This window comes from Eleutherodactylus coqui, chromosome 2 (genome assembly GCF_035609145.1).
Source record: "Eleutherodactylus coqui strain aEleCoq1 chromosome 2, aEleCoq1.hap1, whole genome shotgun sequence".
NCBI lineage: Eukaryota > Metazoa > Chordata > Amphibia > Anura > Eleutherodactylidae > Eleutherodactylus > Eleutherodactylus coqui.
In genome coordinates this window covers 301,095,529-301,239,707 of record NC_089838.1, presented here as the reverse complement: position 1 = coordinate 301,239,707, position 144,179 = coordinate 301,095,529, and the positions used below count along the sequence as shown (strand labels likewise).

Below are 144,179 nucleotides of genomic sequence, written 5' to 3'. Positions count from 1 at the left end.
ACTATAGTGTTACTACTGAAATGTTACTCGGCTCTGCCTAGACTGCTGCTACTGAAATGTTACTGGGGTCTGTCTATACTGCTGCAAGTGAAATGTTACTGGGGTCAGCCTATACTGCTGTTACAGTAATGTTAAAGGGGTCTGTCTATACTGTTACTGCTACTGAAATATTACTGGGGTCTGACTGCACGGCTGCTACTGAAATGTTACTGGGGCCTCTCACTACTCTTAGTACTGAAATGTTACTGGGGTCTGTCCCTACTAATACTACTGAAATCTTACTGGGGTCTGTCTGCACTGCTAGAACTGAAATGTTACTAGGGGCTGTCCCTACTTCTGCCAATGAAATGTTCCTGGGGTCTCTCCTTACTGTTAGTACTATAATGTTATTGGGGTCTGTCTAAACTGTTGCTATTGAAATGTTACTGGGCTCTGTCCCTACTGATACTAAAGAAAAGTTACTGGGGTCTGTATTACTGCTGCAAATGAAATGTTACTGGGGTCTGTCCCTACTGCTGCCAATGAAATGTTACTGGGGTCTGTCTCTACTGTTACTACTGAACTGTTACTGGGGTCTGTCTATACTTATACTACTGAAATGTTACTGGGGTCTGTCCCTACTAATACTACTGAAATCTTACTGGGGTCTGTCTGCACTGATGGAACTGAAATGCTACTGGGGTCTGTCCCTATTGATACTACTGAAATGTTAATGGGGTCTGTCCCTACTGTTGCCAATGAAATGTTACTGGGGTTTCTCCATACTGTTACTACTGAACTGTTACTGGGGTCTGTCTATACTGTTGCTACTGAAATGTTACTGGGGTCTGTCCCTACTGATACTACTGCAATGCTACAGGCGTCTGTCTATACTGCTGCCAATGAAATGTTACTGGGGTTGGTCCCTAGTGTTAAAACTGTCTCTACTGTTACTACTGAACTGTTACTGGGGTCTGTCTATACTTATACTACTGAAATGTTACTGGGGTCTGTCCCTACTGATACTCCTGAAATGTTAATGGGGTCTGTCCCTACTGATGCCAATGAAAAGTTACTGGGGTCTGTCAATACTGCTGCAAATGAAATGTTACTGGAGTCTGTCTATACTGCTGCAATGGAAATGTTAAAGGGGTCTGTTTATACTGTTACTACTACTGAAATGCTACTGGAGTCTGTCTATACTGCTGCAAATGAAATGTTACTGGCGTCTGACTATAGTGTTACTACTGAAATGTTACTCGGCTCTGCCTAGACTGCTGCTACTGAAATGTTACTGGGGTCTGTCTATACTGCTGCAAGTGAAATGTTACTGGGGTCAGCCTATACTGCTGTTACAGTAATGTTAAAGGGGTCTGTCTATACTGTTACTGCTACTGAAATATTACTGGGGTCTGACTGCACGGCTGCTACTGAAATGTTACTGGGGCCTCTCACTACTCTTAGTACTGAAATGTTACTGGGGTCTGTCCCTACTAATACTACTGAAATCTTACTGGGGTCTGTCTGCACTGCTAGAACTGAAATGTTACTAGGGGCTGTCCCTACTTCTGCCAATGAAATGTTCCTGGGGTCTCTCCTTACTGTTAGTACTATAATGTTATTGGGGTCTGTCTAAACTGTTGCTATTGAAATGTTACTGGGCTCTGTCCCTACTGATACTAAAGAAAAGTTACTGGGGTCTGTATTACTGCTGCAAATGAAATGTTACTGGGGTCTGTCCCTACTGCTGCCAATGAAATGTTACTGGGGTCTGTCTCTACTGTTACTACTGAACTGTTACTGGGGTCTGTCTATACTTATACTACTGAAATGTTACTGGGGTCTGTCCCTACTAATACTACTGAAATCTTACTGGGGTCTGTCTGCACTGATGGAACTGAAATGCTACTGGGGTCTGTCCCTATTGATACTACTGAAATGTTAATGGGGTCTGTCCCTACTGTTGCCAATGAAATGTTACTGGGGTTTCTCCATACTGTTACTACTGAACTGTTACTGGGGTCTGTCTATACTGTTGCTACTGAAATGTTACTGGGGTCTGTCCCTACTGATACTACTGCAATGCTACAGGCGTCTGTCTATACTGCTGCCAATGAAATGTTACTGGGGTTGGTCCCTAGTGTTAAAACTGTCTCTACTGTTACTACTGAACTGTTACTGGGGTCTGTCTATACTTATACTACTGAAATGTTACTGGGGTCTGTCCCTACTAATACTACTGAAATCTTACTGGGGTCTGTCTGCACTGATGGAACTTAAATGCTACTGGGGTCTGTCCCTACTGATACCACTGAACTGTTAGTGGGGTCTGTTCCTACTGTTAGTACTGAAATGTTACTGGGGTCTGTCCCTACTAATACTACTGAAATCTTTCTAGGGGCTGTCTGTACTGCTGGAACTGAAATGTTACTAGGGCCTGTCCCTACTGATACTACTGAAATGTTAATGGGGTCTGTCCCTACTGATGCCAATGAAAAGTTACTGGGGTCTGTCAATACTGCTGCAAATGAAATGTTACTGGGGTCTGTCTATACTGCTGCAATGGAAATGTTAAAGGGGTCTGTTTATACTGTTACTACTACTGAAATGTTACTGGGGTCTGTCAATACTGCTGCAAATGAAATGTTACTGGGGTCTGTCTATACTGCTGCAAATGAAATGTTACTCGGCTCTGCCTAGACTGCTGCTACAGTAATGTAAAGGGGTCTGTCTATACTGTTACTGCTACTGAAATATTACTGGGGTCTGACTGCACGGCTGCTACTGAAATGTTACTGGGGTCTCTCACTACTCTTAGTACTGAAATGTTACTGGGGTCTGTCCCTACTAATACTACTGAAATCTTACTGGGGTCTGTCTGCACTGCTAGAACTGAAATGTTACTGGGGCCTGTCCCTATTGATACTACTGAAATGTTAATGGGGTCTGTCCCTACTGTTGCCAATGAAATGTTACTGGGGTTTCTCCCTACTGTTACTACTGAACTGTTACTGGGGTATGTCTATACTGTTGCTACTGAAATGTTACTGGGGTCTGTCCCTACTGATACTACTGAAATGTTACAGGGGTCTGTATATACTGCTGCTTCTGAAATGTTACTGGGGTCTGTCCCTACTGATACTACTGCAATGTTACAGGTGTCTGTCTATAGTGCTGCCAATGAAATGTTACTGGGGTTGGTCCCTAGTGTTAAAACTGAAATGTTACTCGGGTCTGTCTATATTTAGACTACTGAAATGTTACTGGGGTCTATCTATACTGCAGCAAATGATATGTTACTGGGGTCTGTCCCTACTGCTGCCAATGAAATCTTACTGGGGTCAGTTCCTACTGTTATAACTGAACTGTTACTGGGGTCTTTCTATACTTATACAATTGAATTGTTACAGGGGTCTGTCTGCACTGCTGCAACTGAAATGTTACTAGGGGCTGTCCCTACTTCTGCCAATGAAATGTTACTGGGGTCTCTCCTTACTGTTAGTACTATAATGTTACTGGGGTCTGTCTAAACTGTTGCTATTGAAATGTTACTGGGCTCTGTCCCTACTGATACTAATGAAATGTTACTGGGGTCTGTATTACTGCCGCAAATGAAATGTTACTGGGGTCTGTTCCTACTGCTGCCAATGAAATTTTAACGGGGATTTGTCTCTACTGTTACTACTGAACTGTTACTGGGGTCTGTCTATACTTATACTACTGAAATGTTATTGGGGTCTGTACATACTAATACTACTGAAATCTTACTGGGGTCTGTCTGCACTGATGGAACTTAAATGCTACTGGGGTCTGTCCCTACTGATACCACTGAACGGTTAGTGCGGTCTGTCCCTACTGTTAGTACTGAAATGTTACTGGGGTCTGTCCCTACTAATACTACTGAAATCTTACTAGGGGCTGTCTGTACTGCTGGAACTGAAATGTTACTGGGGCCTGTACCTACTGATACTACTGAAATGTTAATGGGGTCTGTCCCTACTGATGCCAATGTAAAGTTACTGGGGTCTGTCAATACTGCTGCAAATGAAATGTTACTGGGGTCTGTCTATACTGCTGCAATGGAAATGTTAAAGGGGTCTGTTTATACTGTTACTACTACTGAAATGCTACTGGAGTCTGTCTATACTGCTGCAAATGAAATGTTACTGGCGTCTGTCTATACTGTTACTACTGAAATGTTACTCGGCTCTGCCTAGACTGCTGCTACTGAAATGTTACTGGGGTCTGTCTATACTGCTGCAAATGAAATGTTACTGGGGTCAGCCTATACTGCTGTTACAGTAATGTTAAAGGGGTCTGTCTATACTGTTACGGCTACTGAAATATTACTGGGGTCTGACTGCACGGCTGCTACTGAAATGTTACTGGGGTCTCTCCCTACTAATACTACTGAAATCTTACTGGGATCTGTCTGCACTGCTAGAACTGAAATGTTACTGGGGCCTGTCCCTATTGATACTACAGAAATGTTAATGGGGTCTGTCCCTACTGTTGCCAATGAAATGTTACTGGGGTTTCTCCCTACTGTTACTACTGAACTGTTACTGGGGTCTGTCTAAACTGTTGCTACTGAAATGTTACTGGGGTTTGTCCCTACTGATACTACTGAAATGTTATTGGGGTCTGTGTATACTGCTGCTTCTGAAATGTTACTGGGCTCTGTCCCTACTGATACTAATGAAAAGTTACTGGGGTCTGTATTACTGCTGCAAATGAAATGTTACTGGGGTCTGTCCCTACTGCTGCCAATGAAATGTTACTGGGGTCTGTCTCTACTGTTACTACTGAACTGTTACTGGGGTCTGTCTATACTTATACTACTGAAATGTTACTGGGGTCTGTCCCTACTAATACTACTGAAATCTTACTGGGGTCTGTCTACACTGATGGAACTGAAATGCTACTGGGGTCTGTCCCTATTGATACTACTGAAATGTTAATGGGGTCTGTCCCTACTGCTGCCAATGAAATGTTACTGGGGTTTCTCCCTATTGTTACTACTGAACTGTTACTGGGGTCTGTCTATATTGTTGCTACTGAAATGTTACTGGGGTCTGTCACTACTGATACTACTGAAATGCTACAGGGGTATGTGTATACTGCTGCCAATGAAATGTTACTGGGGTTGGTCCCTACTGTTACAACTGAAATGATACTCGGGTCTGTCTATATCTATACTACTGAAATGTTACAGGGGTCTATCTATACTGCAGCAAATGATATGTTACTGGGGTCTGTTCCTACTACTGCCAATGAAATCTTACTGGGGTCAGTTCCTACTGTTATAACTGAACTGTTACTGGGGTCTTTCTATACTTATACTATTGAAATGTTACAGGGGTCTGTCTGCACTGCTGCAACTGAAATGTTACTAGGGGCTGTCCCTACTTCTGCCAATGAAATGTTACTGGGGTCTCTCCTTACTGTTAGTACTATAATGTTACTGGGGTCTGTCTAAACTGTTGCTATTGAAATGTTACTGGGCTCTGTCCCTACTGATACTAATGAAATGTTACTGGGGTCTGTATTACTGCTGCAAATGAAATGTTACTGGGGTCTGTCCCTACTGCTGCCAATGAAATGTTACTGGGGTCTGTCTCTACTGTTACTACTGAAATGTTACTGGGGTCTGTCCCTACTGATACTACTGAAATCTTACTGGGGTCTGTCAGCACTGATAGAACTTAAATGCTACTGGGGTCTGTCCATACTGATACCACTGAACTGTTAGTGGGGTCTGTCCCTACTGTTACTACTGAAATGTTACTGGGGTCTGTCCCTACTAATACTACTGAAATCTTACTAGGGGCTGTCTGTACTGCTGGAACTGAAATGTTACTGGGGCCTGTCCCTACTAATACTACTGAAATGTTAATGGGGTCTGTCCCTACTGATGCCAATGAAAAGTTACTGGGGTCTGTCAATACTACTGCAAATGAAATGTTACTGGGGTCTGTCTATACTGCTGCAATGGAAATGTTAAAGGGGTCTGTTTATACTGTTACTACTACTGAAATGTTACTGGGGTCTGTCAATACTGCTGCAAATGAAATGTTACTGGGGTCTGTCCATACTGTTACTACTGAAATGTTACTGGGCTCTGGCTAGACAGCTGCTACTGAAATGCTACTGGAGTCTGTCTATACTGCTGCAAATGAAATGTTACTGGCGTCTGTCTATACTGTTACTACTGAAATGTTACTCGGCTCTGCCTAGGCTGCTGCTACTGAAATGTTACTGGGGTCTGTCTATACTGCTGCAAATGAAATGTTACTGGGGTTAGCCTGCACTGCTGCTACAGTAATGTTAAAGGGGTCTGTCTATACTGTTACTACTACTGAAATATTACTGGGGTCTGACTACACTGCTGCTACTGAAATGTTACTGGGGTCTTTCACTACTCTTAGTACTGAAATGTTACTGGGGTCTGTCCCTACTGATACTACTGAAATGTTAATGGGGTCTGTTTCTACTGTTGCCAATGAATTGTTACTGGGGTCTCTCCCTACTGTTACTACTGAACTGTTACTAGGGTCTGTCTATACTGTTGCTACTGAAATATTACTGGGGTCTGTCCCTAGTGATACTACTGAATTGTTACTAGGGTCTGTGTATACTGCTGCTTCTGAAATGTTACTGGGGTCTGTCCCTACTGATACGACTGCAATGTTACAGGGGTCTATCTATACTGCAGCAAATGATATGTTACTGGGGTCTGTACCTACTGCTGCCAATGAAATCTTACTGGGGTCAGTTCCTACAGTTATAACTGAACTGTTACTGGGGTCTTTCTATACTTATACTATTGAAATGTTACAGGGGTCTGTCTGCACTGCTGCAACTGAAATGTTACTAGGGGCTGTCCCTACTTCTGCCAATGGAATGTTACTGGGGTCTCTCCTTACTGTTAGTACTGGAAAGTTACTGGGGTCTGTCTAAACTGTAGCTATTGAAATGTTACTGGGGTCTGTCCCTACTGATACTAATGAAATGTTACTGGGGTCTGTATAAACTGCTGCAAATGAAATGTCACTGGAGTCTGTCCCTACTACTGCCAATGAAATGTTACTGGGGTCTGTCTCTACTGTTACTACTGAACTGTTACTGGGGTCTGTCTATACTGATACTACTGAAATGTTACTGGGGTCTGTACCTACTAATACTACTGAAATCTTACTGGGGTCTGTCTGCACTGATGGAACTGAAATGCTACTGGGGTCTGTCCCCACTGATACTACTGAACTATTAGTGGGGTCTGTCCCTACTGATACTACTGAAATGTTAATGGGGTCTGTTTCTACTGTTGCCAATGAAATGTTACTGGGGTCTCTCCCTACTGTTACTACTGAACTGTTACTGGGGTCTGTCTATACTGTTGCTACTGAAATGTTACTGGGGTCTGTACCTACTGATACTACTGAAATGTTACAGGGGTCTGTGTATATTTATACTACTGAAATGTTACAGGGGTCTATCTATACTGCAGCAAATGATATGTTACTGGGGTCAGTCCCTACTGCTGCCAATGAAATCTTACAGGGGTCAGTTCCTACTGTTATAACTGAACTGTTACTTGGGTCTTTATATACTTATACTATTGAAATGTTACAGGGGTCTGTCTGCACTGCTGCAACTGCAATATATCTGGGGTCTGACTGCACTGCTACTACTGAAATGTTACTGGGGTCTCTCACTACTCTTAGTACTGAAATGTTACTGGGGTCTGTCCCTACTAATACTACGGAAATGTTACTGGGGTCTGTCTGCACTGCTAGAACTGAAATGTTCATGGGGCCTGTGCCTACTGATACTACTGAAATGTTAATGGGGTCTGTCCCTACTATTGCCAATGAAATGTTACTGGGGTCTCTCCCTACTGTTACTACTGAACTGTTACTGGGGTCTGTCTATACTGTTGCTACTGAAATGTTACTGGGGTCTGTCCCTACTGATACTACTGAAATGTTAATGGGGTCTGTTTCTACTGCTGCAAATGAAATATTACTGGGGTCTGTATATACTGCTGCAAAGGAAATGTTACTGGGGTCTGTCTATACTGTTGCTACTGAACTGTTACTGGGGTCTGTCTATACTTATACTATTGAAATCTTACTGGGGTCTGTCCCTGCTAATACTACGGAAATCTTACTGGGGTCTGTCTGCACTGATGGAACTGAAATGCTACTGGGGTCTGTCCCTACTGATACTACTGAACTGTTACTGGGGTCTGTTTCCACTGCTGCAACTGAAATGTTACTGGGGTCTTTCCCGACTGACACTAATGGAAAGTTACTGTGGTCTGTCCCTTCTGCTGCAACTGAAATGTTACTGGGGTCTCTTCTTACTGTTAGTACTGAAATGTTACTGGGGTCTGTCTTTACTGTATCTACTGAAATGTTACTGGGGTCTGTCCCTACTGATACTACTGAAATGTTACAGGGGTCTGTACATACTGCTGCAAATGAAATGTTACTGGGGTCTTTCCCTACTGTTACTACTGAAATGTTACAGGGTCTGTATTTACTGCTGCACATGAAATGTTACTGAGGTCTGTCCCTAATGCTGCCAGTGAAATGTTACTGTCTCTACTGTTACTACTAAACTGTTACTGGGGTCTGTCTATACTTATACTACTGAAATGTTACTGGGGTCTGTCCCTACTGATACTACTGAAATCTTACTAGGGGCTTTCTGTACTGCTGGAACTGAAATGTTACTGGGGCCTGACCCTACTGATACTACTGAAATGTTAATGGGGTCTGTCCCTACTGATGCCAATGAAAAGTTACTGGGGTCTGTCAATACTGCTGCACATGAAATGTTACTGGTGTCTGCCAATACTGCTGCAAATGAAATGTTACTGGGGTCTTTTTATACTGCTGCAAATGAAATGTTACTGGGGTCAGCCTACACTGCTGATATGGAAATCTTAAAGGGGTCTGTCCATACTGTTACTACTACTGAAATGTTACTGGGGTCTGACTGCACTGCTGCTACTGAAATGTTACTGGGGTCTCTCACTACTCTTAGTACTGAAATGTTACTGGGATCTGTCCCTACTAATACTACTGAAATCTTACTAGGGGCTTTCTGTACTGCTGGAACTGAAATGTTACTGGGGCCTGACCCTACTGATACTACTGAAATGTTAATGGGGTCTGTCCCTACTGATGCCAATGAAAAGTTACTGGGGTCTGTCAATACTGCTGCAAATGAAATGTTACTGGGGTCTGCCAATACTGCTGCAAATGAAATGTTAAAGGGGTCTGTCTATACTGTTACTACTACTGAAATGTTACTGGGGTCTGTCAATACTGCTGTAAATGAAATGTTACTGGGGTCTGTCTATACTGCTGCTACTATAATGTTACAGGGGTCTGTGTATACAGCTGCAAATGAAATGTTACTGGGGTCAGCCTACACTGCTGCTACGGAAATGTTAAAGGGGTCTGTCTATACTGTTACTACTACTGAAATGTTACTGGGGTCTGTCAATACTGCTGTAAATGAAATGTTACTGGGGTCTGTCTATACTGCTGCTACTATAATGTTACAGGGGTCTGTGTATACAGCTGCAAATGAAATGTTACTGGGGTCAGCCTACACTGCTGCTACGGAAATGTTAAAGGGGTCTGTCTATACTGTTACAACTACTGAAATGTTACTGGGGTCTGTCAATAATGCTGCAAATGAAATGTTACTGGGGTCTGTCTATACTGTTACTACTGAAATGTTACTGGGCTCTGCCTAGACAGCTGCTATTGAAATGCTACTGGAGTCTGTCTATACTGCTGCAAATGAAATGTTACTGGGGTCAGCGTACACTGCTGCTACGGAAATGTTAAAGGGGTCTGTCTATACTGTTACTACTACTGAAATGTTACTGGGGTCTGACTGCACTGCTGCTACTGAAATGTTACTGGGGTCTCTCACTACTCTTAATACTGAAATGTTACTGGGGTCTGTCCCTACTAATACTACGGAAATCTTACTGGTGTTTCTCTGCACTGCTGGAACTGAAATGTTACTGGGGCCTGTCCCTACTAATACTGCTGAAATGTTAATGGGGTCTGTCCCTACTGTTGCCAATTAAATGTTACTGGGGTCTCTCCCTACTGTCACTACTCAACTGTTACTGGGGTCTATCTATACTGTTGCTACTGAAATGTTACTGGGGTCTGTCTCTACTGATACTACCGAAATGTTACAGGCGTCTGTCTATACTGCTGCCAATGAAATGTTACAGGGGTCGGTTCCTACTGTTATAACTGAAGTGTTACTGTGGTCTGTCTATATTTATACTACTGAAATGTTACAGGGGTCTATCTATACTGCAGCAAATGAAATATTCCTGGGGTCAGTCCCTACTGTTACAACTGAAATATTACTGGGGTCTGTCTATACTTATACTACTGAAATGTTACAGGGGTCTGTCTGCACTGCTGCAACTGAAATGTTACTGGGGTCTGTCCCTATTTCTTCCAATGAAATATTACTGGGGTCTCTTCTTACTGTTAGTACTAAAATGTTACTGGGGTCTGTCTAATCTGTTGCTGTTGAAATGTTACTGGGGTCTGTCCCTACTGATACTAATGAAATGTTACAGGGGTCTGTATATACTGCTGCCAATGAAATGTTACTGGCGTCTGTCCCTACTGCTGCCAATGAAATGTTACAGGGGTCTCTCTCTACTGTTACTACTGAGCTGTTACTGGGGTCTGTCTTTACTTATACTACTGAAATGTTACTGGGGTTTGTCCCTACTAATACTACTGAAATCTTACTGGGGTCTGTCTGCACTCATAGAGCTGAAATGCTACTGGGGTCTGTCTCTACTGATTCTACTGAACTGTTACTGGGGTCTGTCCCTACTGCTGCAACTGAAATGTTACTGGGGTCTTTCCTGACTGATAGTACTGGAAAGGTACTGTGGTCTGTCGCTACTGCTGCAGCTGAAATGTTACTGGGGTCTCTTCCTTCTGTTAGTACTGAAATGTTACTGGGGTCTGTCTATACTGTTGCTACTGAAATGTTACTGGGGTCTGTCCCTACTGATACTACTGAACTGTTACTGGGGTCTGTCCCTACTGCTGCAACTGAAATGTTACTGGGGTCTTTCCCGACTGATACTAATGGAAATTTACTGTGGTCTGTCCCTTCTGCTGCAACTGAAATGTTACTGGGGTCTCTTCTTACTGTTAGTACTGAAATGTTACTGGGGTCTGTCTATACTGTATCTACTGAAATGTTACTGGGGTCTGTCCCTACTGATACTACTGAAATGTTACAGGGGTCTGTACATACTGCTGCAAATGAAATGTTACTGGGGTCTGACCCTACTGATACTACTGAAATGTTACAGGGTCTGTATTTACTGCTGCAAATGAAATGTTACTGAGGTCTGTCCCTACTGCTGCCAGTGAAATGTTACTGTCTCTACTGTTACTACTAAACTGTTACTGGGGTCTGTCTATACTTATACTACTGAAATGTTACTGGGGTCTGTCCCTACTAATACTACTGAAATCTTACTGGGGTCTGTCTGCACTGATGGAACTGAAATGCTACTGGAGTCTGTCCCTACTGATACTACTGAACTGTTAGTGGGGTCTGTACCTACTGTTAGTACTGAAATGTTACTGGGGTCTGTCTATACTGATTCTACTGAACTGTTACTGGGGTCTGTCCCTACTGCTGCAACTGAAATGTTACTGGGGTCTTTACTGACTGATAATACTGGAAAGTTACTGTGGTCTGTTGCTACTGCTGCAGCTGAAATGTTACTGGGGTCTCTTCCTTCTGTTTGTACTGAAATGTTACAGGGGTCTGTATATACTGCTGCAAATGAAATGTTACTGGGGTCTGTCCCTACTGCTACTGCTGCCAATGAAATGTTACTGGGGTCTCTGCCTACTGTTAGTACTGAAATGGTACTGGGGTCTGTCCCTACTGATACTACTGAAATGTTACCGGGGTCTGTCTGCACTGCTGCAACTGAAATGTTACTGGGGTCTGTCGCTTCTGCTGCCAATGAAATGTTACTGGAGTCTCTCCCTACTGTTAGTACTGGAAAGTTACTGTGGTCTGTCGCTACTGCTGCAGCTGAAATGTTACTGGGGTCTCTTCCTTCTGTTAGTACTGAAATGTTACTGGGGTCTGTCTATACTGTTGCTACTGAAATGTTACTGGGGTCTGTCCCTACTGATACTACTGAACTGTTACTGGTGTCTGTCCCTACTGCTGCAACTGAAATGTTACTGGGGTCTTTCCCGACTGATACTAATGGAAATTTACTGTGGTCTGTCTCTTCTGCTGCAACTGAAATGTTACTGGGGTCTCTTCTTACTGTTAGTACTGAAATGTTACTGGGGTCTGTCTATACTGTATCTACTGAAATGTTACTGGGGTCTGTCCCTACTGATACTACTGAAATGTTACAGGGGTCTGTACATACTGCTGCAAATGAAATGTTACTGGGGTCTGACCCTACTGATACTACTGAAATGTTACAGGGTCTGTATTTACTGCTGCAAATGAAATGTTACTGAGGTCTGTCCCTACTGCTGCCAGTGAAATGTTACTGTCTCTACTGTTACTACTAAACTGTTACTGGGGTCTGTCTATACTTATACTACTGAAATGTTACTGGGGTCTGTCCCTACTAATACTACTGAAATCTTACTGGGGTCTGTCTGCACTGATGGAACTGAAATGCTACTGGGGTCTGTCCCTACTGATACTACTGAACTGTTAGTGGGGTCTGTACCTGCTGATAGTACTGAAATGTTACTGGGGTCTGTCTATACTGATTCTACTGAACTGTTACTGGGGTCTGTCCCTACTGCTGCAACTGAAATGTTACTGGGGTCTTTACTGACTGATAATACTGGAAAGTTACTGTGGTCTGTCGCTACTGCTGCAGCTGAAATGTTACTGGGGTCTCTTCCTTCTGTTTGTACTGAAATGTTACTGGGGTCTGTCTATACTTTTGCTACTGAAATGTTACTGGGGTCTGTCCCTACTGATACTACTGAAATGTTACAGGGGTCTGTATATACTGCTGCAAATGAAATGTTACTGGGGTCTGTCCCTACTGCTACTGCTGCCAATGAAATGTTACTGGGGTCTCTGCCTACTGTTAGTACTGAAATGGTACTGGGGTCTGTCCCTACTGATACTACTGAAATGTTACCGGGGTCTGTCTGCACTGCTGCAACTGAAATGTTACTGGGGTCTGTCGCTTCTGCTGCCAATGAAATGTTACTGGAGTCTCTCCCTACTGTTAGTACTGGAAAGTTACTGTGGTCTGTCGCTACTGCTGCAGCTGAAATGTTACTGGGGTCTCTTCCTTCTGTTAGTACTGAAATGTTACTGGGGTCTGTCTATACTGTTGCTACTGAAATGTTACTGGGGTCTGTCCCTACTGATACTACTGAACTGTTACTGGTGTCTGTCCCTACTGCTGCAACTGAAATGTTACTGGGGTCTTTCCCGACTGATACTAATGGAAATTTACTGTGGTCTGTCCCTTCTGCTGCAACTGAAATGTTACTGGGGTCTCTTCTTACTGTTAGTACTGAAATGTTACTGGGGTCTGTCTATACTGTATCTACTGAAATGTTACTGGGGTCTGTCCCTACTGATACTACTGAAATGTTACAGGGGTCTGTACATACTGCTGCAAATGAAATGTTACTGGGGTCTGACCCTACTGATACTACTGAAATGTTACAGGGTCTGTATTTACTGCTGCAAATGAAATGTTACTGAGGTCTGTCCCTACTGCTGCCAGTGAAATGTTACTGTCTCTACTGTTACTACTAAACTGTTACTGGGGTCTGTCTATACTTATACTACTGAAATGTTACTGGGGTCTGTCCCTACTAATACTACTGAAATCTTACTGGGGTCTGTCTGCACTGATGGAACTGAAATGCTACTGGGGTCTGTCCCTACTGATACTACTGAACTGTTAGTGGGGTCTGTACCTACTGATAGTACTGAAATGTTACTGGGGTCTGTCTATACTGATTCTACTGAACTGTTACTGGGGTCTGTCCCTACTGCTGCAACTGAAATGTTACTGGGGTCTTTACTGACTGATAATACTGGAAAGTTACTGTGGTCTGTCGCTACTGCTGCAGCTGAAATGTTACTGGGGTCTCTTCCTTCTGTTTGTACTGAAATGTTACTGGGGTCTGTCTATACTTTTGCTACTGAAATGTTACTGGGGTCTGTCCCTACTGATACTACTGAAATGTTACAGGGGTCTGTATATACTGCTGCAAATGAAATGTTACTGGGGTCTGTCCCTACTGCTACTGCTGCCAATGAAATGTTACTGGGGTCTCTGCCTACTGTTAGTACTGAAATGGTACTGGGGTCTGTCCCTACTGATACTACTGAAATGTTACCGGGGTCTGTCTGCACTGCTGCAACTGAAATGTTACTGGGGTCTGTCGCTTCTGCTGCCAATGAAATGTTACTGGAGTCTCTCCCTACTGTTAGTACTGGAAAGTTACTGTGGTCTGTCGCTACTGCTGCAGCTGAAATGTTACTGGGGTCTCTTCCTTCTGTTAGTACTGAAATGTTACTGGGGTCTGTCTATACTGTTGCTACTGAAATGTTACTGGGGTCTGTCCCTACTGATACTACTGAACTGTTACTGGTGTCTGTCCCTACTGCTGCAACTGAAATGTTACTGGGGTCTTTCCCGACTGATACTAATGGAAATTTACTGTGGTCTGTCCCTTCTGCTGCAACTGAAATGTTACTGGGGTCTCTTCTTACTGTTAGTACTGAAATGTTACTGGGGTCTGTCTATACTGTATCTACTGAAATGTTACTGGGGTCTGTCCCTACTGATACTACTGAAATGTTACAGGGGTCTGTACATACTGCTGCAAATGAAATGTTACTGGGGTCTGACCCTACTGATACTACTGAAATGTTACAGGGTCTGTATTTACTGCTGCAAATGAAATGTTACTGAGGTCTGTCCCTACTGCTGCCAGTGAAATGTTACTGTCTCTACTGTTACTACTAAACTGTTACTGGGGTCTGTCTATACTTATACTACTGAAATGTTACTGGGGTCTGTCCCTACTAATACTACTGAAATCTTACTGGGGTCTGTCTGCACTGATGGAACTGAAATGCTACTGGGGTCTGTCCCTACTGATACTACTGAACTGTTAGTGGGATCTGTACCTACTGTTAGTACTGAAATGTTACTGGGGTCTGTCTATACTGATTCTACTGAACTGTTACTGGGGTCTGTCCTTACTGCTGCAACTGAAATGTTACTGGGGTCTTTACTGACTGATAATACTGGAAAGTTACTGTGGTCTGTCGCTACTGCTGCAGCTGAAATGTTACTGGGGTCTCTTCCTTCTGTTTGTACTGAAATGTTACTGGGGTCTGTCTATACTTTTGCTACTGAAATGTTATTGGGGTCTGTCCCTACTGATACTACTGAAATGTTACAGGGGTCTGTATATACTGCTGCAAATGAAATGTTACTGGGGTCTGTCCCTACGGCTACTGCTGCCAATGAAATGTTACTGGGGTCTCTGCCTACTGTTAGTACTGAAATGGTACTGGGGTCTGTCCCTACTGATACTACTGAAATGTTACCGGGGTCTGTCTGCACTGCTGCAACTGAAATGTTACTGGGGTCTGTCGCTTCTGCTGCCAATAAAATGTTACTGGAGTCTCTCCCTACTGTTAGTACTGGAATGTTACTGGGGTCTGTCTATACTGTTGCTACTGAAATGTTACTGGGGTCTGTCCCTACTGCTGCAACTGAAATGTTGCTGGGGTCATTCCCCACTGATACCACTGGAAAGTTTCTGGGCTCTGTCTGCACTGCAGGAACCGAAATGTTACTGGGGTCTGTCCCTACTGCTGCCAGTGAAATGTTACTGGAGTCTCTCCCTACTGTTAGTACTGAAATGTTACTGGGGTCTGTCCCTACTGATACTGCTGAAATGTTACTGGGGTCTGTCTGTACTGTTACAACTGAAGTGTTACTGGGGTCTGTCTATACTTAACTACTGAAATGTTACAGGGGTCTGTCTGCACTGCTGCAACTGAAATGTTACTGGGGTCTGTCCCTATTTCTTCCAATGAAATATTACTGCGGTCTCTTCTTACTGTTAGTACTAAAATGTTACTGGGCTCTGTCTAATCTGTTGCTGTTGAAATGTTACTGGGGTCTGTTCCTACTGATACTAATGAAATGTTACAGGGGTCTGTATATACTGCTGCCAATGAAATGTTACTGGGGTCTGTACCTACTGCTGCCAATGAAATGTTACAGGGGTCTCTCTCTACTGTTACTACTGAACTGTTACTGGGGTCTGTCTATACTTATACTACTGAAATGTTACTGGGGTTTGTCCCTACTAATACTACTGAAATCTTACTGGGGTCTGTCTGCACTGATAGAGCTGAAATGCTACTGGGGTCTGTCTCTACTGATTCTACAGAACTGTTACTGGGGTCTGTCCCTACTGCTGCAACTGAAATGTTACTGGGGTCTTTCCTGACTGATAGTACTGGAAAGTTACTGTGGTCTGTCTCTACTGCTGCAGCTGAAATGTTACTGGGGTCTCTTCCTTCTGTTAGTACTGAAATGTTACTGCGGTCTGTCTATACTGTTGCTACTGAAATGTTACTGGGGTCTGTCCCTACTGATACTACTGAAATGTTACAGGGGTCTGTATATACTGCTGCAAATGAAATGTTACTGGGGTCTGTCCCTACTGCTATTGCTGCCAATGAAATGTTACTGGGGTCTCTGCCTACTGTTAGTACTGAAATGTTACTGGGGTCTGTCCCTACTGATACTACTGAAATGTTACCGGGGTCTGTCTGCACTGCTGCAACTGAAATGTTACTGGGGTCTGTCCCTACTGTTGCCAATGAAATGTTACTGGGGTCTCTCCCTACTGTTAGTTCTGGAATGTTACTGGGGTCTGTCTATACTGTTGCTACTGAAATGTTACTGGGGTCTGTTCCTACTGATACTACTGAAATGTTTCAGGGGTCAGTCTGCACTGCTGCAACTGAAATGTTACTGGGGTCTGTCACTACTGCTGCCAATGAAATGTTACTGGGGTCTCTCCCTACTGTTATTACTGGAAAGTTACTGGTGTCTGTCTATACTGTTGCTACTTAAATGTTACTGGGGTCTGTCCCTACTGATACTACTGAAATGTTACAGGGGTCTGTCTATACTGCTGTAAATGAAATGTTTCTGGGGTCTGTTTCTACTGTTAGTACTGAAATGTTACTGAGGTCTGTCCCTACTAATACTACTGAAATGTTACAGGGGTCTGTCTGCACTGCTGCAACTGAAATGTTAATGGGGTCTGTCCCTATTGCTGCCTATGAAATGTTACTGGGGTCTCTCCCTACTGTTAGTACTGAAATGTTACTGGGGTCTGCCTATACTGTTGCTACTGAAATGTTACTGGGGTCTGTCCCTACTGATACTACTGAAATGTTACAGGGGTCTGTCTTTACTGCTTCCAATGAAATGTTACAGGGGTCTGTCCATACTGCTGCCAATGAAAAATTACTGGGGTCTGTCCCTACTGTTACTACTGAAATGTTACTGGGGTCAGTCTCTACTGATACTACTGAAATGTCTGCACTGCTGGAACTGAAATGTTACTGGGATCTTTCCTGACTGATACTACTGGAAAGTTAATGTGGTCTGTCCCTACTGCTGCAACTGAAATGTTACTGGGGTCTATCCCTACAGTTTCTGCTGAAATGCTACTGGGGTCTGTCTCTACTGATAGTACTGAAATGTTTCTGGGGCCTGCCTATACTGCTACTACTGAAATGTTACTAATACTGGGCTCTCCCTATACAGCTGCTACAAAAATGGTACTGGGGTCTGTCCATACTCTTAGCACTGAAATGTTACTAATTCTGGGCACTGCCTATATTGCTGCTACTGCTATGTTACAGGGTTGTGGAAACGGAGGTTTCCCAAAGACATAATGGCGGTGAGGCCGCGCTATTAGGTTCCCAGTCGCGACAATTTTTCACCAACGCGGTTACTGGGAAGGTGCACATAACCACGGACATGTGGACAGGACACGTACTGCCTCAAAAACATCCCCCTCCTCCTCCTCTAACAATGAAAACGTTCTTGGCAAATATTTTCGCAGTGGTCCGTCTGGCGGCAGTCCAAGAATTTCCCCTAAAACGACACAATAAGAAAGCCCCCCCCCCCCACCACCACGGCCCACTTAATCCTGGCCACATTTGGAAAACCAACTAAATAAAACCGCGCTACAAGGTCCACACTCCACAACTTAATCCTGGCCACATTCCGAAAACTAACTAAATAAAACCGCGCTACTAGGTCCCCAGGCGCGACAATTTTTCACCAACGCGGTCACTGGGAAGGTGCATATAACCACGGACACGTGGACAGGACACGTACAGCCTCAAAAACATCCCCCTCCTCCAACAATGAAAACATTCTCGGCAAATCCTTTCGCAGTGGTCTGTCTGGCGGCAGTCCAAGAATTTCACCTAAAATGACACAATAAGAAATCCCCCCCCCCACGTCCCACTTAATCCTGGCCACATTCCGAAAATCAACTAAATAAAACCGTGGTACTAGTCCGTTATACCTAGCTGAAGCTTTCAGACGACTGGTAGAGCAATGGTGGCTTCCAACTTGTTGGTACTGCTAAGTCCAAAGATAACCGTACAGCTGAGGTCGGAATACAGGTGACTATAGAACACAGCATCCCTGTAGGGCAAGGGACAGAGTAGCAGCAGGCACCGATCCTTGGTGGAAGCAGGCCAGCTGAGAACCACATACTCCCTGAATGATTTTGGACTGACTGATGAGGCCTTTACTTGTGATCATCTTTGGTAATTCCTAAGAAAGATGCGTGGTAGTAGCCGGAAACTTGGATTGCTATTTGCTAACACTTTGAAATGGACAACAGAAAACATTAATGAAGCCTTTCCATATTTCAGCTTGAGGTGAGAAGGAATGCAGATTTTCAGTACCTTGAATATCCTTTTCATTGCAATCAAATGCCCCTCTCTTGTCTCAGAAAATACTAGCTTTTCCACATAGGTGTTGTCTATCTGTCTATACTGTTACTACTGAAATCCCACTAATACTGGGCTCTGCCTATACTGCTCTTACGGAAATGTTACAGGGGTCTGTCGATACAGTATGGGCTGGAGCAAGGGGAGCCCTGGCCCCTTTAAGAGGAAGCCCGGCATGACGCGTGGGGGCAGACAGCCGTAGTCAGGAAGGGGTGAATATTATGTGGAGGTGTGGGTAGAAATTGCTGGAAGGTAGGTGAAAAGTGTCAGGATAGGTGGAAAGTTTAGTGGGAGGGGGGTTATATAAAGTGGGGGGCTTCGTGGGTGGTCACCTTTGAGAGGAGCTAGCAGAGAGTAGAGAGTGTAGAACAAACCTGTGAAGAAATGGAGAACGTGGAGAAGATGCTGGAGGAGCTCAGGACAGCGGCAAGCCGGTATGGTCCTGACTGGTTGCAGGGTCAGGTGGCAGGAGTGCTGGGGAGCGGAGCAGAGGCAGCAGCAGCAGCGGCAGCAGCAGCGGAGGCACCGGGACCAATGAGTCGGAGCGGAGGTCACGTTGGGCAAGACCGCCTGAGAGACTGATAGAGGAGGACAGCGCTCCCAGGGCTCGCCGGCGGCTCCGGAGTCCCTCAGGGGACCCTCGCAGTTCAGTTTCCCTCCCCAAGCCTCGGAGCAGGGAGGCACGGCTGCGGAGGAGTCCGATACAGCGGCCGGTGAGCACGGCGGGCAGGACCACTCGTTCCCGCCGGGGGGCGGGGCCTGCGGCGTCGGACATCGTGCAGCAGGGTTCCAGGACGGATGTCTCCCCTGGTGATGTACCGGCCGGGGGAGCATCTTGCAGCACATCGGAGAGAGCAGGGACGGCTGTGAGAGCTGGAGGCAGAGGCAGGGAGAGGAGGAGAGTCAGCACGGTGGCCCCTGTTGGTGAAGTGCCGGCCAGGGGGCGGACCGGGTCTAACAACGGACAACAGCCTTGTGCATCGGATGGCCGACGACAGATCCAGGAGGGATCCACTGGGACCGGCAGGCTGCGGTCAGTCGTGGTCGTTCCGCAGCGGGATGAAAGACAACAGGAACAGGACGATTCGGATGGGACCATTAGCGACGCGGATGTCCAGGACCTCGCAGGGCCGGCTGGTGGGGACACAGCCTCCATGCAGCCAGGTGAGCATGGCTCATTGTCTTGTTTGTCTAATAATGCAATTGTGGGTCGGTTAAGGGGAGCAAGTGTTAATGTGGGGGAAGATAGTGTTTTAAGGGGGGTATTTGGGGGTGAATTAAGGGAATTAATGGGTAATGTACGGGAATTGTTACAGCGGTGCGAAGGGGGTATGGGGGTGGGGGTTGGGGCCCCGTCTCCGGTTGCGTCGTGGGTTCCGCAGGTCGTTAGAAATGAAGTGGGGGTCGGTGGTAGCTCTGGGGTTGGAGAGGGCTCAGGTAGTGTGCGGAATACAGGGGTGACTGTAGCGGTTCAGATTGAAAAGGATGGCGAGGCTATTCGGCTCGACGATAAGGCTCGGGGAGAGGTGTATGTTTGTTTTGAAGGTCCTTTGGGGGCGCACCTGAAAAAAGAGGTGAGGGAAAAAATTTGGAGAGACGAGTATGTGGAGATTTTTTCCTTGTTGCCTCTGGAGAAGTTTAATTTGGAGAAGGGGAAGCGGACTGAGACTAAGAAAGATGAGGAGGAGAAGAAGCGTTGGCGGCTTATTCCTCAGACATTTGCAAACTGGCTACAAGCCTTTGCAATATTAGCAGGGGTGATTGGGGAGAAGGCGCCGGAAAATTGTTCCACGCTTTTTTGTTATTTGGACTCCATCGGGGAGGCGCATACGACTTATGGTGGTCAGGCATGGTTGAGATATGACGAGCAGTTTCGTCAGCGTAAAGTGGTGCGTCCCAGTATCCGTTGGGATCATAAAGATATTGGGTTATAGCTGAAGGTTATGGCGCCAACGCGTTTCGGGCAGTCCTTTCCCGGGGCCGCCGGATCATCCGGCTCAGCGAGTGGAGGAAGTTCGTCAGGAAGCACAGGGACGCTGGGGCAAAGGAAGGCAGGTTTCTGCTGGCAATATAATGAAGGCCAGTGCAAGTTTGGGGCGAGTTGCCGCTTCAAACACAATTGCTTCATTTGCAGTGGGTCGTCCCATGGGGCGTCCAAGTGTTTTCGACGAGGTAAGGGAAAGGTTGGGGGTGCTGAAGGAAAAAGGGAGGACGCCGGTGAAAGTTCTCGAGATGGCCCCCTTTCTAAGTAGATATCCAGACACGGAAAAGGGGCATTTGTTATTTCTGGGGTTTTCGGAAGGTTTTCGGATACCGGAGCCAGAGCATCGGGTCCCCCCTTCCGTTAGGAATCTGCGTTCAGCTAGGAAATTCCCATCAGTGGTAAGGGAGAAGTTGTGGAAAGAGGTTTCTTTGGGGCGCATGGCAGGGCCGTTTGCTACTCCGCTGGTCCCTAATTTAGTGGTTTCCCTGCTGGGAGTAATCCCAAAAAGGGAACCGGGTAAGTTTAGGTTGATTCACCATCTTTCGTACCCGAAAGGTCGCCAGAGTTGTGTTCAGTAGTTTACACGTCGTTTGACGCGGCTGTCAGGTGGGTTCAGAGATGTGGACAGGGGGCGTTGTTGGCCAAGACGGACGTGGAATCGGCGTTCTGATTATTACCGGTTCACCCGGATAGCATTCACCTGTTGGGATGCATTTGGGAAGGTGAATATTTTGTTGACCAATGTTTGCCTATGGGCTGTTCGATTTCATGCGCTTATTTTGAAGCGTTTAGTTCCTTTTTGGAGTGGGTGGTTAGGGACGTGTCCGGAGTGCAATCTATTTTGCATTATCTGGACGATTTTTTGTGTGTGGGTCCGGCGGGTTCCAGAGTTTGTACGTTACTGTTGTCCACGGTGCAATGGATCGCCAACAAGTTTGGGGTGCCATTGGCATCGGAGAAGACTGAAGGTCCGGTGACCTGTCTGAGTTTCTTAGGAATTGTTATTGATACGGTCAGAATGGAATGCCGGTTGCCCGAGGACAAGTTGCTTGCGTTGCGGCATGATTTGGGGAAGGCGAGTCAGGCAAAAAAGATTACCCTGCGCGACTTACAGTCGTTATTGGGAAAGTTGAATTTTGCCTGCAGGATCATGCCAATGGGTCGGGTTTTTTGTCGAAAAATGGCGGGAGCCACTGCGGGGGTAAAAGCAGGTCATCACTTTATACGTATTACCGCGGAGATTCGGGCAGACTTAGCAGTTTGGGTTTCCTTTTTGGATCAGTACAACGGTCGGTCTTTGTTTATAGACCAGGAGGTCGATAATTTCGATTGGGAACTGTTTACAGACGCAGCAGGGGCGACAAGTTTTGGAGCTTATTTTAAGGGACAATGGTGCGCTGCCCCTTGGCCCGATGAATGGCGGCAGAGTGGAGCAGTAAAAAATCTGGTTTTGTTAGAGTTGTTCCCTATTGTGGTCGCAGTCTCCATATGGGGAGAAAGTTTCAGGAACAGGAAGGTGTGCTTCCATTGTGACAACATGGGAGTTGTACAAGCGAATAATGGGGTAACAGCTCGATCTCTGCCTGTGGTGAATTTGCTGCGGTATCTGGTGTTGTCATGTTTGTCGTTGAACGCGTGGATTGTGGCTGTTCACGTCCCCGGGACGGATAATGGTTTAGCTGATGCACTTTCTCGTTTCCAATGGGAGCGGTTTCGGGCGTGGGCACCGGAGGCAGAGGAGGAGGGCCTGATTTGTCCTTCGGAATTATGGAACGTGGCAGACGTGCTGCACAATGTCTGATTCAGAGGTCGCTGGCACAGGGTACGTGGAAGGCGTATGAGTTGGCCTGGGGACAATGGTGGCAGTGGGTAATCGCACTGGGAAGAAGGGATTCGGAGAGTGTCAATGTGGTAGCTTTGTTATCTTTTTTAGGGAACGCAATGGAAATGGGTTGGTCTGTGGCAAAGGTGGACCGTTTTATCGCTGGTTTGGTTTTTGGGTTGAAGCTTCGGGGGTTAAAAGACATTACCAAGAGTTTTTTGGTGCGGCAAGCCCTCCGAGGCTTTCGCAAGGATTATTCGGTAAAGGATACGAGGCGTCCAGTTACATTTTCAATTTTGGAGAGTATGGGGGTAGTTTTGAGGGAAATTTGTAGAGATGGCTTCGAAGAGGCTTTGTTTCGTTGCATTTTTGCACTAGCCTTTTATGGAGCTTTTAGGTTGGGGGAAATGGTGTCACCCAGCAGGGCGGTAAGAGGGGGTTTGGAGTTTGGGGATGTGTCTTCGGGCGAGGGGGCTCTGTAAATAGTGCTCAGGAAGTCGAAGACGGATCAGTTTGGGAGAGGGAAAAGAGTCCTTGTGGGTCGAGTGCCGGGGGCCAGGCTATGTCCAGTACAGTGTTTCGAGGTGTATGGAAAGTTGAGGTCGGATAAGCCTGGCCCGTTGTTTATTCATGCGGATGGGTCCTTTTTGTCAAAATTTCAGTTAAACGGCATTTTTAAGAAGGTCATGTTGAAATTGGGCTTAGAGGGCAGGTATTCTTCCCATTCGTTCAGGATTGGAGCTGCAACGGAGGCGGCTAGTAGGGGTTTGGGGTCTGACATGGTAAAAAAGACAGGTAGATGGAAATCAAGACGGTTCGAGCTTTACGTTCGGCCAGAGTTAGTTGAGTGATTAATTTATATTAAAAAAAATTTTTGTTATATAATTAAGACAAAGTGGGGGCGGGGGTTTGTAATGGGGAATGATACGTGGTTTTTCTATCCTTTACAGGTCAGGAGCTACCGGCTCTGGTTTGGTTGCTTGGACACTCATATGTGTACTGGGCAGCGGAGCGTGCCAAGGTCCGACCAAACGGAAGGCAGTTGGGCTTTAGGAGGGAGGTAGCAGTTATCCGTTGGTTGGGAATCAGGGGCATGAAGTGGTGCCAGGTGTTGAAGGAGGTGGAGAGGTTTGGGCGCGTTGACAGGAGTCCGGATATCCTGGTATTACACGTGGGGGGCAATGATCTGGGGAGTCACCCTGCTCGGGAATTAAGGCGGGAAATTCAGTATGATTTCCTGCGACTTCGAAAATTGTACCCAAACATGATTATCGTTTGGTCTGAAATTATCCCGTGTAAGCAGTGGTGATTTGCCAGATCATTGATAGGCATCAACAGGGCCAGGGTAAAACTAAATAGGCACATCTCAGCTTTTGTAGCACGGAACGGGGGGGTCTGCGTTAGACACATGGAGTTAGAAAAGGGGGCTGGAGAGTATTGGGCAGACGACGGTGTACACTTGAATGATGTGGGCATTGATATTTGGGCAGTAGGGGCACAAGAGGGGATCGAAAGGGCCTTGAGTTTGTTGGGGGCGGCGCAGGCTGAGGTTTAAGCCGTGCTGGCTGTGTCGGGTGGGGGGTCCTTGGAGTCGGTGGAAATTGTGTAGGGGGGAGTTGGGTGGGCACGGTCACACCCGTTAAGACTCCCTCCTCTGTAATCAGTTTAGTATCTGGTGCGGGGACTTGGCTGGTGGTGGGGGGCAGTAGACCCTCCTCCGGCTGTAAGTCCCAATTGTGGTAGCCACCTAAGGGCGGCTTGTAGTGCCCCTGAGCTTGTCTCCGGCTGTGGGGCAGTGTTTATCAGTTGGATTGTGGTAGCACCAGAGTTTGTGACTCCAAGGACTCCCCCCTCGTTATTTTTGGTAATTATTGTAGAGTTTTGTTAATAAAGGCTGCTGTGGCCAACATTATCCAAAATAAAAGGTGTTTGTCTTTCTTGGGAATTGGGGTATGGGTGCAGAAAGGGGCATTCTGGCCTCCAGGCGTCATGTTACTACTGAAATGCAACTGATACTGGGCTCTGCCTATACTGCAGCTACTGAAATGTTACTGGGGTCCGTCTATACTGTTACTACAGAAGTGTTAATAGGGTCTCCCTAGACTTCTGCAACATAACTGTTAGTGGGGTCAGCTTATACCTTTGCTACAGGAGTATTACAGGGGTCTGCGCATACTATGGGTGCACTAAGTGTTCCCATCGCGGTGTTCAACGTACATGGCCCCCCAAAAAATAACCCAGACTGACTAGGGCATGCAGTGTGGGCCGAAGCCTACCTGCATTTTATCTCACGTTACCTTAGCTATTCGGGGCACTGCAATGCTATGAATAATTCACAGAAAAAGCCAAAAATCCAAAACCCCTTACTCTTCAAAGCAGACACGGTCGCCATATGCAGTATCGCCACAAGGCAGGCACAATCGCCATCAGCAAAATCGCAGTAGGACAGGCGCATCCGCCATAAGCACTACAAATATGCCGGTAGCCAGACAATGCTGTGGAGGACAAACTTGTCCATGGCAGGCTAATATGCTGTCACTCACTCAACCCACCCCATCGGTGGGTTCCAGGGAGCCACCCATACTGTGGGTACACACAGTCTTCCCATAGTGGAGTTATACGTACCTGTGACAATGTAAATTACCCTTACTGGCTGGAGCATGCAGTGTGGGCCAAAGCCAACCTGCATTTCTTCTCACGTTACCTCAGCTTTAAGGGAGGTACTGCAATGGGATATTTTTATGTACCTTCAGTGGCTTCCTGAGACCCACCCCTGCTGTGGGTGCACACAGACTTCCCATAGCAGAGTTGTACTGACCTGACTATGTAAATTACCCAGGCTGACTGGGGCATGCAGTGTGGGCCGAAGCCAACCTGCATTTCATCTCACGTTACCTCAGCTATGAGGGTCACTGCAATGGGATTTATTTATGTACGGTCTGTGACTTCCTGGGACCCACCCATGCTGTGGGTGCACACAGACTTCCCATAGGGGAGTTCTACCTACCTGTGACTATGAAAACAACCCTGCCTGACTAGGGCTTGCAGTGTGGGCCGAAGCCAACCTGCATTTCTTCTCACGTTGCCTCAGCTTTAAGGGAGGCATTGCAATGGGATTTATTTATGTGCCGCCGGTGGGTTCCAGGGAGCCACCCATGCAGTGGGTGCACACGGAATTCCCATAGCGGAGTTGTACCTGCCTGTGACTATTCATTAAACAACCCCAGTCTGACTCGGGCATGCAGTGGGGGCCGAAGCCCACCAGTATTTTATCTGACGTTAGCTCAGCTTTCTGGGGCACTGCGATGAGATTTATTAATGTACCGTTGGTGGCTTCCTGGGACCCACCCATACTGTGGGTCCACTCCACACAGACTTCCCATAGGGGAGTTGTACATGCCTGTGTCTATTTATAAAAAAACAAACAGTCTGACTGGGGAATGCAGTGTTGGCCGAAGCCCACCTGTACTTTATCTGACGTTACCTCAGCTATCCGGGGGACTGCAATGGGATTTATTTATGTACAGTCGGTGGCTTCCTGGGACCCACCCATGCTGTGGGTCCACTCCACACAGACTTCCCATGGGGGAGTTGTACCTGCCTGTGACTATTAATTAAAAAAATCCCAGTCTGACTCGGGCATGCAGTGTGGGCTGAAGCCCACCTGTATTTTATCTGACGTTAGCTCAGCTATCCGGGGCACTGCGATGGGATTTATTAATGTACCATTGGTGACTTCCTGGGACCCACCCATGCTGTGGGTCCACTCCACACAGACTTCCCATAGGGGAGTTGTACCTGCCTGTGTCTATTTATAAAAAAAAACCCAGTCTGACTGGGGAATGCAGTGTTGGCCGAAGCCCACCTGTACTTTATCTGACGTTACCTCAGCTATCCGGGGGACTGCAATGGGATTCATGTATGTACCGTCGGTGGCTTCCTGGGACCCACCCATGCTGTGGGTCCACTCCACACAGACTTCCCATAGGGGAGTTGTACCTGCCTGTGACTATTAATTAAAAAACTCCCAGTCTGACTCGGGCATGCAGTGTGGGCTGAAGCCCACCTGTATTTTATCTGACGTTAGCTCAGCTATCCGGGGCACTGCGATGGGATTTATTTATGTACCGCCGGTGAGTTCCAGGCAGCCATCCATCCTGTGGGTGCACACAGAATTTCCATAGCGGAGTTGTACCAGCCTGTGACTATTAATTTAAAAAAAAACAATTCTGACTAGGGCATACAGTGTTGGCCGAAGCCCACCTGTACTTTATCTGACGTTACCTCAGCTATCCGGGGGACTGCAATGGGATTTATTTATGTACCGCCGGTGGGTTCCAGGGAGCCACCCGTGCTGTGGGTGCGCACAGAATTCCCATAGCGGAGTTGTACCTGCCTGTGACTATTAATTAGAAAACCCCAGTCTGACTCGGACACGCAGTGTGGGCCGAAGCCCACCTGTACTTTATGTCACGTTAGCTCAGCCATCCGGGGTACTGCAATGGGATTTATTTATGTAGCGTTGGTGGCTTCCTGGGACCCACCCATGCTGTGGGTGCACACAGACTTCCCAGAGCGGAGTTGTACCTGCCTGTGACTATGAAAAAAGGCCAGACTGACTAGGGCATGGAGTGTGGGCCGAAGCCAACCTGTACTTTATCTCACGTTAGCTCAGCTATCCGGGGCACTGCATTGGGACAAACTAGAGGAGCAATACAGCGCTAATGAGACGTTCACAGCAACGCTAGCATTGGAGTCTGCAGTAGGCCCGCGATGGCTGAGGGTTTGTGCAGAGGCCTCTGTCCTGGGTGCAGTGAAAGTCGGCTTCCTGCCTACGATTGCTGAAGCTGTGGGCCAAGGCCTATGTCGTCGGCGCGGTGCAAGTCTGCCATGTTTGGCCGCTCTGATTTATTTATTGTTCATGTCTTGGGTTGCCTAGGACCCACCTATGCTGTGGGTGACCACTTACTTCCCATTACGGTGACTTACCTGTCTGGCACAAAGACACTGGGCAGAGTGCAGATGGCTTTCCCCTTGCAGTGTCGATTGAGCTATGCGACACCTAGACAAAATGAATACTGTGTGGGCACATGGATTCCCCATTGCTATGTAACTCATGCCCACGTTTGCAGCACCTGACGGAGGTGGCCCAGGATTGGAATGAAGATCGAACGTCAATTTCTCATTGATTCTCTACAGCATTGTGGGCTATCGCCCCGCCCCTTTTAAAGAGGGTCGCTGCCTGGCCCTGCCAACCTTCTGCAGTGTGTGCCTCCGGTTCCTCCTCATGGCAGACGCACTTCTAAATGGACATAAGGGTGGTGTGGCTATGCAGCCAGCATGTGGCATGAGGGCAGCTGGAGGCTATGCAGGGACACTTTGGTGTGCACTGTGGACGCAGTGTCGTGCGGGGGGGTTGGGCAGCATGTAACCCAGGAGAAGAGGCAGCGGTGTGTCCCACAGGCAGTGATTGTGCTTGGTTGGAGGTAGTGTGGTGCTTAGCTAAGGTGTGCCTTGCTAATGAGGGTTTGTCCGAAGTAAAAATTGTTGGGGGGGGGGGGCACTCTTGCCGTTATTGTGGCTTAATAGTGGGACCTGGGAACCTGAGATGCAGCCCAGCATGTTGCCCCTCGCCTGCCCTATCCGTTTCTGTGTCGTTTCCATCACTTTCTTGGGTTTTGAAGATTTGCACAAATGAAAACCTTAGCGAGCATCGGCGATATACAAAAATGCTTTTGGTGCTCGCTCATCTCTAGTCAAAAGACAAACAGAAGGGATTCGGCACCTAGTAACCATACAGCAGAGCCCCCAGTGGATTTAACCAGCGGTGTCTCTCATTTCTTCCTCCCCCTCCCCCCCTACCATTCCCTCCTCACTCTCCACTACCCCCCAGTATGTTAAGTTGTTTAAATTTTACATATCCGAAGGGAGAACCACCCATCACCATTCCAACAGGGACCGTAACAAGACCCTTTAAAGTGAACCCCAAGGGTAGACGAGGTGGGGGGAACGCGAAGGAAGGAGTTATCACTAGAGCTAAAAGTTTCACCAAGCTCCACCAGAATCTACACGCTCCTCCTCCTGAACCCCCCTCTCCCCTCCTTTCTCCCCTTCCTTCCATTCAGATGTTTTTGAAGTTCTTAAATGATGTTTTCATGATTAATGCAGAAACTATACAATGTCTGACCTATATTTAATAAAACTTATTTGAACCAAAAAACGTTTGTCAATAAAAATACTTAATAAAAAAAATACAACTTGTTCCCAAAAAAACAAGCTCACATACAATTATATCAACAAATTATGGCTCTTGCACAGGACGAGAATAATCGCTTGGTCCTTAAAGGGGTTGTCCCGCGCAAGCAAGTGGGGTTAAGCACTTCTGTATGGCCATATTAATGCACTTTGTAATATACATCGTGCATTAAATATTGGCCATACAGAAGTTATACACTTACCCCCTCCGGTGTTGGCGTCCCCGTCTCCATGGCGCTGACCGAAGCCTTCTTCTGCCTCAATTAGACGCGCTTGCGCAGTCTTCTCTTCTGTTCTGTTGAATGGGGCCGCTCCGGCGAGCTCGCGCCGCACAGCTGGTCTGCGCATTCTTTTGCCTCCCAAGAAATGCAATAAAAGTGATAAAAAACCGCATATTCCCCAAAATGGCACTAATAAAAACTACAACTCACCTCGCAAAAAATAAGCCCTCATAGAGCTCCGTACATAAAAATTTTTTAAAGTTACAGGACTTTAACGATATAGCAAAAAAATGTCCAAAAAAAGGGTTTTTAAGAATTTTGGTATTGCTGTAACTGTACCGACCCGCATAAAAAAGGTATTGTGTAATTTATGCTGCATGATTAACTCTGTAAAAAAAAAAAATCTATGGCAGAATTGATGCGTTTTCTCTCCCTGTTGTCATAAAAAAAATAATAAAAGTATTACAATATAGTCTATGTACCCAAAAATGGCACCATCAAAAACTACAGTTTGCCACGCAAAAAAACAAGCCCTTATACGGCCGCGTCGGCGGAAAAATAAAAAAGTTATGGCTTTTGAAAAATGGAGATGAAAATCCGCCAAAAATCGTTGTCCTTAAGCCCAAAATAGTACTGAGTGAGGACAACAACTTGTGATGCTTTGATCGCTCCTGCAGTATGATGAAATGCCATAGCATTACGTCATACTGTGATCCGTCAGGCAGTGATCTCCCTTCACACATAATCCGACATTGCAGGACGTAACTGTATGCCCTGTAGCGTTAAAGCGAAAAATTGTCTCCTCACAAAGGGATTATACAGTGCATTAGATTACCTAAAAGCGGTGCATTAAAAAAATACAGCTCCTCCTTGAAAAAAATAAGCCCTCATATGACTACACAAAAGGTGAAAAATAGGTCAGTCACTTAAAGGGGTTGTCTCGCGAAATCAAGTGGGGTTATACACTTCTGTATGGCCATATTAATGCACTTTGTAATATACATCGTGCATTAAATATGAGCCATACAGAAGTTATTCACTTACCTGCTCCGTTGCTAGCGTCCTCGTCGCCATGGTTACGTCTAATTTCAGGGTCTTCTTGCTTTTTTAGACGCGCTTGCGCTGTGCGGTCTTCTCCCTTCGGCTCTGCTCGGCAGCATCGGCGTTTTGGCTCCGCCCCCTTGTACGCATCATCGCGTAGCTCCGCCCCGTCACGTGCCGATTTCAGCCAATCAGGAGGCTGGAACCGGCACACGTCATGGGGCGGAGCTACGCGATGACGCGTGCAAGGGAGCGGAGCCAAAACGCCGATGCTGCCGAGCAGAGCCGAAGGGAGAAAACCCATCTGCGCAAGCGCGTCTAAAAAAGCAAGAAGACCCCGAAATTAGACGGAACCATGGCGACGAGGACGCTAGCAACGGAGCAGGTAAGTGAATAACTTCTGTATGGCTCATATTTAATGCACGATGTATTTTACAAAGTGCATTAATATGGCCATACAGAAGTGTATAACCCCACTTGATTTCGCGAGACAACCCCTTTAAGGTTTAATTCAAAACCTAAAAACGATATATTACTGAGCTCAGACTCTCCCCTTCTATACTATTCTGTCGCTAGTTAGAAGACTTCAAATACTTTACTGCTATATTAGAGGAGATACCCGTGCGTTGCATGGTGCTATTAGGATTTTAGTTATGAGTAGCAGTCCTAGAATATACAAAGGCGGCCACAAAAATGAACCAAACACCACACCACTAAAAGTTGTCCAGAAGAAAAGCTGTGTTGCCCATAGCGACCAATCACAGCGCAGCTTTCATTTTACCTCAGCAGTGTAAGAAATAGCGACCAATCACAGAACAGCTTTAATTTCACCTCAGTAGTATAAGAAATGAAAGTTGAGCTGCGATTGGTTGCTCTTTGCAACAAAAATTACAAGGAAAGTCAATGAGTTTTCGATTTTTAATTTTGCCAGTATTCATCACCTGATGCTGAGGAACGCTCATGCAAAATTTCACTCAAATCGGACCCAAGCAAGCAGATTTTGCATTTTATATCTGATTATTAGAATTATTATTACATAGTGTATAATCATAATGAAATATTGTCATGTAAGTGAACTGAGTATTTTTAGAGATTTTAGCTTTCCACGGGGGACATAATCACCTGAAGAATTCGCCATTAGGGAGTTATGTCTTATATATGGCATCTGTTATCAGTGTCTCATAAATATCAGCCGTCTCTGAGAACAGCAGCCACTCTGTTCCCACATGTATACTTATAATGGGATCCATTGAACGTAACGATCCTGACCCCCTGGCACCACTGCATTAATGAAGAGAAAACTAATAAGGGCATGACAAGTATGAAACTACTTCTGACGAAGAGATAAAGATGGGCAAGAGCTGAGTTTCTAATCAGGAACAACTCATGATGATATGACTATGTGCTTTCCTATATGACTGCAGTGAAGTGGCAGGTTAGTGTAATGTAGGTCTTTGTGGCTCCATATTCTGGGCCACCTTTTCTTTATCAGTCATCACATTCTAATAATGTATTATCAGTTGTTTTATACAGGACTGCAGGTAAGCTTATTGAACTAGTCTATGCTTGTCTTCATTGCGCACAAAAGCAGTAGGCATAGGGTTATTCCCAGCTTGTAAATGGATGGCTTATCTGTAGGATATGTTATTACTTTATGATTATGAAGTTCCATCCATTGAAACCCTTACCAACTCTAAAAAGGGACACAGTGCTGGTGTAGCGTTGCATGCCCTTGCAAGTTATCCCTGTGCAATGTCATTTCTGGCCACCTAACTGTCCAGTAAAAAGCCAAAATGGTTGAACAATTTGGGTATAAGGTGTGACTTATAGATGTATTTAATCACTTGGAATGAATATTTGCCAAACTTCTTTATAAAACCAGCATATATTTGTTTTCTTCTCAAATACACCATCATAGTTCAGATGTGTGTTCCGAGCAAGTACTGAGGAAGAGGTCTGCTGACCTCACACTGGACTCTGACCTATCCTTTGCCCCCCATATCCAATCTCTGGCCCAAACATGCCACATGCACCTCAAAAATATTGCTAAAATACGTCCGTTCCTAACCACGGACACGCTAAAGACGCTCGTGGTTGCGCTCATCCACACCCGGCTTGACTACTGCAACTCGCTACTCATTGGCCTCCCCCGCACTAGACTCGCTCCACTGCAATCCATACTAAATGCAGCAGCTAGACTCATTTTTCTATTCAGTCGTTATTCAGACGCCTCTGCATTATGCCAGTCGCTGCATTGGCTGCCCATCCACTCCAGAACTAAATTTAAACTCCTCTACCTCACTCACAAAACTCTGCATGGCGCTGCACCACCATACATCGCCTCCCTACTGTCAGTATACCACCCAGCGCGCTCACTCCGATCGGATAACACCCTCAGACTAAACACCCCTGTAATACGAACCTCTCATGCTCGCCTACAGGACTTCACCAGAGCAGCACCCATCCTCTGGAACGCTCTACCCCAAGGCATTCGGACAATTCCCGATGCACGAAATTTCAGACGTGCCTTAAAAACGCACCTCTTCAGGGAAGCATACCAAATCTCCTGACCTAGTCCCTCGCCCCTCCCTATGGTGCCTCACCCTGTTTGCCTTCTGATAAATGATCTGTACATAAAATTTCCTATTGCCTGTGTTCCCCAACCCCTGCACCTCCTGTACCACCCTCAACCCATTTGTGTCTAACCCAATGTACCTCACATTGTAATTGTTGCAATTGTTGTATTGTTTTGCATTTATCCATGCCTGAAAGCGCTGCGGAATAAGTTGGTGCTATACAAATAAAGATTATTATTACCTCGAAATGTGCTGGTTTTATTAATCAGAGAAGTTTGGCGAACATCCATCTCAAGTGATGATATACATCTGTAGGTTGTTCTGTGTACAGAAATTTTTCAACCATTTTGGATTTTGTTGTTTAATTGTTCACCTTCAGTTAGACATTGAAAAAAATAGAGTAAATCCAAATATCGGCTACTAAAATGGTGGGAGAAGATCTCTAGAGCAAAACCTAAGGGCCAGTCCACACTGACACTTTCACATTTTACTTATGCGAGAAATGTACATTAAAAAACATGTAAAAATACATACATTTTAAGCTTAGAATTGTAGAGTTGGAAGGGACTTCCAGGGTCATCGGGTCCAACCCCCTGCTCAGTGCAGGATCACTAAATCATCCCAGACAGATATGTGCCCAGCCTTTGTTTGAAGACTTCCATTGAAGGAGAACTCCCTACCTCCCTTGGTAACCTGTTCCACTCATTGATCACCCTCACTGTTAAAAAATTTGTTGTCAATATCTAACTCGTGTCTCCTCCCTTTCAGTTTCATCCTATTGCTTCTAGTCTTCCATTTGTGCGGATAAGAATAGGGCTGCTTCCTCTGCACTGTGACAGCCCTTCAGATATTTGTCTCCTCTCAGCCATCTTTTTTGCAAGTTAAACGTTAAACTGTTCCCCATAGGACATGATTTGCAGACCGCTCACCATCTTGGTAACTCTTCTCTGAACTTGCTCCAGTTTGTCTATGTCTTTTTTAAAGTGGGGTGCTCAGAACTGGACACAGTATTCCAGATGAGGTCTGACCAAGGAAAAGTAGAGGGGGACAATTACCTTATGTGATCTAGACTCTATGCTTCTCTTAATACATCCCAGAATTGTGTTTGCCTTCTTGCTGCAGCATCACATTGTTGACTCATGCTTAGTCCGTGATCTACTAGCATACCCAACTCTTTCCACATGTGCTGCTGCTTAGCTCAATTCCTCCCATACTGTATGTGCCGTACATTTATGTTTTTAAAACAGTATTAGTGGCATACATTTTGATTCATTTTTATAAGCAAAATGTATATTTTTTCATTGTAAACTATCTTTCTCCCTCATCAGAAAAAATGTATACGTTAAGTGCATGGTTACATTCAGCCATATGTTTCTATGTTTTTCATTGACTGAAATGTAAATAAAAATATACATTTCTATACTTTTTTTTGTGAAACAGAAAAACGTAGTAGGCTACGCTCTTAGATCCCACAAAAAAAAAAAGAAAAATATGCTAGGCTAAATGTAGTCAAAGGTATGCACAAGTTACAGCCTATGGATCCATGAAAGGCTGCATTTTGCACTTTCATCTATTTCTTAGGATGGCCCCTAGTTTGTACAGCCTGGATGAAAGAAGGGAGAGGGGAGACACATTGGAAACCTTTATATATTTGACAGTTCGGAGAGGAGGACATGATGGGAACCTTTATATGTGTGACAGGAGGAGAGACGGGAGAGGGGGGGACATGATAGCAACTGTTATATATGTAACGGGGGAGAAAAGGGAGAGGGGGGACATGATGGAAACCTTTATATATGTTACTGAAGGAGAGAAGGGAGAGGAGGACATGATGGAAACCTTTATATATGTTACTGGAGGAGAGAAGGGAGAGGAGGACATGATGGAAACCTTTATATATGTTACTGGAGGAGAGAAGGGAGAGGAGGACATGATGGAAACCTTTATATATGTTACTGGAGGAGAGAAGGGAGAGGAGGACATGATGGAAACCTTTATATATGTTACAGGAGGAGAGAGGAGGACATGATGGAAACCTTTATATATGTTACAGGAGGAGAGAAGGGAGAGTGGGACATGATGGAAACCTTTATACATGTTACAGGAGGAGAGAAGGGAGAGGAGGACATGATGGAAACCTTTATATATGTTACAGGAGGAGAGAAGGGAGAGGAGGGACAGGGTGGAAACCTTTATATATGTTACAGGAGGGGAGATGGGAGGGAGGGGAAATGATGGAAACCTTTATATATGTTACAGGAGGGGCGATGGGAGGGGGGGGGAAATGATGGAAACCTTTATATATGTTACAGGAGGTGAGAAGGGAGAGGAGGACATGATGGAAACCTTTATATATGTTACATGATGAGAGAAGGGAGAGGAGGGACATGATGGAAACCTTTATATATGTTACAGGAGGGGCGATGGGAGAGGACGACATGATGGAGACTTTTATATACATTTAAAGTAAAAATAAGGACCAGAAGGGAAGTGTATTTATTAGGAAGCTCAGCACTAAAAGAAGAGGGCACAATCTGAGATTAGTGGGAGGGGATCACAGGCAATGTCAGGTAATATTATATTACTGAAAAATTAGTAGATGCTTGGAACAAACTCACAGCAGATGTGGTTGGAAAATCAACTATAAATGAAGTCAAACTGCCTGAGATAATCATAGATCTATCCTAAGAGAGATGCAGAATAGATGGGCCAGGAGGCTTTTTCTGCCAGTATGTTTCTACGTTTCTCTGAGGTATAGGCAGGTGGTGTCCATCTCTAGCTTTGCATTCCTGAAGACTGGTAGGACACAACAAACACTTTGGATATTTTGTAACTTAGTATGTCAAGTCTGGTTTCAAGTTACAGTGATCCAAGAAAGACCACCGAATGCTGAAAATATTGTATACTGAGGGCACTATAAGTTGAGGGATGACTGTAACAGTAAATTATAATTGCTTATTATATTAATTTCCGCAGGTGAAACGTCCCAGTAAAACCTTCTTTATTCCATCCATAATGGATTCGAGAAATTGCAGTAACAAGTTGGTAGAATTCTTCATTATTGGGTTTTCAGACTTTACAGCTATACAAACAACTCTGTTTTTGCATTTTCTTACTGTTTATATCTTGACCATATGTGGGAACCTGGTCCTTGTTTTGCTTATAATGTGGAGTCCATCGCTTTCTACCCCCATGTACTTTTTCTTATGTAACCTTTCGTCCCTTGACATTGTCTATACATCTGTCACTTGCCCAAAACTCATTTTTATCTTTGTCACCAACAATGGTAACATTTCTTATGCAGAATGTATCCTACAACTTTATTTCTTCATTGCTTTTGGTAGCACAGAATATTTTTTACTAACTGTTATGTCATATGACCGTTATATAGCAGTCTGTAAACCTCTGTATTACTCTGTTGTAATGAACCAACATGTTTGTATAGTTATAGCCATTGGTTCTTGGTTGGGTGGAATAGTGGCCTCGATTCCAATTGCATCTGTTACCTCCACTCTTGATTATTGCAGCTCAAACCTCATCAACCACTTCTTTTGTGACGTCAATGCACTCATACACCTAGCATGTAATGATACAACACTTCTCCATACTGTAATCCTCATACAGGGAGTTGTGCTGGTTATGACATCTTTCATATTTACTCTTATATCCTATATACAAATATTATCAAGTATCATGAGGATCCAAACATTGAGGGGCAAATCCAAGACCTTCTCTACATGTGGTTCCCACCTCACTGTTGTCAGTCTTTTCTATATTATGGTGTTTGTCTTGTACATGAGACCCTCATCATCAATGTCATTAAGCCAAGCCAAAATATTAACTGCATTATATGTCTATATCATTCCTCTGCTGAACCCAGTAGTGTATAGTTTTAGAAACCAAAGTGTGAAGGAGGCTTTAAGAAAAAAGTTCAAATCATTGTTAAAAGACAATGGCCGATAATCACTGAAAGTAGTTGTCTACTTTTCACAAGCCTCATTTATTAGAAAAGTCCTCTGAAATTAAGTTGGGCACAGGTTGTTTTGCTTTTAAGACCCCCAGCAATCAGCTGCAAATGTTGGGGAACCTGGCAACAATTGTTCTATTTCCCTGCAGCACCCCTAAAGGGGAAATGAGGCATTACAGAGTTCATATACTACAATGTATGTGTAATGCAAAGATGGTCTGAGTCCTCCAGAAAGAGAGATGTTCTCAGCAGTTGCTCTCGATTCCAGTCAGAATGTTAATTACATATATCTATGCTATTTTCTGATGAACCTAGTGGTATATAGTTCTAGAAACGAACGTGTGAAAGAGGCTTTAAGAAAAAAAATAAAATCATTGTTGATCACAGGTTGCTTCCCTTTTGGACCACAGTAATCAGCTGTAATCTGTTTGAGAACTTGGCAACACGTATTCCATTTCCCTGCAGCACCCCTACAGGGAAAATGAGGCATTACAGAATTAATTTACAGCATCTGTAATGCACAGATGAACTAAGTCCTCCAGAGAGAGTTCTCATCAGTTGCACTTCATTCCAGATTTTTGATTAAGGTTCACAAAAGAGAACTCCCTTCTATTCACTCATACTGTCTTATTAATGTAGCCAGGCCCATTAAGGGCCAAGCCTTTATTGGCCTTTTGGATCAGAAGACCTGTTTGGTTTTTGCTCCCCTGCATTCAGGTGGTTTGTAACATTTTGTATTGAGGCAGATGGATGCCCTGTACTTTCTAGGCTCACCATTTTGGAGTACATATTGCTTAGTGTATATTCAAGATAGTTTTCAGCAAAAGAACTGCAAGACAAATCATCATTCATGGTAACATCATGTACAGACTGTGCAACATAATCCAGATTATTTGCATTGAGGCCGGAGATATTCATCTGTCCACATTCTGGTAAATATATGTGTCGCTTTTTGGCCAGGATATCCACCTGACTCGCTGACAAGGAAAAAAAAGTACATGATTTAATTTCTGCAGCATCGACCACTTCTACAAGAGGATATTTCTATAATGGATTTATATGAAGTAATTGCTTCTAATTCTAATTCCTAACAAGGGATCCGATTTTACTCTTAAAAGCCCTGAATATACCCCCAAAAATCTAGATTTAAGGGGGTGCTTACTTAAGTCAACTTTTTAGAAAAAATATACTCCATGAGGGTGCTTTCAGATGAGCGTGTTTGTACATGGGTACGCACAAAACCACACACTCACATACGTGCACAAACACGTGTTAATCCAGGTCTGTGCCCATTGCCTTCAATGGGGCCACGGCTGCTGCCAGTGGCCCCATTGAAAGCAATTGGCTGCCGGCAACCCTTGCAGTGATTTTCGAGGAAGGATTTGAAATATAAGCCCTTCCCAGAAAATCATCCCTGGTTTGTGTAAAAAAAAATTAAAAAAAAATTATATATATATATATATATATACACACACACATACATACACTCACCTCTCCACCACTGCTGTATAAATATTCCCCACAGGGAGTCCCCTTGTCATTGAACACTGTGACAGCTGTGGCAGAGGATCAAGAAGCTCTCCCATTGTTTGCTTATAGGGAAGACAGGGTAGCTCAGTATGAGGAGACCTGGAGGCCCTGGATGGACTACATCTGAACAGAAAACGCTAGGCCCTAGAAAGATTCTATAGGTGATGAGAGCCTTAACGTACAAATTCTTTCCAACTTTGAGGTTTATTCTAACACTAGGTTGAAGACACGGATTTTCTCTGATAAGCTTTCTACTATAACAATTGTCATTATCAATGTTTTAACGTTTCAGATATCTTTATTGCGAAGAAATGTAAGCAGTTGAACATTTCTGTAACAACATGTCTTATTTGATGATGACTTGCCATGTTGAAGTACTTAACAATAAAAAAAACTATTAACAATAAAAGAATCTCCCATTGATTTCAGTAGGGCCACCACTGCCAGTGGCCCCCTTAGAAAGCAATAGGATGCCGGATGCAGGATGCCCCTGCAGTGATTTTTAGGGAAGGGCTTTATATATAAGCCCTTCCCTGAAAATCATTGCTATCTGGTCTAAAAAAATAAAAAAAATACTCACCTGTCCGCCACTGCTGGGGCTCAGGTGCATCTAGTAGCTTGAATTCAATGAATGGCGAAGCACTGTCTGTGATTGGCTGAGCACTGTGACCAATTTTAAATCCCCGCCTGCTGAAAGAGATTCAGAGCAGTGCTTTTCACACATTCTAGGGATGATTTTCAGGGAAGGGCTTATATTTAAAGCCCTTCACCGAAAATCCCTGTGGGGCTTGCCAACAGCCAATTACTTTTAGTGGGGCTGCAGAAGCACCAGTCCCATTGAAAGCAATGGGAGAACACTGCGATCTTCTGCCACAGTTGTGACAGCTGTGGCAGAGGATTCTTTACTCCCCTCAGGGAGTCCCTATGTCACTGAACACTGTGACAGTGCTGTTGCAGTGTTCAGTGACAAGGGAACTCCCTGCTCGGGAATATTGACATGGACCTATGGTGCGCGCATGTCTTATGTTTTGCACGTACATGCGTTTGCACGCCTGCAAAACACAGACATGTGAACACACCATAGGGAACCAATGGTTCTAATAGACACATGGTTTTGTGCGCACCTATGTACGCACACTCACACGCTCGTCTCAAAGCACCCTTACTAGGCAAAACCACTATTAAAATATACTTATCAAGTTTTGCCCTTTAGGGAGAGTTGGAGGCCCAGCATATGCACCATACAAAATTTTGGGTCATAGGCTATGATCCATTTCTAGGATACGCCGCTTTTTTCACCATCACATCCTCCATTTTCAATACGTTTTTTACTCCCCCACATTCTCCAAGATGGTCTTTCCCCTGCTATTTTCCATTTTTAAATACTTTTTTAATACATTTTTTGCCTCATATCATCATCAGCAACATGATTGGACAACCCACATGCCCCTTTTTTACCGAAGTACGGCTACAGCCCACTCACCTCAATAAGTTAAGTCCCCTCACTCACACACTACCTCTAGCTGCTAAGCTATTGGGGCTGACAGATATTTGCAGCTGAACTGCAGAGGCTACTTCTGGAGACTTGCCAACTCTTCTGGTCATCTAGGAGGTCTTTCTTCTATCCTGGAGCCTCATAGATGACCTGGGAGAGTTGCCAAGACATATGGAGCTGTCTGATAAACAGTAAGGGGGGAAGATAGGCCATCAATTTTAAAGAACCGGATAACCGCTTTACATAGAAGTCCTCACCCAAACTCCATCTAAAAATCTTTATAAGATTGAATACTCACCATACAGCTACTTACATGTTAACCCCAAAAAAGCAAACGGACCCGCCTGCTTGGTGATATGCTCCCATGATTTTAAGGACTCCAGAAGTCGCAGCTTCTCCCTAGTTTTCTCCCTAATAATCATGAGGCGTCTTACTACCATTTTCAGACTCGCCTTCCTGTGAAAGTGAAAAAAATACATTATGCACAATGTACATGCTTAATATTAAGTCACACACTACTTCAAAACATACATGTTAGCCTTTACAATACAAAACATTTCCAAAAAACTTCATATATTGGTACTTTTAGAGGTAAAAAGTTTTTTCTGCCCAAAAAGAGTAAAAAAAGATGAGAACGCCAAGAGGTTACAATAGGAGGTATTAGTGATTGCCATTCAGATACCGTGTGCATAGTCACATGAATAGAACTGAATTGATTCAAAAAAGGAGAGGGAAAGGCCAGCGTCACACGGGTGTATATGAGCACGCAATACGCAGAGATTAGAACCCATTGATTTCAATGGGGTCATTCACATACGCTTATTTTTCCTGCGCACCAGAAGTCCCCATGGAAGTCAATGGTAATGCACAAATCCATGCAAAATATGCTAGATGATGCGTGAAACATTATATAGTTGTGCAGGACACAGAACACATCTGGAACTCATTAGACTAATTAACCATTTCAATTGATGTGTATTTTTTGCAGCACGCAAAAAAGCAGTGTTCATTGTGCAAAAACACTACGCTCATGCGCATGCAGATATACATATGTGAATCCAGCTGAAAGACTAAGTATTGCACCGTGCCCCACTATCAAGCACATCATGCATAAAGCGACAGCAAACACAGCAGAAAAAAACGTAATACCACATCTCATCACAATTTATCCTGCCAGAATAAGGTCCTCAAAGGATTATATAAGCAGCGCATAAAGCGAGAGGAGTGGAACACCGGGGTAATACTACGAGTGAGACATGCTGTATTTATGCCATTGTTTGAATGTATATTGCTTAATATATGGGAATATTAGGGTGGGGATTGCACTGTAGATGTTGATATGTGCTTTGTGTGCTCTTATGGAATCTTTAAGTGTCTTAAGGGGTTAATATATATTTTGACGTAGTGTATAAATCCGTTTTTTGAGGTTAAATAATCTATATTGGAGTTGCTATTGTCGTAATTATTGGGGGTACGATGAAGTTTTTATCCGGGATGTACCTAGCCATTATATGTTGTCACATGTTGGTGAATCATAGGGGACTATGTCTTAAGTAAATAGCTAAACAACACTTGAGAAAAAGCAGCGTTCTGCAGATTCTCACATGATATTGCAGAGAAACCGCGAGCAAACAACTTACCATTCCATGTAAAATGATGGATTATTCAGCACCGTTGCCACGACCCGTGAACCTACACATGGCGGCGTTGACCATACTTCATGTGCAAGACTTTCGAGCTGGGAGCGGACGCTAATAAGAATGTCATTACTCCTCAAGACAATTAATAGATTCCCAATTCTTTCGCCTGCAGGTCAGGAAATAAGACACTGAACATTCTCCACAAGGATTAATGCTCTCATTAGAGTTCTTGTAAATAGTCCATCACTTTAATGAAATAAAATGCCAACATTGCAATTAGTGCGCGTGCCACTAGATGGCAGCATGTGAATGTGTGGTTGCAGAACTGTACATACTGTATATGAGAATAAACTAGACAAAACGTAAAATCATGGACGCACTATGTAATCCACACACACCATATAAACTATGCATTTAGTTATATTATTGTACACATATACCAAAAATCCTCTCTGCGCACCATGTAATCTGCACAAACAACATACAGTATAATCAATAAAAACATTATATCATCTATAAATTCGCAATATAATCTATATACTCGGCATATAATCTGTACATATTAAGGGCGGCTTCACACAGGCATATGTGCGATTGTGCATGCCTCGGTGCAACGTGATTGCACCAAAAATAACTATTTTTTGCACACATATCAGTGTATTTTACTGTCATTTTTCCACACACAAGGCATTTTTTTGGCGTGCAGGACACAAGCACGACTATTTAGCCTAATGAGTTCCATATATGTCCTTTTTCCTGCTGAATTGTACATCTCTTTGAGTATTGTGCGCGTGTTTGTGCACCGCCCATTGACTTTTATGGGGATTTTTGATGCACAAATGCACACAAACCTAGAGCATTCTGCTTTTTTTGCACGAAGGACGTGAGAACAAAGCCATTGAAATCTGAGTATTGCTCCTGCAAATGTTGCGCATGCAAATACGCCCATGTGAATGCGCCCTTAGTCTATGCTTACACTATGATGTACAATCTATGTACATTAACTCATCCATTGTTTCCTAAGCTTTTCAGCCTTGAGGCATTTCTGGGAAAACATTTTTTACCATGGGGCACCCCTACCCAAAAGGGGGCGTGGTAAGGGTGCATTGCTCATCACAACGTATTATTTTACCTCTGTTAGTCCAGTAGTCATAGCGGCTCTTCTGAGGGGCCCCAGTGGCAATAGTGCACCCCTTAGTGACCTCAGTAGTAATAGCACTCCCCTTAGTGGCCCCTTTAGTAATAGAGTGGCACAGATGCCCCTAAAGGACCCTGGTCGATGCCCCAATATTGCCTGCTACAGACGCCCATATCTTCTTTTTTAAGCTGCCTTAGATGCCCCTAACTATACCTACTTCATACATAATCATACTATATGGCCGCAGGACCTGAACTCAACTCCTCCGTAGGAAAAGCGTCATTACTCACGGAATGTGTCACATGTCATAAACGTCCATTACATATCCAGAGGTCGTCACGTTACAATACCCGCGTGTCATTATTGTATTTGAATCTCATGACCCAAAGCCTATGGTCTATGCGCCATTCCATAGACTGCGTCATAGACACATCAGCATACACTTACCATCATGTACATTACACTTAAGTATAACACTTTACTTAATGTTATATTACTCTGCAGCATAAACATGGTGCCAATAATACTTTGCACTAAAACACCACTGTCCCGTGAGTCCTCATCCCCCACCCTGGCCAGGGATAAACTCACGCGATACTGGGGACTGTAAGGGACTCATGCTAGTTCGGAACACATTTTGTTGCTCGCTCACCCTTCTTTCATCGGCAGCATTTTTTCTGTCGTGCAAACCTCCCAAAAAATCTGGTGCAGCTGTAATGTACAGAAGTTTATGTGTAGCAGCTTCTGGGTGTTTCTGGATGGTCTATGCAGTCTTGTGCTTAAGGGTATTGTCAATGTGTTCCATGTGAGTGAAGATATTACGTATGTAGATTAGTGTCTGGGTTATGTCTGGAAAAGTATCTTTTAGTTTGTCCTCGTTTTATATATGTGGATACAAGGTGCATGAGTGGGGGCATTCGTGTCAGTCAGCCAACCTGTCTGTCTTTGGTGGTCTTTCCTATCGGTCGTGCGGAGAGGAGCTGCTCTGCACACAGACATTATTAGTCTGTGTGTAGTGAATATGAAAGAGGCTGAGAGGATAGAAGACGTGCTGTGGACCCCCTTCTTCTTCTCTGCATGGAGAATTAGAAGCGTGAAAAGCCGCAAGAAGTGTGAGCTCCTGCTGTGCAGCATTGGGTGCAAGTCTACTACTCTGTGAGTGTGTGCCGGAAGAAAGTCAGTAAAGTGTTCATGAGAAAGTGTCCGGGACCAGGGATTCACAGATAACTTGGTCGGTGTAAGTCACCCGGGGGACTAGAGGAGCCAGGAGAAGATCAGTGAGGAAAAGATGCGGTAAGAAGACTGACTGGGGAGGAATAGGTAAGTATTGATTTTTTTTTCTAATGACAGAACCCCTTTAAGCATTTTTTTACTAAAAACGGCATGACAGCCTTGTCTGACCCTCCGCACTTACCTGATCTCACTCTGTATGACCTTTTTTTTACTAGTGCTTCGAGCAATGAAAAAGGAAACAAAATTTCCCAGCTGCACATTGTTCTTGTGAATCAGCCATCACAAAACAGGTGAAAGACTGAACAACTTGTTGAAAATCACCAGAGCCGAACGCAACCTTCCCCAACAATATCAGTTAGTATACTGCCTTAGAAGACCTTCACCGAGTAACAGAAGCCAGTACTAGTACCACCCCGCACACCAGAAGAAGATTCCTGATTCCTTTGGGTCCACCCTCATATAATCTATACATATACTATTTAAAATTGTACACCCTATATAATCTAAACACATATCCCATAATTTGTACATACACCAAATAATCTACAGAATTGTCATATAATCATTACACACTATACAATCTGCACACAACGTCTAATCTATAAACACGTCAAACACAAGGCACACGGCCTCATTGTACATGGCTCGCCGGCCATCCAGTATTTTACTCATCCAGCCTCAGGCTGAGTCCGGTAGCGGCAGAGGTTAGCGGTCACAGACTGTACTGCCACCGCCGGACTCAACCTTCAGGCTGGGTGAGTAAAATGCCTGTAGGGATACTTCCCAGCCTAAATAATCTTGTACTAGTCTACTAGAGGGTCACTTATTACTACTGAGGCCATTATGGGGATCATTTACTACTAATGGGGCCAATATATGGGTTACTATTGATTAGAGGCGTAACTTGAAGCTCCCGGGCCCCGATGCTAAATTTGTAACAGGGCCCCCAACTATAATGCTTTACTTATAGTACTGTGTTCCCTATATGGAGAAGAGAGGCCTTATGGGCTCCCTAAGGCTCCTGGGCCCGGGTGCAACTGCATCCCCTGCATCCTCTATAGTTACGCCCCTGCTATTGATACTACTGGAACCAATATACAAGACCCTATTACTACTGGAGCCGCTATGGGGGTCATTATTAGGGCTCATTCACACTGGTTTTAGCACATTTCGATCATGCAAATACACTGCATATTTGGCTGCTTTATGTGCTCAAATACACTGCATATTTGCACACGCATAAAAGAATACAGGCCCATTGAGATGGTGCACAAATACACAGGTTTCCTGAGTATTTAATGTGTATTTACGCCCACTCATTCACTCCAGTGGCCTATTGTGATATGTAATACGCAACAAAGTAGGTCATGTTGTGTATTTTTTCACGCAACCGCACATCGCATGAAAAACATATGTTCATGTCAACGAACCCATTGAAATCAATGTACTCTATTCCTTGTGTATTACACATGGAAATACTCTCATATGAATGAGCCCTTACTATACAAGTACAATAAGTCCTTTGGAGGCAACCATAAGGCTGATGTGGCCCTTGGTAAAGATGAGTTTAACAACCCTGCTCTACACCATATAAATGTTATACTCTATATACTCTGTACACATAACATAATCTGTACAGACCCATGTAGCCATCATGGGCCACATGACTGGCACACCGATATTCCCGCTTTGTAGTACATTCTAATTAAGTTATCATAACACATTACATGTCAAGTTAATGTTTGCTAGGTCTGTACATACATTGTATCATCTATGCACACTGTATACACACCGTATAATCCAAAACTTGCAGAAAATGATTGCGCGCAGAATAACTCAAAGTCTTCAGATACAAAGTAGCGCACAGGCCAAGCGTCTGTGTCAACATCTCCGGAGGCCAAGCCCTGATCTTTAAGGTGGAAAAATGGAAACATGCTCTTTCTCTGAAATAAATATAAAGAGGTTTGACCAAAATGCAGGAAAAAATGACTCCTGATCACCCAGGCCCGCGGTTCGGTGCAAGACAGGGCAGTGATACTTGGACTGTAACGAGCCGTGCACCTCTGAACAGAGTTTTATCCCCATTAAAGTCACCAACATATCAGCTTGGAGACACTGTAGGTATCATTACTAAGCAATCAGACTACTGTGGTTAACTATTTCAGTGCCATGATTTCCTTACCAGCTGAAGGAAAGCAATACTGTGGCTCTTCTCTTACCTTCATGACATCTGCTATCTGCTTCCAGTCACTGCTGCTGAGTTGGATTCCAGTTGGGTTGCAGGAAGTTGGTAAAACAACAATAGAAAAGTCAGGAGACTTCTATGAAAAAAGAAATGGGATCTTTTTATTTAAAAGGGTTTTCTGTTTAAAAAAACTTTAGCGCTATTAGAGCTTTCAGGATCTATCATTTAAAGAGGAGAGCAATCACAAAGAGTGCCTCTGGAGGACCCAACTCCTATGTGCATCCCATTAAATCTAATGGGAAATGTGTAATACTTCATTTCTTCTGTGATGGAGTTGTAGGGGAAATAAACTAAACATTTCATTCTGTGTAACCCCAAAGTTTACAATTAAAGCCTACCTGAGTTTTCAACAAGTCTTTGGAATATACCAGGTTCTCTTTACCTTCTGATTTGCTGATGTTTACACCATGTTTTATTCTGGTGGTCTTCCCCATTTTCTACTGCCTCGCTGTTTGCTATCCACTTTCAGGCAGGCATTGTGTTGTAAGCCTAGCATTCTGCTAGTAGTTCACTGTTCTATACTTCCTTACCCTCAGCTCCCATGCTGCATTGCTCTGACTCTAGCCTAATCAGTGAGAAGGCAGGATGATTGTAAAAGTAATGTCCCATTCAGATGGGATGACAGTCATCTAAATGACTGCACAGTCTCTGACGTCACCGCTAAGGTCATTAGCGCTTGTGCGGAGCTTCGCTGCTGGATCACGGGCTTCTTGTTCAGCACTTCACAATCTAAGCACCAACAACTTGTACATTTTATCTGCACTCTGGACCCTCTTCTTCATTCTGTGCAGCCGCTAATCTACCACTGTGTTTGCTTGCATCACTTCCGCAGAAACAGACTGTTACCTACAACTCCCAGCACGCCTATAGCTTATCTCCTGGCTGGCACTGTAGCTCACAGGTCCTACAACTTACCAGCACCAAACTCCTTCTCACTGAGAGGGACAGAGAAAGCAGCGGAAGCAGATAGACAGGAGCTTTCGACACATGAGTAATACATTGTAGCATTTCTGCTCCTGTCCTCCCATCATGCACTGTTCACAGGCTGTTGGACCCTATGGATGGGGGAGGAAGTGGTAAGTGCGGAGAAGATGTCAGAGGAAGATGAGATATTTCAGATGGAGGGGACGTTACGAAGATAGAAAATGAAGTAACTAGCCCGGGTACAGAGGACCTATTACACAATGACTTATTGTGATTATGTACATTAGATATTACAATGTTCTTCTGTGCCCCGAATATCCCTGAAGAGAGAGATGAAATTATAACTGAAAGCCCCAATGTGGATGTGGGCTGAGCCAAAGTACAAGATGTTAAACTAGAAAAGCTGCCCATTGGGCCAGTCTCACACGACCAAATTTGAAATGTGGATTCCACGATCGCGGCCCGTGTGGATGATAGGTGGTAATGCGTAGGCATTGAAAGGCATTGACTTAAAAATAAAATAAATTTTGTTATTTGTATAGTGCCAACTTATTCCGCTGCACTTTCAGGTAATTTAATTACCCCCCACCAAGCTGGGTACTCATTTTACCGACCTCAGAAGGTTGGAAGGCTAAGCCAACCTTCAGCCCGCCAACTGAACCAAGTGGGGATTGAACCTGCAACATTCAGGTCATGAATGAGAACTTAGGACTGCATTACCGCTTAACACACTGTGCCACATGAGGACTTTCACTGGTTTGCTTAGACACGCAAGTAGGAATTGCGGATTCCGCAAGCAGAATAGAAATCACAGCATGCTCTATGGAGCGCATATGGGTTCTATTGATCTCTGTGGATGCGCACTACGCAGTGCATGCACAATTAACATTGCATATGGGTGTGGATTCAGAATTTTGGGGTAAAGATAGAAAGAGAAGAAGAGAGGGGGGGTGGGAGGGGAGAGAGAATATATATCGCCTTGGCGGTCGACTGTGCAATGTTGAGCTACTGTGCGATGTCATTCCCTGCTTGCAAGCTTTCTTTACGTGCACCATACGCTGTCCATATATGAACAATACATCCGTGTAGAAAACCGCACACATACGGGATCATACGCAGTTCATTTCTGCAATTTTTCGCAGGTCTTCCGATGCGGATATCCGCACAAGGAATCTGAGCTGTTCCTGTGAGCCCGGCCTTATTTTGGAAGAGCCCTGACCAATATATCAGAGAAGTACAACCACAGATCAAACATATTTGAATATGGTGGGTCATGTTACCTCCAGGTCTTCTAACATTTCTGGTAATGCAAGGCCCATATTTTTGTTATCCCAAAACCGGTAAGGACAAATATTTGTTAATCCAGCAGCTTCAAATAAGCAGCGGTACCTGTCTAGAAAGACAAAAAAAAAAATGAGTCAAGGCTAAAATTCTTCGATAGGCTGGATTCAGTCTAGTATATCTTCCCTTCCTATTTGATCCATGTTTTGCGGACTGTAATACATAGATTTATATTAGCCCCGTGTCAATTCACATTGCCATATTTTTACAGTTGTCTTTTAAAATCACTCATGACCTATTTTCTTTGTTTTTGCTTCCATATTGCTATTCTTTTCTATTGGGCAAATACTGGTCACCTTGCTGGACCTGTGTTCATTCCAGGGACTTTCAATGCGGAACATCACCTGGATCTACTGCAGCTGACAGTGGATGACTTCTTGGATAATCAAATAGTGATGAAAATACTGATAACATATGGCTGTATGGTGATCTGAAATATGACCGTTATTCACATCTGTATTACGGACGTGTTTCCATGCCGGCTATCTACTGTATTTGAATGCAAAGCACTTATGTGCTAACTTTAGAATTCCCCTTTATGTACATGCTCAGGGCTCTGGTCATGTGCATAGCTATAGAGGGGTGCATAGGTAGTAGCTGCAACTGAACCCTGGGGCTTGAGGGAGGACCAAAGACCCCCCTGCCACATAAGAAGATGCCAGTATTATATATGACTAATGGAAGGTGGGAGGCAATAAGGATGTATTATGGATATTTAAGGCTGCTTTCACATCTGCTGCAGAGGTTCCATGTTCTCGCTCCATTGGGGAGCAGGAAAGGGGAATTCCCTGGCCAAACAACCCATCTTATGGCAGAATATCGCCAACCAGACCCCATTGACTATAATAGGATCTGCTTGGTTTTCGCTCATCTGCCTGGCGTTTTACCAGGAAGAAAAAGTACTGCATGCAGCATTATTTCTTCCGGTATTTGATGCTGGATCTTCGATGGAACCTCCGAATGAAGGTTCCAGCACACATGAAAACCCAGCCGAACCCCTATGTTCTCACACTTATACTTATTTAGCCAGATTTCATCGAGTCCAAGTTTCTAAATAGTCTGGTGAAGTAGAATGAGTTTAGTTAAGTCACTGTTGAGAAAAGTGACCCTCATTCTACCAATAGGTCGGAGTCCTGGAAGTTAAACTTACTTCAATTTATTATAGCATACACTTAGAATATGCCATAAATGTCTCAGATGGGAATACCCTTGTGGCTCTTAGAAGTGGTTCAGTATGGCAATGTGGTCCTCAGACCGGAAAATGTAGTGCACCCCTGCTTTAAACTAAAATCATGTAACCGAGGTGCCATCCTATACAATAACATTGCGTGTGATACTGCCAAGGAAAAGATCAAATGTCAGCATATTTATATCTAGTCTGAATACCATCGGCCTAGAGTCTCCAGTAATCTATACGCCGGTCAGCTCCTGTTTTTTCCTTTGTCTGCAGAGCCACCCTGTTCTTCCTGTCATCAAATTAGACAAGTTAAAAGGAAAGTAATGGAGAAAGGTCACTTTAACTACAAGAAGGAAATGAATAAAAATAGACAATTAGCGATTGATTGTGATTGTGGGCAATGGTCCCAGTAGGCGTTTGAAAAAATACAATTCAGCCAAGTGGAGGGAGTGTACTATATATATGACAATCAGTGATATTTGCATGCCAGGGATGATTTGCTTACAAATGCTAAGTTTAAAGACCTCATTTGGAGTTTTGGGAAAGCGGATGCGCCAGTTTCATCACTAAAGGGCCTTTGTTGTACATAAACCTTCCTGACTCAAAAATGTTATATTAGATAATTACTCAGCCAGGACTCGTAAAGAAACTAAGACCTTAGTCATATAGGTTATGCAACAGGACTATGGATTTAAAGCTATATACAATGGCAGCATTGTGAATATATTTACATTGTTACGTAAGTAAAAAAATGAGATGTCCTTAAAATTCAGCCGTTCTCGGATCAATTATGCACCATTCATTGCACCCCCAAAATAGTAAAAGTTGCTCAGACTGCTAAACATTCAGTGGGCAGAAGCTGGCCGGAGTAGCCGAAGTGGGTGCGCTAACGTTAACCTGGTCATGGCGGTTGCTACCCTGCTTAGAACGGTGACTTGTGCAGCAGATGAATTACACAAGGGTTGTTAGCTAGAACAATGGTGTAAATTCGGTGTGATGCAAGTGCCTTTGAGTATAATGGCGTTATGAAATAAAGAGGCCAGTCCAAATAGGCTGCAATAAAACCGAAGGCACACAGTTTACTGACTATCATGGATTCAGTACAAAAGTTCAGTTCAATAGTAAACTATTCTAACTTCTTCTCAACCACTTCCAATTATATGTAACGATTCCTGCAACCTTTCTAGTAATAAGACTGTCTGACTACATTAACTGGCTGCTTCTATGAGTGGTTATTTTGTGTAATGCAGGCTCTCCTGTGGATGCACTGATTTCTGACTAAGCAGGGATACAGTAAACTCATGGTTACAAGGCCTGATTTCCTTTCAGCTACGCGGGGTCTGACTTGACTCAGATGCCTTCTGGTAGGGTGGGAAAAGACTCTCCTGCGGCCAGCTCCACGACTTGAATTCCCCAGGCTTTACGTAACTTGATCCAGACTAGGTTAAGCTGGACTTGACATGCGCTTAGACTTGACTTGAGCTTAGGCTTAGCTTGATTACTGCGAGGCTTTGCTTGACCTCCTCATTGGCTCTTTTTAACACACATCTTGGACTCTCTCTCTCCTTACATCTTGGACTTTCTCTACCACTCCATCTTGGACTCGTTCTACCACTACATCTTGGACTCTCTCTACCACTACATCTTAGACTCTCCCTACCACTACCTCCTACACCCAAACAAAGACTACCATCCCAAGGGTCCAGTTGGAGTGTTGGCATTACCGTGACAAGGACTAGGCCTTCCGGCCATATGCACATTAAGTTTTTTTGAGGCTGTTACAGCGTCACCCGTGACAAACCCTATTCCTGTTTGTAACTTTATTGGGCATCCCACTACTAGTGACCTGTCTAGGCCAATACACACATGTAAACATCATTGACAATACATTTACACACATACATACATGAGGTAGCTAGATAAGTGCTGTGGGGCCCCAACTCTGGACCACTACAAGCACACATAAAAGAAGCAATCTCCTGCAGCTCGCTTTCCAATGGTGCCTGGTCCCACTCTGTACCCCACTTCCTACTGCAGGATCAATGACATCTACACACATGGAGATATGGAAGACCCAAAATTACTGAAGATAGAAACATGAAATTTGGATAGTAGTTTCTTTGTATAACTTAGAGAATCATTAAAAGGATTTTCTGAAATTCAACCCCTAAGGCGGAGATAAAGAAGGGTGAAAGTTTGTATTGGAAAACAATATCTAATGCACCTATAAACTTGAAAATTGGCAAAAATAATCTAAAATACAAATAATTAAACACGTATTTTACCAATTGTCAAAAACACTGACCTAAATATTTGCCCGGCTGCTACTAACTCACACAAACCACCATAAGTATTAGGTCGCGACATATCAGCAAAATAGTCAGCAGAACTGTTATAATTATTCCTATGACTATCATAAGATAAAATGTCAAAATCATCCCAATGATTCACTACATGCTCCAATATTTCCTCCTGTTAAATGTTGCATCTATTGATCCCTGTAATCAGCCATTTCAGAATGAGAAGCTGACTGTGCTCCAATATCTCCTCACACACCTCTCTGGCCCACATGTAATCTCCTATATACAACCTGTCCCCACCAGACAGCTCTGCCCTAATCTTCCACTACCTCCCCACATGTAATCTCCTATATACAAACTGTCCCCACCAGACAGCTCTGCCCTAATCTTCCACTACCTCCCCACATGTAATCTCCTATATACAACCTGTCCCCACCAGACAGCTCTGCCCTAATCTTCCACTACCTCCCCACATGTAATCTCCTATATACAAACTGTCCCCACCATACATCTCTGCCCTAATCTCCCAATACCTCCCCACATGTAATCTCCTATATACAACCTGTCCCCTCCATACATTTCTGACCTAATATCCTGATATATCCCCACATGTAGTCTCCTATATACAATCTGTCCCCTCCATACATTTCTGATCCAATATCCTGATATCTCTGCACATGTAATCTCCGGTTTTCCCAAAACCTATTTCTTTGCTCTGCTCCTCACAAAGTTTCCCTAGGATTTCACCCATGCCTCCCACAAACTCTGGAACCTGCTAGCCCAACACATCAGACTCTCTGCACCTTATTTTCTCCCCTACATCATATTTGCTTTTGCAGCTACAGCTTGACATTGAGTACTGCTGTCAATGTTACTTGTAACCAGTTTCCCCAAGTTCTATTATCTCCAGCTGTATTCCGTTACCAATAGTTTTACCACAAAAAAGTAAAGGACTTCTAAAATGAAGTACATTATTAAATCACAGTGAAGCTCCACTTTGGATCAATTTTTATGAGATATTGCCTAAATATTTATTTAGCAATGTAATGTCAATCCTGTATCCTATTAACTATGGAGCCAATATGCAGGACTGCAGCAGACCCTACTTTCATCATTGATGTTTGTTTGGTAATGTGTACAGTACAGTATGTACATATGGAAGAATTTTCTCATAGCAGTAGGATTTCCTATATTACATCCTAGGACAAGAATTGAAACAATGAGGAATAACTGCAATCCAGAGACAGGAGAAGAAATAGGTCCTTTGAGACAATCTCTTATTCATGTTGTGTTGTGAAGAAATGCTCAAGAATAGATACTGACTTTCCAAGTACGGTAATACTATCCTGTCACTCCTCACTACCGTCAAGAATATTTATGCCAAGAAAAACTCAAGATATAGTATCAATGGTGGGCGACCTTCCCCTTTAATTTAGTTTGCAATATTTACAAAAGGACTGCCAGACCGATAATTGGAGATGCCCAATTATGACCACAGATTGTTGGTAGAAGTGTATAATCAAGTGTATCAGATCTACTGCTTCTAGTTGTCAATGTCGCCCATAAATGATGAGATATTCAACTGTAAGTGTGGAGAAGAAGATATCTACCTATACACGATGCAGGCACATATCCCAGGTGCCCCATGTCCTGACAAAATAGCACATTAGTGTCGAGGACTGGTGTTGAGAAACTGAATCAGTGAAACCCTGTTGTGGGTAGTACCTTGCTAAAAGCTCGTTTCAGGTTCGTGCGAAACAGAACTTTTAGCAAAGTTCAACCGGAAACAGGGTTGCACTGGTTCAGTTCACAGGACACCATTCAGGATGTTTATGACAAGCAGCGCAAGGGAGTTTAAGGGGTTGTCCCATGAAATATAGTTATACCTCATCCACGACTGAAGATTGCCAAGCTCAAACACTTAGAAGTTCCATTGGATTGAATGCAGCAGTGGTGCGCATGTGTGACCATCAATCACTCCATTCATTTGTGGACCTTCAAACCCCCTTTCTTATGATCAGTGGGGATCCAAGCAGTGCCCACACATGGTAATAATGCCCTTTAGTGTCCCAAGGTTATACAGTAGTGTTCCCCACAAGGGAATTATTTCCCCTTAGTGTTCAACAGTTATAGGGGTCCGCAAACTAATACTGCCCCCTTTGTGGCCCACAAGTCACTTTATGACCACACAGTTATATTTTTTATGTAGTAATTCACTTCTTCCATGCAGCCTGTGGCATCTTCATGTGTACGGTATCTTGATGAATCTTCCTTCCCTGCTCTGTCTCCTCCCCTCTAATGTTCTGAGGCAGGCAGGAGGAATCATCAAGATACAAATGAAGATGCCAAAAGCCTCATAGAGGAAGTAAAGTAAAAAAACAAGTAGTGTGGCTGATAAGACATTGCCCCATCTGGGCCTTCCCTTCCTTCCCACCGAAATCCTGATGTCCAGTGCCTGGGAGACTACCTAACTCTTCCAGGAATACGAGGTCTCCTCTTTCTCAGGGAGCTTCTCAGACATTCAGAGAGAGTTGGCAAGTATCATTATTGTAAATGGGACAGGGTATAATATGATCATTATACTGCTTAACTACCGTGTTATCTCCAAAACACCGTTCCACTTTTTGCACATAATGGGACTCAATTGGTGATAGGGGCTGCATTTAATAGTTTGACTTCACGACCCTCCATAATTCTCATAGCAGCCATGAAATAATGAAGGTGCCTGGTTAATCTACAGATTTTTTATGTCATATATAGTATAAGTATGGAATTTACCATAAGCAAGTTGAGCAATACAGACTGAAGTTTTCTTATTGATATTATACCATCGATGGAGGAATTTTGCTCCTAATCTGAAAGCCCCGGTGGTTCCTGGGGTCTGTACACCACTCGCCTGACAAAGACAAGAAACAATGAATGTCTGTGCCCCAAAAATAATTAAACACTTTTGGCTCTGGCAATTGAGTAAGGTGGGTGCGACTAAATGAAGTCTTCCTTACCCTGTTTTGTAAGATAGCTTTACTGTTTTTCCCAAGAGCAAACTCTGTAACTCCTCGGATGTACTCTGGTGCTCCGGTTACTGGCAGATGCTCATAATTCCTTGTCGGGTCATTGACTATCTGGAGATATACCCTTTTTACTGGCAAAGGAACCCATGGCTGACCATCCTCAGATAGAAGAACTATAAAATAAAAAATAACGTCCACTTTTAGTTACAGAGCAAGGACAATTTTAGATAAGTGCATTTGTGCATCCATAATGAGTGTCCTGGCTTGATGCGGGTCTACTGATGTGAATTCACATTATCATAGATTGCTCTGTTGCTGGTAGTTCAACTCAGTAGACCCACAGTCATTCTAGCACACTTTGAAACTGGCCTATAAGAGAAATCACCAAGAGGGATTCCAAAAAGACTATCTAAGAAAGACTAGATGTCAGTGGACTCTCTGATTTGCCAATAGCTAAAATTAACTTGGACTCAGTCCATAGTTCATTCTTAGTTTCCATCAGAGGTATACAGTATGTCGAAAGGATTTCTTGATGAAAGCCCCAAATGGAAGGCTCTGATGTAAGCCACTGTATAGACATACAGTAACAAATGTTGCCCACAGAACCTTATACTAAAAGAAAGTATACTGGACGGTATATTTTTTTAAATTGCTCTATATGAAATAGCATGGTCTACTATGCTATCCCATACAGAGATGGAAAAGTATTTTTGGTTTCCTGTGAAGACAAAGTCTGAGTTTCTCTGTGCTGAAATAAAAAATGTAGTAGACATAGATGTTACTTTTGATTTAATGAAACATTTTGTCTTCATGGACCAAATAAAGATAGAATTCCATGGACACGTGGTGCATCCCTTTATAGGGAAAATATTAGCAATGCCTTACTAAGATATGGATCTCTCTAAGAAGGCAACCAAAGCAGAGAATTTGTCCAAAAACATGAAATGTAGAATTAATTAAATTAAATTATTCATTTTTGTTATTTTACCACATTAAAGGGGTATTCTGGCACAGACTAACATTGTAATATCTAATGTATATCATCACAATTACATCTGATACACTTCAGCTGGTATTTCCCTCCATTCATCCTGCAAACATCTGGCAAGTTCTCTCAAAGAGGATGTACTCTGTTTATATTTCCTGACCCGGCATTCCAGTTTGGGCTAAAGATGTTCAGTTTGGGACTCTTTGCAGACCAATCCAATCGTTATCTTTTTGAATGATCGCTGACCATTCCCAGAGCATTGCCGCATTATCAGTAACACATTATTGTCTAGAATGTCAAGGTATATCTCCATGTTCATGGTTCTTGTCACTGCAACCAATGAATCAAGTGGTATGATTCTTCATTACTTAGAACGTTCTTCCATTGCTCATTTGTCTAATAACGACACTGTTTGCACCAATTAAGATGGGCCGATGCATTTTCTTTGAGAGAACTCACCAGACATTTGCAGGATAGATGGAGGAAAATATCAGCTGAAGTGTATCAAACGTTAGTAGAAAGAATACGATAGAGAGTATCTAATGTTGTTGGGGCCAAAGGAATCGCACTAAGTATTAATACATGGAAATAAATACTACTTTTGATTCTTGCTCCGGTGTCCAATTACTTTGGTAGGATAGTGTATTTGGTAAATGGAGAGGTTTCTTAATATTTACAGAGAGCATACATGTATAACAAGGAAACTTCAGTCTCCTAAAGGTCAGAAAGATGCCATTTTCCCAATGATTATTAGATACTGTACGCTCTCATATGTGATCACAGATAACAGACCCACTTTAAAACTAAATATGAGACTCTTCCCTGTAGCCTTAGATAGGAAATTCTGGCGTACAAGATTTCAGCTTCATTGTCACTTTACCTCTTTGTCCGAGGAAAATTTTTCTTCTATTCCCATCTTTAAGATAAGCCTCTTCCTGCTGCTCAACTTTACCTTTTATAGACTTAGGAACATCAAGGAACACAGAGAGGGTTGTCATCTTGTCCTGACCATTTCTTCACCAAAAAGGACTGAAAAGCCAATTCTTCTGTTCAACAAAGACATTAGCTTAGGTAGATTTAGATCATTCTTACTGACATACATTTGGTGGGTAAGCAAGAAGTAGGAGAGAGAAGGAAAGGAATATGACTGCAGAATCAGACTACACTGAATTTGTAGTCTGTTACCATGGTAACATACACTGATTGGCTATTTTATTACAAAGCCCAACTCTTTCATGATTGGAGCTTCCCTATATGGAAATTATACCCGTGATGTAGGAGAGCTCCATAAAATCAAATGAGCAAGTTTTCAGTGGATCAGTATTCGTTTGAATTCATACTAGAATGGGAAAATTGAGCGATCTGAGCAATTTCCAGTGAAGCCTGGTCATCGATGCCAGACTAGCCGGGCCAGGATTTCGCTGCCAACTGTGTGGGATTTTCTTGTGTAAGGCTGTATTCACACAGGCTAAAGGGAGTTCCACCCAAGATCCTCAGACTCAAATTGTATTGCACAGCACACAGACACCCCTTCCGTGTGCTGCATGGGACACCAAATATTACATGTCCCATTATTAAGTAAGACTCGCATGAAGATAGGACATGCAGCGTTTTTTCAAACTCCAGCCAACAGTCCAAGTGAAAAATTGCTCATCTGAAAGAACCCATTCTCTTGTGTGAGAACATTACGTCCTAATGATGTCAAGAGTATGCCAAGACTGATGTGATCGAGAAAAACATCCATCAAAAAGGGATCTTGTGGAAGTAAAAAACTCATTGACAAAAGGAATTAGAAGAGAATGTCAAAAATCATTTAAAATTAAGTAAAAAAATGTACCAACGTAATTTGATGACCTAATTTTGGCAGATGAAACTTGTTGAACTTAGTTTAGCAGCCAAAATCTAAGATGGCGGGCTTGGCTGACTGTCGGATAGGCTTTTCCTGGGTGATGAAATTACAAACACGTTTGCTGCTCGTAGCGCCTGTGTTTTTATTATCGCTATGAATGCTGGGAAAATCACCTGACTATAGTCACCAATGACCGTGAGCGATACATTTCTTCTAGATTCAACCTTTGATCGCAGATCTAGTGAACTCGGTTTTGCAAATCTTAGATCAAAAAATGTTGTTGCAACACCTTTTCCCTAAACCAAGTTCAACAGTTGAACGCAGTTTAACTAATTCTGGATCAACAGCATGGTTGATACAACCAGTCCTATGAGAAACAGATAGACAAGGGGGCAAAAGAGCACAAATGGATCAGTGGAAAAAATTCTGATTAGATGAATCCAGATTTCTGCTGCAACATGCTGATGGGAGGTCAGAATTTGGGGCAGGCAGCATGAATTGATGGCACTAATTTGCAGCAACTGCAAGAAACTTCCTGTCCTCATGGGCCAATATCCCTACAGAACATTGCCAACACCCAGTGTTACCATATCTACACCGCAATGAATTGCTGCTATTCTGAAGGCCAAAGGAAGTCCATCTACACTATAAGATGGGGGGGGGGGGGGGGGGCTCTAATAAAGTGGCTGTCCCCTTACAGGAACTGTAGATATAAAATGCTACAAAAATTTTAATCATTATTATTTGCAAAATTGTTGAATTTTTCATTTTAGATGCATTGGACCAATAAAAAAAGCATAGCACAATAGTGAATTATTTTCTAGAGTAATGGTTTGGTGGATGATCCACAAGAAGTAGTATTATGTTATTATTTAATTTAATTAAATTATTACATTATTTCTGATGCGGAAATGCATCAAAATTAACTTAATGATGAGAGTTCTCTGCTGCCTTTTAGCTGCTTTCTCCTGGATTTGGACTGGAAAGCAGCTAAAATAAGGCTGGGATCTCTCAGAATAAGGTATTATCACATCACATTTGCATGCATACCGTGCGATGTCTTTAAGGTTCCCAAGGGAGCACCCAAAAATACAACGTGCTGCTATTTTTTTTCTTCGCAGCTCATGTGAACAAGTCAATTCAAAAGAATAGAATTCATATTCTTGCTAGTTTTGCGTGTCTCGCAACACACAAAAACGTGCCTGAGAGTCTGACCCGTGTGAAGGTAGCCTTATGTGCAGAGTAGATGCAAGGGGAAAGCAGAGAGAACATTGTTCTTTCTCTTTACAAGTCACTTGTACGGTCTACATGGAATATTGTGGACAGTTTTGGGCACCAGTACTCAACAAGGACATATCATAGCTTAAGCAGGTACACAGGCCGGCAACAAAAATAATAAGTGGAATGGGTGGACTACAATACCCAGAGTGTGAACAAAATTGGAGTTAGTTTAGAAAAAAGACAGCTGAGGGGTGACCTAATAACTATGTATAGATTTATCACAAGACAATACAGAGATCTCTCCGATCATCTATTTATACCCAGGAGTGTAACAAGGGGGCGCCCTCTACGTCTAGAGGAAAGAAAGTTTCTACATCAACATAGAAGGAGGTTCTTTACTGTAAGAGCAGTGAGACTATGGAACTCTCTGCCTGAGGACGTGGTGATGGCGAACTCACTAGAAGAGTAAAAGAGGGAGCTGGACGCCTCTCAAGCAATGCAATATTACATGTTATAGTCACTGATTACTTCAAAAGGCTCAGTGATCCGGGGATTATTCCAATTGCCAGATTGGAGTCTGAAAGGAATTTGTTTCCCCTAAAATTAGGAAAATTGGCTTCTATCTCATTGGTGGTTTTAGCCTGGATCAACTTTCTGATATAATAGGCTTAACTGGATGGACTGGAGTCTTTTTTCAGCACTTACACACTATGTTACTGTACTTTGAGAAAAAACTGTGTAACATATTCCGACACCTATAACTTCTTATTTTTCTATCGATGGGGCTGTATTAGAAGACATACATTTGAAAGTCCGCAGTGTCTTCATTCTGCCGGTCAGTGGAGGTTCCAGCCATCAGCGATGCCTACCAGCCACGAGTGATAGCATATTCTAGTGATATTCATATTCATCACTAGCAACAGTTGAAAACCCCATTTATCACTGTCCCTCTGAAAAAGAGGACAACATGACCGTGGCATTACTATGTATTTGATAGGGAACCTAGCTTTACACAGCTTTGTGGGATATGTCAACACTATAGGAGCAATGGTAAATGAAAGTCAATTTTAAATCCCTTACCTTTTCCACTATCAGGTTCTGTTCATGCAGACTTCTCATATATGAGTTCTTGCATTCTTAGGAATAGACATTAATGAGCTTGAGGCTCATTCCTCTGCACCTCCTTTGTGTACACAGCTTTAGCACGACACCTCCTATACACACAGCCTGCGGCCACTTGATACTTCCTTAGGTCAAAAGTCTACAGCGGTGAAGGTTTTTGTTCCTTCATGTCATTGGTAACGGATTGTGAATGACTATAGTCACCAAGGTAATTTGTCAACATAGCCACGAGGCTTATAAGGCAACTTCTAATTACAAGCTACTGATATAGGGAGTGCTATAACTATAGTGTGAGCTGTTAATGTGTATACACTTTATGTGCATTGCAATGCCAACAGCCCAGGGCTCCCTAGAAACTGATATAGATGCTTGGCATAGGGACTGATGAAGCAGTCAACAATTCTTGACCCAGATAAAGAATGTTTGAAGAGCCTTTCCCACCCTTACATTGGGTTTCCTTGAACTAGGAATAAAGGTGAAGGGTTCCCAGGAGTGGAAAAATGTTCAGGGGTTCCCGCATGGTACTACCATTGCATTACATTTCGGATGAAAGGGAACAGGACTTTAGCATTTCATTTGCTAAATGTGAGGGGGACCACTCACTGATAGCCAATGCACTAACAAACATGCCACTCCCTTCCCCCAGTTGGCATGGATCACACTCTTTTGTATCACAAAAGCATACCAACAGTTGGTAGCAAATGGTCTAAATAGTCCTTTATGATGCTGTAAAGTCATTAGTGTATGAGAAGCATACATAGTTCCAATGTCAGACGAGGGTCAACACACGTTCCTAACAGTATGCAGGACAGCGCTCCGATGTAGGATGCTGCTCTGCATATGTATCTTACTGTATACAGGTTAGCGTTCCAATGTCGGCGTCTGTTCTACATATGTATGCTACAGTATACAGGACAGCACTGTCCTGTATACTGTAACATACATATGCAGAACAGCCTCTGATATCAGTGTGCTGTCCTGCATAGCGTTACAAAAATGTGTCAGCCCTCGTCCGACATCAGAGCTATGCAGGGAAATCTTAATGTAGGGTGAGGACCGTCACTGGATTGGAAAGAGTTACTTTTCAAAAGATTGCTAATAAAATCATGGCAGTTCATTTTTATGTTCTTCTGTTGAGAAATCCCAAGGAATCCACAATGCGCTTTCCCACCCATAATAGATAAGAGCTAGGGAGTGTGCGGTCAGCAGGGAAATTGGATTGGAAAGGGTTAACAACGAAGTGCTTAGGAACTATGTCTAAACTTCAGCTCTGAGCTCCTTGCATATATGAATATATACACACATATTTACAAAGACTGGCATTTCATAAGCGCTCTAAGTACACTATGCATCCAGCTACAAGCAACAGATGCATAAGATAATGAATTGCCCATAGAACTCACCAGCCCTTGGCACAGTAAGTGAGGTTTAAGAAGGGGAGAAATGGCATCTCACAGGCATTGGTTACTAGGAAGAGTTGGAAGTCAGCATAGCGGACAGGAAGTGGGACCTTATAAGAAAATTGAGTTATGTCAAGTTTTCTAATTTGGTATCAAGGCCTACTCGGGTCATTAATGCTTTTACTGGTCCCTCAAATACAAGTTTCCAAGGTTCTATGTACACGATAAGTTCTCAATACCACAAGAAATAACTGCTGCTAGAATGTACAGGAGAAATTGCTAAAATGAGGCTGTGATATAGAGACTGGTGGGATGTCAGCCGGTTTGGCAGTGTGTGTCAGGCCTGGCTACACTGTCTTTCATTTTGTGAAGTTTCTCAGTTCACTCCCCAACCTTGCCTTTTGAATATTTGCATTTAGAAAGGCCACTGGTCTCCCCTTACCCTGGACCAGAACTGTGATATAAATAACCCCCTTTCTTTCTTCTTCCCCAATTGTCCCTGTAGCTTAGACTTAGCCTGAGGATACCAAATTGTGTGACCATTTACTTGTTAATGAAGTCTAAGGAAAATCATTCATCTAAGAGTTGGTTTCTCCCAGCCATTCCGGCTCCAAGATTCAAATTAGGGAAAAATGTTTTAATAAGAATGAGCGGTCATGTGAAGGTCCTAGCCAGATATGAATTATATTTTCTGAATCGGGTGGGTCACCTGAATAAAGAGCATCTAAACTCATTGAGGTGTACAACCCCAAGTAGCGTATCCGAGTACCTTGTTATAATTTACGTGTGATATCAGTGAATAAAGTTATGACCGGAAATATGCCAGGCAAATGCTCACACTTGGACGATCTTCTACGTAGAAATGGAATTATGTTTTTTCACAGGTTAGTACGCATTTATCCCACCCTTTTCTGAATAACCTCAGAGGGGGTGGGGAGAGGTGTGTTCTGGGGAAACTATAAAAACTGGGGGGGGTCAAAGAGACTGGGTGTCAGATCTTCAGCGATACGCCAGTAAGTAAGGGCTTTACCATTTGCTTTCAGTGACTCTGAATCAGGACCTGGAGCTGAACATCCCAAATCTGGTATCTTTATTTTAAGTACTGCTTGTTGTGTAAACCTTACCTTCACTGTGACATCTTTTTCTGTATTATTTTTATCAATATTTAGCACTGCTAGTCTTTTTTTAGAATAGATCTGCAGTAAATTACCTTACGAGTCAAACCTAGTCCATTTTAAAACAAATCATAACTCCGAAGATTGCGATAGTTCATAAGTGTGGGTTCCAGCCTACCTTAAAAACAAAAGCTGGTGGTAGCAGTGAGTGTGTGTGGGTATTGTAGAGTGTTGGAGGTGTTATGCCTGCATAAGCCTAGAAAAATTGGCCACAAAATCCGGCTGTATTCTAATGACTGCATGCTTGCAATCCCGCCAAATTAATCGATCAAGGCTCTGCTGTGACAAGTGCTTGCAGTGGTGAGTGCAGTTGAAATAGTCGATCTGGGACAATTTGTGATAGAGGCAGGATTGATCGGGGTCTCCCCATCTCTCCCATCCATGATAGAGCCCTCTTCTCTGACATCTCTGCAGCTATTGGTTGAAGTTTCATCTGCGAGACTTCCGGCTGTGCACGCCCCCCCCCCCCCCCCTCCTTATTCCCTTTGCCTCAAGATGCTCATAATACTGTGAATAGAGATCTCTGCTCCCTTTTAGCTTCTTTCTTCTGGCTTTCGATGAAAAAGTAGTTAAAATAAGGGTGCAGAGTGGATGCAGGGGCGAGCAAAATACGGTGTTTGTGAGGTGGAGCTTCAACCTATTGCTGCAGAGCAGAAAGTGAAGTCAGACAAAAGATTTTGACTACTTCTGTACAGCCATGTAATTTGCAGTCATTTTGTTGCTTCCGCTTATGTTCTAGGACCTATAGTATACAGAAAACCTTGAAAAAGTGAATTTGAGGGCCTAGCATGAAAGTATGAATGAGCCTATTAGTTTTTTTTTTCCTCCTCAACCCCTTAGTGACAGCCCAATAGTGTTTACGTCCTGCCTTTGCAGGACATTTATGGAGGGAGATAAAGCTGTTATCTTCCTCCATACAGCGTAGGTGTCAGCTGTTGATTACAGCTGACACCCATGGGCAATAGCTGCAATCGGGCGTGCAGTCGATCATGGCTATTAACCCTTTAAATGCCCCAACCGATGTTCGGGAGTCCCGTACAGCCCCACTGCAGTGAGAATGGGGGAGCCGTGGGGGTGTCATGGCAGCCGGGGGCCTTCTGAAAGGCCCCAGGGCTGCCTTAGCAGACTGCCCATCAAGCCGTCCCCGGGGGGTGGCTTTGTAGTCTGCCTGTCAGAATGCAGTATGATGTAATGCTATGGCATTATATCATACTGCAGGAGCGATCAAAGCATCGCTGGTTGTGGTCCCCACTGGGGACTAAAAGAAAGTGAAAAATATAGTTTTACTAATTACACAGGTCTGCAAAAAAAAAATAAAAAAATTAAGCGTTGTTTTGGTTATTCACGTAATCTCTATACTTTTCAGTACGCTGAATCCGAAAATGACCTCCGTTTTGTCATATGACATTACGTTTCCTGATAATTCAGTTATCTATGTTAAATAAGGCAATACTTCAAAGTAAATGAAAATACTTATAAAATTAATTTTTAGCTACAAATTTTACATGAAAATAATTTTTGAACTGAAATGAGCTCACTGAAACACACTAAAATTGTTTCATCTTCCCTGTGAGGCTTCTCTTGGTACATTTATGCTTGTGAGTAGCATCTGGAATGTCTCTCTGAAGCATCCAATAGTAGTCTGCCATCATTGTAATGCTCAATTTTCCCTGGTATCTTCTTTCCATCTTTTTAATGTCCTGATGAAATCGTTCACCTTGTTCTTCACTCACAGCTTCAAAATTTTCAGGAAAAGTAATCAAGGTGGGATTGGAGGAAATGCGTTTTCAAACTCATCAGGCAACCTAAAGCTTGAAATGCTTTCAGCATGCAGCTGATAATCTTTCTGTAGTCAGACTATTTCTTATTGCCAGCCAAATTTCTCTACAACTTCTTTAAATTCAATCCACCCTTCTTTTTGAGAATGCGTCATAGTATTGACAAAACTCTTGATTAGCTATAAGCCTTCTAATGTCTGGTCCGAGAAACACACCTTCCTTCAATTTTGCCTCAGAGAGCTAGAAAACTTGGCGACCAAATGTTTAAAGCATTCTCCATCTCTTGGAAGTGATTTCATGAATTCCGTCATCAATCCCAATTTTATATGGAGAGGTGGTAGAAGAACTTCATGTGGAGGTACCAAAGTTTTGGAGGACATTTTTTTTGACTGACTGTAAGCATCCTCAGCTGCCAACTCTTCTCAGTCCAGTGATTTTGTCAGTCTCAACTGTCCCATAGACACAGAAAATAAGGGTATTGGGTATATCCAGCTTGTTGCCCGAGCAGCATGCACAAGACCTTTTAATCCCCACACACTTGCCAACCGTAGTCCTCTCACTTAAATTTACGAAAAACCAATTCCAAGTTCTCGTAGGTTTCCTTCAAGGGTACAGAATAACCTACAATGATGGAAGCGTAAAAACTGCCATTGTGGAGCAAAACTGCTTTGAGACTTCCATTTGAAGAATCTATGAAAAAAAGATACCATTGCATTGAATCATATTGGATTTTCAATTGACCCATCAAACCTTCGACGTTGATGCAATAAACCAATTTGTCATCCTGGGCAAAGTAAGGAACAAAACTACTTTTCACGATGTCTGAATCATGAAAAAGACACTCCTGGCAATGCTGGCTTTCGAGCCTTGAACCGAGTAACTCAGTGGCATCTTACCAAATCATTCATCTCCTCCAGGAAAAAAAAAATGTTGGTCTTGTATCAGCTTCAAAGTCAGAACTTTATTCGTCATCTGGTTCAAGTATGACTCCACCTTTATTGGAGCCAAGTATCTCTTCCAACTTAGTAGGGGGCTTGGGCACTGGTATATCTGTACCATGGGGAATGGGACGAATTGCTGAGTGAAGATTGGGGTATAAAACGGAATGCTTGCATTTGGAATTATACCCTTTCACATCGCATGAACAAAAGTAACAGTCGTCACTATGGTTCCATAGGAATCCCATACCGGAAAGCGCTTTTTTTATTTACCCTTGAACCAATTTCAGAGGTCCTCAACCCACCGTTTGCACACTTTGAGGCACCCAAACTTTATCTTGCTCTCCAAGTTTTAGTCCGAAGTATCCTTTTTTCACAAAGTCTTGAATAGTCAGCTGTTGCTTCAACACTGTATATTAACCACAAATGAAATAGAAACGGTCAGGCGACTTAATACACTTCCGGAGCCATAACGCTAACTTGGAGAAACCCGATTTAAGAATGACGAGCTAACCAGAAGAGATTGTGGGAGTTACCAACTCTCTGCTGCTGTGCCTGCTGACAAACTGAAAGAGAGGGAGTGTCACTGTCACCGGCGGCAGACACTGAGCTGCGGAGCGAGCTGTCAGCGGCCACTGCAACAAAAATGACAATTTTCTGCTGCTGTTTGTGAGCCGTAGAAACAGGATGCACTGAAAGATGGCGGAATGTTATTTTCTTCCACTACGCTCACTCAAAAAAAAAGTTAAGTTTCAGTACATTATATGGTACAATTAGGGCTCAGTCAAACGAGCATTTTTATGTGCGTAAAGAAGTTCACACTACGTGTGTTTAAAAGAAACAAAAACCCACGTGACCACGTCCATTGCCACCCATATGTTCTATCTTCTCTGTTCAAGTTTTATGTGCTTGTAAAATTTGCACATGTGACCGCTGCCATTGGAAAGCATTGGCTCTATATAGTGCCATCTTTAATGCGTGAATATTTGGATGTTAAACGCCCATGTGACTGAGCCCTAAATAGCACCATTGAAAAATACAACTCATCCCGCAGAAAAACAGCCCTCATAGAACAATGAATAAATAAAATAAGGAGCAAAGCAAAAAAGCTCCATCACTAAGGGGTTAAGAAAGAAAAAAAAAAACAAACAAAAAAAAACACAAACGACGACACACATTTGCCCTATGGCAGAGTTTTTCGCCTGCCCAAAAACAGTAAACGCCTGTGTGGAGGCACCCTTAGGCTAACTCCACAACAGTGTGTGATATCAGGCAGAGCCCGTGTATTGCTCTCTATGGGTGCATTTTTAATTTAAAACAGTAAGCCAAGGAGCACAGACCGACTGCCAGACACAGATGTGAAACCAGCCTTACTTTTTATTTTTAACTGTAAGTATTCTATGATTTTCAAAAATTCTAAACTAAAACATACAAGACAGCAGTATGAATATATTGACAAACTTATTATAGTTTATTGAGCATAACGAATGGCTTCCAGGAGAGCGCTCCACTTCATCCATCATATAGAGGTGCTCCACGTGTTGTCAGCAGGTAGCGGTACAGTTCTGCAGGCGGTAGCTTATTTGCAGTAGACTAAATCAAACTAGAAAATGTGAAAAAAAAAAAAAAAGTTAGTAAGGAGGAGTTATGTCATTTAATACACATCAGGTTAGTATTTAGCACAATAGGTGGTTTATTTGAAAATGTATATATGGTATCAAATTTTTTGGGGACATTTACCATATATACATTTTCAAATAAACCACCCATTGTGCTAAATATGAACCCATTCACCATCATTTTTTTATTTTTGTTGGACAGATATATATCCATCATTTTATTTTCCCATTTGCACTTAATTGCTGTCTTGATCCCCTCATCTCGATTACTGTGACTCACTACTGATCTGTCTTCCTCTCACCAAATTAACCTTGCTCCAATCTAGCCTGAATACAGTAGCCAGGTTTACCTTTGTCTGGTCGCTACACTTTTGACCCTGCCCAGTGCCAGTCGCTACACTGGTTGCTTATCCTCTAGAGATGAGCGAGCATACTCGTCCGAGCTTGATACTCGTTCGAGTATTAGGGTGTTCGAGATGCTCGTTACTCGTGACGAGTACCACGTGATGTTCTGGTTACTTTCACTTTCTTCCCTGAGAAATTTGCGCGCTTTTCTGGCCAATAGAAAGACAGGGAAGGCATTACAACTTCCCCCTGCGACGTTCAAGCCCGATACCACCCCCCTGCAGCGAGTGGCTGGCGAGATTAGGTGTCACCCGAGTATTAAAATCTGCCCCTCCCGCGGCTCGCCTTTCTGACATTAGTTCAGGGAAAGTGGTATCTTGGTGGAGCTGCTATAGGGAGAGTGTTAGGAGTATTTTAGGTTTCAAGAACCCCAACGGTCCTTCTTAAGGCCATAGAAATCACAGATCGCACCTATGTGCGATCTGCGATTTCTGCTCTCTTCTCTATATGCGCTCAATGGGCCCGGCGGCAGCAGCGCCGACCCCATTGAGAACATATAGAAGACAAATCATTCTCTGCCACAGCTTTAACAGCTGTAGCAGAGAAGAACGATGTTTGCCCATTGAATTCAATGGAGCCAGCAATACAGCCGCCTCCATTGAAAGCAATGGGCTGCCGGCGATCGCAGGATGAATTGTCGGGAAGGGCTTAAATATATAAGCCCTTCCCTGCAATTCATCCAGAAATGTGTTACAATAAAAAAATATATATATCGGCGTATAAGGCGACGGGGCGTATAAGACGACCCCCCAACTGTCACCTTATACGCCGGCAATACAGTGGAGCAAAGAATAAAAATTACTCACTTCTCCTGGCGTTCTGCGGTGCTGCTGCACGCTGTCGCTCCCTCCTGGTCCACGGCAGAGCATTGCTTTCTCTACGAAGGGCTTTGAATCCCCGCCTCCAGAAACACACGTGCCTTCAGCCAATCACAGCCAATGACAATGATGTCATTGAATGGCTGTGATTGGCTGAAGGCACGTGTGTTTCTGGAGGCGGGGATTTCAACCACTGCGTCCAGAAAGCAATGCTCTGCCGTGGACCACGAGGGAGCGACAGCCTGCAGCATCACCGCAGAACGCCCGGTGAAGTGAGTAATGATATTTATTCTTTGCTCCACTGTATTGCCGGCGTATAAGGTGACAGTTGGGGGGTTGTCTTATACGCCCCGTCGCCTTATACGCCGGTATATTTTTTTATTGTAACACATTTCTGGATGAATTGCAGGGAAGGGCTTATATATTTAAGCCCTTCCCGACAATTCATCCTGCGATCGCCGGCAGCCCATTGCTTTCAGTGGAACCTGCTGTATTGCTGGCTCCATTGAATTCAATGGGCAAACATCGTTCTTCTCTGCCACAGCTGTTACAGCTGTGGCAGAGGAGAACGATCTTTACGCTGACAGTGGCGGGGGGGGGGGGGCACTCTTGCCGCTATTGTGGCTTAATAGTGGGACCTGGGAACTTGAGATGCAGCCCAACATGTAGCCCCTCGCCTGCCCTATCTGTTGCTGTGTCGTTCCCATCACTTTCTTGAATTGCCCAGATTTTCACAAACGAAAACCTTAGCGAGCATCGGCAATATACAAAAATGCTCGGGTCGCCCATTGACTTCAATGGGGTTCGTTACTCGAAACGAACCACCGAGCATTGCAAAAAGTTTGTCCCGAGTAACGAGCACCCGAGCATTTTGGTGCTCGCTCATCTCTACTATCTTCTATAGAACATAATTTATAATTTTCACTCCTCCATCAAGTTTACCAGTGATGCACCATCCTAAAACCACCTATCCACTACCCTACATGTGTTTTCTGTTCAACTAAAGGCCTCAGACTAAATTCTACCATAACGCGAACTTCCCACTCATCTCCAAGACTTTTCCAGAGCTGCACCGGTTCTCTGAAATGTGCTATCCTGATCAGGTTAATCCCCACACAGTTTTAAGCACACCCTTAAAACACATCTCTTTAGCAAAGTAGATTATATCCCCTAATCTAACACTGTCCCCATTTATCCCGTTTTACTTTCCCTCAGAATATGATCATAATATCCCCACTATATACATACTATGCAATAATGTACATATGTAGATACTAGCTGCTGAGCGGTTGATATAGCTTTATGTACAGTACCTCATTTATACAAGACGGCTTGACCATTGTGTATGGCAAACACGTGTACCTCTTCTGTCACCCCCATTTCCTGAGATTATAAAGTCTTGCAGGTAGGGTCTTCACTTCTATTGTTTAAATACTTAGATTAATGGTGTGTTCACATGTAGAGAAGTTGGGGGGGGGGGGGGCTGTAGCCGAATTGACTGTTTCAATAGAAGGGTGTCATCTGCTGCAATTCTAGGTCAAAATCTGCACAAAATGGATTTTCTGCTGTTGAAAATGTTCAACAAACCTGCTACGTGTGAATGAACCCCAATACTATAGGAAAGTCAGATTTTGTTTGTATACGTCATACTCTTAGATTTGTAAGGTGCTGCAGAATATGCTGGTACTAAAAATATTGTGTACCAGAAGATTGCTCCTCGTCGCTGTCATCTTTTTGTCTGTCAGCTGCTACCAGGGTGGCACACAGGTCTTCAGAGGAGCTACAGAGATACAGAGTGACAAAGCATGTCAGCAAGACCGATAGGCAAAAAAAACAAAAAAAAAACAAAAACACCCATTTGGTTGACGAGACTCCCGCTCCCCTGCTTTGTTACACATTCTATAAAAGGTCCTTTTACCCGAATGGTCTTGACAATCCCCGTGATGATCACTTCTGTGAAGGGACTTCTCAGATGACCAGTCTCTTATCAGGGAGAATCGTACATAGTTATAACTGCCAAAAAGCAAAATCAAAATGGCCCCTTGTCTTGGTGCTTAGAGTCCTAAAGCTTTTTTTCAAATCTCTTATAGGGACAAGGTGGGGGAAATTGTATGCACCATTTTCTTTGCCAAGTAGGGGAGTGTAGAGCCCACCTTTGACTCTCATCTCGGTCCCCATCAGTAGATTATTAATCTGCTGAAATGTTCTGGTCATGAATTGCATGTCCATCCCAAGCGTTGGGACATATACAGTTGGGGCTAATAGTTTTGAGGTTGACAAATTCTGGTTTTCATAAAACTTGCTGCTTCAGTGTTTTTATATAATTGAGACTACAGAACTGAGGAGTTTCCTGGCGATAGACCGAAAGTTTCAATGTTTGGTTCACCGAGCCACTTTTGCCTTGTGACATGATGCTCCCTCATGCTGGAAAAAAAACGGGAATTTTACTTACCGATAATTCCCTTTCTTGAAGGCATCATGACAGCATACATCTGGAGGTTGCTCACCTGCTGACCTGATGGGACAGGAAAAGGCAGAGCATAAAAGAAACCTCCCCTCCACCAAACACCAGTGCGTTTCAAATAACCACAGTGACAGAATACTTAACCAGAAGGTGTGTTTTTATTGACATCACACACCTCAGACAAAGAAACATAAGCATACACATTACCTCACGTGTTAGACAAAACAAGGGTAACCATGTCGGTAGGGCGGGAAAAAGCCCGTATGCTGTCATGATGCCTTCAAGAAAGGGAATTATCGGTAGGAAAAAATTCCCGTTTTCCCTTCGACATCATGACAGCATACATCTGGAGGAATACCAAATAACTGGCATAGGCTTTTTTTAGGGAGGGATTACCGCTTGGAGCACCTTCCTACTGAAGGTTGCGTCCTGACTACATTTAAAGTCCAGCCTGTAGTGTTTAATAAAAGTATGGCCAGAAGTCCACGTGGCTGCGTTACAAATCTGCTCGATTGACGCGTGCGCTCTTTCTGCCCAAGAAGATGCCACCGCTCTCGTCGAGTGGGCCTTCAATCCTTGGCCTTGTAAGCCTCCTGGACAGCTCTCCTGAGCCACCAGGTGATCGCATCTTTAGAAGCGGTCCTTCCTTTGGCCTGCCCCTGAAATTGAACGAAAAGTTTGTCTTTCTGAAACTTTCCGTTGCCTCAAGGTACGCTAGTACAGCTCTTTTGACATCTAGATTATGGAGCTTCTGCTCCTTTTCGTTTTTGAAATCTTGGCAGAAGGCTGGAATAACTATTGGCTGGCCTCTGTGGAAATCTGACAAGACTTTAGGCTGAAAGGACGGGTCTAAAGAAAATACTATTTTGTCTGGGTGAATAGTCATATGGGTCCCTTCGTGAGAGGGCCTGGATTTCACCCACGCGTCTAGCCGACGTGACTGTCACAAAGAGGGCTACCTTATACGTCAGCAAGGCGATGGATAGATCTCTAATAGGTTCAAATGGGGGGGGGGGGGGGGGGGGAAGAAAAAAAAAAAAAATCGCAGAAGGCCTGAAGGACTATGGTCAGATCCCAGGGGGGTGCCATAAGCCTTGTAAATGGATGCAATCTACTTGCCCCTCTAAGAATCTCCTAATCCACCTGTGCTCCGCAAGCGCGAGATCAAAGAATACCCCCAAAGCCGCAACTTGGACTTTGAGGGTATTCGGACTCAACCCTTTATCCAGGCCCGCCTGGAGAAAATCTAGGATTTTACGGATGTCTGGCTGATCTAACTGCTGGATGTCCTAGTCCATCCACTCCGACAATTTTTTCCAGACTTTGGAATAGATCTTTTTTGGTCGAGAGTTTAAGGCTCTCGCTAAAAGTGGAAATTACGTTAGGAGAAAGACCCTTCCCCAAGAATTTTACCCGTTCAAGATCCAGGCCGTAAGCCTGAACTTGTGAACCTCCGGGTAAAGAAGAGGGCCCTGCAGCAATAGGTCTGGTCTTGGTGGAAGGTGGAAAGGCTCTCCTACTGACAGATCTCAGGAGGGGAAACCAAGGTCTTTTGGGCCAACAAGGTGCTACCAGAATTACTGACAGGCTTGACTGCAGTAATTTCCTTAGTAGGAGCGGAATTAATGGTAAAAGGGGGAAAAGCATACGCTAAGTCCCAAACCCAGGGGTGAGAGAGAGCGTCCGTGCCCAAGGCCTGTTTCTCCGCACCTCGGGAAAAGAAAAGCTGGCACTTGGTATTTGTGCTTGACGCAAATAGGTCTATTTCTGGTACCCCCCATTTCGTCACAAGCAGGCTGAACACCTCGGGATGGAGTTCCCACTCTCCTGGGTCCACTTTCTTCCTGCTTAGAAAGTCCGCGGCTGAATTCTCGGCTCCTTTTATGTGAAAGGCCGATAGTGACTTGGTTGCGAGTTCCGCCCACTGAAGGATCCTTCCCGCCAACTGCTGCAGTAGAGGATTCCTGGTGGTACCCTAGTGGCGAATGAGTGACACTGTCGTCATATTATCTGGAAAGATCCTCACATGCTTCATCCCTAGGAGCGATTGCAGGCTATGTAGGGATTTCCACACCGCATTAAGTTCTCTAAAGTTAGATGAACCAGATCTCTCATGAGCGTCCCAAGTACCCTGTATATGACCGCCTTCAAAGTGGGCCCCCCACCCTTTGGTGCTGGCATCGGTTGTGATTATTATTGCAGGGTCCAAGTTCCATTCGGATACCCGTGACAGGTTGTCCGATGACAACCACCAGCGGAGTGAAGATCTGGCTTTAGCAGAAATAGAGATTGTCTGGTCAAGTGAGGACTGTAACTTGTCCCAATTCTGAAGGCTTAGTGACTGGAGACCGCGACTATGGAACTGGGCCCAGGGAACCACACCAATACACGAAGTCATTAGCCCCAGGATCCGCATTGCGTCTCTTACTGTTACTCTAGATTTTTTATAGAGGAGTGGAACATTCCTCTAAAATAAGCTGTTTCCTTAGGAGGAGGAAGGGACGAGTTTTGGAGACAGGAATCCAGAATGACTCCCAGGAATTTTTTCCTGGTTTCTGGTTCCATGTTGGATTTTAGATCATTAATAAGCCAACCCAGGTCCTTAAATAGTTGAAGTGTGGAACCCAAGTGTGACCTCAGAATAGTCGGGGAATCTGCCACCAACAGGAAGTCGTCCAAGTAGGGGACAATAATAATCCCACGATTGCGCAAAAGGGCAACCATTTCTATCACCACCTAGGAAAAAAATCCGCGGAGCAGAGGAAATTCCAAATGGGAGGCAAATAAACTGAAAGTGACAGATTTCCCCTTCCATTCTCAGCGCAAACCTCAGAAACTTTTGCGAGTTGGCATAAATAGGGATGTGAAAGTAAGCATCCTTTAGGTCAATTGTAGCCATTACATTATCCCTGGCAATTAGGGGAGTTGCAGTTCTGATAGTCTCCATTTTAAATTTCCTGTACTCAATGAATTTATTCAGTTCTTTGAGGTTAATTATTGTGCGGTGGGAACCATCTGGTTTGGGAACCAGAAAAAAGGGGGGGGGGGGGAAATAAAATCCCTTCCCCCGTTCCTTCTTGGGGATGGGGATAACCGCGCCAAGATCCAGCAGGTTCTGTACACCTCTCAGAGCCTGCTCTAGGCCTGGAGACTGGATTGAGGTTACAATAAATCTGTCGGGGGGGGGGGGGGGGCGAGATTCTTGTTCAATCTTGTACCCCTCCGCCACCAGGTGTAGCACCCACTCATTAGTCGTTATGTTACACCAACTAGTGGCAAAACAAGCCAGTCTACCGCCCAGAGGGCACGAAGATGCGGGCTGAGGGACAACAATAAGAGTCTTACCCCTTCCACCCTTCGGATAAGACCATCTTCCGGTCTTCCCTTTCCCAGCGTATGTAGACGAGGGACGTGGAGTGAAGGGTCTCTTGGGCGGTCTGATGGCTGGCAGTCCCTGGTTCTTGTCAGCTGCTTTTTCCAGCAGGCGATCCAGGTCCGGTCCAAAAATGTGTGTGCCCCAAAAGGGTAGGGTACACAGCTTGTTTTTGGATGTTAAGTCCCCCGACCACTCCTTTACCCAGACTGCCCTTCTGGCGGTGTTGGATAGGGCTGCCATGCGAGCTCCGAAGCAGACCGTTTCCATAGAGGCATCCGCCAGAAACCCCGTTGCCATCTGTAGCAGAGGGATGCCGCTCACAAACCTTTCCCTGGAGGCTTTTTGGTCAATTAGGGACGCAAGCTGATCCAGCCAGACCGCCATGGAGCGAGCCACAGAAGTGGCCGCGATATTGGATTTTATAATAAGGCTGGATGTGGACCAGGCCTTACGCATGGTCATGTCCACTTTATTGGACAAGGAGTCCTTTAAGTGGGACGCATCTTCAAATGATAATCCAGACTTCCTGGACACCATAGCGATAGCCGCATCTACTTTCGGCATTTCGTCCAGAAACGCCACCTCGTCTCCTGCAAATAAAAGGCGCTCCTTGAACTCCCTAGGGATTAGCGGAGCCTGATCCACACAATCCCACTCATTCAGGATTAGTTGTTTGAGTGTGGCATTTACAGGAAACGAAGATTTCCGTTGTGGAAGCAATCCCGCAAACATATCGTCTTGCGCCGTGCGGGGTTGCTGCACATCTTCCTCCACCTGCATGGTTCTACGTACAGCTTTTAAAAGTTGATCCATGTCAGCGGTGGAAAAAAGGTACTTTTTCTCCTCCTGCAACACTTCCCCAAGATTATCAAACTCCAAATCTTCCGCCATGTCAGAGTCAGAGTCGGACTCAGACACAGCCGGAGCAGACCTTCGTGTAACCCCTGAGGGCCCAGGTTGGAGGTACGAGAGGGAGGACTCAACTTCTTCCCGGACGACCGACCGAATTTCGAACATAAGGGAAGATTTTTCCTCCTGCAGAACTTTTGCAGAATAAACGGCACATAATGTTTTGGTGTAGGAGTCGTCGAGTTTGGCCAAGCACACTGGACACTTTACTCCTCCTCCTAGCCTCCCTAGGTTTTTGAGTATCCCTGTCCTGAAATGACAAGGGAGAACTCTGTTAGTAAGGAAGTGTATGTGGTGCAGGTGTCTGTAGGTTGGCCCACTGGACCACTTACAGTTTGGAGATTCTCTGGGTCCTCTCTGGCCGACATCCTGCGCTTGTGGGATCAACTCCTGTACTTAGGATCGATTCCCCGGCGTGAAGAAACACCAGCTGCTTCCCTGGTGCAGAGGAGCTTTAAAAATTGAATCCGGCGCCAGCCGCGCTAGGTCACGCCCACTTTCTGATAGGCTACGCGCCCTTGCGGAGCGTCTGACGTCACCACGGCACTCCCGCTGCTCCGCCGAGGCCACGCCCCCTGGAGGAATGCTGCTGCTCGGCCCTGGACCCAGAGATGGCGGCCTCCGCCTAAATGACGGCCGCAGTGGTGCCGGAAAGCCCGTACTTGGACCCAGGCCCACGCAGTCCCCGGTTAGCTCCTAGATGAGGTACTTCCCACTGGGGCAACCGGGGCTGCCAGGAGAGATGCCGCCGCTCTCCGGTAAGCCCTGGAACCTACGGCATGGGACAGCATGGCTGGAGCTCTGCCGCTGCTGTCCTGAAGGGACAGGAAAAGCACTGGTGTTTGGTGGAGGGGAGGTTTCTTTTATGCTCTGCCTTTTCCTGTCCCATCAGGTCAGCAGGTGAGCAACCTCCAGATGTATGCTGTCATGATGTCGGAGGGAAAGCTTTGTTCATCGCCATATTCATGGCAGGGTTCTTAGGAAAAATTGTGAGAGCCCAATCTGATAGTAGAATCCTCTTTTGGAGACTTTCCTGGCACTTACTGGACTTTCTTGGGCACCCTGAAACCTTCACAGCAATTGAATCTCTCTCGAAGCTTGATGAGTACAGGACAAGAACATCCAGTAACGTCCCTGTATTCTTTCAGACGCATTTTTGTGCTGGCCATCAATTAAGAAGAAGTTGATTTAACCCCTTTGCTTTTTTGATTTACAATACAAGGGTTGCACCCATGGTCTATTGTTTTCTCCTTTTACAATTAGGCATTTCTATAGCCCGTTACCTATGGACTGGCAGCACCCTACTAACTAGTTCACAAAAAGCAATGCTGACCATCAGAATCACATCCTTAAGAGATCTTGTGCCACCTTTCTCTTCGCTTGTAAAGCCCTTTTGATCCAAAGCAATGATGACTCCTTGTGTTTCCTACTACTATAAAAAACTAATGGGGTAAACTTTGTGGAAACCAAAATATGTGTCAGTTTCAAAACTTTAGACCACTGCTGTACAGTGTTAGCTTCATGCAAACAGAATTATGACAGTTCAAATATCTTTGCATTGGAAAGCTGGCTTCATGTACAGCATGTTTTTGAAAATGCACTTGCAGGGTTTTTTTTGCTTTTGGGTGGCGATTGGGTATTTAAGGCAAAGCCAGAAGTGGATCCAGTAGAAAGTAAAAGTTCTTCCTTTATAGTTCACATTTTGAGTTAACTTTTGGCTTTGGTTCAAGTTTATTTATTTTTTTAAATGCATAGTGTGTGGAGACATCCTTAGGGATCCACCAAATCTTTTACATTTCTCCTCTTTGGACCACACAAGTGTAATTTCAGTAGTGGGTTGTTTCATATGGGCTATTTCTAGGTGCAGAATAGAGAGTTTAAAGGGGTTTCGGGTACTTTAAAAAAAAAAAAAAAAACCTGAGTAAGGGCATAACATAATAAACTAGCCAGTTTAAAGTCTCACTGCTCCAACTGCTGGTCCTGTAAACTCCCTTTAATATTGCATAGTTATAAAGGATTGACATATACCCTTACCCTAAGGATCCATTTTCTTCTTGAGACAAGTCAAAGTCATGCACTAGAAGAAATGAAGACATTTGTATTACAACTTGAGAAATCTAACAAAGCAAATGGAAGTTTCTAATTTTCTCCAATGTTTCCTGAAACTTTTGCAACTTGGAAAGGAGAAGTCCCAATTCATGCGTGGTATGTGGAGATAAGTGTAGCACTATCTAGGCATGGATTGTGTTAGTTCTGAGCTTCATATTTTATGTATCGGCTATCTATGTTCCATATGAGAAGCACATTATATTGACATTGTTCTTCCACATTTCACAGCAGCCATGGCCATCATCCATTGCAAGCATCTAAATAGAAGCCACATTGGTGTGCAAATCCTATTAGTAGCTATGGTGGATTGATGTATGTTCGTGACTAGAGATGAGTGAGCGTACTCGTCCGAGCTTGATACTCGTTCGAGTATTAGGGTGTTCGAGATGCTCGTTACTCGAGACGAGTACCACGCGATGTTCGAGTCACTTTCATTTTCTTCCCTGAGAAATTTGCGCGCTTTTCTGGCCAATAGAAAGACAGGGAAGGCATTACAACTTCCCCCTGCGACGTTCAAGCCCTACCACCCCCCTGCAGTGAGTGGCTGGCAAGATCAGGTGTCACCCGAGTATTAAAATCTGCCCTCCCGCGGCTCGCCTCAGATGCATTCTGAGATAGTTCAGGGAAAGTGCTGTTGATGCCGGAGCTGCTATAGGGAGAGTGTTAGGAGTTATTTTAGACTTCAAGAACCCCAACGGTCCTTCTTAGGCCATAGAAATTGCAGATCACACCTATCTGCGATCTCTGTTCTCTTCTCTATATGCGCTCAATGGGGCCGGCGGCAGCAGCGCCGACCCCATTGAGAACATATAGAAGACAAATCATTCTTCTCTGCCACAGCTGTAACAGCTGAGCATTGCTTTCTGGACGCAGGGCTTGAAATCTCCGCCTCCAGAAAGCTACTGTGATTAGCTAACACACGCCGTCAGCCAATCACAGCCATTCAATGACATCATTGTCATTGGCTGTGATTGGCTGAAGGCACGTGTGTTTTCTGGAGGCGGGGATTTCAAGCCCTGCGTCCAGAAAGCAATGCTCTGCCGGGGACCAGGAGGGAGCGACATCCTGCAGCAGTGCCGCAGAAAGCCGGGGGAAGTGAGTAATGATTTTTATTTTTTGCTCCGCTGTATTCCCGGCGTATAAGGTGACAGTTGGGGGGGGTCGTCTTATACGCCCCATCGCCTTATACGCCGGTATTTATTTTTTTTTTACAACTTTCTGGATGAATTGCACGGAAGGGCTTCTATATTTAAGCCCTTCCCGACAATTCATCCAGCGCACGCCGGCAGCCCATTGCTTTCAGTGGAACCTGCTGTATTGCCGGCTCCATTGAATTCAATGGGCTAACATCGTTCTTCTCTGCTACAGCTGTTACTGCTGTGGCAGAGGAGAACGATCTTTATGCTGACAGTGCGGGGGGGGGGGGGGGCACTCTTGCCGCTATTGTGGCTTAATAGTGGGACCTGGGAACTTGAGATGCAGCCCAACATGTAGCCCCTCGCCTGCTTTATCCGTTGCTGTGTCGTTCATCACTTTCTTGAATTGCCCCAATTTTCACAAATGAAAACCTTAGCGAGCATCGGCGATATACAAAAATGCTCGGGTCGCCCATTGACTTCAATGGGGTTCGTTACTCGAAACGAACCCTCGAGCATCGCGATAATTTCATCTCGAGTAACGAGCACCCGAGCATTTCGGTGCTCGCTCATCTCTATTCGTGACTTGCATGTTCGTGACCTGTATTTGCTACCGTTAGTGTGATGGAAATGGGGACTGTTTCTTAACTAAACGTTATTCATTTAGGAATCCATGGGGGTTTGGAGGAGTGACACGGATGTGGTCACAAAACCCCGCTGTTATTTAGGCGTGGTTGGGTGCGCTTTTCTCTAGTCTTCGGAAACGGTGCAGCATCAATACGGGCAACTAAAGGCAATGCCTCAGTAAGCAGCTACAGACACCAGATCCCTGTTGGCATAAAGGGACTTTGTTTGGCCTTGTTGGCAACTAGTCACTTGCAGCCAGTATACAGATGCTGCACCTTTGTACTCATGACCACATCACCTCGCTTCCCACAACCTGCTGCTCGTGTTCAGATTCCACAACTTGTTGAATAAAAGATAGTTCCTGGCTCTTTGCATCAAACTGAAGCAATGTGGTCTGTTCCTGTCTGACCATTGACATTGGCCCTCCACATGCCCTATTGTGGGGATACAGCCAAAGCAGACAATCCATAGTGCACCCGTACACCCACTGTCACCCCTCTCATCTGGCCCATCCTTGGACTTGATTTCACTACTGCCAATAGCGGCTTGATTATACCTAGATTTTAGAGATAGACACCCTGCTTGACTCTAAAAAGTGGTTAAGAGAATGCAAAAGGAACTACACAGTGCTGCCTGCCCCTGATGGAGGAAATATCACAGATCGCCGGGTGATTCAGACCGGTTCCACATTAGCATATTTAAGTACCCAAAATACTGACCAGTGTCCCAGCTAGACTGCTGAAACTGGCCCAACATCCATAATACGCTCATGTGAAACCAGCCCAAGGCCACCAGTCATTTTAGTTGTATAACCATATTTAGCCATTTTACTGCCCCATCACATGTATGAAGCCGTTATTTGGTCTCTGTAAGTTTGCATTCTTTGAGCACGGCATTTGCTAGGCAATCCTGCGGCATTGTTAGTAAGGTGCTGTATGGTATTTTACTGTGGAAGTGTAGGGTGGTATAGCCTATTATGTATTAAGCTGTTATTTGGTCATTTTAGGTTGTGTGGCACTGTTACTAAGGTGCCATACAGTATTTTATTTTGGAAGTGTACGTGGTGGTGTAGATGCTGGCAACAAGGCATCATGTTAAATAAAGCTGGCTTCAATCACCACCAGGGGCGTAACTATAGAGGATGCAGGGGATGCGGTTGCACCCGGGCCCAGAAGCCTTAGGGGGCCTATAAGACCTCTTTCTCCATATAGGGAGCCCTGTACTATGAATAAAGCCTTATAGTTGGGGGCCCTGTTACAAGTTTTGCATTGGGGCCCAGGAGCTTCAAGTTAAGCCTCTGATCACCACCTTAATGTTTTCTTAGGGAAACAAGGCATAAGGTATCCTTAAGACCGTATATTCTAGATTTTTTTTTTAATTGACCCACTTTCTTTACTTTCTTAGTGCATTTTGCCTTTAATTCTGATTACACTTTTTTTTTTTTTTTTAAAGAAAGTCTGTTACACCCTTTACGCTGCCCACTGAGGACAGTATAAGGTAGTGACAGGTATACCGATCGCATCAATGTGTTATATGTATCCGTGAAGTAGTTTGCGAGAAACATTTTATCAGTAGAAGACACAAGAACTACCAGATGTAGTCCTTGATATTCGTGAGCTGCAGCCTAGCCCTGACCACCCACTGATTGACAGCCCTCTATGCACAATACACAACTGGAAGAGGGGGAAGGGGAACAGACCTAGCTTGCAGCTCATGACTATCAAGGACTACTTCCTGTAGTCCTCTTTGTGACAACTGATTAAGCACTAGTTTACGACAAACCACTTCACAGAAACATAGCAGACATATCACTGCAGTTAGTATGCCCATCACTGCCCTGCTACAATCAGAGGAGAGCATAGAGGGTAGTGACAGATTCCCTTCAGGCTGCTCTCAAACAGGCGATAGTACAAACGTTGTGTTTGCATACGCAGCATTGTTACTAGGGCAGAACTGCTTTGTACAGTCTTCAGTGAGAGCGTTTACCCGTGTTGTTACTGCGCTTTCAACGCAGTACCACCACAGGTAGAGAAAGCCGATGACATAACGCTGCGTTCATAAACGCTGTACGCAGCGGAGATTCTGCCACGGAGTTTCTGTAGTGTTCCTGCAGATGGCAGAGGTAACAAGCTTAGTGGAGTTTATTATGGATTTTGGATATTGAATTGGGTTTATGTGCGGATTTTCTGCTGCGGAATGCGTTGCGTTTTTGCATTAATGTACTGAGCGATCGCACACACTGACAAATTTTTCTTCAAAACATTTAGAAATGCAGATTCAGAGCGTTCCCGCAGCAGAAATGCTTCAAACTCCACAACTAAACTGTTTGTGCATTAGCTGCCGTCATCTTCCGTACACAAGTAGCACTTACACATCATATGCTGTCCGGAGATGTAGACCGGGCCCGAGCCGGAGGTCAGAAGGAACGAGACAGGCGGTGTAATCTCCAGGCCGTTTACATTAACCTGGGGAGGTGAACGAAAAAGAAATGAACTAACATGATTGAGGAAATAGCCACAGCAACGTTCGATCGGATTCTTCTGTGTATTCACGGTGCAGCTGTGCAAGCCCATAGACTTCAATGGGCTCTTGTGCTGCACAAATGCACAGAATATAGATCACAAACGATTTTTGTGATTTTTTTGCACAAACGAAACGCAAGCAAAATATGGACATATGAACCCATTGGGTTCTACTCACTGCGTCTTGCACACATCATATGCTGCACAAGTACAGCCATGTGAATACAGCCGTTCATAGTAATAAGACAAACAGTACTGCGTTAGCGTGTACCATAGGGAGGAGAGAAGGCCGGAGAGCAGCGACCGTCACCTGCTGCCACTGGGTTTGATCACCTTCTACTGCAATCAGGTGGAGCTCGTCTTCTGCATTTCCAATGCAAATCTGCTGGAACAAAAAGTTATCTTTAAACAATTCTGAACTTTTGTGTTGGTTTTTTTGTTCCATTTACACCGATACCCGAAAGGCACTTCACACAAAATCATTTAGTAGGAAAAGAAATGTTTTGGCACCAAAGGAAGACAGAACTTAGTTTTTTTGTCGATGAAACTTTGAGGACTTGCTTCTCATGGGATGAGTTATAGGTACATACAACACATTGACTAACATTTAGACTGATAGCTGTGGAATACACAATTCCACTTGTGCTCTTTAGGTATCTTTTGTATCATTCAGCATGTAGTATGAATACCTTAGCAATTTGCTCTTACTATACAAGTGTGCTTTTACATCTGCGCCCAGGATTTTGCTTTCCTGCTCCATTCGGGTAGTAGGCAAGGGGAATCCCCCCAGCCGAATGGCTCAGACTCTGGATGGAATCGAACAGGGTCGGGTGGACCCCATTGACTATAATAGGGTCTGTCCACTTTCTGCTTAACAGGCTGGCTTTTGAATAAAAGAAAAGGCCTGAATGCAGTGTTTGTTCTTCAGGTATTTTCTGCCGTATTTGTGATGAAACCTGCCGCTGATGTGAGACCACCCCAAGGGCAGCCTGACACACACACACACACACGCTATGCAGGGCGCACAATTGTGGCCTCTAGCGCCCGTATTGGCATTTTATTGTACTTTTTTGTGCTGCTGCAACTGCTCACATTGGTGCGGTTCCAGCACCGCCATGTTTTTTAGTAGACAGATAAGCTGGCTTGGTATGGCCAGGTGTTCGCATTTAGGCCCCGCAAAATCATGCAGTTCACTGTGCAATTTCAGGCAGATGGGGACCTTCAGTGCACAATTGGGCACCAAAGTAGAGCAGGTCACTCCCCCCCCCCCCCCCCCTCCTGGCTTAAAATATGCACTGCAAAAAAAAAAAAAAAATTAATTAAAAAAAATAAATTTAAAAATGCATGTGAAGGAAGCCATTGAATTCAATGGTTTGCTTCACATGTTGCTGCACATTCGTCATGCAGATTTTGCAGCTGCAAATGTGCCTGCCTGAGGCCGTCCCGAGAGTCCTAACAAATGCAGCAATACCAAGTATGTATTTTCTGTGCTATTTTTTTTTTTCCACCATTAAAAAAAGTGTTTCATTTTTGAAATACATGTTTTTGGGGTTTTTTTAGACCAGTTTGTGATCCTCTGATCACTTAAAGAATGCACTGCAATACCCTGTGTTGTACTGACTGGCGACACATGGCAGGTCCTGTTAGGCAGATACTATACACACAGGAGCAGGAGACTACAGAAAGACATCAACGATGACAACCCATCAGCACCCTGGTAAGGCCACCTTTTCATCTGCGTTAGGAATCTCCTTTTGGACTTTTTTGCCTGGTGAAATACTGGATAACTGAACCGAGACCATTATAATCAATGGACAGTTCCGTCATAAGAAAGATCCCCTTTCCTGTTCCCATAACGAAATGCCGGTGTGAACATAGCCCAACATGTTATGGGGACGCCCCTACCACTGCCAAACTCAAAGATCTGGAGAATAAGGGACCTTTCACACGAGACAGTAGTCTGCATGATGCACAGCCAACCGCAGTAAATTCTGCACCCAAAATCCGCAGGCTAACTGATGCAAATTTTCTCCGCTGTGTCCTACAGCGTAGTTCCGACCGTGTGGAATGGCTCCGGTAAGGAAATTGGAGCAAAGTTTATCAACTTTTGAGGTGAGTGATAAAACTTTCACTTCTTTTCTTTCTATAGTGCAGCTTACATCTTACCGTCCACAATCCCAGAAGATGTACCCGGAAATCATCTTCAACGTCAAATACAAACTTCCTGCATGACGAACTGAGTTCACAGCCTGGAAAGCCAGTAGGAACAAGAGGGGGGGGGGGGGGGGGGAGAAATATATGGCTTTAACAAGGAATCATCTATTCAGAGAACTGCAGTTCGTACTCATGTAGTGTTTACCAATTAAAACAGGGAAAAATCCCACTAGCCCCGCACCCTATCTTGTCCAGAGATTGAATCACTATGAGAATCCCTCTAGTCCTGCCCCTTACCCCCAGGAAAACCCTGGGAAAGCACTTTAGCCTCACCCCCTCCCTCCCCAAATATGGGGAGATCCGTAAGCGTTTCCCGTAGCTCCGCCCCCCCCTCCTCGCTATGGGGGATTCCAAGACCATTTCGTGATTTTCCCTTATTGATTTCAGTGAGGCGCCGGCCCCATTGAAAACAATGGGCGATATCACAGTTTTTTTGTAATGCAACGAGGCTTGAGTGAATACATCGCAAATGAGTACAAAACCACTGAAAGTCATTGGTTCAGAATCATAGGTTTTCTAGCAATGCAAGAGGGAGTGAAAACACATCGCCAGGAGAGGGGGGGGGGGGGGGGAATACCCCAAACCTGTAGATTTTAGCACAGATTTCATCAAAATATTCTGCAGAGACTTGTAGAACATTCCAGTACATGCAAGACCTCTTTCACAGGGGCTACAAAACACATCTCTGTGAAGCCCATGGTTTCCAATGGGTTCTTTCACATGAGATATTTTGTAGCCTGAAAGAACCCATTGGATACCATGGGCTTCACATACATGTGTTTTGTAGCGATGATATTGTAGGCCGCGTGAAGTAGGCCTAGAAGAACCCCAAAGGCTCTGCTATGGGACCTGTAGGGTTTGTTCACATGTAGTGGATTTGCAGCAAATTTCACCCCTTTGATACAAAATATAAATGGGTTTTCCAGGGAGCGCCCGCTGTTAGAGCCAGATGCATTGGGTGGGAGTGGAAGCAGCTGCTCCAACCCCTGTGTAGTGGCCAATACTCATAATAACAGGTGCAGCTCTCATTGACTCCAACCTGCAGTTACTGGCACAGATCCCATTGATTTTAATGAGAACTACACCTGCAATTATGAGCGATCACCCCTGCACCAGGGTCAGAGCAGCGGCTCTGGCTCCCATGCCAGTGCTGCCTGGAAAGCCCCTTTAATTGTAAGGGTGAAATTATGCACCAATGCTCCTAGCCATAATCAGTCTGTGTTCTTCATGCTGGGTTTCACACATTTACATTGACTTCTATGAGGAGATTGGCAGGACTAGAAAATAGAGCATACAGTGTTTTTGGAACAACTGAAGTGCGCAGGGTTCAATTTAATGCGTATTATGCATGCACATAACCAAGTGTGAGGTCAACCTAAGATGTAGACTTGGACAGCACAGACTAGAAATACACGCTTGTGCCTAAGAACTCACTGACATAAGCATATTTTGGATCTGTATTACACATATAATATAAAAACAGATTAAACCCAATTGACTTGTTTTGGGGTATTCATACATGGGTTTAAAAAAAAAAAAAAAAAAATAGATTGTCCTATTCTGGTCTATATCATGGATCGAAATCACTCATGCAAATCTAAGGGAGCATAAAAATATGTAATCACTGAGTATTTGCATGGGTGGGGTGTGAAGCTCCCCTTACACGTACTGCAGATTTCCCATGCAGTGTATTATAGTGGGCATATACGGTTTGTAGGACTGGTTTGCCACATGACTCACCCCATACTTCACACTCTTGCTTGGCAGCCAGCTCTGAGTAAATGCTGGACAGACTGAAATGTTGCCTGGACATTATAGACAATTCAGCATGGAGATCCAGAAGACGTCACTCAAGAAGCTTCCAGACATCTCTGAGGAGCAGAACTAATGCAGATCCCAAGGCGAGGCTCCTCAGCTGCTGCTGATTGATGAGAACAACCTGGGGGCATCACAAGCAGTTCTTGAAGTCAAAGCCAGGAGTAGATCCAGAAGGAATGGGAGAAATAAAGGAAGGGCGTCTACTTCTTCTTGCTCCATCCACTTCTGGCTTTGACTCCCAAAATGTGTGTTTTCCACCGCAGTGCGTGCGCACACAGGCTTCACATCTGTCAGATCCACATCGGATTCTTCCAACGCCAATCTGATAGTTCAATCCACTATAGAAGTCTGCGCACCAAGATAGGTCACGCCGTGTATATTATCACACATTGTGTGAAAAACTGCACTCGTATGGATGAACCCATTGCAATCAATGGGCTCTATTTATTGCGTATTGAGTGCGCAAAATTTTCGTGCCTATTGCGCAGCACATATACTGCCATGTGAACAAGCCCAAAGGCCTGCATCACTTGAGCGTATGCATATTTGTGCCGTATGTCTGTACATTAGGCGTGCGCAGCAGCGGTAACTTACTGTATTTTCTTCACACGCAAGTGATGCACGAAACAACACATACCGCTGCTCTCAGTCACTGAATGCCCAATTAGGTTAACGAGTTAAATGTGTTATTTTCCTGCGTAAATGTGCAGGAAAATAGAGTATTTTGTGTTGGGTTTTTTTTGCGTGACCGAAATACGCACGCAAAATACCTGCTTGTGCACGAATCAATTGGTTCTGTTTTCTGCATGCACGAATTATCGTGTGCAAATACGTTCCTGTGATGCAAGCCTAAGGGCATGTTCACATGGAAAGTAAGTGCTGCAAGTTTTCCATATGAAAAACTATCGCACTCGCATGTACGTGCCAGTTTCATGCATGCACAATGTGATTTTAAATTTCGCCTATTGAAAATGTATGCAAGAAAAATGCGCATGAAAATCACATGTTTAGTAATGCGATTTCCTCACAAATCGCAACGCACTTGCAGTGAACATAGAAGAAAACCCAGTGAACGTAGCAAGCGCAATATCGGGCTGGCCTGTGTGAAGGCACCCAAAGAGTGATAAAATCACCCAATGTTTGAGCGCTGCGAGAGTCAGCAAAAACACAGAATTGTGACACCCGTGCTTTCCAATGGTTTCCTTCCCATCTGTGATGTTTTTACTGATGTGATGTAACAAGAGAAAAAAATCACGGCGTGCTCTATCTGTCTGCGATTTGTTATATTTTTTTTTCTATCTCCCATATTTCCCTATGGAGCCTCTTTTTTATCTCATCGCAACGTACAAACTTGCGGTTTTCATGCAATGCGTTCTTAACATTAAAAAGTCCTATTGACTTTCGCAATTTTATCACGGGCGGCAGCGATGCGATGTGAGATTGCTCTCAACAAAAAGCATCGCCGGCTCTCAGAAATCGTGGGAACAAAGACTCAATTTTGCCGGCAAGGGAAGCAGGCGGAGTTTATCACGACTAACACTGCTAAACTCCCTCCCTCTTCCTCTCCCTCCCTTTGCCAGCAGCTCCCATAGGCTTCTATGAGGCTTCCATTGCCACGATCAGACGGCAAAGAGACAGGACGGGAGAGTTTCGCATCACTAAACTCTCACCCACGGCCGATGGAATTCCAGGCTGCGGTGTATATACGCCGCACCCGGTCGTGTGGCCAGAAAATGCGAGATTTAGCAATGACTTGGTCGCGGCTTTCTTTATTCATGCGATTTTCAGCCGCGATGCGGGCAGCCAAGAATCATTAAGCCCATGTGAATGAGCCCTAAAAGTCAGAGTTATTTAAAAAAGTCACATTAATAGTCGCACACAGCAAACGCCGCTGGAAAGAAAATATACACATTGCCATAATTGCACTTTTCTGGTCATCCGGTATGCTAGAAAAAAGTGACTAAAAAGTGATCAGATTGTTCTATGTTTGCCGAAAAGGTATTCATAAAAACTACAGATCACTGTGCAATAAAACGATCCACATAAACCTGATCGACAAAAACATGGAAAAAGTTATGGGGGCCAGCTTGTAACATGAAAATAATAGAGCGAGGGGTTAAAATAAAGAGGAAAAAAAGACGTCTTGTAGGAAGTAAACTTCTGGTAACTTGTCACCTGTCAACAGATTCACAAATTCACGGAATATTTTTCAATTAACCTTCCTAAACGCCCTTTGACATTGCTTAAATAAACCCGTTCGCCAGCATTCACGAACAGTAAACACCTGCGGAGTATATGTTTGTGGGACATCGAGGCGAACAACTGTGTCTCGGCATCAGAAATAATATCTATTTTGTTGAAATTGTTCGATATAATCTTCATCCAGGTAATATCTCACAGGGAACAAGACAAAAATGACACCGATACTGAGAAACATTTGGGTTTCCTAGTACCGTGTATACTACCAGTGTGAGATAAACCAAAGACGTCCAGTAGATGGCAGCATTGTTGCAGTATTGGAATGATATATAATGCAAATGAGGAGCAACTGTAGTACGGTATGTATCTCCTCAATGATATTAGGCAGTATTTTGTATATTTTGAATATATACACTCATTGTAAGAACAATCCCTCTCCTAAAAGTTGTCGAAGGGATTTCACAGTGTGATTGTAATATTGAGATAAGTAAGTGATTATAATATCAGAGGAAAAGTTTCATTTGTTGTGGAGAACCGACCCTTTGTAGGGAGGCTCTAGTACCCTGTTGTACCACCTCTAGCTTGGATACAAGATGTGATACAAGTGGGCATGGAGGCTCTAGTACCCTGTTGTACTGCCTCTAGCTTGGATACAAGATGTGATATGGACAGACATGGAGGCTCTAGTACCCTGTTGTACCGCCTCTAGCTTGGATACAAGATGTGATATGGACAGGCATGGAGGCTCTAGTACACTGTTGTTCTGCCTCTAGCTTGGATACAAGATGTGATACAGGTGGGCATGGAGGCTCTAGTACCCTGTTGTTCTGCCTCTAGCTTGGATACAAGATGTGATACAGGTGGGCATGGAGGCTCTAGTACCCTGTTGTACTGCCTCTAGCTTGGATACAAGATGTGATACAGGGGCATGGAGGCTCTAGTACCCTGTTGTACTGCCTCTAGCTTAGATACAAGATGTGATACAGGCAGGCATGGAGGCTCTAGTACCCTGTTGTACCAATGTAGCTTGGATACACGATGTGATACGGGCAGGAATGGAGGCTCTAATATTCTGTAGTACCGCCTCTAGCTTGGATGTAAGATTTGATACTGGCAGGCATGGAGACTCTAGTACCCTGTTGTACCACCTTTAGCTTGGAAACAAGATGTGATACAGGCAGGCATGGAGGCTCTAGTACTGTAGCGTTTCAGGCACTAGGTTGGTGCTTCTGGTGTTGTAACCCGTGTAGAAGTGATATGGCTTGGCATGGAGGCTCTAATACCCTGTTGGGCCGACTCTACGTGGGATACAAGATGTGATACGTCAGGGCATGGAGGCTCTAGTAGCCTCTTAGGCCTCCTCTAGCTTGGATGCAAAATGTGATATGGAAGGGCATGAAGGCATACAAGTTCTGTATGGTATCCTGCAGAATATTGCTTCATATTTGCCTCTAGATCATGCAAATTCTTGGGCTATCAAAGTTGGCGTCCCATACATGTTTTCTTGGCGATCAATCTGGTGACCGGGCATGCAACAAAATTGTGGCAATGTTGTGGAGACATTCCTGTAACACCATTTTGTGTATGAGGCTAAGCATTATCCTGCTGGAAGCCGCCATGAGAGGAACACATGTGGCTGCAGGATGTCCTGAACATATCGCTGAGCTGTCATTGTCCCTCGTACCACTGCTAGGGGTGACTGACTGTCATATGCGATGGCCCCCCTAGGCCATCACACCAAAAGAGGGCAGTGTGCCACTCCAGAGCAAAGGCAAGATTGAGGCGCTCACCCCAAGGTCTCCAGAAATGAACACGCTGTAAGTGCCCAAACTAAACCTTGATTAATTGTTGAAGACAACCCGATCCCACTCAGTAGCGTCCAGTTTTATTGTTCACGACACCACTGTAAACGGAGGCGACGGTGAGTGTCAAAGGCCGTCCACATAATGAGCGCTGTGAGACCAAATGTTCTTCAACCAATAGCCTGTAATGATGGCACCCCCTGTCTCTGTATGGCGGACAACCAAACAGTTGTAGCTTCTTGTGCTTGTCAAACGATCAGACGCTCCTCTCTACTGGTGGTCTGTAGAGGGCATCTTGAGCCCGGTCACCTTGTGTGCCCTCACACATCCACTGGTCCCAACACTCCTAACAGTCTGGTCAGATGTTCCTCTCTACTGGTGGTCTGTAGGGGGCGTCCTGAGCCCGGTCACCTTGTGTGCCCTCACACATCCACTGGTCCCAACACCTCCTAACAGTCTGGTCAGACGCTCCTCTCTACTGGTGGTCTGTAGAGGGCGTCCCGAGCCCGGTCACCTTGTGTGCCCTCACACATCCACTGGTCCCAACACCTCTTAACAGTCTGGTCAGAATGATCCATGTGGCGGCAATTTGTCGATACGACCATCCAGCTTCTCACATTCCAATATTGTGCCCCTCTTAAACTCTGGGTAAAATCTCTTCTCTGTCTCTGAGGACCTTTTTATAGGCCAAGGGGGGAACCACTTTTAGGGCTTCAGGTGACAAGACTGTTCATCTAATTACACGACAACTCTCATCAATTACAGATCTACCTGAGATGGAACTGTGTGCCGGGTTTTGCAGCAAAACCACAACTTCTTCTAGGGGACGGACTTTTTTTTTTTTTAAAGAGTGTATGGTAATGTCAGCGAAAATGTTTCTAAATCTCTGTACATCACTTGACAACAGACTCATCAAAAAAGATTGCGGAAAGTTGAGTAACATTTTGTTATTTCTCTCCACTTCCCTAAATTCTGTTTAAACCACATTTTGCTCTTGTGTTGAATAGCAGGCTGAAGATACTAGTAAATATCCGGATTAATTAATGATATTAGTTTCGACTTCTTGCAGACATTTCTTCCCCTCAGAACTTCCTCTAATACCATAACAATGTCTCACAGTCTTGGAGATTGCATGGCTGGTCTATGTGGAAGGAACTGACCGCAGGCTTATCAAAAGTTTCATTTTGATTGTGATAGATGACTTGTGATAGATGCATAGCGCTTACCTGTGGGACCTGCAACTTTCTTGACTTCTAGCCTGCATTTTCCCTGGCTGACCTGAATTTGGAAATTATGGAAACAGCTGAGTAAAAACACTTCTACACCCACAAAAGTGAACAGGAGTTACAGAAACATAGTCTAGAGAAGAGTACCCAAAAAGTGTGTGGAGACACCTAGGGGTTAGTGGGTCAGGGGATGGCATTGTCTCTCCCCAAGGAGAGCACCCAGAAGGGGTGTGAGAAGACTCCTGAGAGGTGAGTGAGGAGACTTATATGGCCATGCATGCTCCCCTGGATGATTTATGCAAATAAGGAAGATAGAACAATACCTCTGCAGCGCCACCTATTGGATGGCAGCATTCCTTCAAATCAATATACAACTCTTTAACAAGTCTGTAAACCAATGACTGGGAATAGGAACAGAGTAGTACAGCGAGATAGGCAGTTTCCCCAGTCCACAAGTTTCTTGAACAGCACAGTTCTCTGTACTATACTGTTTCTATAACTCCAATTCCCTTCTATGGGAGATATAAGGACGGTCCACTTGTATGGCTCTGTAGCTCCCAACTAGCCCTGGCAACCACATACAAAGGAATAATCCCATCACAGTCCCATAGAGATGAATGAAGCAGTAGTGCGTATGCTTGTTTATTCCATTCATATGGGGGGAAGGACATGGGACCCCAGTTCTGTGAATCCATGGAGGAGTCAGTGGTTAGATCACCATCAATCAAACACTAATCCCCTAAAGATTTAAACCTTGTGATAACCCCTTCAGAGGTGATTACTAATTAAAGATATTTATCCTCAAAATACAGGATAAATGAGTGATTGCTAGTGGTGTGAACGCTGTGGCCCCCATAAGACCAGCACACCTGTATGACCCGTGTGAACAGAGTGAGGTGTGCAAGCGTGATGACTGCTTCATTCACTTCTATGAGAGAGGCACAGATTGATGTGCTCTGCCATCTCCCTGCATCCCATAGAAGTGAATGAGCAGTAATCACACATGAGCACCAACACTCCATTCCCATGCCATGTGAGAGGGCTTTGGTCTCACCCTCGCTGGAGGACCATCAGTAGACCTTCAGCAACCAGACACTTATCTCTTATCCTTTGGATAGGTGTTAAATGTCTGCAGTGCTAAAACACATGTAATATTAAGGGGTTAAGAAGGGACCTATGGTGGAAGTGTGAAAAGAGGAACAACAAGAAATGTCAAGTTGCTTTTGATGGTTTACTGTGTGATTGCTGACTGCACTCTGAATTTTATCATTTTACTTGTTTTGCAGAGAAATGAGTTGCAACAACACAGATGTCATCAGTGATTTATCATACAGATTATCGGGGAAAGTATGGAGCTGCACTGAGAGGAGAAAGAGTAAGATTAAGGAGAGAAGATGTGGAGAAATCTTCCACAATAACCCAAGGAAAGGGGACTCAGATTCTACATGTATATGTATGTGATAGTGCAGCCATGGACAGGGGTGTGATGCCCCCATCATCCCTCTAACGTCTGTATAAACTGTTGGAGGAGAAAAAGCAAGCACTATTTTCGGATTACTTTTTCTTTCAGGCTCCACAATCAGGAAGCTTCTAGACATTTTCTAACGTCTTCTTGGTATGTTGACTATAAAAATATTTACTATCTCCAGCTAAATATAAAATTATACACAGTATGAGACTTAGATAGATAGATAGATATGAGATGGATAGATAGATAGATAGATAGATAGTAGAGATGAGCGAGCATACTCGCTAAGGACAATTGCTCGATCGAGCATTGTCCTTAGCGAGTACCTGCCCGCTCGGGAGAAAAGGTTCGGCTGCCGGCGCGGGTGAGAGGTGAGTTGCGGCAGTGAGCAGGGGGAGCGGGGGGGAGAGAGATCTCCCCTCCGTTCCTCCCCGCTCTCCCCCGCCGCTCCCCTCCCGCCGCCGGCAGCCAAACCTTTTCTTCAGAGCGGGCAGGTACTCGCTAAAGGCAATGCTCGATCGAGTAATTGCCCTTAGCGAGTATGCTCACTCATCTCTAATAGTCAGTCTAATATCTCATATCTATCTATCGAGAGAAAGGTTCTTCTGGCTATGATAGAAAGCTCTCATCAGACAGGATATCGCAGCTCTCTATATGGGGCCGTGTTACTGCAGACCCATTAGGTTATATCCACATGGGACTAATTTCTTCTGTCTTAGAAGTGTAAGTTTCCTTTGAAGTCCTGGCATTGTCTGGGTAATAAAGCCTCTGAAATACAGATACATCAACATATTTTGAGAATGTTTTTATCCATCTATGGTCCTACGGCTTTTACAAACTTAATGAGTGCTATATAGCCTGGAAATAGAAGACAGAAGCAGTCTTTTGCTGTGTCTGACAGCTGAGGACCCTGTTAGGTCGCTACTAGTGTCTGCCACCCTTATGCGGCTCCGAGCAACTGCAAGCGCCGCTCTGCTCTCCCTGTCTGCTTTTGTCCAGCACTGAGAGGGTTAACCAGCTCTCTGGCTCTCAGCTCACCTGTGGTCATGCTCTCAGGTCATGTGCATTACTCCTCTATTTAAGGTGAGCTGCGGCACTTCCTCTGGGCCTCAGAATTAGTGTGTGTTCTTACATTCAGCTTTCTTTGGTCATCTTCTTCTGTCTGAGTTCAGTCTGTGCAGTCTCAGTTCTGCCCTGCTCTCTGAGTTCTGTGTATGCCGTCTGAGTTCTGTCTGTGGTCCTGAGTTTGTATCCAGATTCTGTTTATGCTGTCTGAGCTCTGCATTTGTCTGTATGTTTGTTTTCTGTCAGTCCCCATTCGTGTTTATGGTTTGCCCTTGCCCTGTCCTGCAACTGTGTGCTCCTCTGTCTTTTGCCAGTCCCTGTGTCTGCTACCCCATCAGGGATAGTCAGACCCGAGGTTCCAGCGCGGGGCCGCCCTTATCGGGTTGATCGTCTTGCTTGTAGATAGGGATCTGCCATTCCCTCTGCAGCCATGATTCTGTTTCCCTTTTCCTGGCAACAGTCCCTCTATCCAAGGAGTCAGCTGGCAACTACTCCAGGACTGGTCTAGGCTTAGTTGGTTGGTCCATTGGATCCACAATCCATAATCCATAACAGACCTGACCTGCTTTATTGCAGGAGCAGAAGCTTTAATCCTGCACCGTACTTTTGCTATCGTCCGGGATTAAAGCCCAGGAACAAGCACCATAAATTTCCTGCACTTGGTACTTAAGAGGTTAAAGTTACTTGAACTTACACAAATTTTTCACTTTTCTTCTCAAATGTGTAGTTTATATTTCAGAGTGATAGCTTGGCCTTCCTTAACCACAAGCACCAAGCCATCCTGTCCCAGGTAGTTAGGGGACTCGTGGTATAAATTGTTATCGCCCTATTTTAATCTTGCTATGGGACCCCTTTACATCTATTTGTACATCACTGCAGCAAAGCTAAATTATTTTCCTATTCTTGCTTCTTTGAATTTTCGTGCCCTCCTTAAGGCGTCACACTAGCAGTTTAATTGCATTTATTTTAGTTGAATTTTATTTGTCTATCATTTAGTAACTGGTTAGCCTTTTATATGATACATCTGCTGCTGTATCTTTAAGGGAATATAAGGCAGCAAATGACTTGTGAATGGCTGGTGGTGTACAAAGGTATGCTGGCAACCATTGTAGCAAAGTTTCCTTGTGTAAGGGATGTTCAGAGAGATAGCGATTCAGGTTGCTGGGTGTAGATCAGGTGACGAAAAATACATACGGTAGAGCAGAGAGAGGAGTGAGTGCTATCAAAAGCAATGTATCCCAGACACAGCAGTCTTTATTGGACATGTCTGCTATGGCTGAGATACAAGTTGCCAGAAGCCGAATTGGCCATAGAATTTTTTACCGCACCATACTGTCAGCCATAAAACAGGAATCATGACAAAAACAATATCTGTACCTAGCCGTTGCTTGACTTATTGAAGTAAAAGTTACATTTTGTATCTCATTTCTTTCTCGAGTCACTGTGTGGTTCCCGATCATAGAATCGTAGAGTTGGAAGGGACCTCCAGGGTCATCTGGTCCAACACCTGCTCAGTCATGGACAATGGCACGTCAATCGTGCAACTATCTTATCTTTAGCTAGTGTCAGCCATGGACATGATAGCAAGGGCATCCCTAAATGGGGACAATGATATGGCTCTTAGTTACACAGCATCTATACCTGAAGAGTACCTTTCATCCTGTTATGTTGGGCAATATCCACCTGTTTCATTATGAAGGTCCCACCAACAATGAAAAATTGGTCAAGGGTCACTTAGGTCAGGGGGAACTGCTACCGTGGGCATCTTGGTTTGGGTGTAAAGGGGTTATATACTGCAAGACCAAAGGGTAAAAGACTGAATGAACCGACAAATGAGAAACGGAAGAAAAAACTATGTGAGGTGGTCAGAGAAGAAGCAAAAGGTTTATGGGACAAGGATCATAGAGGGAGCTCAAGACGGAAACTGTTAACCTATCAGTTATCAATCACAGCCTATTTCCTAAAGCCTCTCTTTTGCAGGGTAAGTATATCGAATCAGGAACTCACTTTTTGTAGGAGGATCATGATCAGTTAATGATAACCTGTGAGTCGATACCCCTCATCTGAGGAACATCACATATGGATAAAGCTTCTCATACACAGGAGGGGACCATTAAGTCCCTTGTATGCACTCCCACCTGGAACTTTAATTCTTAGAAAAACTGAGGAATTTGGAAAGTGGCATTTCTTACAATGAGGTGCTGCAAAGACAAGCCAATCCCAATGTCAGATGTACTTCCCGTCTTGTAGACAATTGTAGAAATTTTATTGCGTGAGATTATATTTATACTGTGCAAGCAAAGCTAATTCCCAACATCATACATCATAATGCCATATAAAACTAGGTTAAGAAATCCAAAGCACCCGAATAAATCTTTACAATGAATACTCTGTATTTCTTTAACACATGTGAATAAATCCAGGGCATAAGTTGTCAGGGGCATTGCTAAAGTCTAGTGGGCCCTAGGACAAAAGGTCAGTTTGGCTGTTGGCCTTGGTCTACCTGGAACCTTCTGCTGCATCACTGGATCTCTTTAGTGACCATTGATACAGCACTAGCAGCTCAAAGATGAATGTTCAGTCCCTTAAAAAAATAAATTATATAGTATATATGTAGGAAATGGCATAAGACAACTTTTATAGCATGACAGGCTCAGATACAGCAGCTCTGTGCTGGTATTTAATGTTATACCTCAAAATAATGAAATCACCATATAATACTCAGATACCAGTTCTACACAGTACTAGTGATTACATTGTAGTTACCTCCAGTCATCACAAGTGACGTCTTCTCTGACTGGAATCATTCACTTTCCCTTTACTTCTGTATCTGGGTCCAGACAATGATAGACATTTATTTCAGCCATGATTTGTCTCTGCGCACTGCCTCCATCCTGCCACTACCAGCCACAAAGTAATTGTACCCCCACATAGTAATAATTCTAGCATAGTTCTCACTACTAGAAATAATGCTTTCTTTGTGCCCACAGTAATAGCAATCTCCGTTGTGCCCCCCCCCCCCATCCCCCACCCCACGGTAATAATACCCCTTTATGCTCCACAAAGTTGTAAATCCTCTTTGTGCCCCCCAAAAGTCATAAAATGTACCTCTGAAAAGTATTAATACACCCTGCTTTGCTCAAAAGGTAATAGTGTACCCTCTGTTCCCCTCAAAGTAATAGAGCACTTTTGTGCCCTCTCAAATTAATACTGGCCCCTCTGTGCCCCAACAAAGTAATAGTGGTGCCTCTGTGCCCCAAAAAGTAACACTGGTCCTTCTGTACTCCCATAAAGTAGAAAAACCCTATTTGTGCCCCCACAAAGTAATAGAGCCCCCTTGATGCCCTTTCAAAGTATTAGAGTCCCCACTGTGTACCCCCCTCCAAAGTAAAAAGTGAGTCCTCAAGATTATAAACCACTTAAGCCCCAATACTGAACCTCCATCCATACAATAAAAGTCACTTTCACTATCACGTTGTTCCACTCACTATGTTCTTCAAGCAGTGGATCGAAGGGGAAGAGTCATGGTTTACTGTGTACAGAATCACATAGCCCAACAGGCGGTGTAATGTGAAGTGGAGCAGCTTGAGAATGATAGTGAAAGTAACTTCTGCCAGACGGTGGGATTGAGGTTTGGTAATGGGGCTCAGGGGTTCCATTAGTCTGGGCATGATTTCCCCCCCTTGATGACACATGAACGCTCACCTTGAGAAGGTCATATGGACTGAAACGTCCGGTGTTTTATTCGGGCTGTACTACTAATGAATTACTAACAACTAGGCTGATGCCTCGGATTTACACACATATTCAAAAATATGGAATATTCATTGCAAAGATTTATTTGAGTTCTCTGGATTGCTTTACTTTCTTTCTTGGACTGCTTTGAAGTCTTCCACGGGCACCGAGCCTACTTGACAGAGTGCAAAATGATTAGATTTATTGGATATAACACTAGCCTTGGAGATCCAGGCACTTCTACAAGGTACACATTTATAATTGTAAGACTCAATAGACTATCATAATACAGTCACTAGACAACAGCAATCCATGTTCCAGCCCACTACAAGTCAATGCATGTTGTAGTACACTACAAGTCAAGGTCTGAGGTGCGTCTATAAATTATGGTATCAAATCCCCCTTGTTCACATAGGACAAGTGAATTTCTGCACGGCCACAGACTTATATTGTCTGGAAATGCACCTTCTTACAATTCTAATAGACATCAGGTGGAGATCTTGCTGCAGGAAGGCCTAATAATTTGCTTATTTTATTTCCATTTGTTCCTTTAAAAGGTTTTTCTGCGGTCACCATGGATGAAATGTTGCCATAAAGGAAAGCTATTGGCTACTTCATTCTGTCTCTTCTTCACTGCGGGAGGTGCAGTGAGCCCACAATCGGTAGGAGAGGGGACATAGGACCCCCTTTAACTACTGAAGGAATTTGCTCTTTCTTCACCCAGGAGGTATTGCAGGCAGGTATGGTGTCTTCACTGAGAGAATGGTCAGGATTAGAGATGAGCGAGCAGCTAAATGCTCGGGTCTACATTATTCGAGTCTCTCTCTCTCTTTCTCTCACAAAAAAATTTCAAATGACGCGCGCTGCGTCGCAGTGGAGGAGGAGCCAAAACAGGCATGTCACAGCGAGGAGGAGCCAAAAGCTGGGGCGGGGTCGAACATGATTTGATGAACAGAGTACGTTCGCTCAACTCTAGTCAGGATGCCACAAGCCAGAGAAAACTAAGAAGATGGAACCAGAAGAAGGGCAGGGGGCACACCTGAAGTTCAGACTACAAGTACCAAGTGACAAATCTGAAAGAGCAAAAATATACAAGTATAATATTGCCATTGCCACACATTGCCAATTGAGTGTTATCTTGTTCTTACCTATCAGGAGAATTCGACATAAAGGCCTAAACTTAACCTTTTTTTTTTTTTTGCAAAAAAAACAGTTCCTCCAGTGGGTCCGGAAAGTCAGACCTTTTTTCTTGCTTTCCCTTAATGTTATGTTGTGCCCTTGTGCAAATTAAAAAAAAATTAACTGAGTGCAGAATGATTGAGAAAAACATTATTTTTTTTAATTGCACAAGGCCACAACATAACAAAATGTACAAAAACTGAAAGGGTCTGAAGACTTTCTTGACCCAATATATATAGAGCATCAAGCAAATTATGCTCCCATTCATCATATTTTAGAGAGTTAAAATGTTGGTTTTATACATGTATCCCAAGTATTTATGAAATGCTGAATAATGCTTCTACACAATGCCCAAACTATACTGATATTCCATACCCAAATAATAAATAAATGTTATTTGTATAGCACCAACATATTCCGCAGCACTTTCAGCTAATTTATTAGCCCCCACCAAGCTGGGTACTCATTTTACCAACCTCAGAAGGATGGGTTGATCTTGAGCCAGCTACCTGAACCATGCGTGGATTGAACTCACAACCTTCAGGTCATGAATGATAATATAGACCATATATGCCCACATAACACTTATCATTAAATGGCCATATTGTGTAAGAAATGTTAAACTGCCAACAAATGCCTAAATAATGCTGACCCATAATGCCTAAATACAGGAGCAGATAATGACAAAATCCCCAGTGGTTTAAGACTATGAATGGGTTGATGGTAAAGTCCCTGATAGTCCAGGGCAGTAAATGTTCATTTTCCACTCCCAGGTTGCTCCTTGGGATCAAGTGCTTGAGTAGGTAAGGAGAAGCACTAGCAAATGGGGACAACTGACTAGTTTACCACCCTCAAAAACCAGCCCTGGTCCTGTTGGTGAATTCAGTGATCCTGTTACATTTTTCTTTGGATATCAATGGGACCGAAACCATAACAGTACAGGTAATAGAAATGTAGGTATAACTTTTTAATTCCTATTACCTAAAATACTCCAACAGTTTTGATGTCTTTGATAGACAGAAATAAATAAAGTGCGGCTAGGCTTTCAGAATATCACATGACATATATCCAACATACACGCTATATTATAATTAGAGATGAGCGAACATACTCGTCCGAGCTTGATACTCGTTTGAGTATTAGCGTGTTCGAGATGCTCATTACTAGAGGCGAGCACCACGCGATGTTCGAGTTACATTCACTTTTATCTCTGAGACGTTAGCGCGCTTTTCTGGCCAATAGAAAGACAGGGAAGGCATTACAACTTCCCCCTGCGACGTTCAAGCCCTATACCACCCCCCTGCAGTGAGTGGCTGGCGAGATCAGGTGTCACCCGAGTATATAAATCGTCCCCTCCCGCGGCTCGCCACAGATGCATTCTGACAGAGATCAGGGAAAGCGCTGCTGGTGCCGGAGCTGCTATAGGGAGAGCGTTAGGAGTTATTTTAGGCTTCAAGAACCCCAACAGTCCTTCTTAGGGCCACATCTAACCATGTGCAATACTGTTGAGGCTGCTTTTTGCAGTGTTGCACAATTTTTTTTTTTTGTATATCGGCCGTGCAGAGCATTGCGTCCGCAGTCTGCAGTCATTGTACAGAGTATAGGGGCAGTACTGGTGAGGCAGGGAAAGAGATATTCAGGCTATATAGGCAGTGGGCTTTTTCCAAAAAATTGGGGAAAAATACTATATTTGGGCTGCCTGTGACCGTCTTCAGTTTACTGCGTGTCTGCTGGGGGTAGTAGTCCTAATTAATACGCAGCTAAGCGTTACAGCAGGCTTGCGCAAAATTGTTTCCTGGATCTGCTGTCTGTTACATCAGCGCCGTTATCCCACCAGAGGGAAACAGTATACATAATATTATACGCTGCCTACAGTATCTATCTGCTGGGGGTAGTAGTCCTAATTAATATGCAGCTAAGCGTTACAGCAGGCTTGCGCAAAATTGTTTCCTGGATCTGCTGTCTGTTACATGAGCGCCGTTATCCCACCAGAGGGAAACAGTATACATAATATTATACGCTGCCTACAGTATCTATCTGCTGGGGGTAGTAGTCCTAATTAATACGCAGCTAAGCGTTACAGCAGCCTTGCGCAAAATTGTTTCCTGGTTCTGCTGTCTCTGTTACATCAGCGCCGTCATCCCGTCAGAGGGAAACAGTATACATAATATTATACGCTGCCTACAGTATCTATCTGCTGGGGGTAGTAGTCCTAATTAATACGCAGCTAAGCGTTACAGCAGGCTTGCGCAAAATTGTTTCCTGGATCTGCTGTGCGTTCCGTAAGAGAAGTCAGCCTCCAACCACAGGCCAATAAGCGGCACATGTAATTACAGTGTTCTGTTTCTGCACTACTGCTAATACAGCATGCTGGAGGGTAGGTGTAGGCCTAGAGGACGTGGACACGGACGCGGGCGAGGACGCGGGGACCCAAGTCAGGGTGTGGGCACAGGCCGAGCTCCTGATCCAGGTGTATCGCAGCCGACTGCTGCGGGATTAGGAGAGAGGCACGTTTCTGGTGTCCCCACATTCATCTCACAATTAATGGGTCCACGCGGTAGACCTTTATTAGAAAATGAGCAGTGTGAGCAGGTCCTGTCGTGGATGGCAGAAAGTGCATCCAGCAATCTATCGACCACCCAGAATTCTGCGCCGTCCACTACTGCAACTCTGAATCCTCTGGCTGCTGCTCCTCCTTCCTCCCAGCCTCCTCACTCCATTACAATGACACATTCTGAGGAGCAGGCAGACTCCCAGGAACTGTTCCCGGGCCCCTGCCCAGAATGGGCAGCAATGGTTCCTCTCCCACTGGAGGAGTTTGTCGTGACCGATGACCAACCTTTGGAAAGTTCCCGGGGTCTGGGGGATGAGGCTGGGGACTTCCGGCAACTGTCTCAAGAGCTTTCAGTGGGTGAGGAGGACGATGACGATGAGACACAGTTGTCTATCACTCAGGTAGTAGTAAGGGCAGTAAGTCCGAGGGAGGAGCACACAGAGGATTCGGAGGAAGAGCAGCTGGACAATGAGGTGACTGACCCCACCTGGTTTGCTAAGCCTACTGAGGACAGGTCTTCAGAGGGGGAGGCAAGTGCAGCAGCAGGGCAGGTTGGAAGAGGCAGTGCGGTGGCCAGGGGATGCTGCAATCATTAGCGTCACCATTCCTCTGCTATGCCTCTTGAGAAGTTCCCTGCAAAGCATAAAGGCAGACGCTTTGCGCTTTGCGCTCGGAAACAGAGGCGGGGGAAGACAGTATGTCGCTGGATAGTCAGAGCACCCTCCTGTCTATATCTCAGCGTGTTGAGGAGGAGGAGGAGAAGGGGGAGGAGGATGAGGAGGAGGGGGAAGAGTCAGCTTGGCCCACTGCTGAGGGTACCCATGCTGCTTGCCTGTCATCCTTTCAGCGTGTAAGGCCTGAGGAGGAGGAGGCGGAGGAGGAGGAGGAGGATCCTGAAAGTGATCTTCCTAGTGAGGACAGCCATGTGTTGCGTACAGGTACCCTGGCACACATGGCTGACTTCATGTTAGGATGCCATTCTCGTGACCCTCGCGTTACACGCATTCTGGCCACTACGGATTACTGGGTGTACACACTGCTCGACCCACGGTATAAGGAGAACCTTTCCACTCTCATACCCGAAGAGGAAAGGGGTTCGAGAGTGATGCTATACCACAGGACCCTGGCGGACAAACTGATGGTAACATTCCCATCCGACAGCGCTAGTGGCAGACGGTGCAGTTCCGAGGGCCAGGTAGCAGGGGAGGCGCAGAGATCAGGCAGCATGTACAGCACAGGCAGGGGAACACTGTCTAAGGCCTTTGACAGCTTTCTGGCTCCCCAGCAAGACTGTCACCGCTCCCCAGTCAAGGCTGAGTCGGCGGGAGCACTGTAAAAGGATGGTGAGGGAGTACGTAGCCGATCGCACGACCGTCCTCCGTGACGCCTCTGCCCCCTACAACTACTGGGTGTCGAAGCTGGACACATGGCCTGAACTCGCGCTGTATGCCCTGGAGGTGCTTGCTTGTCCTGCGGCTGGCGTCTTGTCAGAGAGGGTGTTTAGTGCGGCTGGGGGAATCATCACAGATAAGCGTACCCGCCTGTCAACCGACAGTGCCGACAGGCTTACACTCATCAAGTTGAACAAAGCCTGGATTTCCCCAGACTTCTCTTCTCCACCAGCGGACAGCAGCGATACCTAAGCAATACGTAGGCTGCACCCGCGGATGTAAGTATCGTTCTCTATCACCATCAAAAACGTGGACCTTTTAGCTTCATCAATCTGTGTATAATATTCATCCTTCTCCTCCTGCTCCTCCTCCTGAAACCTGACGTAATCACGCCGAACGGGCAATTTTTCTTAGGCCCACAAGGCTCAGTCAAATAATTTTTGTAAACAATTTTTATACGTTTCAATGCTCATTAAAGAGTTGAAACTTTCACCTCAACCAATTTTTATTTTAGCTGGGCTGCCTCCAGGCCTAGTTACAAATGAAGCCACATTAACCAAAGCGATTAATGGGTTTCACCTGCCCTCTTGGTTGGGCATGGGCAATTTTTCTGAGGTACATTAGTACTGTTGGTACACCAATTTTTTGGGGCCCTCGCCTACAGTGTAATCCAATTAATTTTTTGCCCACCTGCATTAAAGCTGACGTTACATCAGCTGTGATGGGCACTGCAATGGGATACATTTATGTACAGCAGGTGGGTTCCAGGGAGCCACACATTCTGTCGCTCCACAGGGAGTTGTAACTGCATGTGTCCACTTCTAAAGAACCCCAGTCTGACTGGGGCATGCAGTGTGGGCCGAAGCCCACCTGCATTAAACATGACATTACCTCAGCTGTGATGGGCGATGCAATGGGATATATTTATGTACCGCCGGTGGCTTCCTGGCACCCACCCATGCTGTCGGTCCACAGGGACTTCACAATAGGGAGTTGTACCTGCCTGTGTCTATGAATTAAAAACCCCGGTCTGACTGGGGCATACAGTCTTGGCCGAAGACCACCTGCATTTAATCGGACGTTACCTCAGCTGTGATGGGCACTGCAATGGGATACATTTATGTACAGCCGGTGGGTTCCAGGGAGCCACCCATGCTGTGGGTGCACACGGAATTCCCATTGCGGAGTTGTACCTGCCTGTGACTATTTATAAAAAACCGCGGTCTGACTGGGGCATGCAGACACCTTGACAGAATGAATAGTGTGTGGCACATAGGTTCCCCATTGCTATGCCCACGTGTACAGCTCCTGATGGCGGTGGCACAGGATTATATTTCTCATTGCTTCTGTACAGCATTGTGGGCTATCGCCCCGCCCCTTTTAAAGAGGGTCGCTGCCTAGCCGTGCCAACCCTCTGCAGTGTGTGCCTGCGGTTCCTCCTCATGGCAGACGCACTTATAAATAGACATGAAGGTGGTGTGGCTATGAGGCCATCGTGTGGGACACTGCTCAGGGACACTTTGGTGTGCGCTGTGGACACTGGGTCTTGCGGGGGGGGGGGGGGTTGGACAGCATGTAACCCAGGAGAAGTGGCAGCGGAGTGTCATGCAGGCAGTGATTGTGCTTTGTTGGAGGTAGTGTGGTGCTTAGCTAAGGTATGCATTGCTAATGAGGGCTTTTCAGAAGTAAAAGTTGTTGGGAGGGGGGGGCCCACTCTTGCCGCTATTGTGGCTTAATAGTGGGACCTGGGAGCTTGAGATGCAGCCCAACATGTAGCCCCTCGCCTGCCCTATCCGTTGCTGTGTCGTTCCCATCACTTTCTTGAATTGCCCAGATTTTCACAAATGAAAACCTTAGCGAGCATCGGCGATATACAAAAATGCTCGGGTCGCCCATTGACTTCAATGGGGTTCGTTACTCGAAACGAACCCTCGAGCATCGCGAAAATTTCGTCCCGAGTAACGAGCACCCGAGCATTTTGGTGCTCGCTCATCTCTAATTATAATCATACTACTCCAGTTATATGTAGCAAAACAATCATCTGCCACGGGCTATTTTTTCACACGTGTTCCCCTCCAGCTGGGCTTCCAGGACATATATAAAGTGTTACGCCACTTTCTAGACATTTGTTCCAGATGTTAATGCTCCTTAGCACAACAGCAGCAGAAACTAAAAGGCTGTCCAAACTTTACAGTTAATGAATGACTCCTGTTGTGTCAAAAAGAAAATGAGATCTTCCTGAACTGAGCTGAAAAACTAAAAGACAGGAAACAGCTTGTAATTGGTGGCATCCGTCACCCATAGGCTCCCATGTTAAGGTATACTGCGTGTATCGTACACGTTTCTCATTGCATGCCTCTGTATGGTATAGTGCAACCGAGTGAGCTATTCCATACAGCAGAGAAAGAAGGTATACTAATGCATACAAGCCCGTTGGAAGAATGCCTGCCTTTGGGTAGCTTTCACATATGTCCCGGAATCTTTCACGGCGCGTACGTCAAGCAGACACTATAAAACCAATGGAGGTCTGAAGGAATGCAGCTCAATATACAGGAGAATGCAAAAACATACATACAAAGTCTACAAAAATGTAATAAAAATGGTTAAATACACCTGAAACAACCAAAAGAGTGAAAGTGGACAATTATATCATTATCTCCAGCTAAGGGACTGTGTAGCATACATAATACTCTTATAATTACATCTATCTGCCTACATTAATATATATGCTTGATCCCTGGCTAGTCAAGCATCGTTGACCAGGCCTTGTTGGAAGTCAATTAGATCGCCGTCTAATGTGGATTCATACTGAAAACTTGTCACATGATTTTATGCTACAACTGCTACCGCTGATCTTCTTCTAGCTCAGCCCTGATCAGGAATATAGCTAAAGGCTCATGGGCCCAGGTGCAAAAGGTTATCTTGGGGACCCCCAACTTCTCTTAACCCCTTAATGCAGAGGCATAACTTGAAGCTCCTGGGCCCCACTGCAAAGCCTGTAGCAGGGCCCCCAACTATAATGCTTTATTCATAGGATTAAGCTTATGGGCCCCCCAAGGCTCCTGGGCCCGGGTGCAACTGCATCCCCTATAGTTATGCCAGCGGCCCTGACCCATTTCTTCACATAGTGCTATAATAGCTCCAAATGTACGGACAAATATACAGTATATACTCTCCATTTAACATAGCACTAACAAATTGTCTATAGTAATGTCCCCAGGGCATTCCCCTTAGAACTAATGGTCCTTTGACATGTGACAATTTCTCAGCCTAATGTAAGAAGGGTCAATCAGCATGTGTGTCAATCGGAGCTTGTTTCATTTTCTTTTACATGGACTGAGAATCGGCTTATGGGAATGAACGATTGCTAACACAATCGTTCGCCCCCAAAGGCCAGCTGGACATCTCCTTGTTCTGCCAATTAGCTTGCATAAATGAGTCGATCAGCTGGCGAAAGAGTGTTTGCTCGTTTGTTGGCTAATTGTTGATCCCTTTACATGGCCCGATTGATGGAGAAATGAGCATTCAATGGAACACTTGGGAATTATAATTGGCCTATGTAAAAGGACCATTATTTTTAGGTCTTAAAGGGCCAGTAGTGTATTTGTAGTTAGGGGTGTTGACTGAGGAAGACATTTCTTTAGTGAAGAACATATGAGACAAAGCTTCTCCATACAAAACAAGGGTAACCTGTCCTCAGTCATCGAACATTTCTTAAAGGTTCCAGACATCTGCAATTATCCACATGCTTGTTTTGTCTAAACATGTTTATTGGTCCACAATTAGAGAATAACATGTCTTACTGTATCCCAAGGGCATAATTATAGACAGGGGCGGATTGCGAACTTTGAATGGCCCTGGCAAAAAATCTAAATGTGGCCTCATGTAGGTGGGTCCAAATTACTAGTATAGGGGGCCAACAGTAGTATTAGCTGGTGCCAGATCTGTGCTTTGAGATGTCATCTGTTCGCTACTTGTTTTTCTGGACTTGGATAAGCTAAGTCCGGTGCACAATTGCACCAGTTCAGTTCTTTATGGCATCAAAAAGGAAGCAGAGATGTTTTAATTAGAAGAAACACCACAATTGACTGATGATGAGACAGGAGCTAGAATAAAAGTGTGTCGTTCACTTTGCATCAACCCTAATTCAGCTGTAGCCCACCCCAGTGCTGACCTCAGCCCAGCCTGACTAGACCGGCCATGACTTGACCAGCCTAACTGGATTTCCCCCAGTAGAACTATGGCTAGTCCCCCTGTATAGAAAGGTGCAGAGATAGAAGTTGCAACCAGGCCTGAGTAGTCCCAAAGACCCCTCTGCTACATAGGAAGACACCAGTATTATAAAGGGCATAGGGTAGACCAGGGCCCTGTTACAGAATTTCCATCAGGACCCAGGGGCACCAAATTGCACCTCTGATTTATCCCATTTATCTCAACTGTTACTGCTGACATTTACGAGGATAGAGATGTATACATGTGCACATCTATTACAGACTCGTACTCACACATACTCTTCATTTTGGATACTTTCTACCGCAGGTCAAGACCCCTGGTTCCCATTACACCAGTCTGTGAACGTGTTCCAGATGTTGGTTAAAAGGTTGAGACATGTGTATGAGTTAATTGTTGCATCACGGCACTATTCACGGCACTATTCCCTTCAGCTAAATAGTTTCTTTAAAGGGAATGTGTCAGAAAATGACCTATAAATCACATTTTTATGTTAAGCATATTTTTAAAGAATTTTTTGATTCTTTACGATATCAGGATCTATATTTAAAAATAAAATCCTGCAGTTTTCACACCGACCGCTAAGCCTAATAATAATCTGAAACTATCTGTTCTGGGGAGGAAACTTCATAGTAGTAGTAGTCCTTATTAACACAGGGAGGATTAAAATGCAATGTAACACTTATATATAGATAACACAGAATCCACCATTCACAATAGGTGATGATCACAGCTCACCTCTTCCCCCTCCCTGCATAACAGCCTCTGCACAGCTCAGAGAGCATACCTAGAATAGGCTGCCATAGATGTTAATTGGCCCTCTTCTGTCCATTGTATGAATAGCCCATGAGGTTGCTGTAAAGTATATCTTTTAGGGCTCCTTCACACAGACATCATGACCATAGCAGGCTGAAAATTACATGGACAAGAGGCAGCCATGAACATTTTAATGCCTGTTCAGAAGACCGGGCCTGCCGCATATATACGCCACATCCTAGGATACCGTTGGGTCGGGGGAGAGAATTAGCTGCCCTGCACCTCCCCGTCTCTTCCTGGCTGATGGAAAATGGAAGGGGCAGGATGGGGCGGGAGCTAGTGTGCTAAACTTCCGCCCACTCTCTAGCCCTTGCCAGCTGCCTGCAATGGGAGGTGGCGAGACGAAGCAGGAGCTAGTGTGCTAATCTCCCACCCCGGTCTTCCCCCTCCCTTTGCCGACAGCAGGCAATGGGCGGAGGGGGTGAGGGAGTTTAACAGAGCCGCTGCTAAACTCCCTCCCACCTCCCTTTTCCCACAGCTCTCATAGGCTTCCATAGGTGTATTCCGGACAGAAGATAGGTCAAGAACTATCTTTTCTGGCTGGCGTTTTTTATGCACCAGAAAATCTATATGTACACCATTTTACGCTCGCCAAATTTACACGTACAATATGCAGTGAATAGAACTCACTGATTTCAATGTATTCGTTCACGTGTATTTTGCGCGAGCAATCCATTCAATCAAAAAATGCACAACATGCTCCATTTTTCTACGAATTTGTGCATAAAAATAGCACATATAGAACTTTAGAATCTGAGGATCACTGGAGGTCCCAGAGGTCGAATAGCAACAGATCATAAAGTGTTGACCTACCCTAACAATATGCCATCCCTTTATAGGAATATCAGGAGAGCACCAACCAGGTAGACTCATAAGCTGTAAGAGTGACCTGTAATAGTGGTTTACACATAATTTTATTTCAGGGTCTATTATGGTTCATTATTGGGACTAAGGCTTTATTTCCACTAGTGTATATCGGCAGCTATATGCTACGATGTGAGGTGTAAAACCTCGCAAACGGGCACATAAATCTAATATAGGCCCGTTCAGCTGACATGGCCGCCATCCTACCCCTTGTCCGCAGCCAGCATTGGGAGGAGGCTGGACACGGCGGTGCTTAGCTCCGTCCCGTCCCACTCCTCCCATTGGAATCAGCCAGAGAGGAGGAGAGAAGAGGGAGAGAGTTTATCAGTCACGCTGCTACACTCCCTCCCACCTTCCTTCTCCAGCCGCTGTCATTTTAGAATATTTTCATGACTATTACTGAGTTGGGAAAACCCAACCCATCTGTCAATAGATGATTGAGTGATAGCCTGGCGGTGTCGGCTCATGATCAGTTTCTTCTACAGTGTTTTTCTATATATGCTTTTTACTCATTAAAGAACTTCGGAGGAAGGAGCAAATCTTAAAACGCCACTTGACTGTTTCACACTGCACTCTTCTCCGATGCACTGTTGAATTTGGCATACCTCATTTATGACCCTTTGAGTATCACCTAAATTAACCCCTTGAGTGGCACTCCCGGCAATTTTCCGGGACGAGCTCCACTGCTAATAGCGATATAGCCCGGAAGATTTCCGGGCTATGTATCACTATGGGAGCTGCAGAGCACAACTGCACAAGCTGTGGCATTGTGCTCTGCCTGCACAGTCCCACAGAGAACAAAGCAGGACATTGAAAAACAGAAGCAGGAAGATATCGCCGATGTGTCGGCAATCTCCTGCTTCTAAAGTCCTGCTTTTTTTACAGGTTGCCATAGAGACCATTGGCTTCTCAAAAGAAAGCTGATGGTCTCTGTGGCAGGGAGAGCTGGTGCTTGACTGTCAGAGGACAGCCAGGCACCAGCTCTTACAGCAGAGATCAGAGAAAACCTCTGATCTCTGCTGTGTTAACCCTTTACATGCTGCAGTCTATGTGACTGCAGCATGTAAAGGGCTGTCACCATCGGACCCCCTCGGAATGTTATCAGGGGGTTCTGATGGGTCTCTGTGAAAAAAAAAACTAAAAAAAAAAAAAAGTTAAAAATTTTAAAAATAAAATAAATAAAAATAAAAACACTTGTCTCCCTTTACTTTGTAAAAAATGTAAAAAAAAATTACACATTTGGTATCCCTGCGTTATAATGACCCAGAGAAGGAAGTTATTTAACCCCTTAATGATACGGCCCCCTTTTTCTTTTTTTCCTTCCCACGTTTAAAAAATCGTAACTCCTTTATTTATTCATCGACGTCGCTGCATGAGGGCTTGTTTTTTGCGGAACGAGTTGTATTTTTCAATGGTGCTATTTAAAGTACCATATAATGTACTGAAAAACTTTTACAAAATTCTAAGTGGAGTAAAATAAAAGAAAAATGACATGGCACTATCCTTCAGTGCGTTTTGTTTCTACGGCGCACAAACTGCAACAAAAATGACCTGATAACTTTATTCTATGGGTCGGTACAATTACAACGATACCAAACTTGTATAGCTTTTTTTGCTGTAGCACTTGTATTTTTTTTCAAAGACATTTAATTTTTTTCAATTATTTTCTGCTGCATCTTCTGCGCGCAATAACTTTTTTATTTTTCCATTGACATACTTGAGCAAGGGCTCATTTTTTGCGGGATGTCCTGTAGTTAACGTTGGTGCCATTTTGGAATACATACGACTTTTTGTTAGCTTTTTATTGCATTTTTTCTGGGAGACAGGGTGACTGAAAAAGTGCATTTGTGGCGTTCTTTATATTTTTTCGGACTGCGTTCACCGTGCGGGGTAAATAATGCACCACTTTGATAGATCAGATATTTACGGACGCGGTGATACCAAATATGTATTTTCTTTAATGATTTAGATTTTTTTTATTATAGATATGGCAAAAGGAGGGTGATTTAAACTTCCATTACTTTCTTTTTTTTTTTTTTAAAGTGTGAAAAAGTCATGAAAAAGAAAAATAACTCTTACAATTTGGTATTGGCATAATCGTACCGGCCTGTAGAATTACTTCAATACATTATTTATACTGCTCAGAGAATGTAGTGGAAAATAAAAATAAAAAACATGCCAGAATTACAGATTTTGTTAATTTTGCCACTAGAAAAAATGGAATAAAAAGCGATCCAAATTTTACATGTTCCTAAAAATTAGATAAATGAAGACTGGAGTTCATACGGCAAAAGCAGGCCCTTCTGGGGCTCTGGTAATGGGAAAATAACATTAATACAGCTCTTGGAATGTAGCGACACAAAAGCAAACCTTTAAGAAAAAAATGTTTTAAATGTACAAAAATAGCAAAACATAAAAAAAACTGTATAAACTTGGGATCGCCGGAATCGTGCTATCACATTATTTATTCTGCATGCTGAACGCCGTAAACATGAAATCCAAAAAACAAATGGCAGAATTTCTTTTTCTTCCCCAATCTCCCTACAAATTTTTTTACAAAACTTATGCAATACATTATATATACACAAAAATGATGCCATCAAAAAGTACAACTTCTCCCGCAAAAAACAAGCCCTCATATGGCCGTGTCAATGGAAAAATGAAAAAGTTATGGCTCTTGGAACGCGACTGGAAAATTAGTTGAAGTTAAATGATTGGCCCATTTAAAAAAACCTGCCCTGGTGGGTCTGACAGGGGGGTAAGAAACCCGACTCTCAAGGGGTTAAATGATTACTTAAACATAAGCCAAAAAATGCTCCTCCAGGAAATTTGATATGTAATTGGAAGATGACAATACTGATGGAAGATCAGACATTGACAATGATATACTGTAGATCTATATGTCAATTAAATGTGACCAGTGAAGCGCAGCCAAATGTAAAATTACGGCGGGGTTTAAAGCCTCCTGCTTCAGCAATCAATCAGAAGCAGGATGGGTCGGCAGCTGTTCGTAACTGCTGATAACCCAGAGGAGAAGGGAGAAGTGGGTTTTAACCATTTCTGTCTCTTCCATTATTTAGTACACAGTGCTCAATGAGCGCTACGTACTAATGAGTGAAAGTGGAAATCTTTCTTCCACTACGCGAGCTGGCAGTCAGTGACCACCAGGTGACCTCTGGCACAGCAGAGCTACAAGGTCCCAGCAGACCGTGATCAGCTCTGTCAGTGACTATTGTCACTACAGGGGATGTTTCTCCCTGTAACTGAGGCTCCTATGGATGCCCCACCTACAGTGGGAAAATGTCAAATAAAAAAAAAACATAAACATGTGAATTTCCCCCAGGAGGTCTTATTTGATGTCATGAGGGACATAGATAGTAAAAAAAATAATTACACAAATAAGTTTAAAAAAAATTACAGAATAGAACAATATATACATAAGAAAGATAACCCAAAGCCGACGCCAACCAAAACTGTCGCTATAAGCTCCCTGTAATCCAAAACCATACATATTATATATCAAAACGTCCGAAACAAAATTAGGAACCAATTCCCGTACTTTATTTTAGAGTAAATATACTAATATATAAAAAAAAATAACTATAAATATTTTTTTTTTAAATGATTTTTTTTAGCTTTTTACCCCCAATAAAACTAAAAAACTGAAAAAAAAGTAAGTGAAAAAGATATTTAAAAAATAGCCCTATATGTCAGGGAAAGAAAACGCAGCGAAAATAATTTCTGTAGCTAAAAGAAAAAAAAACCTCAAGGTACAAAAAAAAAACCTCAAGGTACAAAACAGCCTGGTCCTCAAGGGGTTAAGACTTTATTAATACTGGATAACTGTATTAAAACACAGATATATTTATATCTAGTATCCACAGTCCAGTTATAGAGAAGAATGTAACAAAGTATTACATTTATTAAAACAATGGTTCCGCTTGAGATCGCAGGACCTCCCTAGGGTATTTGTGGTCTTATGAGATCTACAAATCAAAAAGAAGAATAACTTAAAATAGCAACAAATTTTGTAAGGGGGAGAACATTTAAAGACATTTCTTCTGTTCCATGGAAATACTGTATAATTGCACTACAAAACCCACAAACTGCAAGAGACAAATCTGTAGCTAGTACATAGATGTATGATAAATTACAAATACTGAAAATATGATCAATGCAGTAAGCATACGAGGGACAATCAAAAGGTAATGCCTCTACAACGGCCGAGCTGAGCGCGCCAAAGTAAGGGGTTTGCAGAAGGGTTGTCATGGGTGGCTCTGTGATCCCTCCCAACAGCGGCAATAAGGGTGATCTGCTCAGGGGTTGTGCTGTGGCCTAAAGAACGTACCGTGGTACGTGTAACAGACAAATCTGTTGCTGTCACGGGTGAAGCCAGTACTCCTTTCCGGGTCTCTCGGGATGAAATGCCGAAGAAGTAAATGAGACGAGTCCGGTAGCTTGTAATAATAAAACTGGGAGCACTCAGGTTTACTAAGCTGTTTCACAAGTACAATTACAATGTATACTTGATGATGGCAGTAATGCAGAGATTTCAATACTTCAATGCTCTCTTTCTTTTCCTACTTTCACTGCCCAATGGCTTGATTTAACTGACAGATAGTCGACAGATTCCCTTTAATAGAATGGATGGGAGCACACATGAACCCTACAAGCAGAGACCTGGTAGCGAGTACAGGAGTGAGAGTAGCATGCAGGGTATAGATGACAGAAGGAACCCACAGCAGCCCTAGCAGCAGGTGAGCGTGGCGGGCAGCAGTGGCACGTTGTGACAAAGATGGTCACCAGTACATGCAATACATTTACACCATGACTGAACCCAAATATGAAATGCAGTTTGAAGAGATTAAGGAGTTTGCTTGTGTGTTGATCTGGCAGAACTTTTTCAGAATGGAGAACCACTGTGGGTCTATTCCTTAAATTGAAGCTTACTCTCCTGGTCATATAGGTATGCCCATATCTTGTCCCCATTGACCACATTTTTGAAGAAGTCCTATTCCACAACTTCAAAGGCATCCAGGAGTTCTTGGCAGACCTCCACCCACCTCCTCCGATTGTCAACTGTCAATTGCTTGGGAAGCCACTTAGCACAAACTTTATGATTCCCCAAGTCAGTAATCATCACTTGTGCATAATTATGGATTTCATTAGATGCACACCCCTCTTTTGCGAGAAATGCAATGACAATGTTTGTTTTAGACTCAGATCTATGGTTCTAATAATAATGATATAATAATGATATATATAGTATATAACATCGTTCATAGCCATTAATAGTCAATCCAATTGATAAACGTTACAGACACTGAGGCATGACATTTTTATTCATTCTTACAACTTATTAAGGGGAATGTGTTTCAGTGAATAATAGCGATCCCCTCTGTGGCCCCACTCAATAGTGCTCCTTTCTGTGGCCCCATTCAATAAATAACGCTCCACTTTGTGGCCTTAATCAATAAATATTGCTCCCCACTGTGGCCTCAATAAATAGTAATGCTAAGCCTGTCCTATCGCCAGGTCCTAGTAACTGCATCTGGCAGCATCCCAGTCCTGACACAGAGGACTACCGGATGTCACTCTGTACATCTCATGTTAGACTCCCCTCTCTGGCTCACAACACACTATACTCAGAGCTGGGGAAAGAAACCAGGTATGCGCTGTACAGAGTAGCATGTGTCAATCTTGTGTGTCATGAAGAAACCGCTACTAGATGGAGTTATTTCCTACACCTTGGCTGGAGTTTCAGAGGAAGGTGGGCCTGGCAGTGAGTCAACTTGACCATAAGGCTGCAGGACCTCCTTCTCCTCTGGGCCCCTGTGCAGCCGAAATGGCTACACAGGTGGTAAGTTCTCTTATGAATAAAGGTGTATACAATCAAGGGAGAGAGAAAAAAAACAACTTTCACCCTCTACAGCTGGTGAAAGATGGGAAAGAGCATGAAGACTGTGGTAGCCCATATATACAGTACCTGGGTGAAAAAATAACATCTACCCAAGAAAATGAAGAATTTTAATGTTGGGACACAAAACCACATAAATTAAACCCTAAACAGTTAGCCATGTCCGAATGAAGCTCCACCTAGATTATTTACATGAAAGAGTGAGCGTAGAAAAAAAAAAAGAGTGGGCGTAGGATCCCAGCCATGTATTGATAGTGACTTTTTTTCCAGGTCATTAGGGGTTCCCTGGAGGAATTTCAAAACATGCATTGCCACAGAAGAGTCTTCCCTTGTTGTTCAGCCCTACTGGCCAAGACAATAGAAGACTGTATGTTACTAGACATATTTTTGTGAGGTCAGGCCCACTTACAGTTTTGAGCATAGACATACCAAAACATAAATGGGCATTCCTGTTTTGCACTTTATGCATTCCCCAGTGATAAGAGTTTGTACTATGTTATAGCTTTCTAAATGTGATGAATCCTCAGGAATAACACAGTCTTCGAATCTGACCATCTGTTTTCATGAATCCATTCCAACTGATTTGTATTAAATTATAATTCCATTAGAATGCGTAATCTTTAATTGAATCTGAGGTATGTGGCAACATGATTTGACGTTATCTTTTACACAGATTGATTCGGTGTGGATAATAAGCAATTAATGGAAATTGGCAAAATTCATTATGAATTTCAATAATGATCTCTTAATTGGCCTATAGTAGTTGACTTGGATATATGCTTTTAAGTCCACAGTTGGTAACCAACAATGAGATGAATATTGGCCAGACACTTGAAAGGTTACTGGTAATATTTATTGAGTTTATGATCACTGGATGACGCCTCCAACATACGGAAATTCAAGCAATGTCCTTTAATCATGGATAGGAAGAACAAAGAAACATTTATTTTTATTTGTCTTCCCAATGCACATGTACTTATACTAATTTACTTCTTCTCACTTACATCTTCTTCACTATGCATTTGCTTTTAGGGATTATGAATAGAGATGAGCGAGCACCAAAATGCTCGGGTGCTCGTTACTCGAGTCGAACTTTCAGTGATGCTTGAGGGTTCGTTTCGAGTAACGAACCCCATTGAAGTCAATGGGCGGCTCGAGCATTTTTGTATATCGCCGATGCTCGCTAAGGTTTTCATTTGTGAAAATCTGGGAAATTCAAGAAAGTGATGAGAACGACACAGAAACGGATAGGGCAGGCGAGGGGCTACATGTTGGGCTGCATCTCAAGTTCCCAGGTCCCACTATTAAGCCACAATAGTGGCAAGAGTGAGACACCCCCCCCCCCCCCCGGTCAGCATAAAGATCGTTCTCCTCTGCCACAGCTGTAACAGCTGTGGCAGAGGAGAATGATGTTAGCCCATTGAATTCAATGGAGCCGGCAATACAGCCGGCTCCATTGAAAGCAATGGGCTGCCGGCGATCGCGGGATGAATTGTCGGGAAGGGCTTAAATATATAAGCCCTTCCCTGCAATTTATCCAGAAATGTGTAAAAATAAAAAAATATATATATACTCACCTGGTCCCGGCAGACGGAGTTCAGCGCGGCCGGCGGCAATCCTCCTGAACTGCTCTGAACAGCTGTGAGTATTATTCAGCAGCCGGGGATTTAAAATCCCCGCCTGCTGAATGAGCTGCCTCTGATTGGTCACAGCCTGACCAATCAGAGGCAGATCTCACTCACACACCCATTCATGAATTTATGAGTGGGTGAGTGACTGCTGCCTCTCATTTGCTCAGCGCAGGGACCAATCTGATTGGTCCCGCTGAGCCAATGAGAGGCAGCAGTCCCTTGATAAATCCAGCAAAATTTAAATTTGTCTAATTTACGTTTGCATTGTCTAGTATTAGACATTAATAAATCTGCCCTAATATCCTTAGTGGAAGATTCTCATCTTGTCAGTTTTCTTCTCTAACTCTAGGTCTTCACTAAGTCTTCACTGTTTGGGGAAAATGAATAATTTGCAAGGTAGATGGGGAACATTTAGTAAACCTACAATCATAGGAATAATGAGAACAATACAAGCCCCATGGACTTTCAACCATGAGCTGACATGGCCGATATATATGGTAAAGAAAGTAATGAGCCATGATATGACTTGACATTGTCTACCAGGTGACCAATGGGGGGGGGGGGGGGGGTTACAGATGAGGTGGAGCACACACTGCAGTAAACAATACAGTATTTACCTGGCAACTGAATTACCTGTACAGTCATCTTAACTTGGCACATAGTTTCAGAACGTTGCAAAAGTTAATCTATAGAACTCAACAATACAAACTTGTGAATCTCTGGCAACATTGGCAACATTGTATCACCTTGCCAGCCCTTGTGAAATCAAGTCTCAATCTCTGTATTAATTCACAACTTCTTAGTATATTCACAGTCTCTTTGTAAATTCATAGTCTCTTAGTTACTTAGCAGGCCTGGCGAGACTCTGTGGAAATTCTCAACATTTTTCAATGGCATTCTCTCTTTCTGGAATTATTCTACAAATCGACAACTGCAGCTCCCCAACCTAAAAGTCCAGGCTGGTTGGACCACTCTTATTTGCACAAATCGAAATATTTGGGGCTTGTATAGAGCACACATTCAGGCTGCACTCAGCCTCACAGCTAATGGCTACAGCTTATGTTCGTCCATGCACAGCGCTCTGCAGCTTGCTTGCTCTCTACATCTCAGTGACAACAATGAATACACACATGTGTCACACCCCGACTTTTGTGTTAAACGTAGGCACCATCCTTTTAGAAGAAATCTCCTCTACCATTTGTCCATCAGATGCATATGTCCTGCCCATCATGGTGCCTTATTATGAACCTTAGAGCGGCAGCACACTGGAATGGAGACCACTCACGGAAAGTTCATGGAGAACACACAAAAAAAACTGTTTTATTGTTAATGTGCATTACACAACTGATTTATGTACCATATACCTCACTGATTATGCAATAAACGTTAACTGTTACTCAATAGTCATCTGTAACTATTGTATTACTCCTAATAAAGCTAAGTACCTGTATCACTTTTCACATTGAACATTAGCCTACTACGCCATCTGTCTACATGAACAATAACAATTATTGTGCTTACCCGACTACACAAGGTTAACTTTCTCATCCCCCTTACAGACTATACGCTTAACATATTGGGCAATACAACCCTCAATAAAGCAATGAAATATGAGCTTTGCACCATATGTAGACATTACTTCATATGTTTTTCCCTCTGCTCATGCTACAACCTGAACCGGAATAGACTGAGGACAAAGTGTAACGAAACCAAAGGAGTGATATTAGTCAATTGTATGAGGCAAAAGATAGAAAAGAAGTAAAAGATAAGTAAAACACAGAAAACGATAGTAAAGTTTTAGTTAAGATGTACTGCAAAGTTACGTTTTACATTATAGATGCATTGGGACAATATAATACACTCTTCAAAAAAATCAAGCACCCAGGAGTAGAGATGAGCGAGCGTACTCGTCCGAGCTTGATGCTCGTTCGAGTATTAGCGTGTTCGAGATGCTCGTTACTAGAGGCGAGCACCACGCGATGTTCGGGTTACTTTCACTTTCATCTCTGAGACGTTAGCGCGCTTTTCTGGCCAAGAGAAAGACAGGGAAGGCATTACAACTTCCCCCTGCGACGTTCAAACCCTATACCACCCCCCTGCAGTGAGTGGCTGGGGAGATCAGGTGTCACCCGAGTATAAAAATCGGCCCCTCCCGCGGCTCGCCACAGATGCATTCTGACATAGCTCAGGGACAGTGCTGCTGGTGCTGGAGCTGCTATAGGGAGAGCGTTAGGAGTGATTTTAGGCTTGAAGAACCCCAACGGTCCTTCTTAGGGCCACATCTGACCGTGTGCAGTACTGTTAAGGCTGCTGTGAGCAGTGTTGCACTTTTTTTTTTTTTTTTGTATATCGGGCGTGCAGAGCATTGCGTCCTCAGTCTGCAGTCCTTGTACATAGTATAGGGCCAGTGCTGGTGAGGCAGGGAAAGAGATATACTGTCTATATAGGCAGTGGGCTTTTTCAAACAAATTTGGAAAAAAATACTATCTTTGGGCTGCCTGTGATCGTCTTGAGTGTACTGTGTCTCTGCTGGGGGTAGTAGTCCTAATTATTACGCAGCTAAGTGTTACAGCAGGCTTGCGCAAAATTCTTTCCTGGCTCTGCGTTGCCCGTTACATCACCGCCGTCATCCCGTCCAGAGGGAAACAGTCTGCAGTTCTTGTACATAGTATAGGGCCAGTACTGGTGAGGCAGGGAAAGAGATATACTGTCTATACAGGCAGTGGGCTTTTACAAACAAATTTGGGAAAAATACTATCTTTGGGCTGCCTGTGACCATCTGAAGTGTACTGCGTCTCTGCTGGGGGTAGTAGTCCTAATTAATACGCAGCTAAGTGTTACAGCAAGCTTGCGCAAAATTCTTTCCTGGCTCTGCGTTGCCCGTTACATCACGAACGTCATCCGGTCCTGAGGGAAACAGTCTGCAGTAATTTTACATAGTATAGGGCCAGTACTGGTGAGGCAGGGAAAGAGATATACTGTCTATATAGGCAGTGGGCTTTTTCAAACAAATTTGGGAAAAATACTATCTTTGGGCTGCCTGTGACCGTCTTGAGTGTACTGCGTCTCTGCTGGGGGTAGTAGTCCTAATTAATACGCAGCTAAGTGTTACAGCAAGCTTGCGCAAAATTCTTTCCTGGCTCTGCGTTGCCCGTTACATCACGGACGTCATCCCGTCCAGGGGGAAACAGTCTGCAGTAATTTTACATAGTATAGGGCCAGTACTGGTGAGGCAGGGAAAGAGATATACTGTCTATATAGGCAGTGGGCTTTTTTAAAACAAATTGGGAAAAATACTATCTTTGGGCTGCCTGTGATCGTCTTGAGTGTACTGCGTCTCTGCTGGGGGTAGTAGTCCTAATTATTACGCAGCTAAGTGTTACAGCAGGCTTGCGCAAAATTCTTTCCTGGCTCTGCGTTGCCCGTTACATCACCGCTGTCATCCTGTCCAGAGGGAAACAGTATACATATATACGCTGCCTACAGTATCTGTCTGCTGTCTCAGCTCAGCCTTTAAAAAAATAGAAGCAAAATACTTAAGGCCTACTAGTGGCCTTTGGACACTTGACTGCTTCTGCGCTGTGAATTCCACTAGCTCAGTCATACGCACCTACGTCTCACTACAGGCTTGCGCAAAGTTCTTTCCTGGCTCTGCTGTGCGTTCCGTAAGCGAAGTCAGCCTCCAACCACAGGCCAATAAGCGGCACATTTAATTACAGTGTTCTGTTTCTGCACTACTGGTAATACACCATGCTGAGGGATAGGGGTAAGCCTAGAGGACGTGGACGCGGGCGAGGACGCGGAGGCCCAAGTCAGGGTGTGGGCGCAGGCCGAGCTCCTGGTCCGGGTGTATCGCAGCCGACTGCTGCGGGATTAGGAGAGAGGCACGTTTCTGGCATCCCCGGATTAATCTCACAATTAATGGGTCCACGAGGTAGACCTTTATTAGAAAATGAGCAGTGTGAACAGGTGCTGTCAAGGATGGCAGAAAGTGCATCCAGCAATCTATCAACCACCCAGAGTTCTACGCCATCCACTGCTGCAACTCTGAATCCTCTGGCTGCTGCTCCTCCTTCCTCCTAGCCTCCTCACTCCATTACAATGACACATTCTGAGGAGCAGGCAGACTCCCAGGAACTGTTCTCGGGCCCCTGCCCAGAATGGGCAGCAATGGTTCCTCTCCCACCGGAGGAGTTTGTCGTGACCGATGCCCAACCTTTGGAAAGTTCCCAGGGTCCGGGGGATGAGGCTGGGGACTTCCGGCAAATGTCTCAAGAGCTTTCAGTGGGTGAGGAGGACGATGACGATGAGACACAGTTGTCTATCACTCAGGTAGTAGTAATTGCAGTAAGTCCGAGGGAGGAGCGCACAGAGGATTCGGAGGAAGAGCAGCAGGACGATGAGGTGACTGACACCACCTGGTTTGCTAAGCCTATTGAGGACAGGTCTTCAGAGGGGGAGGCAAGGGCAGCAGCAGGGCAGGTTGGAAGAGGCAGTGCGGTGACCAGGGGTAGAGGCAGGGCCAGACCGAATAATCCACCAATTGTTTTCCAAAGCGCCCCCTCACGCCATGCCACCCTGCAGAGGCCGAGGTGCTCAAAGGTGTGGCAGTTTTTCACTGAGAGTGCAGACGACCGACGAACTGTGGTGTGCAAGGTTTGTCGCGCCAAGATCAGCCGTGGAGCCACCACCACCAGCCTCACCACCACCAGCATGCGCAGGCATATGATGGCCAAGCACCCCACAAGGTGGGACGAAGGTCATTCACCGCCTCCGGTTTGCACCGCTGCCTCTCCCCCTGTGCCCCAACCCGCCACTGAGATCCAACCCCCCTCTCAGGACACAGGCACGACCGTCTCCCGGCCTGCACCCACACCCTCACCTCCGCTGTCCTCGGCCCCATCCACCAATGTCTCTCAGCGCACCGTCCAGCCTTCGCTAGCGCAAGTGTTTGAGTGCAAGCGCAAGTACGCCGCCACGCACCCGCACGCTCAAGCGTTAAACGTGCGCATAGCCAAATTGATCAGCCTGGAGATGCTGCTGTATAGGCTTGTGTAAACGGAGGCTTTCAAAAACATGATGGCGGCGGTTACTGCCAAGGTCCACTTAACAACGGACACGTGGACAAGCACAGGTGGGCAGGGCCACTATATCTCCCTGACGGCACATTGGGTGAATTTAGTGGAGGCTGGGAGAGAGTCAGAGCCTGGGACCGCTCACGTCCTACCCACCCCCAGAATTGCGGGCCCCAGCTCGGTGCTGGTATCTGCAGCGGTGTATGCTTCCTCCACTAAACCACCCTCCTCCTCCTACGCAACCTCTGTCTCGCAATCAAGATGTGTCAGCAGCAGCACGTCGCCAGCAGTCGGTGTCGCGCGGTGTGGCAGCACAGCGGTGGCCAAGCGTCAGCAGGCCGTGCTGAAACTACTCAGCTTAGGAGAGAAGAGGCACACGGCCCACGAACTGCTGCAGGGTCTGACAGAGCAGACCGACCGCTGGCTTTCGCCGCTGAGCCTTCAACCGGGCTTGGTCGTGTGTGACAACGGCCGTAACCTGGTGGCGGCTCTGCAGCTCGGCAGCCTCACGCACGTGCCATGCCTGGCCCACGTCTTTAATTTGGTGGTTCAGCGCTTTCTGAAAAGCTACCCATGCTTGTCAGACCTGCTTGGAAAGGTGCGCCGGCTCAGCGCACATTTCCGCAAGTCCAACACGGACGCTGCCACCCTGCGCACCCTGCAACATCGGTTTCATCTGCCAATGCACCGACTGCTGTGCGACGTGCCCACACGGTGGAACTCTACGCTCCACATGTTGGCCAAGCTCTATGAGCAGCGTAGACCTATAGTGGAATACCAACTCCAACATGGGCGGCGTAGTGGGAGTCAGCCTTCTCAATTCTTTACAGAAGAGTGGCCCTGGTTGGCAGACATCTGCCAGGTCCTTGGAAACTTTGAGGAGTCTACCCAGATGGTGAGCGGCGATGCTGCAATCATTAGCGTCACCATTCCTCTGCTATGCCTCTTGAGAAGTTCCCTGCAAAGCATAAAGGCAGACGCTTTGCGCTCGGAAACGGAGGCGGGGGAAGACAGTATGTCGCTCGATAGTCAGAGCACCCTCATGTCTATATCTCAGCGCGTTGAGGAGGAGGAGGAGGAGGGAGAGGAGCATGAAGAGGAGGGGGAAGAGACAGCTTGGCCCACTGCTGAGGGTACCCATGCAGCTTGCCTGTCATCCTTTCAGCTTGTAAGTCCTGAGGAGGAGGAGGAGGAGGATGCTGAAAGTGATCTTCCAAGTGAGGACAGCCATGTGTTGCATACAGGTACCCTGGTACACATGGCTGACTTCATGTTAGGATGCCTTTCTCGTGACCCTCGCGTTACACGCATTCTCGACCCACGGTATAAGGAGAACCTTTCCACTCTCATACCCGAAGAGGAAAGGGGTTCGAGAGTGATGCTATACCACAGGACCCTGGCGGACAAACTGATGGTAAAATTCCCATCCGACAGCGCTAGTGGCAGAAGGCGCAGTTCCTTGGGCCAGGTAGCAGGGGAGGCGCGGAGATCAGGCAGCATGTACAGCACAGGCAGGGGAACACTGTCCAAGGCCTTTGACAGCTTTATGGCTTCCCAGCAAGACTGTGTCACCGCTCCCCAGTCAAGGCTGAGTCGGCGGGAACACTGTAAAGGGATGGTGAGGGAGTACGTAGCCGATCGCACGACCGTCCTCCGTGACGCCTCTGCCCCCTACAACTACTGGGTGTCGAAGCTGGACACGTGGCCTGAACTCGCGCTGTATGCCCTGGAGGTACTTGCTTGTCCTGCGGCTAGCGTCTTGTCAGAGAGGGTGTTTAGTGCGGCTGAGGGAATCATCACTGATAAGCGTACCCGCCTGTCAACCGACAGTACCGACAGGCTTACAATCATAAAGATGAACAAAGCCTGGATTTCCCCAGAGTTCTCTTCTCCACCAGCGTACAGCAGCGATACATAGGCTGCACCCTAAACAATACATAGGCTGCACCCGCGGATGGAAGCATCGTTCTCTATCACCATCAAAAACGGGGACGTTTTAGCTTCATCAATCTGTGTATTATATTCATCCTCCTCCTCCTGCTCCTCCTCCTGAAACCTCACGTAATCACGCCGAACAGGCAATTTTTCTGAGGCCCACAAGGCTCAGTCATATAACTTTTGTAAACAATGTTTATACGTTTCAATTCTCAATTCAATAAAGCGTTCAAACTTGCACCTGAACCAATTTTTGTTTGAACTGGGCTGCCTACAGGCCTAGTTACAAATTAAGCCACATTAACCATAGCGATTAATGGGATTCACCCGCCCTCTTGGTTGGGCATGGGCAATTTTTCTGAGGTACATTAGTACTATTGGTACACCAATTTTTTGGGCCCTCGCCTACAGTGTAATCCTACTAATTTTTAGCCCACCTGCATTAAAGCTGACGTTACCTCAGCTGTGCTGGGCACTGCAATGGGATATATTTATGTACCGCCGGTGGCTTCCTGGGACCCACCCATGCTGTCAGTCCACACGGAGTTGTAACTGCATGTGTCCACTTCTAAAGAACCCCAGTCTGACTGGGGCATGCAGTGTGAGCCGAAGCCCACCTGCATTAAACCTGACGTTACCTCAGCTATGATGGGCACTGCAATGGGATATATTTATGTACCGCCGGTGGGTTCCAGGGAGCCACCCATGCTTTCGGTCCACACGGAGTTGTAACTCCATGTGTCCACTTCTAAAGAACCCCAGTCTGACTGGGGCATGCAGTGTGGGCCGAAGCCCACCTGCATTAAACCTGATGTTACCTCAGCTGTGATGGGCAATGCAATGGGATTTATTTATGTACCGCCGGTGGGTTCCAGGGAGCCACCCATGCTATGTGTCCACAGGGACTTCACATTAGGGATTTGTACCTGCCAGTGTCTATGTATTAAAAACCCCGGTCAGACTGGGGCATGCAGTGTGGGCCGAAGACCACCTGCATTTAATCGGACTTTACCTCAGCTGTGATGGGCAATGCAATGGGATATATTTATGTACCGCCGGTGGCTTCCTGGGACCCACCCATGCTGTCGGTCCACTTCTAAAGAACCCCAGTCTGACTGGGGCATGCAGTGTGGGCCGAAGCCCACCTGCATTAAACCTGATGTTACCTCAGCTGTGATGGGCAATGCAATGGGATTTATTTATGTACCGCCGGTGGGTTCCAGGGAGCCACCCATGCTATGTGTCCACAGGGACTTCACATTAGGGATTTGTACCTGCCAGTGTCTATGTATTAAAAACCCCGGTCAGACTGGGGCATGCAGTGTGGGCCGACGACCACCTGCATTTAATCGGACGTTACCTCAGCTGTGATGGGCACTGCAATGGGATACATTTATGTACAGCCGGTGGGTTCAAGGGAGCCACCCATGCTGTGGGTGCACACGGAATTCCCATTGCGGAGTTGTACCTGCCTGTGACTATTTATAAAAAACCGCGGTCTGACTGGGGCATGCAGACACCTTGACAGAATGAATAGTGTGTGGCACATGGGTTCCCCATTGCTATGCCCACGTGTGCAGCTCCTGATGGAGGTGGCAAAGGATTGGATTTCTCATTGCTTCTGTACAGCATTATGGGCTATCACCCCGCCCCTTTTAAAGAGGGTCGCTGCCTGGCCATGCCAACCCTCTGCACTGTGAGCCTGCAGTTCCTCCTCATGGCAGACGCACTTATAAATAGACATGAGGGTGGTGTGGCTATGAGGCCAGCGTGTGGCATGAGGGCAGCTGAAGGCTGCGCAGGGACACTTTGGTGTGCGCTGTGGACACTGGGTCGTGCGGGGGGGGGGGGGGTTGGGCAGCATGTAACCCAGGAGAAGTGGCAGCGGAGTGTCATGCAGGCAGTTATTGTGCTTTGTTGGAGGTAGTGTGGTGCTTAGCTAAGGTATGCCTTGCTAATGAGGGTTTTTCAGAAGTAAAAATTGTTGGGAGGGGGGGCCCACTCTTTCCGCTATTGTGGCTTAATAGTGGGACCTGGGAACTTGAGATGCAGCCCAACATGTAGCCCCTCGCCTGCCCTATCCGTTGCTGTGTCGTTCCCATCACTTTCTTGAATTGCCCAGATTTTCACAAATGAAAACCTTAGCGAGCATCGGCGATATACAAAAATGCTCGAGTCGCCCATTGACTTCAATGGGGTTCGTTACTCGAAACGAACCCTCGAGCATCGCGAAAAGTTCGTCTCGAGTAACGAGCACCCAAGCATTTTGGTGTTCGCTCATCTCTACCCAGGAGTTGTTGGAATCGCATGAAACTTTGTATATGGGATTGTAAAGTTGACATAAGTAAGTGATCACAATAGCAGAGCAAAAGAAGAATTTATTGCGGAAAATTGAAACTTGAAGGGAGGCGCTAGTACCCTGTTGTACCGCCTCTAACTTGGATAAAAGATGTGATATCGGCGAGCATGGAGGATCTAGTACCCTGTTGTACCGCCTCTAGCTTGGATACAAGATGTGATACAGGGGGCATGCAGGCTTTAGTACCCTGTTGTACCGCCTCTAGCTTGGATAAAAGATTTGATACGTGCCGGCATGGAGGCTCCAGTACCCTGTTGGGCTGCCTCTAGCTTGAATACAAGTTGTGATACAGATGAGCATGGAGGCTTTAGTGCCCTGTTTTAACACCTCTAGCTTAGATACAAGATGTGATACAGGTAGCAATGGTGGCATACAGGTTATGTATGGTATCCTGTCATACATCGGCTGTCATTTGCTGTAACTGAGACTCTATACATGTTCTTTTGGTGATAAATCTGGCAACCAGGCAGCCACAGAAGTGTCACCATGTTGTGGGGATATTCCTGTGACCCCCTTATGTGCGCGGCCGAGCATTATCCTGCTGGAAGCCACCATGAGAGGAACACATGTGGCTGCAGGATGCCCTGAACATATCGTTGACCTATTATTCTCCCTCGTACCATTACTAGGGGTGACTGCCTGTCATATGTGATGGCCCACTAGACCATCACACCAGCAGTGGGGCAGTGTGTTGCCCCACAGCAATGGTAGGATTGAGGCGCTCACCCCTAGGTCTCCAGACATTAACACGGCAGTCATCAGTGCCCAAACTAAACCTGGATTTGTCACTGGAGACAACCCGGTTACACTCTGTAGCAGTCCAGTTTAGTTGTTCACCACTGCAAATAGGTGCAACTGTAGGTGGATGTCAAAGGTACTACATCAAATGTCCTCCAGGCCTTTAACCATGGCGTCACCTTGTAAGCATGCCCTCACACATCCACCAGTCCTAACACCTCCTAACAGTCTAGTCAGAATGGCCCAGGTGGTAGGCAATTCGACCATCCAGCTTCTCGTATTTCAATACTTAATCTCTCCTAAAGTCTAGGTGACATCTCTTCTCTGTGTCGTAGAGGTGTCTAGTGGTCAGCAAGCTCTACACATGCGGAAAAAATAGCACATATAAAAAATAGCCCTATATCTCACGGCAGCCTCCGAGAGCCTTTTATAGGCCAAGGGTGGAATCACTTTTAGGGCCTCAGGTGGCAAGACCGTTCATCTAATCACCCCACAACTCTAATCATTTGCATATCTGCCTGAGATGGAACTGCATGTTGAGTTTTGCAGAAAAACAACCACTCCTCTTAGGTGCTTGATTCTTTTTGACAATGAGTCTATTTAGGTTGCAAAAGTGGACATAAGCTTTAAGCTTTATAATCCCACTGGCTCATTATAAGGGATCAGGGTACCACAATCCAGCTCTGGCCCATATTTTTATCTCCTATATTTACATTATACATATATGCTTTAAGGCCGGCTGCACACGGCCGTTACAGGCTCCGCCGCGAAATTCCGCGCGGAGCCCGTCACGGCGCCCCCCAGGAGACCCCATACTTACCTGCGGATCCGGCGTCCTCGCTCCCGCAAGATGCTTCCCCGCCCACTGCCGCCGCGTCATGTGACACACCCACCGCGTCCCATGACGCGGCCGTCCGTGTCATATGACGAGCCGGCTGTGTCATATGACGCGGCGGCGGTGGGCGGGGAAGCGTTTTCACGCTGTCTTCCACTGTGCTACAGCGGAAGATAGCGTGAACGGACGGCTACCATTGACTGCAATGGAAGCCGCCCGAGCGTACACCCGCGGCAAATAGAGCATGCCGCGGGTGAGGACGGGTGGATTCACGGTGCGGAATTCCGCGGTGGAATTCCGCACCGTGAGCCCTGAGCTATTCTGCATCTTGTGGACAATTCTGTCCATATTGAAAGGTCACTAAGACTGTTTGTGCAATCCAATTGCAATGCACGAGCAAGAACAAGCATTGCCACCTGTTTTACAGCTGGAACTTGGTAGCCGAATATCTTAGGAATGAGGAAATCTTCAGATGATGGATGAAATAAATAACACACCGACAGTGAGTCTGTACGGAGGAACAGTCATAACATTGACATAGTGGTAACAATCACCATGTTCTCCCCTTTTTACTTGGGCTTAGAATTCATTGGAGATGAAAATATTACAGCATGGACTGTAAGGTGGATCTTGCTGCATGACAGTCCAGGAAATGCTGGGTGTTATCTTCCTTAACCCCTTAAGGACCAGACAGTTTTTAGGAATTTTATTCCTGTGATGGTTTTTCCTGCCCTATTTTTTCTCTTCAGCTAACAAAATTATTTTTGCTGCATTTTTTTCCATGAGATATAGGGCTTTTTTTATATGTTTTTTTACTGACTTTTTTTCAGTTTTTAAGTTTAATCGGAAAATTATTATTTTTTTAATGTATAGGTTTTTTAAATTAGTATATTTACACTGAAATAATATATGGGAATTGGTTCTTCATTTTGTTTTGGACGTTTTGATATTTAATATCTATAGTTTTGGATTACAGGGCGCATATGGCGACGGTTTGGGTTTCGTTTTCTTTTTTATGTATATATTTTAATTTTAATTTTTTTTTTACTTAGTTTTTGTAACTATTTTTTTTACCATCTATGACCCCCATAACGTCATATAAGACCTCGGGGTATTCCTTTTTATTTCACACTTTTCCACTGTACCTGGGGCATCCATAGGAGCTGCATACATAGGACCCCAGTTATAGGGGAATCATCCCCTATAACTGGGGATGATAAGGGTCTGCTAGGACCCTGCAGCTCTGCTGTGACAGGGGGAGCACCCGGCAGTCATGTGATCACCGAATCGCATAGTGGAAGTAATATTTGCACTTTCACTTTTTAGTACTCATTGAGTGCTATGTATCACGGAAAGGAGAAGGCAGAAGTGGTTAAAAATGTTTCTGCCTTCTCCTTCGAGTTCTCAGCTGTTACTAAACGCTGAGGATCCAATCTGCTCCTGCTTGTTCGTACATCTGCTATTGGCGGATATTAAACCCCAGGACTAAGTGCCGTATATTTACCATGCTTGGTCCTTGAAGAGTTAAACATGCAATTTACATAAAAGCTATTTGGAGAGAAATGTCCTATATCCTTGTCCCTGTCTAGTGGCCCAAAGTTAGTGGGGCCCCTCTATAATGTTATATGTCTGTCTCATTTGGTTTATGTGTATTGCACCTCTGCAGCACTGAATGGGTTGATGTCTGGGTTATGTCTGGGAAATGTGTCATGTTGTATGTCAGGTGACTATGTTATATCTTAGGGTGGACACCCACTTGCGATTTTTTCCTCTGCGATGTGAGAGCGATGATTATGAAACCAATGATTTTCAATGGTTTTATACTCATTTGCGATGTTTCAGCAGAGCTTCGCATCGCAGAGAAGAAATTGCTCAGTGCCTTCAATAGGGCCAGTGGCAGCAGCGCTAGCCCCATTCAAAACATAGGTAGTATATCGCGGATTTCTGCCACAGCTGTAACAGCTGTGGCAGAAGTCCAGCATGCTATCCCATTGCTTTCAATGGGGTCGGTTCTGCTGCCGGCCCCATTAAAAGCAGTTGTTTTGTGGCAACCCCCGCAGCATGATTTTCAGGGAAGAGCTTAAAATATAAGCCCTTCCCTGAAAATCATCCCTAGCTGATTAAAAAAAAAACCAAAACTTTACTCACCTCTCTGCCGCTCAGGCGCGTCCTCCGGCTGGCTCTCCTGCACTGCTGTCCAGCACTTTCAGCAGGCAGGGACCAAAAAATTACCACCTCCTGAAAGGGCTGTGTTGATTAGTTGAGCGTTCAGCCAATTATAGGCAGCGCTTACCTATTCATTGGTCTCTGCGGGAACGAAGGAAACTCCTGCCACAGCTAGCACAGCTATGGCAGAAGTCCACGATATACTCTATGTTTTCAATAGGGCGAGCGCCTCTACCTCTGCCACTGGCCCTACTGAAAACACTGGCGATATTGCAGCTTTTTTTTGCGCTGCGAAGTGAGTTTTTTCACTCGCTCTCGCAGCACAAGAAATAAAAACACCAGTGGGTGTGAGCCCTAAGTCAGTATTTGTGAGAGTTACTGGAATCTGCAAGTGAGTGAACCCCACAGACCCTGGTCATTCTGTGCGTGGAGAATGGAAGAAGCTGAGAAATACCCTTCAGCTTAGTCTTGGTCTACTCTACCCAGGATGTGCCAGTAATGCTGCTGGAGACTGTAATTTGTGCTGAACTACAGTTATTTTATTGGAGTTAAGTAAACGGACATTACCAACCATTCCCAGTTTTGTTCTGAAAGTTATCTCTGTGTGTGGACTATTTATCACATCTTCAGGATTCACCACAGAGGACAGAACGGTGGCATTACAAGTTACAAAGAACTTTAAGGTAACCGCTAGTTACCCGTTTCTCCAGCAGTAACTTGGCTGGGTCCTGAGCTACCCCTAGAAGAGGTGCTGGTAGAGCCACCGTGACATAAACATCCTTATCTACTCCACCATCTCCTTGGCTGTGGGCCCGCTCCTCGGATGCTGCACCTGCTCTGGTTACAACACTCGCATTAGGGGGGCAACTAAAGGCCATATACACTTGCGTGAAGGCGACCTTACACAATGGTTTCAGGAAAGAATAATGTTGGGAGATCTGCTAATACTGCTGGAGTGATGCTATATCTGGTCTTCTGGGGGTTCCGGGTGCCCCACGCTCATGTGGGTAGGTGTTCGCACTGAGTTAGCATGAAACATTACTTAACAGGAGGAGATTTGATATTATGGGTTTTTCTAAGAAACATGTTTAATGTTTCATGTCCTTCCTATCTACAAAGAGGAATGTTATTCCCTGATAAAGTGACCCTCCGGACTTGGAGAAACAAAGATGGTCAACTACTCGATGCACACTGTGCAAATTATGCATTGGTAGTCCAAGACACTACATGCTGCTCTGACTGGTCAGCACCGCTCATGTGGACAGCGCTGGTTAATCAAAGCAGGTGTAAGGTCTTAGACTAGTGATGTATACTAATACACAGTGTGCAGCAAATAGTCAGACAAGCGGTGTGGCCATCTTTGTTTGTCCAGGCCCGAAGGGTTGCTTTAAAGGGGTTGTCCCGCGCCGAAACGTTTTTTTTTTTTTTTTAACCCCCCCCCCCCCCCCCCCCCGTTCGGCGCGAGACAACCCCGATGCAGGGGTTAAAAAAAGAAACCGGAGAGTGCTTACCTGAATCCCGGCGGTCCGGCGTCTTCATACTCACCTGCTGAAGATGGCCGCCGGGGTCTGCTCCCTCCGTGGACCGCAGCTCTTCTGTGCGGTCCATTGCCGATTCCAGCCTCCTGATTGGCTGGAATCGGCACGTGACGGGGCGGAGCTACACGGAGTCGGCATTCTGCCCGAGCGGCCCCATTGAAGACAGGAGAAGACCCGGACTGCACAAGCGCGGCTAATTTGGCCATCGGAGGGCGAAAATGAGTCGGCTCCATGGGAACGAGGACGCTAGCAACGGAGCAGGTAAGTAAAAAACTTTTTATAACTTCTGTATGGCTCATAATTAATGCACAATGTATATTACAAAGTGCATTAATATGGCCATACAGAAGTGTATAGACCCACTTGCTGCCGCGGGACAACCCCTTTAACTCTCCTGCCTCTAATCCCCTTCCATTCGCCTCTCCACCTTCCCTACTAAAATAAAATAAATAAATCTTGTTATTTGTATAGCACTAACTTATTCTGCAGCACTTTCAAGTAATAAGCTTTTCAAACTTATTACCTCCACCTAGCTGGGTACTCAAGTTTACTGACCTCAGAGGGATGGAAAGCTAAGTCAACCTTGAGCTGCCTACCTGAACCATGTGGGGATTGAACAACCTTCAGGTTGTGAGTGAGAGTTTAGGACTGTTCACTGATTTGACTCCTAATTAAAATTAAACTTTTAATGATAACTTCTAAAAACTAAGAAAATGGAACGGATACAGTTCTGTCCAAAAACAACCAAGCTTGTCCACTGTATATAGCGGTAAAGGCACAGTTAGGGCCAAACATTTAGTTTGGTGCTATCTGACAGGCAAAAGGTAGTCCTCTTAATCTACATAAATCCAATAGTTCATATAGATATACCCCAGCCCTAATATACATTGATTAGCTCAAATTAAGTTGGAGCGTAGATAGATTTAAAGTTGTCGATGGCTCAAAAATTGGAGAGTAGGTACACTTGATGTTAATAGTAGCTCAATACAGTTGATGTACTAAACGGCTCGACGCATTTCCGTCGCAAATTGCAACTTCATCAGGAGTCCTAAAAACGGGGACTATAGATTTATTGTCCCTAATGAAAAGTATTTGAGCGTGCATAACAGTATCAATGATTTAGTAATGGTTCCAATAACATACACGGGTAAGCAATCCCCTGTGCTCGGACCTTGTATATACTGGTCCTATCTTCCCTCAAAAACGGGGGAAAAAGAAAGAACCAGAAATACTCTAAATATTAGAGTGATCAGGACAATGCCTATAGATGCTAGGGTAGAAAGTTTAGCTATACGGTATGGATACCAATCCCCTATGCTCCAATAAACAGCGAAATTGGTCCTATAGCTTTCTCCTATCCCAAGAGGAATCTATATGTTAGTTAAGAGCTGGAGAATTAACCCCATTAGCAATCAATGTATACTGCCCAGTCTAAGTTCCTAGATAGTTTGGAACTAGCTTAACCAGATAAATGCTCAGAGAGAGGTTTACTGATGAAGGAACGAAAAAAAAAAAAAGCTAAATGAAATGAAATCCTAGCAGAGTCTCCAGCCTTGAAGGTAGGCTGGAGGCATATGAAGTGAACTAGACAAGCTGCCTTCTTATAAAGCCTGATCGGGCACCTCCTATTTGGGGGTCAATACCTCCCTGTCCAATCACAATCAGAGTTTAGGACTGCATTTCTTCTGCCTTAGCACTCTGCACCACACAAAGCCTCATGTCCACAGGCAGTTCTGATTCTGCATGCAGAAGCCTACAAAAGAATTGGACCTTGCCCGTGGCCGGCGACCCTGTGAACCTGTGTTTGCAAGTGGCGGCATCCACACCTACCTCTCTTCTTCCGGGACATCTGTAGTGTGGATCGTTCGCTCGGCTCGCCGTCGAACATGTGCAGTGCAGATTTTTTTTTAAATCTCCTGCTCTTCCCGTGGAAGATACTGTGGACAGCCCACATTTCAGATGGCTTCCATTGACTTCAATGGAAGCTGTTGATGCGGGAACTGCAGTGAAATGGAGCATGCTGCGATTTGTATTCCACATCCAAGGATCTGCAAAACAAATTTGCCTGCTGTAATTCAGGTGCGAACGACAAGCTTCCCTATGGGCGGCTTGAATTGCCGATCTTCTGCGCAGATTCCGCAAATCAAATCCGCCTGTGGACATTCGACCTAACTCTGACTTTCCCCAAGTGTAACTACCTAGGACATTAAATCTGTAGGGTCAGGCCATCTAGATTCTGGAGCAAAGTTGTAGGGCGCTGGGAGAGGGATACCCTCAGAAAATCTTCATTAAGGGTACATGCACACTCGGTAGATTTTCTGCATTGTGAAAATATGCACTGAAACCTGCATTGAAATTCACGCCATTTAGTACGGGTTTTGATGTACATTCGGAGGAAACATCACCCCTTGAATTGAAGTAGTGAAATCTGCTGCAAAGCTATATCAAAATCCATACTAGATGGCATGGATTTTGACACAGGTTTCGATTTACAGTTGTAAACTATTAATTGCCAATCAGCTGAATAGGTTATTATAGTAGATTGGCAGGGGTCTGTTTCCAGGAACACCCACCAATCAGCTGTTCTCTGGGCCTGTGTGTGCTTGTACCCTTAGCTGATTTCTGAAGGAAGCAGACAGCTCTGTTCTCACTACAGTGGCCTGGCTTGGTATTGCAAGCATGGCTCACATTAAAGTGAATGAGAACTTTGCCAGCAATACCATGTTTGTACACTGCAGTGAGAACGGAGCTGTCTACTTCCTGTAGAAATCAGCTCAGTGTATGAGCACATGGACCCAGCAAACACCTGATCTATGAAGGTTCCAGGTGGCAGTCAATATTATTGATGGTCTATCCTGCTAAAAGGCCATCAGTAGTTTACAAGTGGACAACCCTTTTAAAATACCTGTAGGCCGGTGTCACAGGACATTTATGCTCGCATTTGCACTGTGTATTTGTGAACAAATGTGCGTGTTTTACTGTACTTTTCACATACGCAAATCGTGCGCATTTGCACTTGCCAAACAGCACGCAACCATGCTCCCATTCATTGAAATGGGCAATAAAGTTAATCAGTTCAGTATGTGCTATTGCCATGCACAATGCACAGGAAAATAGAGCGTGCTGCGTATTTTTTGTGAGCGAATGAAACACACCCACAAAATACGCTTTTCTGTGCGCAAATATGTTCATGTGACATCCTTAGCATTCTTTACCCTTTCTCCTCTCTCTCCTTCCTCACCTACCCTATTCCTCCCCATGAGTAGAGTACATGCCTTTGACGTTACAACTAGAGATGAGCGAGTAGTGCCTTAGCCGAGTATCTCTCCGCTCATCTCTAAAGATTTGGGGGCCGGCGCGGGTGACAGGTGAGTTGCGGCGGGAAGCGGGGGAGGGGGGGGGGGAGAGGGGGAGAGAGAGAGATCTCCCCTCCATTCCTCCCCACTCTCCCCCGCCGCTCCCCACCCCCTGCAGGCCACCAAATCTTTACAGACGAGCGGGGAGATACTTGGCTAAGGCACTACTCGCTCGAGTAATGTGCCTTAGTGAGTATACTCGCTCATCTCTAGTTACAACCAATTCAAATGTATATGAATGTAATGATTTCAGTTGTATATCCTATGTACGGCACATTCACACGTAGCGGAATATTCTGCAGTGCTGAAAAATCTACACCAAAATTTGCATGCTAAGGGCGCCTACCCACTTGCGTTGCCGATTTTCGCGCGTGAAAAACGTGGCGTTTTTTTCAGCCCTCCATTGACAATCATGGGTGCATTAAGAGAAAAATAAGGAGACATATGCAACTGACAGTTCCTATGTGAAGAAACCCCACGAAACGGAAAAAAAACCCAGATGGACAAGAACACATTCTATACTAATTGCTCTTGAGAAAAAACGCAAAACATCACAGGAAAAAAAATCGCAAGTGGGTAGGCACCCTTAAAATGCGGATTTTGATGCAGATTTGAAACTGGCTAAATTCTATCATAAATCTGTGTCAAAATCTGCATTTGAGGGACTAATCACATTGCCGTAGGCACAACTATGCTTTGCAGTACAGAGCGAAGCTGCGCCATAAAGGAGGGAGATTTCTTCTCCCTCACCGACAGCTCAAACTCCATGCCAGAGCGCAGAAGTTTTAAAAAGAGGCAGGAAGATAGCGGATGCCTGATCTTCCCCACACATAGTTTAACCCTTTCCTGCTCCAGGACGTACATTTATGTCCTGGAGCGTTGGGGTATGTATGCAGAGAGGTCGCAGAGCGACCTCTCTGCATACAGCGCGGGCGTCAGCTGTTTACTACAGCTCACACTCGCTGGCAATAGCCGCGATCAGCCGTTCGGCTGATCGCGGCTATTAATCCTTTAAATGCAGCTGTCAATCCCATATGGTCCCCCCGCCGTGAGAGCCATGTAGGTGTCATGGCAACCGGGGGCCTTTTGAAAGGCCCTAGGGCTGCCTGTCAGAATGCAGTATGACGTAATGTTATAGCATTACGTCATACTGCAGGAGCGATCAAAGCATCGCTGGTTGTAGTCCCCCAGGGGGACTTTAAAGTAAAGTTTAAAAAAATCAATAAAGTTTTATTAATTGCTAAAAAAAAAAAGTTAGAAAAGTTTGAATCACCCCCCTTTTGCCATATCGATTATTAAAAAATCTAAATCATAAAATAAAAATACATGTTTGGTATCGCTGCGTCCGTAAAAGTCCGATCTATCAAAGTAGTGCATTATTTTTCCCACACGGTGAATGTCGTCCGAAAAAAAAAATAAAGAACGCCAGAAATGCACTTATTCAGTCACCCTGTCTCCCAGAAAAACCGCAATAAAAAGCGATTAAAAAGTCGTATATATTCCAAATTGGTACTATCGGAAACTACAGGACATCCCGCAAAAAATGAGCCCTTGTTCAACTATGTCAACGAAAAAATAAAAGCGTTATTGCGCACACAAAATGACGGCAGAAAATAATTGAAAAAAATTATATGTCTTTGGTATCATAGCAATCGAACTGACCCATAGAATAAAGTTATCATGTCGCTTTTGTTTTAGTTTGTGCGCAGTAAAAGCAAGACGTGCTGAAAGATGGCGGAATATCGTTTTGTTTTTTTTTCATTTTACTCCACTTATAATTTTTTTAAGTTTTTCGGTACATTATATGGTACGGTAAATAGCACCATTAAAAACTACAACTCGTCCTGCAAAAAAACAAGCCTTCATACAGCGACGCCGATGGATAAATAAAGGAGTTATGATTTTTTTAAAGGGGGGAGGAAAAAACGAAAATGGAAAAAAAGGGCAGCGTCATGAAGGGGTTAACTGTATGTGAGAAAGATACGGCAGGTCCTATCTATTTCCGGACGTGATTTATAAAAGAGTTGGTGAAAACAAAACCATTGAAATCCCATAGAGATGAGAACTAAACTGACTGCAGAATAAGGTTGACAATGAACGTTGTACAAGAGCCCCCCCACACACACACGCAAAAAGGCACAATTGTATTTTCTTTCACCACCCTTTCATTACAATATTTGGTACATTAAAATATACTACTTGTCCAGCAAAAAACAATCCCTCATACAGTGCGGCTATCTGGATGGAAAAATATAAGTTATGGCTCTTGGAAGGCAAGGATAAAAAAAGTAAAATGTAATTTAGCTTCAAGGGGTTAAATAGGTCTGCAAGAAGAATTTTAAGAAATGCTCTTTTATATAAATGTAATTATATGAAAACTTTAAAGTTTGAGTTTCTGACTTCAAAGATTTTCTGATTATTCTCAGCAGATAATAAGAAATGATTGCCATGCTTTTATGCTAATGAGCTTTTTAAATCCTCCTTATGGTAAGTCTCCTTTAAAAGATTACAGGTAAAAAGGTATGCAAATGAGCTCTACTTCCAGGAAAAAGGAAGGCTGTCTCCCTAGTTAGTGCCTCTTACTGGAAAGTACAGTAGCAGTACAGAGGCATTTTTTTTCTTCCTGAAAGGAGAGCTCATTTACATATGTTTTATCCCAGGAAGCATTGATTAGTGTATAAGACTCCCTATGCAAACTTGGTGCTCTCCACAAGGAGAAACAGTACTGCAGCAGATCTACATCAAAGTCCTTTTACCCAGCCGACTAGTAATCTACACTGATGAGCAAGAAGCTTAAAATAGTTGTCTGCAGATGGGCAACTAAGCTGTCAGTCCATCCTCCCTGACAGATTTCCTATTGAGACTTAGGCTAGTCGTACACGGGTGGATTTGAATTGCAGAATCCACGATTGTCACCCGTGTGGACGATCTGCGGTATTCCGCACACGTTGAAAGAATAGAATATTCGCTTATCTGCTCAAATGAGCGGAAAGCAATTGCAATTTACGGAAGCAGATTTAAAATTGTAGCATGTTCTATTTTTCAGTGGGATCCATATAGACGGCTTCCATTGTCATTGCGGATAGGCGACGGGTACCTGCATCATTGCCTAAAAAAAATAAAACTTGTTATTTGTATAGCACCAACTTATTCCACAGTGCTTTGAAGTAATTAATTAATTACCCCCCACCAAGCTGGGTACTCATTTTACCAACCTCGGAAGGATGGGTCGACCTAGAGAGTGCTACCTGAACCAAGCGGGGATTCAACTCACAACCTTCAAGTTGCGAGCAAGAGCTTAGGACTACATTTCTGCTGCTTTAGCACTCTGCACCACACAAGGCCTAGCCATGGTGCAAGAAAAACAAATATTTATGAAAAAAATCTGTACTGCGCATATCCATCATCCACAGTCATCTGCATTACAGAAAAGCTAAGGTATGCGGGGTCGCCAGATGAGGCCAAAGCGGGATTCTGCTGCGGGCTTCCACATACAGAATCCAGATCGCCCATGTGCACATGTGGCCTTAGACTGCAGTTTCTACATACAGTAAAACATAGAAGCTGCAAAAGACAAACACTGCAAAGCTATTCATTACACCGTATTGCAAAAATTGTCAGCCCAGAATACATGCATTTAAAATTGCCCCAAAGGTTAATTTCATAAGTGTGAGTGCAATATCTGGTAGTAAATCACGGCCCAATATCACGCTCACCAACATGCAATTTCCCCGAGGATGCGAGGCATTTTCATATCAAAACTGCCTTGCATCACTTCGGTGAAGTAGCGACTCTCCACTGATTGTTTTCAATGGAAGATCTCGCAACGCACTCACGTGCACCTAGCACGTGGTGCAATGCTGCCACCAGCCCCCTTAAAAACAATGAGCAATGCTAGAGCATGCCCAACGATAGGACATGCCGCAGTCTGTTTCCTGCATCGCATTGTGGTGTTATGCGATATGGGGAAACAAAAAAAATCGCTCATTCAAAAGAATGGGGTTCACATTCATTCAAGATTTTCTTGGCCCTGTGAAAACAGCCGGTTGATAAAATCGTGCAACATTTGTGCATTGTGAGATGCACAAATATGAACCATATTCATTTGAATGGGTTCATACACATGAGCGATATTTTCCTGCATGGCACCGCGATGCAATGCTATACGAGAAACACAGCATGTTTTATCTTTCTGCGATATCGCCCATTGCTTTCAATGGGGCCAGAGGCAGCAGTGACGGCCCCATTGAAAGCAATGGTAGAGCTAAGCAATCCTCTATGACAGCCAATTCCTTCATTCCCACGGGGAATCACTTGAGACGCAGTGGGGAATCCCCTTCAGATCTGACTGGAGTAAAGGGATTCTCCACAGCTGTCACAGAGGATTGCAGAGTTCTGCCATTGCTTTCAATGGGGTGGGTGCTGCTTGAAAGCAATGGGATGAAGGGATTCCCCACAATTAAAAATGCAGTATCCATTAGATATCCCGGACAAGCCCCCATTTGATCTATGATGCCATGTCTGATGCGATACCAAGGGACGTAGGAAGTGAACACAGATTTATTTGTGTCCACACAATTTTCTCTCAGGGAACTGTGTGTTCACAAATCTCAGAGAGAGTTATTACATCACGAACATAGCTTTGTATATCGAGTAGGCAGACTGATTAAAAGCTAACACTTATTGGCTCATCTTCACAAAAAGAAGAGAAAATATATATTTACTTTCACTTTAGAAAGGAAGGGGCAGAGAGAAAGCATGAGGACAGGGAGGGGATGAGGGGGGTGGGTAAGTGGGTGAATTCCAGTGCCAGGTTCCTGGTATCTGATTACACAATGTATCTTAGCTACAACTAGTATCACACAGGAAAATATTAGATATACAGCAAAGCAGACTACATGTACAGTCAACTGTATTTCAAAGGGAAGGAACGTATAAGGCTCAAATTAGTATACAGTACAATTAACAGAACAATATATAATATGCTTCAGCATTTGGGCTGATAACAGAGAAACAATAGCTTATAAGTCCTCTTACCACAATAGTAATAGTACCCCTTTTAGTATCCCTCTTGCAGTAATAGCATCCCTCATTAACCCCCTCCTAGTAATAATGCCACTTAAAGTCTCTCTCACAGTAAGGGTGCGGGCAGACGAGCGTAGGCGTATTTACGTTCGCACGAGCGCAACGTATAATCGCCCGAGCGATCGTTTTTCACCGATCACGACCAGAGCTAGAAAGCGTATTTTCGTTTGTTCCTACTTTGCAAACGGTCTTTTCGGCGATCGAATATGCGTTGGCGCGTATTTCGGTCGCATATGTTCCGTTTTTTTTCGAATTGCCGTTTTTACGTGCCGTAAAATCGCCCATGTGAACGAATACATTCAAAACCATTGCCTCAGATGGTCACGTATATACGTTTGGTCGCAAAAACGCGCCTTTTATGCGCTCGTCTGCCCGCACCCTAATAGTGCCCCTCATGCCTCCATCAACAATAATGCCCCTTTTATACATTGGTACCGCTCAGGCTAGTGATTGGCTCTTGGATGGCATGTAATCACGCTATTCGGACATGAGTGGGATAATGAAGCAGAGGGGAGACACAAGTACATGCATTTTTTTTTACTCCATTTCTGGTTGCCCATACAAGACATTTCTCCCTCCAAGGACAGTGGGACAGTCCCTAAAATCTGTGACTGTCCCATTGAATCCTGGATGGTTTGGAGATATAGCTACTATATTTATAACCCAGTGGAGCTTGCAATCTAATTTTCTATTCTCAGGATTAGGATCAATTTACTGAGAAGCCACTTATCTTGACAGTATGGCTTTTGATTGTGTAAGGAAAGCAAAATACCAACAGAATCAAACACCCGCACAAGAAACTCCTGCATGGCCATAGTGGCATACGGCTGCAGTACTAATCTAATCCCAATGACACATAAACTAATTAATATAGTAAACTGGTGCACATTTCATATGACTCACTGGGTGCTGAGATGAGCAGCACAGATAAATGTCTTTACATGCAATAGTAGTGACTTTGAAGGGTTAATTACTATGCAATAAAACAGCTAATCAGGAGCAGATGGGTCTGTCAGACATGCTATAGTGTTTACAGTCTGGAGATGAGGAATGGCTTGGCTTCCCCTGTGTGCACATACTGTATCCTCTCATCATATATCTCACTAACTGGGACAAAATGTCATTGCATAACTTCTATCCTAATATAGCAGAGTACTGACACGTGAGACGTAGAAGTCACTGCTGCGAGCGCTACACTATGCTCATTTGGCTACAGGGATGCCCTAAGCCTTTATCCTGCCTAAAACAAGTGTAAAATGGTGACCCCCCCCCCCCACACACACACACACACACAAAAAACACTTAATTTTGCAGGCAATGAAAGAGTCAATGCACAATATACCCAACATATATATTAAAACCATTGAGAATTGTTTGAAATGACAGAGTAATAGTGCCACCTCAATAATTTTAGTAGTAATAATAACATTGTTAGTGGCCCCAGTAGTAATAGTGCCCCCTTAATAGCCTTAGTAATAAAAATAACACTATTAGTGGCCCCAGTAGTAATAGTGCCCCCTAAATTGCCCTAGTAGTACTAATGACCCTGTTAGTGAACCTAGTAGTAATAGTGCCCCCAGTAGGGGTTCCAGTAACAATAATAACCTCTTTAGTGGCCCCAGCAGTAAAAGTGTCCACCGTTAGTAGGCCCAGTGGTAATAGTGTTCATCGTTAGTGTGCCTAATAGTAATAGGGTCCACCCTGGGCACTGACTGTGATTGGTTCTCTTGAATGCTGTGGCTCAGCCAATCCGAGCCAGTGCTCGATGGCTGTGATTGGTTCACCAAACGCTGCAGTGATTGGCAGAGCCGTGGCGCTCAAGAACCAATCACAGCCAGCACTTCCTGGAGGCAGGGATTTTGAACCTCCAAACCAGGAAGTGCTTGCTGAAAACTACAAGCAAATCTGCCAGAGCTTCAGGAGAAGATGTGTGGTGGATCTGACAGTGGCTGTTAGGTAATGGATTGTTTGTGTGTTTTTTTTTAATGCAGACAGACCGGGCTAATTTTAGGGCTTTTACAGTTGGATTTTGCAATCATATTGACTAGAGATGAGCGAGCACACTCGTCCGAGCTTGATGCTCGTTCGAGTATTAGGGTACTCGAAATGCTCGTTACTCGAGTCTAACACCACGCGGTACTCCAGTCAATTGCATTTCATTCCACGCATGTTTAGCACCATTTTCTAGCCAATAGACATGCGGGGAAGGCATTACCACTTCCTGCTGTGAAGTGCCAGCCCTCTCACCCACCCACCCCCCACAGCCTGGAGATGCTGCCGTACAGGCTTGTGGAAATTGAGGCTTTCGAAAACATGATGGTGGCGGCGGTCCCGTGCTACTCAGTCCCCAGTTGCCACTATTTTTTCTGGTGTGCCGTCCCCGCCCTACACCAGCACATCTCCCGCAACATAAGTCGTGCCCTCACCAACGCGGTTACTGGGAAGGACATGTGGACAAGTACTGGCGGGCAGGGCCACTATAACTTGGTGGAGGCTTGGACCGAGTCAGAGCCTGGGACCGCTCACGTCCTACCCACACACAGAATAGCGGGTCCTACCTCGGTGCTGGTATCTGCAGCGTTTTATGCCACCTCCTCCAACCCCCCCCCCCTTCTCCTCCGCCACCTCTACCTCTCAATTAAGAAGTGTGAGCACGTCGCCAGCAGTTGGCAGTGTGCCGCGGCAGCACAGTGGTGGGCAAGCATCAGCAAGCTGTGCTGAAACTAATCAGCTTAGGTGACAAGAGGCACACGGCCCCCAAGCTGTTGCAGGGTCTGACAGAGCAGACCAACCTCTAGCTTTCGCCGCTGAGCCTCCAACTAGGCATGGTTGTGTATGACAACAGCCATAACCTGGTGGCGGCTCTGCAGCTTGGCAGCCTCACCATGCCATGCCTGACCCACATCTTTAATCTGGTGGTTCAGCGGTTTCTGAAAACTACCCCCACTTTTCTGACCTGCTCGGCAGGGTGTGCCATGTCTGCGCACATTTCCGTAAGTCCACCACGGACGCTGCCACCCTGAGGACCTTGCAACGTCGGCTTCAGCTGCCAGAGCACTGACTGCTGTGCGACGTGCCCACACTCTGGAATTATATGCTGCACATGTTGGCCAGGCTGTACAGGCAGCATAGAGAAATAGTGGAATACCAGCTGCAACATGGGCGGCGGAGTGGTAGTCAGCCTCCGCAATTGTTTACTGAGGAGTGGGCATGGATGGCAGATGCGTCCCAAAAGGCTCTGTTTAAAAGGTTTATAAGTTTTTAAAGTTTTAAAAGTTAAGCTTAAACCTATTTTTGCGGGGGGCTGCTTCCAGGCTCAGTTACAAATTAACCAATAACGGGCTGTATCTTTAAAAAATGTTTATGGGTTCACCTGCCCTCAGCGTTCAGCAATTTTTCACGGGTACACTTATACTCTTGGTACTCCAATTTTTCAGGCCATTGTCAATACTGTTAGCAAACTAATTTTTCCAGGCTTCGCCTATACTCTTGGTACAGAAATGTTACTGGGGTCCGCTATACTCTTGCTACAGAAATGTTACTGGGGTCTGCCTATACTCTTGCTACATAAATGTTACTGGGATCTGCCTATACAGTTGCTACTGAAAGGTGTGAGGTGTTCGCCTATACTTTTGCAACAGAAATGTTACAGGGGTCTGCCTATACTCTTGCTACAGAAATGTTACTGGGTTCCGCCTATACTTTTGCTACAGAAATGTAACTTTGGTCCGCCTACAGTCTTGCAACAGAAATGTTACAGGAGTCTGCCTATACTCTTGCTACAGAAATGTTACTGGGGTCCGCCTATACTCTTGCTACAGAAATGTTACAGGGTTTGCCTATACTTTTGCTACTGAAATGTTACAGGGGTCCGCCAATACTCTTGCTACAGAAATGTTACTGGGGTCTGCCTATACAGTTGCTACAGAAATGTTACTGGGGTCTCCCTATGCTGTGGGTGCACAAAGACTTCCCATTGCGGAGTTTTACCTGTCTGGCACAAATACACTGACTGACTAGGGCAGAAATGTGGGCTGAGGTCCTTGGTGGAGTGAAACTCTGCCATATTTGGGCACTCTGTTTTCCCCATGTGTAATACCATCTTTCAGTTCCTTGGGCTCACCTATGCTGTGGGTGCACAAAGACTTCCAATCGTGGTGTTTTACCTGTCTGGCACAAATACACTGACTGACTAGGGCAGAAATGTGGGCAGAGGCCGAAGTCCTTGGCGGGTTAAAACTCTGCCCAGTGACTTCAATGGGGTTCGTTACTCGAAACACGCTCTCAAGCATTACGAAAAGTTTGACTCGAGCAACAAGCACCCGAGAATTTTGGTGATCGGTCATCTCAGAGGGAAAAATCTGAGAAAATCTTTACAGCATGAAGAAAAGGACGAGCAGCGGAAGACGATTAGCGGGAAAAGAGTGAAGAGCCCGAAGAGGATCACTGATCGGGAGAAGATGGAGGCCTTGATGCAGAGGATCCGGGCGGCGGCAGTGCAAAGGGGACTTGGCTGGCTGGAGAGTTGGTCAGGAGAGGCCCTGAATGCAGCAGAGGCCGCGGCAGTGAGTGAGTAGAGACCGCTGCGGGCACGTGCACGGGCACCAGAGTGGCTTAGCCCTGACCACGCTCCAACACGCAGGCGCCACATAAGGAGCCCGTCCCTTCAGCCGGGCTCCCTTCGGCAACTTCGGCAAGCTAGGCGAGCAGGCCTGGGAGGAATCCTGCCCGGTGGCACAGCGCAGTGTTCAGTATTAGGCCCCGTGCTGCCAGGGCGGCGGGGCCTAGTTCTGCACAGACGACATCAGGAGGAGAGAGAGAGGGGGGCTGCCTGCAGTTTGTGGAGCAGGAGAGGGAACAGCCCTGCCACAGTATGAGCACAAAAAGAGCTAGGGACCATAGAGTGAGGCAAAGTGCCACAGGAGAGGAGCAGAGTGCACACCCCTGCTGGAGCAATGACAAGAGGAGAGCAGGAGGCCCAAGAGTGGCAGGAGAGAAGCAAGGTGGGGGATGGCAATCGGCTGCTTCAGGACAGCAAAAAAAATTGGCATTTTGTCCCAGGGAGGTGGCTGTGTGCACAGCAGAGAGGCGGCAGGCTTTGGAAGAGGCCGCGGGACCAAGAAGGACCACGATCGATGTGGAGATGGGTCGGCAGGAAGATGGCACGGCGGCTGGTGGGCCTACAGCACCTATGCAGCCTGGTGAGTTATCTGTTTTGTCATGTCTGGCTAATGTTAGTCAGGTGGCACCTGCGGGGGTAATTTGCAGGAAGTAGGGAGTTTGGGGGACGCATTGTCGGTAACCCATGGGGGAGGTAATGGGGTTAGGGCTTTGGTGGGCCGTATATTAGCATTTTTGCGGAAACAGGACCAAAGAGGGCCTGCTCCTCAGCCTGTTTTGGCGTGTAATACTGGGGTAGAACAGGCGGTGGGTACTTCGAACATAGGGACTGGGCCATTGCCGATCTCGGCTTGGACTATGCTGTTGAGGTTTTCATCCAGTAAGGATAGTACTCAGGGCGGAAGTGGGACCAGAAGG

The 144,179-nt window shown here is 44.8% G+C and overlaps 2 protein-coding genes across 8 annotated transcripts; both read right to left on the bottom strand.

Annotated features, from left to right (window-relative positions):
* Nucleotides 1-35,972: 35,972 nt before the first annotated feature.
* On the bottom strand, nt 35,973-60,288 carry LOC136612809 (aspartate aminotransferase, cytoplasmic-like). 5 transcript variants are annotated; one of them, XM_066593499.1, is made up of 11 exons: nt 60,128-60,287; nt 59,851-59,997; nt 56,858-57,023; nt 54,981-55,162; nt 54,757-54,874; nt 48,441-48,553; nt 46,211-46,312; nt 45,784-45,934; nt 41,621-41,786; nt 40,294-40,436; nt 35,973-37,932 (listed from the first exon to the last, which is right to left on the bottom strand). In XM_066593499.1, exons 3-11 carry the CDS (start codon nt 56,973-56,975, stop codon nt 37,619-37,621), a joined length of 1,407 nt encoding a protein of 468 aa, XP_066449596.1. In that variant the 5' UTR covers nt 56,976-57,023; nt 59,851-59,997; nt 60,128-60,287; the 3' UTR covers nt 35,973-37,618. The 5 variants fall into 5 exon arrangements, with proteins under 5 accessions (XP_066449596.1, XP_066449597.1, XP_066449599.1 ...); XM_066593500.1 differs by having other exon boundaries at nt 56,858-57,020; XM_066593502.1 differs by lacking the exon at nt 59,851-59,997 and having other exon boundaries at nt 56,930-57,023; nt 60,128-60,288.
* A 6,568-nt stretch (nt 60,289-66,856) lies between these two features.
* On the bottom strand, nt 66,857-132,224 carry LOC136610853 (nucleoplasmin-like). Of its 3 annotated transcripts, none has more exons than XM_066590050.1 (8): nt 132,031-132,224; nt 83,612-83,694; nt 81,717-81,827; nt 81,295-81,388; nt 77,086-77,128; nt 70,755-70,817; nt 70,006-70,082; nt 66,857-67,063 (listed from the first exon to the last, which is right to left on the bottom strand). In XM_066590050.1, exons 1-8 carry the CDS (start codon nt 132,152-132,154, stop codon nt 67,059-67,061), a joined length of 600 nt encoding a protein of 199 aa, XP_066446147.1. In that variant the 5' UTR covers nt 132,155-132,224; the 3' UTR covers nt 66,857-67,058. The 3 variants fall into 3 exon arrangements, with proteins under 3 accessions (XP_066446147.1, XP_066446148.1, XP_066446149.1); XM_066590051.1 differs by lacking the exon at nt 132,031-132,224 and adding an exon at nt 85,400-85,618; XM_066590052.1 differs by lacking the exon at nt 70,755-70,817.
* Between the last annotated feature and the right edge of the window lie 11,955 nt (nt 132,225-144,179).

Excerpts from the sequence above, each read along its gene's own strand:
- LOC136610853 (XM_066590050.1), bottom strand. The coding sequence starts at position 132,154 with ATGTGGGCTGTCCACAGTATCTTCCACGGGAAGAGCAGGAGATTTAAA. Across the intron at positions 81,389-81,716 it reads GGCCTTCTCTCCTCCCTATG|GTTAATGTAAACGGCCTGGA; the intron begins GTACACGCTAAC and ends TCACCTCCCCAG. Across the intron at positions 77,129-81,294 it reads CTCCGGACAGCATATGATGT|TGCATGACTTTGACTTGTCT; the intron begins GTAAGTGCTACT and ends CATTTCTTCTAG.
- LOC136612809 (XM_066593499.1), bottom strand. The coding sequence starts at position 56,975 with ATGACAACCCTCTCTGTGTTCCTTGATGTTCCTAAGTCTATAAAAGGT. Across the intron at positions 54,875-54,980 it reads AAGCTATCTTACAAAACAGG|GCGAGTGGTGTACAGACCCC; the intron begins GTAAGGAAGACT and ends TGTCTTTGTCAG. Across the intron at positions 40,437-41,620 it reads CCATCATTTTACATGGAATG|GAAGGCGAGTCTGAAAATGG; the intron begins GTAAGTTGTTTG and ends TCACTTTCACAG.